The sequence below is a fragment of the Vanacampus margaritifer genome, chromosome 2 (assembly GCF_051991255.1).
Source record: "Vanacampus margaritifer isolate UIUO_Vmar chromosome 2, RoL_Vmar_1.0, whole genome shotgun sequence".
Lineage (NCBI taxonomy): Eukaryota > Metazoa > Chordata > Actinopteri > Syngnathiformes > Syngnathidae > Vanacampus > Vanacampus margaritifer.
Window position 1 is genome coordinate 33,697,181 of NC_135433.1, and position 109,597 is coordinate 33,806,777.

Here is a 109,597-nt window from a genome sequence, read left to right on the forward strand (position 1 = left end):
GCATGATGAACGCTCTCCCAATCATTTTGGTTTTATCTTGCTTGAAATTGGCAGACAGAAAATTAATGAGCCCATCTCAGAAGAGAGAAGCAGATAATTTCCTTGTCCAAACTTTAGTCAGTCTTTCCACTGCTTTTGCTAATATTTACAAAATCCAGTCTGGATTTCCTTGTGTTCTTGCTAATGAGTGATTTGCATCTTCTGGTGTAGCCTTGTGTACTTTCAACTACACTGGCAGTTGGAAAATGGCTAAATAGAAACTTTTTGGGCTTATTTGTCCTGATGGTTCTGGCTGAAGATGTCAATTCAAAGATTCTGAAGCCTATCTAACGAGATTATGGAGTAAAGAAGTCCACAGGAAAAACTCTACACAAGGACAAGTCATCCCATAGTGAAAATTCTACTCATTATGAACCCTTAAAAATGTAATACCATTTAGACTCTCAATTAAACTTGGGCTAAATTACTGTAGCTCCTCCCTCACATTTAAAAGATGTAAAATGTGAGTGGGTGAATTCTTGAACAGCAAACCATACATAGGCTATCTGGAAGATACTGTATTGGTAATAATATCCAAACATAACCATTTAGAGTTGTAGTTCCTTTTCCATGACTTTTAGCTGGACACTCACCTAACTTGTGTAGTGAGTCTTTTTATAAGCCTTTATAGCACATTTTCGTGTGTGTGTGTGTGTGTTTAGATCACATTATGGAGATCATTTTCTGGGTTCTTACTATCATTGTGGGGACCACGTGTCCTTGTGGGGACTTTTTGGTGGTCCCCATGAGTCCAAACCTCTTTTTGAGGGTCAAGACTTGGTTCTAGAGTTTAGGTTTTAATTGGGTTATGGTTGAGGTTGGGGTAAGGAATGAGGGTAGGCAATCATTTTTTTATGGTTGGGGTTAAGGGAAGGTTCTAGGAAATGCATTATGTCAATGAGATGACCCCACTAGACATGTAAACCCAGCTGTGTGTGTGTGTGTGTGTGTGTGTGTGTGTGTGTGTGTGTGTGTGTGCGTGTGTGTGTGTGTGTGTGTGTGTGTGTGTGTGTGCGCACGCGCATAAGGTTTATTTGTTGCTTGAGTGGATTAGACTGATGCAACCCACAGGGCGGTTTCAGGGTAAACTAAAAGTGCACATTGCAAAAATGACTCCACAGCCACATCCATACAGTACATAAAAAAATGTAATGGTAATGACAATGAGTGCATGTGACGGTGTGCCCGTTTGGAGGCCTCCACCCCTCAACCCTACAAAGGGTGGCGACAGAGGCCGAGGGGGGAAAAAACGCCTGGTTGTTACTCAAACACAAATTTAAGGTGGGAAGCTAATTTAATCTGGCAGGAAGACGCTGGGCAAATGAATCATGATGCAAGATGATTGTCTACTGCTCTTATTCACTCCTGGAATATGAGCACCTCCCAGTGTATGAAAGTGGAAGTACAATAACTTGTATCCTGACACCAATGAGTAAAACTGTGAACCAAGCATGCAATTGTTGACCTTTACTGAGCCAACACAGAACACAAATACTGTATTTCACATGAGAAGAATCTCTGAGCAGCACCAAATAGAAATGTCACAAAAAGGATAAATATAGAAGTAATGTCAAAGTTTACTAATATGGGTTCATCGTACCTTTGGAATAGAAGACAGGCTAAAGTGTGAGATTGCTTCCTTTATTTTGGGTTGGATTGGATTGAAGTTCTTAAATTAGCAGGACAGGGAAGACAAAATGACCCAAAAGCCCAATTAGGTTGGGTGGGGGGAGTATTTTAAGTGGCAATGTATTACAATTATTGTAATGTAAGTATTGATTTGGAACGTATTTGAAAAGAGACCACAGGGGAAAGGGGATTTTGCGACAAACAAACTGCCATAAGTGACTCTTGGGAAAGTGTCATTTTGTAGGTCATTCAGCATAGACAGTAGCCTCAACCTTTGTCCGAAAATGACCAGACCCAGCAGGAACCTTTCTCATTGGGAAAAATGAATGCAGTCACCACTTTAACGTCACTGATGGCATAATGTGTGCGAAGTATTCAAAGGTAACATGAGTGAGAACTTGCTAGCATTCCCAATATAAGATTGCAATCAACAAAAACAACCAAGATTTTTTTTTTTTAAACACAGTATTGTTTTATTTCAACATAGATGAAAAAGTTACAAAAGTGTGTGGGGTTTTTTTCTCGGCAATCTCAGACCTGAAGTTGAGCTACTCTGTCTTTATACAGTATACTATTCGCCTCTTCAGCCTCTTGATGATTGTCCTCTTTCAATCCCCTTTATTCGACATGTTCTCCTCACACGTTCTTCCAGGCAGACACTTAGCCTTTATTATCTTTTGTATGTGAACCCAGTCTCATCCTTCGTCCGATTACTTTCCCCGCTGAAAGACTACAGCGGTGAAGCAGAGTGGAAAAAGGTCATGGATTGCTTTGACCTTGAAAACCTACGGCCTGAGCAACAAAACACATTGTATGCTACATTCGTCATTTCCATTTTTTCTGCCCATGACTTTTTACCTGAAAAATATGCTGCATATATTCACTAGCACTGTCAAAGTTAAAGCGTGAACTCATTGATTAATCACCAAAAAATGATCGCATTAATCATGTAGTAATGCAGATTAATCACACTCAATTTTGACCGCAGATAATCCTTTATCTTGACGTCTGATGGTTACGTTAAAGGTAGATAGGTTGTGTTTTAGCAATGAACATAACTACACGCTTTAAAGTAAAGCATTTAATAAATGTTTGTGCATGACATTCAGAATCTTTACATGCCAAAATATTGGATTTTTTTTTCTTTCTTATTTTATATTATGCAATTAATTAACTGCTTAGAAAAAGAGGAGGATCAAAACATGTTGAAGGCATCCTCATAACATTTAAATGTGGGAAGAATTAACACAACAGGTGCTCTTCAAAATAAGCGGGCACATTTTTTTGATGGAAAGCATTTTTAATTAATTAATTGATTAATCATGATTAATCAAAATTCTAAGATGTGCTTAATCCGATTTAAAAATGTAGTCGTTTGACAGCTCCAATATTTACACAAAGAAAAAAGTGTTTCTTAATGTCTGAGTGCAAACGGTCGATGTATGCTTTTTGCAGACTAAAATTACTGTCAAACATTAAAGAAGACACATTTTTTACAATTTAAGACATGGGTCTTACTTAATAATATATCTGTCACCTTTTCATAAAGCACACTTTAGGACTGCAACGATACACAAATGGGGGGCAAGGCTCAGTGATAGAGTGGTCGTCTCCCAACCCAGAGGACCTGGGTTTGATCCTAAGCCATTGTGACCACGTCAAAGTATCCTTGAGCAAGATACTGAACTCCCTGTTGCTCCTGATGCTACGTCATCAGTATACACTGACGTCACGGGATCACAAGTCGCCCCTCATGGTCAGTGAAGTCAGCTTTGCTTCTATTGTGTTCACACCGAATGTTATTCTGTCACCCCCAGCTTCCTCTAACGTTACTTGTGTAAGCAAGACGTATGCGGAAGATTTAGCTCAACACTCTTTGCAGCGTGTCATGTTGAAACGTTTGGTTAGTGGAATCGATTGGATTACAAACATTTGCCGATACCGGACGACCATGCTATGCTCTAAGGTAGGATAGGATGGCTTTTAAAACACGGACATTCTTGCGTCTTCTGTACTGTCGAATTTTATTGGTTGCTATGTGCATTTCATGATAGGTGAAGAACCAAGTAGCTAGTTCCCCAAACGCGCTAGCTACTAGCGCTAGCATGTTACAACGAAAACAACAAAAACAACATTGTTGATTCATCACTTATTTTCATACACTTTGACAACAATTTAAACTTTTGGGCTGCTGGGAAAGGAAAATAAGAGACCTTAAGAAGGTTATTTGGAGAGATCTCGAAATCAAACATCTTGACCACAAATCTATTTTTAGCCAGAGCTAACCACAGCTAGCGGCTCACATATCACGATCGCATTATCGGAAAAGCCTTTTTACTATCTTACAATGACACTTACCTTAATCGAGATGGTCAGAACATACTTTGGTAGACTTTGTCGGTTGGAAATCCTTTTGATGTATCTTTGTAATTACGGACACTTCTTGGTGGTTTAGCCATTCATTTCAAAGGGAATGATTTCAGATACAAATGCTTTGAGTTAGTTTATAATATAATATTTTATATTAATTTATTTATAACAATATTGCATTTAATTGTATTAATATGTATTTAATTAATTAACTCGTTCACTGCCATTGACGGCTATAAACGTCAAAAAATCATTTAACTATTAGTTAAACATTTTGTTAACAATAGTATAAAAACCTAGATTTTTTTATTGTACATTTAAAACAGATATGAAATTTGTGATTAATCACGATTTAACTAGTGAAGTCATGCGATTAATTACGATTAAAAACTTTAATCGTCTGACGCCTCGAATTTTGTAATAATCTTTTCTCTTTTTTTTATTCATTCACTGTCATTGACGGCGATAAACGTCAATAATTCATTTAACTATTTCTATTAGTTAAACATTTTTTTCTCCTTTTTGTTAACAAGACTATGAAAACCTAGAATTTTTTTATTGTACATTTAGAACAGATGTAAAATTTGTGAATAATCGTGAGTTAACTAGCCAAGTCATGCGATAAATTACAATTAAAAATTGTAATCCCCTCTTGCCCCTAATTTTTAATAATCTATTTTTTTTTAAGGAATTTATAGCAGTAAATTAGTTAATAATTTTTCATAATTGTTATTTTTTTAATTTAATACATTTTAATTAATAAATATAGCAAGTAAATGTTACACTGTGTTTCTTTGGCCTTTAATTTAATTCCAGGACGATGTCTTTGAAGATGCATTAACATGATCAGCATGTTGCGTATGACTCGGGGAAGTTCTTTGAAGTGCTTATGGCAAGTAGTCTGGCTCTTGTTAACCATGCGATTTCCGATGAAATTGCTCCATACTGCTGATCTTGATGATCTTGGAGGGTCTGCAATTTCAGGGTTATCAGTAGTACTACTACATGTTTCCTCCTCTCATCCGCTCCTCTCCCCGGCTCACGCAGTTGAACAGAAATAGCCACTAGCTGAAGTTTTGCTCACTTTGGTCAGATGACCATATTTGGGTTTTTGGTTTCAATACTGTAATGGAGCCCTTGGGTGACTTTATTTCCAAAAGCAACTAATCTATCATTTTTTGTTTTAATCTCAACATAATCGATCCATCTGTCATCCACACCTGAGAGAATGAGAGAGAGAGAGAGAGAGAGAGAGAGAGAGAGAGAGAGAGAGAGAGAGAGAGAGAGAGAGAGAGCGTATATACCACAATCTGAGAATCTGAGTCAGTCGTGACACGTTGAGTCATCAAGCGCACACCATTTTACATCCTGACCTGGCAGGAGTACCAACATTTGAACTTTTGTACCATTCCTTCAAATTGTGTCCATTTCTTGGAGGACTACAATCTACAGGTGTGTTTTCATTTTCTTTCGCTCTTCACAGAAATCTTGCATGTATAAGTAAATGGGCAACCGTGCAAAAAATCCATGAATACATAGAAGGACAGAAAGATATTAAGATCTTTTTTTCTGGTTATGAGTATTTGCTTAAAATAAGAATTTCCACATTTGTATATGTGTAAGTAGTAAAAACGTTTCTAGGGGGAATTATGACCATTTATAAATATTCTAAATGTAAAGAAATCTTAAATATTACTGTTCTATTGTCATGAGTAGAACTACTCAAATTAAGTAATGTATTTCTCATTTCATTACTTCTTGTTTTAAAACAATTTATGCAGAGACAGAGAGAGAATAGTAAATATGCAACACAAATATTTTATTATTTACTGCTAATGTGTGGGAAGTATAATATTATTGACAATACACTCATTAACTGTATGCAGCTTGAAGCGTTTGGCCTTGAAATGTGGTGAAATGAACATGATTAATGTTGATCATACATTTTGCTTGTGATTGTGACACTAAAACATCGAAGTCAAGTTGAATGAGAGGGCAAGGTTGTGTGAATAAGTGTTAATGGGATTAACAAGTCCAGTATGACAAGATAACTGGATGGCAGCATTTCTAAATTTGGATTCCAATGGTGACGCAATTCAGTGTCTGTTGCATGGGTGAGTTGCCAGGTGTCAACGTTTTTAATCTTTGTAGTAAGGGATCATTGGTTTCTTATAATTATCTAATTATCTTAAGAACATATCATATGTAGTCTTGACATCTTACTAAATGAGCATAATTTCCTTTAGGGACTTCAGATCACATAAACATTATCCAATCAAACACTTTATGTGCACAATGAGGATTTCACACATGTTGTATAACTGATGGATTTTTTTTTCGCATAGTCATTTTCCTCTGAAATCAAGGCACAAATGGATGTAACGTTGCATTAAATTTGAGCCATTTCCAGAAACTTTCAAAGAGCACCTTATATTAGGAATCGTAGAAATATTCGGCTGGGCCAGTAGGAGACCATTCATTCAGTCATCATTCGCCGTTACCTTAAAATAGGACACAGGGGAGGCGCAATAGTCATTGGCATGGCAAAAAAAGGAACTGATTTGCTCATGTCCGGCGGGAAGTCGAAGCTGGCAAAGTTTACATTTTAGTTTTTTCATTTCAGTTTACATTTATAAGAAACTGCAAGAAGACCTTCACGACATGGATAGGAAGATCACAGACCCTGAGGATATCCACCATACAAGTCCACGGTGCTCAGAATCTGTCTGCCTGCGCCCCATTCAAATTCAACAAAATCGCATTCGATTACTTGTGCCAACACCTAGACGTGTTTCCAGGCGTAAAGATTAGATTGCTTTCAGTGACAAAAATGTTAGATGCGCCGAGCATAATGAGCGTAACACAAAAATCTGCATACGCCAGCATTTCCGCATGCACCATCTACAAAAATAGAGCCCTACATTTCTAGATGTCTTGACACTCCTTTTTTGAACATGGAAAATTAAGATTAAGCGACTCCATGTCTAGTGTTGATTTTTCATTTTTTTGTGTATTGTTTACATGTTCAATTAAACAACTTTCACACAAAAACTAAAATAAAATTCACTCCTACTGTGTATGTAGTTACGTCAACAGTCTCACGTTTTCTGAAGTGACTTATTTGTCTAATTGTCTCCTCCTTCTATTTCCTGTTGTGATACAAGAACAAGCCTGGGCACAATGGCAGAAGCGATCTGCTACCATGCAAATCTTTCCACAGCTAACATCTCCACTGATGTAGGATGTCCGGGTGCTGCTCTGTTGTGTGGTCTGAACACCTCCTTGCTCCTGCAGAATGCCACCAAGCAGGACGTGTATGAATTGTGCTTGAGCGAAGAGGAATACATGTCCATGCAACTGGGGCCCCCGAGGTCCCCGGTGTTCTTCTGCGTCTGCCTCACCTACCTCACAATCTTCCTGGTGGGTGTCTCGGGTAACTCCCTCACCTGTGCGGTCATCTTGCGTTACAAGGTGATGCAGACGCCAACCAACTACTATCTTCTGAGCCTGGCTGTGTCCGACCTCCTGGTTCTGCTTTTGGGCATGCCGCTGGAACTCTACGAGATGTGGCAGAACTATCCATTCCTGTTCGGGGAGGGCGGCTGCTACTTTAAAACCTTCCTGTTCGAGACGGTCTGCTTCGCCTCCATCCTCAATGTCACGGCCCTCAGCGTGGAGCGCTACTTTGCCGTGGTGCACCCCCTCAAGGTCAAACACATGACTACGTCGGCTCACGTCAAGAGGGTGGTCTTTACGCTGTGGTTGCTCTCCATGCTTTGCTCCATGCCCAACACCAGTTTGCACGGGATTGTGGTGCTGCCTCCCAGGTTTGGACGAGAGTTCCCCCGCTCTGCTATTTGCCGTACGTATGGAATTTCTCTCAAATGTCTGGTTGCAAATATATTCACACACTGTATTTCCATCCATCCATCCATCTACCGCTTATCCGGGGTCGGGTCGCGGGGGCAGCAGCTTTAGCAGGGAAGCCCAGACTTCCCTCTCCCCAGCCACTTCAGCCAGCTCCTCCGACGGGATCCCAAGGCGTTCCCAGGCCAGCCGAGAGACGTAGTCTCTCCAGCGTGTTCTGGGTTGTCCCTGGGACTTCCCGCCGGTGGGACATCCCCGGAACACCTCTCCAGGGAGGTGTCCAAGAGGCATCAGAACCAGATGACCAAACCACCTCAACTGGTTCCTCTCAACGCAGAGGAGTGGCGGCTCGACACTGAGTCCCCCCCAGACGACCGAGCTTCTCACCCTATCTCTAAGAGAGAGCCCGGATACCCTGCGGAGGAAACTCATTTCAGTCGCTTGTATCCGGGATCTTGTTCTTTCGGTCACGACCCACAGCTCGTGACCATAGGTGAGGGTCAGGAACGTAGATTGACCGGTAAATCGAGAGCTTTGCCTTTCGGCTCAGCTCCTTCTTTACCACAACGGACCGATACAGCGGCCGCATCACTGCAGAGGCTGCACCGATCCGCCTGTCGATCTCCCGCTCCAACCTACCCTCACTCGTGAACAAGACCCCAAGATACTTGAACTCCTCCACTTGGGGCAGGATCTCATCCCCGACCCGGAGAAGGCACTCCACCCTTTTCCGACTGGTATTTACACTGCACACTAAAAAGGACTACATTTACATTATGTTCTTATTGACAATTACGAACATCCGACATTTCTGCTATTTCCATAATGCAACGCTTCATTTCCACGGCAAATTGCATTGCTTTTGCCTGTGAGTACAAACCATGCATGTTGTTTTAGTAATCACTAGTCAAACAACATTTTATCACATTTTCAAATCAAAATAATCCTCACATATCAAATTACAATGATCCAAAGTCCAGTGATTTTCAATGAGCAAAGATCATCGCCTCACCGAGGAAAAAATGCTGCATTCGGGGAAAGTGGGAAACCCACTTGGATTGTGTTTGTTCCGCAAATGTAAATACAAGACATATGGTTACGTGACACAGGTGATTTGGGATGACTGCGCTAACCAGAACAGCAAACAATTTATCGGAACATTTGCCTCAAACTCTTTGAGGGCGGAACTGGGACACTCCGAGTGGGATAAATCTGACTTCAAACACAGCATAACTCTGCCTTCGTGTGGTATCGAAATTATGGTAAAAACCACGTTGAGTAGAAAATTGCACGTGAACGCCCCCTCATGTCGTATTTTCCACTAGACAACTGGGAATTTATTTTGATTCCCGAGTTTCTGAGCTGAGAGAACTTTTTAAGTTTCAACTTGGCGGAACGTGCCACAGGATTCGTGAATGGCAAGAAATATTAACACTTGTAAAGACATTGTCGTCCGATAGCAGGTTGTTTTAGAACCTACACAATTACGTAGCGTACACAATTCAACGTCCTGGCGTGTATGGTCTATCGGCTATCCAGGTCAGTGGGTCAAGCTGCAAATACCAGATTTTTCCTTTCTGATCTCCATTTACTTAATGACTTAATGATTACTATAGTGTCAGGAATCAGGGAATGTTCTGTTATATTCTATTGTTTTACTTTTCGTTAGTTTTACCTTTACTCACTTGTGCACCCCACAGGTAGTGAAGTGCAATTGCCAAGCTAAAATTCTAAATATAGAAAAGTCAGTTACTTGTCGCAACTGAACATGTGTCTAAGGTTAAACTTTTTTTTTAAGAGTTTATCAGCCAGGGCAGCATTGTTTCAGACCCCCGTTGACAAAACGGGATAGTCGTGAGGCAACGCTAACAGGTCTGTCATGGCCGCCAGAAACGTGTAAGGTGGCCAATTGCATACATTCATGGATCAAATACTGTGAATGTTTCCTGTGCATCTTTTTGCTAAAGAGCAGTAAGTTGGGCAAAAACGATTGAATCACTGAACAGTTGAGCGTATTCTATCCCTCACTGGTACGTTTCAATCCTCAGAGTTGGTCAAGCCCAAATGGATGTACAACCTGATCATCTTGATTTCCACGCTGGTCTTCTTCATCTTGCCCATGCTGATCATCAGCATCCTCTACCTCCTTATCGGGTTGCAGCTGCACAGGGAGAGGATGCTGACAAAGGTGGAGGACAGGTGCAGCTTTGGACCAGAAACCCTCAGCAGATCCCACAAGCAGAAAATTAGCAAACGAAACCTTCAAGTCACCAAAATGTTGTGTAGGTAACATCTTAAAATTATTTATGCCTTTTTTTTATCATGAAAGGGGAAGTCAACCCAAAAATGTTTTTTACAATAATAATGTGTGTTCTCTATGCAACTCCTAGAGTCTAAACACGTCATTCTATGTGTTTGTGGAATATTAATTCAGCAAAATCCACCTGCTCTTATCCATTTCAGGGGGCGGCCATTTTGCTACTTGCTGTCGACTGAAAATTACAAAACACTGTTGCTCAGGGCTCAGGTAATGACCAATCATGGCTCAGCTTGTGAACGGCACATGACCAAAGTCAGAAAAGAGATGAGCCGTGTTTGATCGCTACCTGAGCTCTGAGCAACTGTGATGTTATTTGCAGTCAACAGCAAGTGGCAAAATGGCCGCCACACATAAATACTACAGTATATAAAGTAAAGTAGTTACAATTTTCAATAGCAGTTTATTCATTTAAAGGCAAATTCAACGTTAAACATTTCTTGAAAATAATATGTTATATGAGACTTCACTAGTCTAAACAGGACATTCTGATTAATATTACATTTGTGGAATACAAATTATGATGCAAAATCCAGCTGTTTTTATCCTTCTCAGGTGGCAGCCATTTTGCCACTTTATGTCGACTGAAGATGACATCAAATTTGTTTATGCAACAACCAATCACAGCTCACCTGTTTTCTGAAGCTGAGCTGTGATTGGCTGTTACCTGAGAACTAAGGAACTCTGATGTAATTTTCATTTGACAGCAAGTGGCAAAATGGCCGCCCCCTGAGACGGATAAATTCAGCTGGATTTTGCTGCTTAACTCAAATTTGCTTTATTTAGACTTTTTTTTTCTTTATATATATATATATATATATATCTTTATATATATATATATATATATATATATATATATAATTGTTTTTTTTTTCATACAATAAATTCTTAGTTTTCTTCAATAAAAACACAACAAAAAATTTGTGTTGTTTTGGGGGCGGGGCTGGAATGTAGGATGTGAACCTTCAATTCATATTTTCATAATTCTGCTGATGAACCGTTGACTTACAGCTAGATTAATGAAATCTTTGTCATGGCCTGAGGGGATCTATATAATACTAAACTAAACTAAACACTAAACTACTTTGAGGTGGATGGTGTGAACTCTACCACACACAAAAACTACAAATGTGCAGACTGCTTTACGGCATACGTCCTTTTCCCAGTCGTTCCAGATGGAAGTCGAGTCAAACGTCTAAGCGCGATTACTAATATCATGCAGAAGCTACAAAACACCCCAAGAAACGAAGATTTTCGTCTGAGGCGACAATAACAATGATGATAAAAAGCCTACCTGGATGTGGTTAAAAGCACAGTACAGGATTTTCACTTGCCAGCGAGGCGGAAGACGGGGATTTCCAAACGACACTGCCATTGCGGGGACTCGGCTCTTTTTAGAAGATAGATTTTCATGCTCAAATAAAAATAATTATGTTAATGTTAGCTATTGGAAAATTGCATGGTAGCAATAAATAGCCATCAGCTTGATAGTTCATCTTTCCAGACTGACCTGACTAGCCACGCAATACTTAAAAATTGTCTTCTTTCTTGTTTACGAATGCTTGTGAATGAATCGCAAGAACTCTCAGGTTTTCACTTCTCTTTTTTCAGTTTCAACTTATTGGCAGTGGTTTAACGTTGGGGGCGGGGCTTTGAGCGCGAGAACGCCTTCCAGCTTTTCAGGACAGGAGAGAGAAGAGGGCGCCCTCTGTTGGCTAAAGGCAATACTCATGGATGCAAGTTCCCAAGTTGAAACTGAAAACCTGCGACACAAAAAAAAAAATCTGCAGATTGGCATTGAAAAAGACATAATACAAAAAAAATATGCTTAAAGAAAATAGTTTTTTTAATGTCTGTATTTTACAACCTTTTACAATACCAATATACTTGTTTTACAATGCCAATACTTGTTTCAATGTCAATGCAGCTTTTTCCACAATGACAATTATTTTTTTTTCAATACCAAATCTTATTGTCAGTGTTGTGGCTCCATAGGAGCGCAGCCGTTTGCATGTACATTAAAAGAAGGTAAGATCACAACCACCGTCTGCTGTTAACATAATTGAGAAACGTTGCAGTGCTGTATAGAGAAAAAAATTGAAATTAGCCACTGGAAACAATGTAATTCAGTCCAACTGCGGATGCCCTGGAAGTCCGGATTTCACGATGATATGCGCTTGGCCTCATGGGAAATGTGGTTCTTTCAAGGGAAAACAATACCGCTTTTGTCCAAAATTGCCCCCATAATCAACGAAAGCCAAATGCTCATTTGTGCTACTTTAATGACATTTCAATCGATTACAATTGGAAAAATTGATTTGATATATAAAGCAAATTGCGTTACGAGCATAGACAAGGTATCACTCTACAGTACACTGAAATAAATCTTAATTTACTCACAAACTGGGCCATTTTAGTTTTTTTTTTTTTTAATCAGTAGTATGAATAGCAACAGGTAGTTTATTGCATCTTCTGCCATCTAGTGGCAGAGCATTTAATTACTCGGCTTGTTGCCTCGACATCTCTTGGGAATCAGTGTTGTAGCCAACCGATGAGGGAACTTATAGGTGTGCTTGTCCGGAGGTAAAAGGCCTCCTGGGTTGATCAACTGTCATTCCCTGTGTAATGTGTGAATGGGACATGCCTGCTACATGAAAGTGATCTTTGTGAAGCTCAACGGTATCCTGTGGCACCTCATTTAGTGTATGAATGCGTGATAATGGACTTTTCTCCCATCAATCCATTCATCAGTGTATTTTGTATACCATGTATTCAGCTCAGGTCTATCTCAGCTGACACTGGGATCATCACAACAATAAACTCAAATACACAGCGTGTCCCCAAAGTCTCTTTTCAATTTGCACAAAAGCAATTGCCATACAGTATGTTAAATGGATTTCGGTTTTTGATTTTGGTGTGAGAACCCCTGCTCTACTGTATATCCCAGGTGTGCTGGTGGCAGTTTTTGGCTTGTGCTGGGCTCCCTTCCACATGGACCGTCTGATGTGGAGTCTCATGGACACGTCGCTGGAGCAGCATCTCCAGATCTTCCAGCACATCCACATCGTCTCGGGCGTCTTCTTCTACCTGAGTGCCGCCATCAACCCCATCCTCTATAACCTCATGTCCACGCGCTTCCGAGAAATGTTTAGACACATCTCATGCTACGGCAACACCTGGTCGCTCAACTCCAGCTTAGAGATGACTCAGCGCAGCAGCTTGAGCCAGAAAGCACAGAGAAGCACCAAATGGGTTTAAACATCTACGGTGAAGCAAAATACATTGAACAGGGATGGCTGAATTATTCAGACATCGGTGCTCGGATGATAGGGGAAAAGCACGTTATGATCTTGGCGCGAGCAGGAAAAGAGGATTGTGCTAATTGGTCAGGGGTTCTAGAGCTTTTTGGGTCCAGGGAAGAAGAAGAACCCTCACAATCCTTACACTAATTAACTAAAAATAACTACCATGTGCACCCATAAATGCCTGGTGGATTACATATCATTTTGAATGTTTCAGCTGGTGTATTTATGACGTGTTTAGTTGAAAGGAATTCAACCAAATTCAGTTAAAGTCTGTATTTATTTATCAATGTTGTGGTACGCGGCTTGAAGGGACTATCCGAGCTAGGATGGCCCATTTTTCACTCAAAAGCTCTCTTTATGTATTTGTAGTGCTGACATCATTTTTACATGCAGACCTTTTACATAAGTGCCAGTGTTCAGCCCAATCAACCGTGGAACTTTAACGATATGGCTGAAGTTAAAGTAAGGAGTTGTCATTGGTTTATTGTGTTTATTGTGTTACGTGCCACTCTCCATGTAAACATGCACCTTACAAAAGAAAAAGATACATTTTCAAATTTTGTAAATTGTTTTATGGAACATCAAATGTCCGGGGACCTCAGTTTGAGAACCAGAGCCAGTGAATAATAATCTGTGAAGCTCGTTGCATTTTCATTGTTTTTATTTTGTTTTTAAGCAAAAATATGTAAAGTGAATTAATTCAGTCCAGGTGAAAATGGCTCTATTTTTGTAAATGGTAAATTAACCGTGTAGTTTGCGCTGTTGTGATTGTGAACATTTAAAAAAATATGGCATCTTATGCACATCTGCGAAATTACCAACACCCGGTCCAACACACCTCTGAGCAGAATTACACGGTGCACCACGCTGGATTTGTACGGGTCGTGAAAATTTTATCAAGTGCATGGGCTAATGGAGTTCAGCCAATGCCTCACCACTCACAACATTACTTTTAATAAAACTGAAACAACAATTTTGAAAAAAATGTTTAAAGATTTTAGGTGAGTAGGATAAATATTCTAAGTTTAGGCCCAAAAATAAAATCTCGATTTTTGCAGTCATTTAGGACGATTACCTCACGTCACCAAACCATTTTTTTTTTAAGTGGATAGGCAAGGAAATTTTATACCTTCTGCTATCTAGTATTTCATTGTTCTGCCTGCCACTCTATAGTGCTGATAGATGGACCAAGACACATGATTTGTAATCAAGAAATAATCTTTAGACCAATTACTCACATTTTGAAAACATTTTACCAACACATAACAGAGTGGTGTAGTTTGTTTGTTTGTTTTTTAATAGGGATTGCTGGAATCAATTAAGCCTTGTAAGGAGTCAAAGGACTATTTCTGTTTATCTGTTGTCTACATTGTTCATTGGTTATAAAATTAACATTAACATAATTTAATAACTTAATCATTTCTAGGGTTTTCTGTATATTGTATTGTATATTATATGGTATTTTATGTGAAATTTGAGGGGTTGTTTTATACCATTATGGTTGCATATAGCCTTGTATCCAAACAAACATCAAATGAGGACAATCCAGTGTGAAGTGAGGTGTTAATGTGTTTATTCTAGTTTTGCTGTTGTTATTAAAATAATACTTATTGTCATTGTAATAATGCAGACAGCCATTGTCATTTATTTGGTACGTATATAAGTTGTATTCTCTATATGTGAGGCATAATAACTTTTTAAAAAATCACCAACTATTCACGACATATTGTGTAATTGTATGACTCATGCATCTAAGTTGATCTTTTGAATGGCAGCGGTCATATAAATTCATTAAAATGTTTAACAAAGCAGCTCTTGCATATGTGAATATGTATCACCTCATTTAAGTGACTGAAAGCATGAATGCGCTCTTGCCTTGGATTTATGGTTTCATGACCTCCCTTTCTAAACATCGGTGCAGCTGGTGGGAGGAAACAGAAGGTTTACTGCTCTTCGGAAAGCAGTTCTGTCTTAATGAGCCTTGGAACTCATTTTCATATTCACAGTGCAACCTGCTTCTGGATGAAAATGCCTCTTGCACAAAGTTTTCAAAGGCGACTGGCTTAAGGACTTAATTAAAAGTATCTTTTCATCAGGCAGTTTCTTTGCAACTCTAAATGAGGCACAGTTTGGGAATTATTGGAGTTACAATGGAAAAACAGAAGGGACTAGAAGCAGCATGAAAAAATGATAAAGAGTTTGTATCATCATCAGCAATCAGTATGTACAAAATGGAGCACATTACTATCAACAAATACATCATTTATAATAATTGGACTTGTGAGTGGACTCATCACAAGGCTGCAAAAAATAAAAATAAAAAATGCCCTTTTTACTACTTTGATGAGACATTGTGGGACTGAAATGTGCTTTGAAATTCAAATAAAGACAAATCAGCCTCTGAAAATGTTTATAAGCTGAAAACCAATCTTGCCTTTGATGGGAACTTGCCCAATCCAATATGGCCGCCACATAGACGTCGCTCAGCCCGGCTTCTAGTTTTGCCTTCATTTTGAATTCAGAGAAGTTATTTGGGTTTCTCAACAATATTGCACTTGACATAAATTGAAGACGACACTTGTCACTCTTACCAGCTGTGACTGCGCTTTTCGATTGGTTTCACATTGGCATTAACCGGGTGTTGTATAACATGATTATATGGAAGCGTTGTTAGTTCCTATGGCTTTATCAGATTGTACTCAGCTTCTTCCAACCATTCCTTTTCATACAGTAACAAATCCAAGGACACAGTGAAGCATGATTGACTACATTTACATTCATTGTCATCCTCCGACGACCGACGCACCTGAGGATTAACAGAGAAATCAAAACCCAAAGTGTTCTCTCCTGTCCCACTAATTTTGTGAAGTGATCCCCAGTGAAACGACACTGATGATCCAAAACACACGCATCATTTATTCCCAGCAGCCTGAGCAAGGGCAACCTCAATAAATGTGGGTGATAATTCACCACCTCTCTCAAGAATCAGAATGGCACTCTTCAGCCTCCATGAAACAGGAAATCACTCAGTGTTGCAAAATTGTCACCTGGCAAGATGTTTTTCTATCTGTGGCGGTTTGGGAAGATTTATGACTGACTTCATTTGTAATCACCTCACGAGAACAATATAATATTGTAGTACAGTTAAACCCTTAAAGGTCTCATATTATTCAACTTTTCAACATACTAAAATAGTTCTCAAATGTGTAAAAGACATGTCTGTGACATGCATTCGTCAAAATTGACTTTGAATCTAATATTTTTGCTGTCCCTAAATCAGCCAAAAAACGCTCTGTTCAAAGCAGCCTGTTTTAGCGGTGTGTCACTTTTTTATTATTATTATTCTGGACAGCTCAGTATTGAACACTTCCAGCCAGAGTCGTGAGGCCGTCGGGAGACCCGAGGAAGGACCAAAGAAAAGAAAGGAAAGTGAAATCCAGCTCCGACCAGACACCACCCACCAGGCCACCAACCAGAGTCCTTCACCAACCCCGGAGACATCTAAATTCCAACAAATCAGGGAGACCTCAACAGACCAAAGGAGAGACTGAGGAAAGGAAGGAAGGACAGACGAAGCAGAGTGAGATCCACAGACACCAGCCTCCACCGATTCAATGACCTGAGGAAGATTGTGTCTGAGTTTCGATAGATGCTGGTGTGGTGGATCTGGCGTGCATGAAAATCTCCACCAAAGAGGGGAGCCTCACTTTTATGTAAATAGCTGCACCAGGCCACGCCTAGGCCATACCCTTCTCTCTCGAAGGGGCAGTGATTTCGGTCATGGTAGCCATGTGCTAATGTTGTGAATGGAAACGACTGGCCTTTTACACATTTGGGAACTATTTTAATATGTGGAAAAGTGGCATAACGTTTTACCACAAGAAAAAGTAGCATAACGTTACTACAGAGACTATGTTGTAGTGTTAGTTTGTGATTGTTTAGGCAATGGTTATTTTGCAAATCTCCCACGAACATTATTTTGCCGTGAATGTCTCTGATTTGCGGGGAATGTTTGTAGACATTTACAAGCGGTTCTGACTAAAAACAAATGTGCACATTTAGGCCACTGCGCGGTCGCAACGTGCAAGCCGTCTCGTTGAGACCACTTAGCGGCCGGTTAGCATCACAAAGTCATGTCATGACTAGGTGGCGAGTTGCCGGTCACGGCAAATTAACCACCGCGGATTGTATCTTGACAAAACAATACGCAAGCGCTTCATATTATGCAACCACCGTCTGCTTTATCATATCTGACCTCTTGTAACCAAACAACCTCCACACAACAAATGTAGCTCCCACTTTAGGCACTAAAAGTACATCAGTAATATGGTAGATGGTGCACAGCTCTTATTAGAAAGGATAGGAAGGAAAGCTAAATCAAAAATGTTGAACTTACATCTTTCCTGTTAGCAGTCGTGTCACACTGTTGGGACCGATCCATTATGTTTAAACGCGTTGCTAATCCAGCTCTGAACAGGCTTCCACTAACAAAACAGTCCTTTGAGAAATGATGTCGATACACGTCCTTCAAAAATAAAAGTAACCACTGTCTTCTCAAAGATTTGGGACGAAGGAAGCAACCACTTTTTCCTGAAGGAAGTTTAATCTGCCCGTTTGAAGCACACATTTTAGAAAGGAGAAGAAAGCGGATGGACTTTTTTCATTCCTGGTTGGATTGTAGACAAGCCGGGGATGCATATTATTGATAAAATAAATTAAAAAAAAACACTTAAGTGCATTTTCATACTATGGGACCGTTAAGGAACCGGTCTGTGCCCGAGCTAGAGGCCAACCCAGCAAAGTGTGACCCTGAAACAATCATCAGTTGTGATTGTGATTAACCTGTGTGGAGACCAATGTAAAGGAAATCGGTCCAATTATTTATTAAATCAATAATTGTTCATTATTAAAGTAATAATCAATTGACTCATTAATTGAAGGAGACTCAAATGTAATATTTAAATGAATTTTGAATCAGAACCTTGTAGCACCACATCTATTTTGATTATCATTAAAATAAAGGCTGTACCCTAGAGGTTTGTTCAGCTATAAATTGATCAAACACACGCACACACACAGTTAACAATCAGGTTTTGATTTCGTGCACGTTTGTTTGGGATATTTTCTAATCTGTTTCCAGCAAATTCGACATGTTGAATCTACCCCCCACGGTGGCATGTCTAGGACACGTGAGTGAAATTCCTTTGTTTGTGATGAGGTTGCAAAAGTTACAACCGGCCGATAATTGTTACACCAGTAAAGTGACGTAAGAAGATCCCTCGTTTTGTCGTGTGATTCTGTCCGCCCACGCGCCGCTATCACACCGGAGGTGAAAACGCGACAATATTATCATAATGCGGGTAAGTGGTAGAGAAGATGGATGGATAGATCATTTGGTTTGGCCGTAATATTGGTCAGGTTATTGCTACTGTTGAAACTGCCCAGGCACACATTTCCGGGAGTACTGCAGTTTCTAGTTCTGGTGTTATTTTTAGATTTAATTACAAAGTTCACACTGTCCCTTTAAGACTTGAATCGCTTATTACTGCACCAACCGCCTACAGTGCATGGATATTTTTCTGCTAATTAGTGGAAAACAAGAATTAGTAAGAAATAGTATCATTCAAAAAATATGCGAGAAATGTGTGCAACTAGCTCTAAGGTTGCCCCAATTGCACATAGTGTATTTAATTAAGTCTTATTACGGCTAAATGTAATCAGTGTTCACAAAAGCTCCTACTGTAATCGTGATGCAACTCTCAGTATGAGTATCAGCAGAAATGCAAATTGAAAAAAGGGATGGGCAACTGGAAGCCCGCACTTGGTTCATTCACCTTGATTCATTAAAATAAATAAATACATTTTGAAAAGTTTCTTTTTTTGACAAACCCAAAATCTTATTTAATAAATACTGATAAATATTCAATATACATTTTCCACACCCCAAAAAAATAGTAAATAGTAAAAAAAAAAAGGAAAAAAAGAGAAATAAGTATATTAAAAAATACTGGAAAAAAATGGGTAAAAACAAATCTGTGAATCATGCTGAAGTGTGAATATGCATTGACTGTTGTTTTAAGATGTCATCTCACCATTCATCACTAGACAGCAGACATGGCTTAGTTGCACTTACTGTACATTGGGCCTTATATTGCCCTATGCTACAACATGAGTATGCCTATTTACTTTTTTTTTTTTTGTGGATTTGAAATGATATGCAGGACAAACATACCATCTTAATAATATTGAAACTTTGAGAGTTGTTTTTTGTGGGGGGAAAATTGCACAAAAATAGTTCTTGCACTTAATATTGGTTTACTGTTTTACTGGCAGCTTTGTGCGTAGATCTTTTATAAATGATAAATATTATGAAAAATGCTAAAACACACACACCCCTCCACAAATGCTTCAGACAAAATCGAGTAAACAATAAATAACAAGTTTTTGGTTTAATAAGAAAAAGTCTGACAACAGTTGAAAAATAATGTATAGGCTACATTCCTTTACAAATGTATTAGACCAACATGTGATTTATCGGCATCAGTATTTACCAAATCGTATTTTATATTTGTGCCGAGGTTAATCCACAAGCAAAAGCACTTTAACCAAAATGATATTTTAAATGCTAGAATATTGTTCTAATCAGTAATTTTTGTAACTTACAGTTTTACAAAGAAATTAGGAAATATTTAAGTACTCTGATGCCTTGAGATACAGCACATACAATAATAACATAATTCAATAGAATTTAAATAATTTGACAATTTTTGTCACAATGCATCAATTACAGTACCATTGGGCTGCTTTTTGAGGAGTGTCTGCCTTACCCACCTGGGGGAATGTTGGCTATAATGTTCATTGCGACGTCTCAACTCTTCTCAGTTATCAGTACGGCACTAATATTAATAATTTGTCACATAGCATAAAAAAGACATCACAGTGAGTAGTGTTGTATTATCTGTCTACATATATTGTTGCATTGTTTGTATTTAGTTTGACAGTAAACGTCAACTGGGAGAGGCAAAAAAAACTAACTTGAATCCTTTTTCTTTTTTATATATATGCCAAACTGCTGCTGGTTGTGAAGTGTGTTGAATTTGCTGCCACCAAACAACCCTTGTATCGTAAGTAAGTTAGTAAAGCAAAAAATCTGCCAAATCAACTCGTATCTCGAGAAGAAGAAAAAAAGTCGAGTCACTGCATCTCAAGGCACTGTTGTACATAATTAAATTAAAATTTTCAAATTGTAGTTCACAACAGTAAACGCACACTGAAATTCAAAGAGCCTGTGTTCAAGTACTTTATGATACAGGATGGCCTCTTCCTGTTTTTAATGCCAGGTTGTCTAATAAATGTAATAAAACTTAGGATAAACGAACATTAGTACAAATGTTGACCTGCATGTTGCCACATGCTCTGTAAACAGCCAATAATCACCAAACAAACAGAGAACGAGCAAATGAGCACAACATGCCTCTCAAAGACCTTTGGGAGTGTATTTTTGCTCAAACTTGGCTACATCAAACTTGCGAAGGCAGCCTTTGTAGTTCATGTAGCGGATCTTTCCAAAAACATCTCTCTCTGCCCATCCTTGGTCGTGGATGCCACAAATAGACCACATACAACCTAAAGGGAGGGTCAAGACACCAAAGAGAGGAATCAACAAAAGAGACAGTGATTGGCTTCACCTGGCCTGTTACAAAAGAACGGGTACGGCTGCGGCGTACCCACGAATCCATTGGGGTCCTGGCCATCTAGCTCGTAGCGATCGTTGAGGTAGAGAGCGATGGAGAGCGCCTCCTCTGGTGATGAAGTCCACTCCAGAATCTTTTTGGCCCAGTACATCCGCAGGAAGCCATGCATCTTGCCCTCGGAGACCATTTGATACTGAATAAATGATGCAACATTGTTACCATTATATTCACTCATTTGCTCCCTAAAGCGTACAAATGTGTATCCCAAAGACGTATTTATACGTTTTTTTATTATTTATTTTTATGCTAGAACATACAGAAGGCTTTGATGCAGCCTCTGAACTGCAGAGAAAGGTTGAAGCAATGGTTGTTTGTGAATAATGATGAAACTTAGCTATATTCCACTGCTAATTGCAGCAAAACGTAAACAGATGGAAATACAGGTAGTCCTCTAGTTACGAACATCCGAGTTACGAATATTCACAGATACGGACAAAGGCTGTATTTAGCGTGCAAGTTCATATTTAAGTGCGCGCCACATCATACATTACGGTACGGTACTGGCGCCAAACTGAGTAAATTTCAGAGGCTCTCCTGGAGGATATTCATGAAAAGCAGCCCTCAGTCGTCTTCTTTATTGGCATAGTAGCAAAACGTACAATATCTCTTCAGCTTCGAAATTGATTGACTCTGACTTGTCGCCATCTTGACATACGCACCAATCACAATTCATGTGCACTTCATGGACACTCGGAAAACATAGTTCCCTAAGACCGTTACACCCAATACGTAATGCATTCTACTTCAGTCTCACATGAACTCAACTCAATAAATCCTCTACCATCTATGTACAGTATGCATATATATTTTTGTTTTATTGCATTGTACTGTGTAAAAATTGTATGTACTGTGAGGAAAAGTGGTTCAGCTAATGGATGATGGATGGATGGATGATGTAATTTAATGTATGCTTTTTAAATTTAATTTATGTATGGTATAGAAAGTGTATATATAAGGCATATAATTAAATTTGTTTATTTATTTACATATTTTTATTATTTTATTTAAAAAAAATTATAAAATTGAATTTTGAAACAAAATTTAATGATTCGATTTACAAACAAATTCGACTTACAAACAACCTCTCGGAACCTATTGTGTTTGTAAGTTGAGGACTACCTGTATACTTTTTTTTTCCTGATGAAAAAGACTCATCTTTCTTTTGTTAGGTTTCATGTTTTTATAGCAATAGAACACAATATATGTGGGTCTTGCAAAATCAGTCAAAATCCAGTGAAACGGCCGGGAGCGAAGGGGGTTGCTTTAGTGAAAATGGAGAGGAGGGAATGAGTTAATATAGGCAATTATAAAAAAAATTGGGGAGTGTTAATTACTTACAGTTATTATCAATTCACAGCAGGAATCTCTCCCTATGACTGCTTTGTGCAAATTTTCTAGAAATTCAAACATTTCCCAGGTGGTTTAATAAAATGTACATTTTGGGTCAAATTCCAGCACAATTTTCACCCTATTCTTCAACTGTCAAAAAAATTGCAGAATGTTCCAAGTGTGTACCGATTATCGGAATCTAATGCTGATAACTTTTGCTGATGCATCCAACAACTCTGCAGCTCTTTCTTGACAATAGATAGTTATGTCTGTGTGTTGTCGTTGCGACACAAGAAAAATATCTAAGGCTTGGGTCACACTGCAGGTCTTCAGGCTCAATTTGGATTTTTTGGGGGGTTATATCAGATTTTTTTGTGTTATCGTTCACATTACATATAAAACGCGTCCTCAGTCAGTCTTGTGTGTGAACCAAATATGTTTCCAAAGTGATCCGCATACACAGAAGAAATGCCAACATCACTCACAACGTCGTGTTTACAGAAGCAAATACGGTCAATGTGTAGAGACAGTGGAGCGATGCGGGAGGAGGTACAAAAGTCAGGCTTTTTAAATTTCATTTCATGGAGACTAACGAGTCGATGACATCACATCATCACCCTGCGCACTAAAAGAGCCATCTGTGCGGCTGAATGACTATTATCACCACAAATGTCCACTTTATGCTTCATGTTTCAAGTGGAATTTAATTCAAGTCAAGTAGAAAGTCCAAACAACTTTGCAGGTTCATGGACGACTGACTGACCAGTCCAGCAGTCGTCTCTCTCCCCTGGCTTTTGATGAAGTATAGGTAGGATGCATGCAGACGGAGGTTGCATTGCAAAAATTCGGATACGTATTCCATCTAGGACCACATATGAACGTGGACCAGGTTGGATACAAAATTAAAAACGGAATTGTGTCATAAAAAAAAAAAAAAACAGATACAGGACGCATATGGGCAAAGAAATCCAATTTGGGTGGTATTTGCCTGCAGTGTGAACCTAGCCTAAAAGTTTTGATTCCTGACACAATTTCTGACAGTGGCAGCTCACAATAAATGACTTTGTTAATTTCACACTCAATGGCTTGGCAGGTGCTCCAGAGGCTCTATTATTTGTAAATAAGCAATTAAAAAGTTTTCCATGATTTCCATCCATTCGACTTCTGTCCTCATTAAGGGTGAGCTGGAGTCATTTTATATCCTCGACTGCCCGCCTGCCAATCGCAGGGCACGTACACAGAAACAAGATTCAAGTGCACATTCGCAGCTATCAGCCACTGACGGCTATTCCCAAAGCATTCACATCACTTCACCTTTTACCACATTTTTTGGACGTTACGGATGGGCGAGCACTGATACCAGGTTTCGGTACGAATGCGGTCTTCGTGTCCTGGTCATTATTTTTACATTTTAGTACGTGTTTGTTTAAAGCTTGATTTGGGGGCAAAAAACATCTGTTTGGAGCCATCGTAAGGTTAAACACTGAAATCAACACAATTTGGCTGTTTGTCCTCTCATTACACGAGAACGATACCTACTATGTCACTAAACCGGCTTCTTAGTGAGTTGCTGCTGTCAATCACAGCCAGACCACGCCCAATCCTCGTCCCATTCGCAATCCAACGGTCCTTCAGGCAACACCCCTTTTGAGCGCCAATTTCAAATCGCAGTGAGGGGTGGAGCAAGAGTCTGACTTCCGGTTGAATAATCCTTTAAATGAAATTTTATATGTAAAAAGTACTCGAGCAATCGATACAGAGTATCAATATTGGTCTGAAACATCCAAAGTTACAGACGTAATGAAAAATGGATTTAATTCATTTTGTCGCTCAAAATTCTACTCATTACATCCCATAATGACAACATGTACAATAGTTTTAAAATTCTAACAAATTTATTAAAACTAAGAAATCACATTAGCTCAATAGCATATACAGTCATTTTTAATTTACCGTTATCAAATCCATAAAAACACTGCGGTACTTGCTAAAATTTACATATACATACATACATATTTTTTTATATACGTATATATATATATATATATATATATATATATGGGGTGTTTGGAAAAATCGATTCTGCAATATATTGCGCTATTACAGCGCGCAATTCTCGAATCGATTCGATATGTGGCCGAATCGATTTGTAAACATAATTTTTTTATGGGAATATTCAACAAACTTCTTACTTAGGGTTAGGATTCACACATTAAGCATGGAAGAATGTTATATTAATGGAACATTAAGCCTTAATATTTTTATTTCAGTGCTGTTCAAACATGAAAGACTGCAAGCTGAATTTTCAGATAAATACATTTTCACACAAATCTTCATGTGTACATGTACAAGTTTACTGATTAGTATTTTCTAAATTTGAGTTTAAAAAAAATCACAATAATCAATTTATAGATTCGCATAGGGATCATCGAATCGTAACCTATGAATCGTCATACGAATCGAATCGCAAGGTACTAGACAATTCACACCCCTAATGTATATATATATATATATATATATATATATTTTTTTTTTTAAATACATAACTTTGGCAACAATGTTGTTTAGGCTAACTAGTACTCATCACAGTCTTTGGCTTCACCCTACTTTGTTGTTGCATGTAGAATTTTGGGTTAAAAAAAATCGACTCAATTAAGGAATCAGGCTGTAAAAATAAAATGTGGTAAAAGTGAACAGCTGTGAATATTTTGCGGATGCACTGGAAAGTCTACATTTAAGCGACCTTTCAGGATTGTTCTCCAAAACATCCGCCACCCAGGAGTGCCTGAGATGAGATTCAAACTGTTGAGGTCAACGTGGTAACCACTACTCCACCGTGTTGCCCCTTTCCATCACATTCCCACTTTATTTTTTTGCAAAACGTTATACCTGAGCTGCGTTCCACAGCTTGTCGTGCGTCTTGGCTTTCTCCAGTTGCTCTCGGGTGTACAAATATGGCCTTTTGTCCTTGGCGTGATCTCGCAAGCTCTTTTGAGCCCATTCGTTAGCGCCTGGAAACATACGGCATCACCAAAAAAAAGAAAGAAAAAAAGAAAAGTCATTTCAGATGTACTCAAAGGACGTAGCCAGTGGACTAATGATGATGACTCAATGGAATGACTGGAGGAAATCATCTATTTTAAGCGTCACCAAACCAAACGAAGACAAGTTGGACGCTTAAAAAGAGGCTAATTGAACAGATGCATAAATTCTGAATAATAAGGAACTTACTAAATCCTAAAATTAAGTCAATTACATTACAATCAATGGATTTGATTGCAACCAAACCAAATTGTCACACAAGACATATTGGTCAAGTCCTTATTTAATTAGCTGAACATTGTATGATTTGCTTTATTTACTGGAACAAACTCATCTAAGGTAACTAAAGAGGAAGAAAATTTACAACAGAAGTCAAACAAATCTGGCGCGGGTTGACTTTCAAGTCATTCTAATATGCATAATTAGTCACTCCAATTCAGGGGTGCACAAGTTTGGTCCTCGAGAGCCCCAATCCAGTCTGTTTTCCTCCTTGCAGCACAGCTGAATCTAATGATCAGCTAATCGGCAAGCTTTGCAAAAGCCTGATAACGATCCTGATCGTGAATCAGGTGTGTGAAACATGGAAAACAGGTTGGATAGGGGCTCTTAAGGACCGAACTTGAGCACCCCTTGCTCTATTCATACAACATAATCAAGTCAAACACCATAAAATAAAACTAAAACTGTGTACTGCTTATCCCAAAGCAACATTGTCACCTAGATGGTGTCGTGGCAAAAATTTAAAAATAAAAAACGTAATTGGCCCCCCCAAAAAACTTGAAAGATCTTAACTGACCCTCCACGCTATCGTATTTCTCGTTGTAAAAGCAGAAGTTGTCCGTCAGCTCCCGGCGCACCACCAGCTCTTCGATGAAGGGCGCTACCGATTGGCTGGCGTTCTTCCCGCCGCGCTGGACTTGCAGCGCCACACGCTGGGCAGACAGATGTCCTGGAGGCATCAGTCACAAAAAAAGAAAAATCACATTATCAGAACGCATTACAGAGCAAAATACAGTGAAGCCCCTACTACACTGTGGATTATTAAGAGACCGTTTTTTGTTTAGGAATATTTACAGCATACAAGCAAGTCCAAATTTAGAGGTTTGTGCCTTAAATGTAGTACCACGTTGTGCCACAATATGCCAGGCAGCACTGAGCTCTACTGGAAAACATGCAGCAGAAATTAAAAGCAAGAAGAGGCAGTTTACTCCGTATGTGTTGCTGCTGTGTTTGTGTTAAAGTAGTAGTTGTTTGAAAGTTTGTAATAACTGAAAAAGATGGTATCATAAACTTGCAGTTGTGCCTGAAAGTTTGAAAAAAAAAAGTGTACCTGTAAAAAATAAAAAATTGTATCTGTAATAAAAATGTGTACCTGTAAAAAAAAAAATTGTATCTGTAATAAAAATTTGTACCTGTAAAAAAAAAAATGTGTACGTGTAAAAAAAAATTGTATCTGTAAAAACAAATTTGTACCTGTAAAAGTCATGATTTGTACCTGTACAAAAAATTTTTTGTACCTGTACTGAAAGTGTAAATTTGTATCTGTAAAAGTTGTGATTTGTACTTGTAGAAATGACAACTTGTAGTCAAAGAAGTCGCCACTAGGAGTCACAAGTGGTTTTTCTGCTGCTTTCCAGTGACGTGAGTTTTGCACCAAATATACCGCTACAAATGTAGCAAACTGATTTGTACTTGTAGAGCGCCGTGATTTGTACTCGTAAAGAAGAGGGCGGGCTCTGGAGGATTTGGGCGGGCTAAAGCTCAACCTCATTGGTTGAGCGAACGACAGTGGGTTGAACTCAAATGACGGCCAGTAGCCACCGGCACACACCAGTTTACGCGTCATTTTGGAAGAAGAGGACGTCCCGGCGTGAAAATTTCAACATGGTTTAATATACAAACACCGTGTGGAACAGCTTAAACGTTGGTTGACATGCAGAGCACTCCAAGTGGGCAGAAAGAAAGAAGTTTTAGTATGAAGGTAAGATTTATTGTACGAACATAGCTCGTAATCCGGTGCTAGCTAGCTAGCTAGCTCATCTCATGTTGTTGTCACGAAAACTGAACATATTGAAGTCACAATTTTTATTTCATACGACCAATAGCTTGTACCTGTAATTTTTTTTTTTTTTTAAAAATCTAAAAAAAATACCTCATAAACAGCTGCTTAGTGCTTAGATGTGAAAATGACTATAGAGCTACAGAACCCTATTGAATGTTTTACAAGATGACCTGAACCTTAACCAAAAGTGGACAGTACTCAGCTACTTGTATTTGACTAACATTATATTCACGCATCTGTACTCTTACTATCATAATAAAATGAAAACAAAACGTTTTTAGAGTGGATCTTTAAGCCGCTACAGGTATTTTAACCTCAACCCTTTATCCTCGGTATTTAATCATTTTATTTTAAATATTACAATTACAAATTTGCAATGTATGCTTTGCAAACATTGCAAAGTTAAAGAAAAAGAAAGGCTCTTACACTCTTCGTTTACTCATCACTCACAGTACTCAAATATTTGTGCAGGTATTTTTTCTGCGCTTTTAATTTCTACTTGAGTTAAATTTTCCAATGTAACATTACTCTTATTTAAATATTGGCTATTCTGCTTTTGAAATGCTAGTCTATCTGTATCACTAAGATGTGAGCAGTGTCACTGTCACCTAGCTACTTTAACAAAAGTAACTAGGTCAAATGTTAGTTTAGCCCCAAATGACCCCTTCGGTGAAAAAAACTCCTACCCGTCTCTTGATCGCGTCCCATTGTTGTGTCCTCGGTCCAACTCCCGGTAAAGTACACACATTAAGTCAAATAATAAGCACTTAAATCGGCTTAACTGTCGTGTCCCGGCAGCGGGCAGTCAGTAACGACATATGTTTAAATAGATTCAATAACAAACATCAACTTTCCAACGGTTGAAATGGTCCAAATCAGCGCTTCCCCCATTAGTTTTCAATTAAAAGTTGGTATATCGGCTACTAGCCAGCCTATCCATAATGCACCGCGCTGCCGAGATGAGCACTTTGTTTTTTGTGCGAGCGATGAACTCTTATCGTTTGCTCAAAATTAAGTTGTGCTATAGTCTATTTTTTTGACGAGAGAATGACAGGTGCCAAGAAATGAATACTTTCAGGAAAAAAACACGTTTTACATGCGTTTACAAAGTGAGGGAGGGGTCAAACTATAACAAATAAAAAAATACATTTCTATGGTCTCTAAATGATGGATATTGTATACAGGTAGGGCTGCTGGATTAAGTAAAAAATAATAATCACAATTATTTTGGTAATAATTGAAATCACGATTATTCAAAATGATTTTTTTTTGTTCAAAACAAGAAAATGTTTAAACATTTGAAAATATTAAGACAAGTAAAATTATTTGAAACACTACAATTATGTAAGTTCCTTTTTTTTCTTTCTTTTTTTTTGTAAGTTCCTTTTGGACCAAACAGAATTTATAATAATATATATTATTTATGTTAGCAAAAATTTGAAGTTGGGGTGCAGCGTGTGGAGGATGGCAAGCTAATTTTGACAGGGGTGTGTGGTGAAAGAACTCGAGTGGGCGTGCCTCAAAACAACTCAAAATTAATATTATTAGGGCTGCAGCTATCGAATATTTTAGTATTCGATATCCTACTGAAAATTCTAGCGAATAATCGTGTATTTGGATAGAAAAAATAATTATACCTACAAGCCTATATACTTTCTTGGTTAAAGAACAATTCTAAATACAGAAGACAAAAAAATATATGTTTGCATGTAATAATTAACCAACTGCTTTTCCTTTTTTAGATCATCATTTATTTATTTTTTTACTTTAACTGCACTTGTCAGCAAACTATTTTCCTCTGAAACAGTGAGATTTTAGACAAATCTCTCCCCATAGATTTTGGTCAATGGAACTAAAGTGACGTCAGGCCCACGATAGCGATTTTATTGGCTAAATAAATAGCACATTTGAGTAAGCCTGCTTTGTTAATAAGTGATAGGTAGGAACGGCAAATTAGTCAGGCAGCATCAAAGTGTGCACGGTCCATCAATCCATTTTCTGAACCGCTAATCCTCACGAAGGTCACGGGCCCTTGAACAAGGCATTTGAACAAATCAAAGAAATGACCCTCAACTTTCGCAAAAGTTTGGACTCGATCTGTGTTTTTAATCTTGTATCTAAGCGGATTTTCTGCTTTAACCTTTACACTATATCACACATATTTAGCATCTGGAACAACTGTAGAACTGAAAAGTGGGCCGCGCTTACGGCACGTGGATGCAAGCGGCAAGCACTTCATGATACACTGCTGAGATCAATGGCTCTCTGAAAAAAATCAATCGAAGAGCACTGTGACAAAAGCAATCCAGCGGCTGAAGGGTAAGAGGCAGCAGCATGATAGCGTGGGAAATTGCCACACCACCGCATTATGGATGGAAGCGGCATGACGCGACCGCAACGTCGGCCTAGCTAGAGATCCATTTACACAGAATGCGCTTTTATTGAGTAAACCCCTTTTGGAAGCACTTAAAATGCCATGTGCAGCTGTTTCAAATTATTTTATTTTAGCTAGGGGTGCACGATAATGCAATTTTTAACCGATCCCGATAAACCAATTATTTAGAAAATACCGATGTCAATAACGGATAAGTATGCCGATAATTGTTTGCAAAATTAACTTGAATACAAATACACTTTCAAGTCTAACATGTACAAATACATTGAAACATTGTGTAAAGCACCATGAAGCTTAATTTTATTGATATTTCATTTTGATTTTGCCAAAAGTCATGTTTTAAAAATGCAACCAAAAACTGTGAGGGTAACATTTTGGGGAAACACAGTAAAGAAAGCCCACACTGGCTTCTGCCATGCTGCCATGAGGCATCTTCTGTGAACACGAGGTCGCCCACATTATGATGTCACAAATATGCGACACAACCATAGGAGAGGGGAGGGGTTGAGGAGTTGGGCACAACTTGAGCCACAACCACAACAGATGGACCAACGTGGCATCTCTATTATTTTCGGCTGGTTTCTTTATTATCTGGTTTGACGTCAAATTGGTCGATAATTGCCGATGATTATCGGCCACCGATATTTTCGTGCATCCCTATTTTTTGCGCTTAGATTGGTCGAAAACAGTTTCATTTTTTACATATTCGCTGAATTTTTCTTATGAGCAGATTTTTTTTGTAATTTTAATACCATACCGGCTGAAAAACTCTACTGCTATTTGCCATAATGTGAAGGCAGGAACTATATTTATTGAAAAAAATGCTTTGACTTCACCTTAGGGCAGAGGTGGGCATCGAGGGCCGAAGTCCTGCAGGTTTTGCATGTTGCCCTTCTCCAATACAGCTGATATATGATCAGCTCATCAGCAAGCTCTGCATAAGCCTGATAACAATCCTGTTGATTGGAATCAGCTTGTGTTGGAAGTGAGAAACCTCCAAAACCTGGAGGACTACGGCCCTCGAGGACCGAGATTGCCCACCTCTGCCTTAGGGGATCAACAATCCATTAATACTAAGACGTAATGAAAAATGCCATACGGTAGTTTTAAGCAATGGCTATTTGACAACAAACAAAGCAGCAACACAGATTTTATAACAATACGCCAATATTTTCAAAAGAGTATATGCTCGCTGAAAAAAAAAAGACTGGAGCTTACTGAGTCAGTTGTGATCGTCCTCTTTGTGTATTTCTTATGTTTGTCTTCCACTGCCCCCTGGTGGCCAAAGCGGACACACCAGAAGGAGTGCTACAATGCCCAATGAGTTATCATGATCAACTGTTGCTATTACTGTATATTAGAATCAAGAATCTTTATTGTCATTATGCTATCAAAACGAAATTTTGTTCCAGCAGCTTTCGGCACAATTTAAAAAGGCACATGTAAAAACATTAAACTAGAATAAATAATAAATAATTAAATGTATATTTTTGCCGTTTTCGGAGGCTGAATATTCGGTGCATCACTAAAACAAATATTGTTTTAAATGTAAATCATCGGATCTGCACGATTCACATAGGTGACCTATTTCAAAACTGCGAATTTCGCCAAAAAGTAAGATATTTTAGTTTCATGCCTGCAAGTACGCTTAGGATTCGATCACAGAGAAGCATGTGCGCAAGCTTGTGTAGGCAAGTGTTTAAATCATCTTCAGGGGTTCTACTAACCAAAGCGGATCCAAGGGGAGAGTTGGCTGAGCGCAGCAACATTGGGATCATTACGTTGAGTGCCAAACAGCTTGAGGCGAACGTCGATGAAGGATTCCAACATGGCCATTCCCGACATGGTGCCTGGCTGGGCCCACGCCGGCTCATCCACGGTTCTGTCCACCTGCAGGGAGGCCAGGGTTTTGGACCAATCTACTGGCTGGGGAGGGGGGGAAATGTTACAGTCGTTCAGTGGTAAATTAAAATCCTAATTTTTTGCAAAAAACAACAACCTGTTTTCTCCTGGTAAAAAAATGTCATCTTACAAAGATAAACTTCTGTTTTTCCATGATGAATTTGTCATATTATGATATCAAAGTTAAATTTTACCAAAGGAAGAAAGCCATGATTCCAATAAATTAATATTGTTTTGAGAAAAACAATGTACCGTAATCTTATATGAGAATAAAGTCGTGTTTATTCAAATTAGGGCCATAATGTTGTTTACAAGTGGGGCATATGTAAAATAGTGTAAAGAAATGTTTGGGGTTGACTACTCCTTTAATGGCAAAGTTTAACAAGGGAAGAAAATCAGTGTTACGATAACAAATTCACGTTTTTTACAGCAAGAAAGTTGTAATGTTATAACAACAAATTCATAGCCTTTATAAGAACAGAAACAGATTCTGTTGAGATACAAAATTGAAATCTTACAAGAATAAACCCACATTTTTCCAAGATAGTCATTGCATTATGATATTAAAGTTTAACAAGGGAAGAATGTGACAATATATATATATATATATAAAAAAATGTTTTACATTTTAAAGAACAATGTAGTAAAGAAGAAAAAAGGATGAAATATTGTCTGAACATTTTGCACAGAATTTGTTTTTGAATGAAACCTTTAAATAAATGTTTGTTTGGTTTATTCTTTTGATTAAAATCATAGTCATCCAGAGTGAATGAGGGGGAAAGACATATATTTTATTTTTTGGCCATGTGGCCCAGCCCTACAATGAAGTCATAAATAATAATAAATACCAAAAATAGTAGCTATTGAAGTCAAAGTTTAGCAAGGGAAAAAAGTCATTGTCCATCCATTTTCTTAACCGCTTAGTCCTCACAAGGGTCGCGGGGGGCACTGGATCCCAGCTGGCTTCGGGCAGTAGGCGGGCTACACCCTGAACTGGTTGCCAGCCAATCACAGGGCACACAGAGACAAACAACCATCCACACTCACTATCACATCTATGGACAACTTGGAGTGTTCAATTAACCTGCCATGCATATCTCTGGAATGTGGGAGGAAACCGGAGTACCCGGAGGAAACCCACGCAAGCACGGGGAGAACATGCAAACTCCACCCAGGAAGGCCGAAGCCTGGACTCGATCTCACGTCCTCTGCACTGGGAGGCGGACGTGCTAACCAGTCAGCCACTGTGCCGCCTAGAAAGTCATTGTGTTGTGATAATTTTTATTTTTTTATTTAAGAATATATTTGTGTTTTTCTAATTGTGTTAATATTGTATTGTGATATTCAAATCAAAGCTAACAAGGAAAAAAGTCATGTTATGAAAAAAAAGTGACACTGTTAAGATGTTAACGTTGAAGTTTAATGATGGGAAAGTGTTGTATTTTAACAAGAGAATTTCAAAAATGCAACTTAACTCTCGACATTGTGCATTTTATTATGGGAAAGACTATTCTGTCAAAAATAGTAGAGAACAGAGATTTAACTTACTTTGGCGTTTTTTGTTGTCGTGTAGGGGTGCTTCTCAACCACGGGAAAATCAGTGAGGAACTCTGGTAAAAGTTTAGTAATTTTTCCCCGGATTGTCCTAGCAGCATATTCAAGTTTAGGAGACGCTACCCAGCATGGAACAATATTGTGGGCATCGACCTATAAAACAAAATCATGTGCTCAATTAAAATAAACTGTTCAACTGGGTTGAGAAAATATTCAGGGCATTCCAGATGATCCTAATCTACTCATCTCCATGCTTTTCAATTTACCTGAATGAGTGGAACATCATCTGGAAGACTTTTTTTCACATCATCCAACCAGTTCAGAGGCTCCCTCAGGGGTGAGAAGTCCGTCACAATTGCCCCAAAGCCGCCATTGGACACAAAGCCAGGCAGCACTTTGCTTGCAGAGCCGTGCAGGAGATGGAACTGGATGTCTAAAGATTTGCATTCCTGTTTGATGACAAGAAAGGACTGTTGACTGCGGATTTACCAGTTTATGATAGAAAGCAAAAATACTCAACAAAAACAGGATTGGCTGAATTTGCAATGTACTGTTCTAAATTATCCAGTCCTAAAAAATAAAATAAAATGTCATTTTTGTACCTTTTCAACTTCTTCCAGACCTCTCAGCATGAAGCTGTAATGTCTCAGGGTGGACAACTCAGATTTGGGGACAAACAAGCAGACACAGACATGCAGAGGCAGGTTTTTCTTCATGGCCAGGCGTTGGGCGTGGATCAATGCCCAGTTATCTGAAGAAAAGGAGATGCCAATCAATGTATTATTAAATTGACCATGAGGAAGAGCTGACTGTTCTTTGTTTCATCAATGCATAAAATCATGTGTTAACCTTGTATTCTCTGGTCCCTCTGCATCCAATAAAGAACTCCTTCTGAGTCCTGCTTTGCTTCTTCCGTTTTTGATATAAATCGAACACGTTTCTGGTTGACTTCCATGTCCTCATTGTTGGACCTGTGTTGTTTGACAAGATCTTGCAGCCAGCCTGCTGCTGCTGCTTTCTCCTTCTTGCCTTCCGTGGCAGAAGCCAACTTCCGCTGCTTGGCGCTGGGCTTAGCAGCTGCAGCAGCAGTGGTGGCTTTGCGCTTTTTGTCTGACATGATGATAGCGAATGACTTCGTCAGGTAGGAGAAAAACGAGCTGTGACATAAGGGGATAAATGAGAAAACGGAATACAGTGCATTACAAAACACTAACGCAAGACAATGCCAATGACTTAACCGGTGAGCGTTCACTCGTGTACCAACTTACGTCCTCGTAACACAATGCTTCATACACGGTGAAAAGAAGGTAAAAAGAAACCGGTCCTCCAAATCGTGACGAAATTAGAATTTCATGAAATGCTCACTGTAATTTTAACCGTAGGATGAAGCAGCGTGAGAGGTTTACGTTTGCACAAGCACTTACGAGAGAGTGATGACGTCACTATTTTGTAACACCGTGGGACGTGTTCCATTTCGCTGTATTCGACTCATCGCTTTCAGCCACTTGACGAACCAATGTGCCTCAAACAACCAAAGACAAATTCCTCGTGTGTTTTTACACAATAATTGGCCACTAAGGATGATTCAGATTAATAGCTGTACTTATGCATCTTTTTCAGGTATCTGTAATTTACTTGCATATTTAGCCTATTATATATTTACACATTTCTGACAACATTTTACTTTTGCTACTTTCTAGTATACTTTGTCAAAAACACTGTTGAACGTCCGCGAGTGATGGACAGAACATAGAGAGCGGTGAACCGTGAAGTTAACATAGGTGAGATTGCTTTCATTAAAATATAGGGCTTTAATGCAGGAAAAAACCTACAGCAGTACATAAGGAAATGAACACATTAACAACAATGCAGCAAATTTAGTGAAGCAAGACATTCCTCGTCCACGGGTTTGTTCAAGAGATTTTCTTTTTGTTTTGTTGTAAATGGTCTGCTTCATGAATGATTCGCAGTGAAAGCAGCTGTCAGCCTTCAACTACATTAGGTTAATAATAGAGGGAAACTATTTCATGTACGTATTTATTTATTTATTTATTTATTGGTGCTTTCAAAATGGGTCTTGAATATGATTGATGGTATAGAGCTGGGGAATTTGGCAAATAAATAAATAAAAATAATCTCGATTTTTTTTTTTCAGTCGTGGACAATAACATTTTTAATTTATTTTAATTCCATCCATCCATCCATCCATCCATCCATCCATCCATCCATCCATCCATCCATCCATCCATCTCTCTATCTATCTAATAGCGATGATGAGCTGAATGGGACGCGGCCAACCACACGCCCTCATCCAAGTCCGGGTTGCCACGTGAACTACATCGCCTACAATGCAACAATTATAGTCACGCATGCTCAGTACGGTTTACGTTCGAGGGGGTGGTGAGGGTCCAGGACAACAATTTAGCTTGAAAGGGTTAGCAGATTCAAACGCCACGCGTTATTTATTTATTTATTTATTTTATTTTATTTTATTTATTTTGTGCGTGTGTGTTTTTCCTCTCTTTTTTTGCGGTGGTGTTGTTTATCCGTGTTGCCCATCGGGATGAATAAACGTAAATTTAAAAAGCCGCTGGTTCGCGATAAGGTGGACATGTCACTAGGTAAGGTCCTCAGCATGGACGCTTTCCCTAAAAATAGATTGCTGGCTGTTCAGTTGCATTCGTAGTGAATACCATTTGGCTCCAATGTGTACTATTCAATTTAACGCCAGGTTAGTTACACACACGATCAAAAATACTAGAGTAGCAGAAAACAAACAAGTGCAAACACTTTGTTGTTCATTGGGTCCACTTCTCTAACTTTCTGTGACTCTTCCAATCGCTGTTGCCATTGCTCTTCTGTTTGATATTTGGCAGATGACATCATTCGGTTGAATAAAAAAGAGCAAAACACTCAAAAGAAACAACCCAACAAGAATCAGCAAACACTCCGCCGGCGAAAGACTCCTCAAGGAAACATGAAATCTTGGTCCAGAAACACAAACGGTATGTCGGTATTCTTCTTGATGTCGAAACATTATCCGTACCTATTCACACGTTACAGGCGGCGTGTTCCGAGGAGGAACAGCAACTAAATTAAGAACTCGGGTCATGCCGGGTGTGAGGCGAGGTCAGGGGGTTGTCAGCGGTCTGGCAGCCCGGAGGAACACGACTCTTCTCAAGCGACCCTCTCAGGTGACTTTTTTAACTGGATATTACCGTATTCATATCGTTAAATGTTAATAATTTGGAATTGCGGATCGCAAAAGTTGGTTGACTGATTGATTTTTCTCTTGAAATAATCCAACAAAAACAGGCTGCTTTTTGGTGATTTTTAAAGTTTTGATTTAATTTTATTTGCTTTGTGTTGTGAGTCAAAATGTACACAATAGACATACATTATTACGCGCATTGAGTTGTGAAAATAATTTTTTTATTTACCAAGTTTTCATTGATATAATTTCAAATGTATATGTTTTGTTTGTTTTAAGAGAGCAAAACAAAAGCCACAACCTTTTCTTCAATACGGTCGAGAGCGTGTTGAAGTAAAGGTTGGGGCTTCTGCTTTGGACAGAAACGCTGACGTCACCAAGACGGACCCCAGTGGAACGCCAGTCAACAGACCATTTCAACTGCGACGACGGTGAGAAAACAACCAGAAAACAAACTAGACTTCTTCTTAGTTGTTGTACAAAAAGAAAGTTTTGATTTTGTGTTTTCCGCTATGAAGATATGTGCAACAGACGTACGCGCGGCAGGCCACGTTCTTTCATCACAGAGGACTCAAGGTGATGGGATGCTCGTGTCTGATGATGAATACAAGCATGTCGAGTCAGTTCCACGGTTTTGTCACTTCTTGTTTTGTTTTTTTTTGCTCCATGTCAGGTGCTAACTCTGGCGCAGACGACAAATCCTCACACTCTTCCCGTCAGAACTCGGCTGTGAGTTGTTCAATATTGTTGCCGTCAGGTGGAATCCTAAAGTAGATATTACACCTTATATTACCATCATATAATGTTTCCTAACTTGAAACGCTAATCTAATATGCTAACTCACTATCATTATTAGAATTTTACTGATATGTCGCCACCTCCAGCCGTGCCCACTAAAGTCTGCGTCCGGAAAATGACTTACGGTTACTTTATGTTCCCAAATTCTATTTCAAACTTGTAATAGCCATGGATGAGCCAAAACAAAAACATTGCACACAAATTTACTAGGGCTGGGTATCGATTCTAATTTCCTAATTTCAATTCACAGGAGTTCAGTTCGATTCGGTTTTGATTTTTCCAGATTCTATTCACTGCACTTCAATTCGATATTGATTAATTATGGAACATCAGTAAATCATAAATTTTAAGCTATGATAAAAACTCTGCAAACATTAACTTATTAAATGATTTGGTTTATAATGAAACTAACACATTATGATCACTTAAGTGTTCCACAAACAACATCAACAAGGATGAGATGAAAATATTTTCATAATTCTAATTCAGTAATTGTAAATATAAATTAAAACGATTCTGAATTGTCTTAAAGTGCAATAAGTCAGGCCTTTCATAAATGCAAGAAAATACCAAATTAATGTAAACAGTACATTTCAAGAAAACAATAAGATACAAGAAAAATCCGGCCTTTAAAATTCTATTGTCTAATGAATTATGGGAAACTGTGATATTAGAATAATAATCGATTCATGGTTTTATGAATTGATATCAGGGTTGAAAAGGAAAATCGATTTGTTATGGATTATTCGATTTTTTTAAAAAACCTAACCCTAAAATTGACATTCATAGCTGATAACTTTCCTTCTGCACTTTGAGAATTTCCTGAAATGTAAAGTACATGATACATAAAAAAAAGTATTAGTATTAATAATAATAACAATAATAATTTATTATTGTTATGATTATTATGATAGCAAAGCATTAGAGTGATTGACTTCTAACAAAACAGGCTTACTCAAACCAATGCTGCACGACTCCTGCAAAGTAAGAACGAGGCGGAGTTTTACGACAGTTTTGCACCGGGCTGAAGAAATATGTCATCAATTAAACGACTTGGACTCCACTGTCATCACATTTGGTTTCCGCTTGATGTTTTCTATTTGGTGTGCTGTGATTTTTTTATCATGTAAAATATACGCCTTAAGCTTTATCAGAGGTCATGTACGTCTTATCTTTTTTGTTTATCCACTAGGTGGCGTGCATCAACAAGTAGTACCGGTGTCTTGACCGTATCCATAGACAACCCCACAGCCATGACTCAGCCTGAGTAAGTGTCACTCGCTTGGCACAAACAATTTTGACAGGCAGGATACATTTGACTTGTTGGACCTGCTTTCTCTCCGTAGGCCTCCCTCTGCTTGGACTCTGCACCCCGCGATGGCTCCCTCGGCCAGAAGTAACGTAGAAACAGCAAAGAAGAAAATACCAAAAGGAGTGCCTCTCCAATTTGACATCAACACTGTTGGCAAACCAGTAAGTTCACAAACAACTGATCACTGGGCGAACATGTCACACTTTAAAACATTTTTGTTTGTTTTGTTATTTCTCCTTCCAAAAGCAAACGTCAATGACCTTGAATGAGAGATTCCACATCTTAAAAGAACGCCGTGCACACATAAGTAAAGGCAGCAGATTTGTTGTGGTGGACTAGACTTGAGGAAGAACTGCAGACAGCAAAAATGAGAGCCCACTGGAGCCCACCTCTCCGTGTGCGCACTCCTTTCATTTACCCCCAGTAACGGGTTGTGTTTTTCAACCTCGGGTTCAGATGTGAATGGACTAACAATGCCGCTAATTCAGGCCACCGTCAGCCATTTTACGTGGCTGCTACGTCTACATTTCATTGCTAAGAATATGATTTTTAATTTTCTTTTTAAATTATATCTCCTAGCACCACTCAAAGATTCATATGTATCATGTTCAGAGGTGGCAAATCCTGGTCCAGAAAGTAAAAATCCTGCCACAGTTTGGCTTTAACCTCAGGTGCTAGTTAGCTATCTCCCTAGCTAGCTCGTTTACCTGCTAGCAGGTAAACGAGCTAGCTAGGGAGATAGCTATGTTATCAGAAACATCAACAATTAAATGAAAGCAAAGCTCATCTGGGGGGTGGCTGTGAAATGTAAACCTAACCTCTTGATTTACGATACTGTGATAATATACTCTGAATGGCTCTCATTACTCCATTAAGGGATGTTGGCGTAAAACACGCACTGATAACAATTTGTGCTGTCAGGCGATATAAAAATCCTATTAATTAATCAAATTAATCGATTTTAATCTCATATCTGCTAAAGATCCTCCAATAAAGAATTTGAATTCTAGGACATTACGGAAAATTATTTTTTACACAAGTTACATATCACTTTGTTTCTTTGTTCTTATTAATCTATTATTATTAATCTATCTGGTAGAGCTGATCACACCTGTGTTTAGAATCCAAAACTAACTCTGACACTTGGAGACAGTTATTGCCTCATTCGCAAATAAATGGTGAGATTAATCCAGCCACTTGGCTGCCCTTTGGGTATTCTATGTAGAACAGCCAAATGGCTTGGCTGTGTGACTTAATTGCGTTATTTTTCCTAACGCAGCATAATTAATTAATCTCAGAGGTGGCAAATCCAGGTCCAGAAAGTAAAAATCCTGCCACAGTTTGGCTTTAGCCTCAGGTGCTAGTTAGCTAGCTCCCATGGTACTCGTTTACCTGCTAGGGAGCAAGCTAGCTAGCTAGCATCCATGGTGCACTTGTATCTGTGGATGTGTCTTTGTGAGTGATGTCGCAATTCTGCCAAGTGTCTGTAATCAATTATGTTTTTAAAAGTCTTATCGTCAAGACTGGGACCTCATCAATTTCCACAACAATGGGCCATTGTCTGTGGTCAATCAATTATGTTTTTAAAGTCTTATCTCATTGGTGGGGGGCGTTGTGGTACCGCTCATTCAAGATAGTATAAGAAGGTTGTAAGTGTCTGTAATCGACACACTTGCGAGAAGAATGCAGCCATTTGTCTGTAAACTTGCTTGTGTCCGGAATATTCTGTAAAAATAAAACCTTCAAAGGAACTGTTCACCGATCTCCAGCCTGTATTCAGATAATCAACATTCTCACTACCCGAAAGAAAACGAACACGCGAAGAAAAAGATCTTTTCTTCAACAGGAGTTTGCCCGCTCGAGCACCATGGGTGCTAGCTAGCAGGTAAAGGAGCACCATAGGAGCTAGCTCGAGAGCTAGCTAACTAGCACCTGAGGCTAAAGCCAAACTGTGGCAGGATTTTTACTTTCCGGACCTGGATTTGCCACCTCTGATTAATCTAATTAACGTGTTAAACTGACAGCCCTAATAATGTAACAAAAGTTGTCAGTAACAATGGCAACGGAAGATGGCTGCCGCCTGGCTTCAGCCGCGAGGAGCCTATTGATAGTCCATTGTGTCAACTGAGAACAAAATGCAATAGTGTAGCTACCTTCCTGAGACTTTTTATATTCCGCCGTTGAAGTTTGTTTTTCCACTAAGAAGCACAACTTTTTTTTTTTTAAGTGTTGTTTTATAATGTTTATTCAATGAAAGGACATTTCTCGCCACATTGTCATTTGACTCATGTTTATTTATGGAACACTTTTAAAAACAACAGCTTAAGCAAAGTCATATAAAGACAAAATGTAAAATATAATAAAAGATGACGTTGACTTTTTCCTAATAAAAATAAAATAAAAAACTAGAAAAATTCCCGCGGAAATTTTGAATGGGACTGCTGACAGTTTAAAATTTAAACGACTGGAATCGGTCAAGAAATGTGGAAGTTAACCATAATCAACATAAATTAAAAGTATCTCACTGTCCCTGAAAATATATTTTAAAAAATGTAAATGAAAAAACAGGACCTTTGCTGGCTACCTGCTATACTGCAAATAAAATAAACTGGGCCTCTTAAGTTAATGGCAGTATTGCATTTTGTATTAGCATGGTGGAGTATTGGTTACTACGACTGCCTCATATTTAGAGCTTGTGTGTTCAGGCCCTTCTGTTTGGAGTTTGCACATCTTGTTGCATGGTATTTGATTACAATTAATCCATCCACAGTTCGAGAATTTGAAATATATAGTCTTCAAGATATCTGTCTTGGTTCATGTCTGTCAGAATGAAAACTTTTATTCAAATTAATTAATTCACATTCACATAAAATTTTGACCAAATGGCCTGGCCCATCTGCCCATGTTAAAAATCCAATGTGGTTATTGAGCACAAATGTTTGTTAAAAGTAGCAGTCAAAAAGCTTGCAAACACGTCTGGAATTTGAATATTGCTTTTATTTAAATACAATAAAATTTGCAATGTAACAAAACTATTGGCATATGAAATTCAAACACCATTTCAATGAACAAAACATGGCTCACTTCATTTTGTGACTAGCGTCTGTAAACACTAGCTTTTATTTGTCTCACTGCTGGTGCCAACTCTGCTGCGATTGAACCCTTTCCCTTCCCCACTTACACTGTTCACAGACTGTCTTACAATAAGAGTGCTGAATAAAAATGAGGTAAGAAAGTGGTTTGAAGGTTACAGAACATGCTGAATGGCAACAAAAATATTTTGTGATGGAGTCACAAGAAGAAGAAAAAAATACACTACTAAGGAAAAGTTAGGGATACTGGACTTTGGGGTGAAATTTCTGGATGAACCCCAAACGCAATGGACCCTTTTCGGGTGCCCTTAAATTTAAATTTACTGAACTTTAGAATGCACTAAGTCCACTACTTTGCCTTTTGTGAGACTGGAAGAGTCACAGAAAGGCATCAAAGTGGATGCCATAAGAAATTTTCATGGCAGAAGCTCTGCCATGAAAATTTGAGAAACTTGCAGAGTAGCTATATATATATATATATTCATCCTGAAATTTCACCTGAAATCCCATTATTTTTCTAAGCAGTGTAAATGTGTGCATTAAAAACAACAAAGTAATCAATTGACACAGCTTTTCATCTTTGGTTACAAAGTAGGTTGAATGATTTCACAGCTTTCCCTCCACTCCCCGCACCCGACGTGAAGGTGGGGAGGTGTGGTAATACCAATTCACTTTTAGCTAACAACTTCGGCATCAGATGCCTCCTCCGGGGCACCAGATCGGATTTGATATCAGTAGGTGAGGAGTCACCTATCAAGGCTTCTTAAGATTCAATAACATACATTCATACTGAGTCATGTGAACTTGAAAACTGGCAAGGGCAGCATGAAATTTCAGTTAGTGTTTAACATTTGTCAGAGTTGATGTCACTTTTTGTTTTTCACTACTACATGTAAGAGCAGGGGTTCTCAAACCTTCTGGAGCAAGGGGAGACATTTTTCACCAATTATACATAGCCACCATGTGTACCCCTAAATTAGTGATTGATTCCCAACCAGTGTGCTGTAAGAGGTCATAAGGCCGAGGGAAATGATTTAATATTACTAAATTGGTCCCCAAAAAATCATTGACTTTCAATAATGTGTCTTTTTTTGATTTTCTATGCCAGTGACATATAGTGACAAGCAGAACAAGTGAAAGCTCATGCACAAAATGACAGAAGATACACAAACCATCAATCCACTTTTTCTGGTGTGCTGTAAGACTTAAAAAATAAATAAAAATTATACTCCTTGGCCTATTAAGGTTGGGAAAACTTCACTCAAATGTGAATGTGATTAAAAAATTCAGCACAAATTCACAGGGAAAAAAAGTTATGAGAACAAATTCATACTTTAGGTTAAGTGAGAAGAATAAAGTGTTTTTTCTTGGTAAAATGTCAGAATAAAGTGGTATTTTTGCTTTGATTCTTTGAAATACTTGCACTATCAAGTGGTACCTTGACTTATGAGTTTAATTCATTGTGTAACAGAGCTCAAATTGTGAGCGATGTAGATGGTGGGCAGTTCATGTGGCGTTCGCTGTTGACATCTAACGGCGATGTATCTGAAACTCAAATTTCCGCTTGCAACACCAAGCAAAAGTTTTTTAAATGACAAAGTGAAGATAATCTATCAAAGTTATAAAGCATGTTTCTAAACAGTACAAGAAACTTTAACTCAAATTGGTGCACTCATAAGTCAAGATTCCAACATACTCTTGAAAAATACGTCCTTGAACTAAATACAACTTGATAGCTGTAATACAGCGTTTGTTTTTTTTTGGTTCATATTTATCAGATGCATCATAATCATATCAGCACTTCTAATTGGCCCAAAGTCAAGCTAGGGAGGAGTAATTGGTTTCAGTTTTAATTGGCCTCTGTTGCCCATAGTTACCCCAATAGCGTAATTGCTTAAGTCATTTTTAACATGAAAAAAAAACAATTATTTTTTTTTCTCATGGAATTCATTATTCTATCATTTTGCAAAAACTTAAAAAAAAAAAAAGATTTGCAACTTTGTTATTGGGCTTTGCACTTAATTTTTTTTTATAGTAATAATACAACATAATTAACGCACATTATTGTGAGGAGCCAGACTCCAGTTTGAGAACCCCTGATGTAAAGCATTGCCCCCCAGGAGGGTTGGCCTTTTCTTTTAGTTTTCTTCCAAATACTGTTTAAAAAAAACATACAGATAAGAGGGCTATGGTTTCATTCAATTCATTTATGAATATTGCAGCCCCTGTAATAAATAAAACACTTTGACAGCAGAAGTCAAAAGACTGATGGAAGGGTTGACACAAAAAACGACAGCGGTGGCGCTCCATAGACGAGACTCTTCTTTTGTTACAAGGATTCAGCAAGGCTAAAATGCCCCCCCCCCCCCCCCCCCAGCCACATGGATCTTCATAAAAAAATATTTTTTTTGTGACAATCACTAATGTGGTGCGACCCCCCGCCCCCATCCTCTTCTTTACGGACTTGCGCAGGCCTCAGCTCAGTCTTAGACCCCCGCAGTCGTTCACACGTGGGTTGGGGGTGGAGGAGCCATGTTTCAAAATAGAAACACCACCCCGAGTTCTCTGATACATGCTCTCCCATTCTGTCTCCTGATGATTGCATTAACACTGGAAAGGCCCACAGTACAGACACACGCACGCACACATACAGTCCAAGACCAGTCACACGCACAGTCACATAACACGCACGCACATACAAGCACTGCACTTTGTGGTCAAGCTGGTGGCTAAGAAGACAAAAGTTTCTTAAAACTTTTTTTTTTTTGTGGAGATCAAATACACTACGGTGAACCCCCACCTTTCCGCAGATCTCAGTTTATTTTTGTGCTCGGCCACACCCTAAGATGCCACAAGATGGCACCAAAGCCCTGGTTAATAGGAAAGCACATTACTCACAAAAATTTGGTGAGATTCGGCATTTGGGGGAAAATTCGGGGTTAAGCCTAAAACAGCGATGTCAACTTTGTGAACACTTTTATTAGAGGTGATATATAAAAAAAGTTTTTATTACTTTGGTGCATTTTGTATGAATCAAATAATCTGAAAGCCGTTTAATTTTAAGGGCAATAGTGAGTTTTGGGTTGGCGCCAGGGCTCCGTCCCGAGTCCACGTGAATAGCGGGGGTTGACTGTAATCGTACTGTATCTTGTGGTTGTCTACACCCGTAGCGCGTTTTTTCATGCTGAGGTGACGTTGGGTTGCTGTTGGCTTGCGTCGAGCTGAGGATGAGTCTGCGGGGCCTTCGGGTGTTGCTGCTGCTGCTGCTGGAGCGGAGGTTGCGCTTGAGATGGAAGCCCGCCTGCCAGTTGCTGGGGGGGCTGCGAGGGCTGAGGCGGCGGTGCTGTCTGCGTCGGGCCGGTGGAAGCGGCCGCCGTCTGGGCGGGAAGCTGCGAGAGCTGCTCGCTGTTGGCCAGAGATTTCAACACGGCGTTCTCCCGCTCCAGCACAGAGTTCCTCTCGAAGAGCTCTTTGATCTGCTCCTTTAAGACCTCCACCTCCTCTCGCACGGCGTACATCAGATGGCTTTTCACCAGGTCCTGACGGCAAATAGAAGACACGTCTGATATAGCAGTACCTTCATGTATAAGTTGAATTGGTTTGGTGATTAACTCATTTGCTCCCAAAAACGTATACAAATGTTCCATTCTAAATATTTAGGTCTGCGCATCAACCTTGTTCTTGAAAATGGGCAAGAGTTTACGTTGTGTTGCGTGGTGACAAAATAGGCAACTTTGCTGAACATCGAAAAAGACATTGTTATGATGCAAAAGCATCTTTTCATCACAAAAGAATATGACTTCATTCCAGTAATAATAATAATAATAATAATATACCTTTTGTACTAAAAAAAACCTATTCCTGTAGGAGTGTCAGATTTATGTGACACATCACAACCTTATCAAATCTTTTGACTGGCCCAAAGCTAAATTAGGGAGGATTATTGAAAATTACACACCAATTTATTTCACAGACCCCTGGAAGAATGGGAACCCTATTTTGAGAACAACTGCCTTAAAGTTCAAAATTAAAAATAATTCCATCCAGATTGACTGCTGGGTATTGGTCTAAACTTCCTTGATAAAATATAACGAACGTTACTAATGAATTCTCTGAATTATACAAAATGAATTCAGTTATTTTATTTTATGTATAGTTAGATGTGTGAATCTCTCTGAATAATCTGAAACACTTTTTGGATGCCAGTGTCATATGCCATCTTGCGAAGGGGTTGCCATATCTTGGAAGAAGCTCAACGTAGTTGACATCAGACACAAAACATTTCGCAATTTATCATTATTACAGAATACGTGTGCTACAAAACTTCAATATCACTTATAAAGCGAGTACTCACCATGGCCTGCTCTATTTTATTATCAATGGCAACAATATTGGTTCCAGAGGCACTGAAACAGAGGAGAAAAGAAAACCGGTCAATTTTGATGTACAAAACAGAAATAGTAAAGACAAATAATGAATGAAATGTAAAAAAAGAGAAAAGAGCATCTGTGGATTCCAATCATTTTCACACGCTCATATTACTAATCTGGGTCAAATTATACTCCCAAACAAATGTGGGTCAAGTTTTAAACAGAAACTCAGATTAGGTTAATGCTAATAAGGCACATTCCCATTTTACCGTGACAGCCAAACCAACCCAACAAGTTCAAAGCAATTTCCAAACACCCGAGCATTTGAAGCCATTAGGTTGGCAGTTGTGCAGTCAGCATTTCATTTACCTGCAAGGTGGACGAGAGGAGAGCAGAGGGCTCGTCCCTCCCCGGGCCGGGCCGGCGGGACAGCATGGGACCTTGTAGGAAAATCTACACGGCATGCTTTGTCTGCCGGCACCGACCGCTTCGTGGGCAGTTGGGGAAAAGAGGGGCACGGTGGTGGACGGGAGGTATTCAGTGGTGCTAAGCGTGACCGCATTTAGAATAAAGAAATATGAACCCACCACGAACGAAGGGTGGCGCCTCGTCGCCGTATAGAAAGCTCGATACTTTGTAGTAACTTTTTACACCACATACCCCCTAAAAAAAAGTAATAGCATCATGACTTAATCAATCAATGTTATTTTATTCATTCTTAAAAGAAAAAATACAATAAAAAGCAATATTCAAGTTCAAAGTAAAGCAAAAGAATGAAAGGGGACAGGAAGAAGTCAAACTTGTTTTGTCTGCCCCTTACATTACTTACATTAAAATACAGAACTCACTGTTCAAAAATAAGAGAGGTTTTATTCCCGGAAACTACATTTATTGTAACCGACTAGACGGAGTTTGAACATGAACAGTTAAGCCTAAAAAAAACTCCAACACTAGCCTTTTGCCACAACCTCGTGATTTTGATCCAGAAAATCAACCATTCAGCAAGTAAATACCCTTTAAAGAATTGGCCAAAATAAATACAAATAATCAAATTAAGGACTTAACTGTACATCAAGTTGATTTTGACAGAAATTTTGTTTGAACAAACTTTTTTTTTTTCCATTGGAAAAAATCCTTGACTCCTGATGGACCTTGACTGCCCTCTACTGGCCAGAAAGAGAACAGTAAAACTGCATGTTGCTGTTGGTTGACAGGACAATTAAAATGAAAAACATTTCTGCTGCCTAGTGAATTTGGGATTTTTTTTTGCTGCATATAAAATTTGCATGAAGCTGCTACCACTAATTTCCAACCGCCTCTGGCAACTAAAACCTCTGACATCATAAAAAAAGATATTTGACCAGAGCTGCGCTAAGTTAGGTGTCATATTAATTGCTATTGTGGTATTAGGTCGCAGCCTCAGTGTGAACTTAGCTAAATCACAAACACCACAAATATGTGGGAATCTTTTTCTTTGCTTTTTTGATATTCAAAAAAGTAAATAATGGCTCTTTTGTAACAAAGCACCTCTGATTTCTCAAAAATATATTCAGGCAACATTAGTTAAAGATGCATTGTGGAGTTAAAAATGTAAAAAAATAATAATTCTACATCATGCATGCCAAAATGAGTATAAAGAGTGACTGCGCCTATCAGCTTGTATCTTCTCTTCAGTGTGGAGTGTCTGTGGGGTGTTCTGGGGTGGGGAGGGGTGAGGTAGTGGAGGGTGACGTCATGCTTGTCCCCGCAGACATTTAGTGTTAGCGTACGGCACAATTGGGGTACATACTGTACTTGCGATTTGAGGCTAGTGGATTTTTGTTTTTCGAACCTCAAATCCATCCATTTTCTTAACCGCTTATTCCTCCCAAGGCCTGCGGGAGTGCTGGAGCCTATCCCAGCTGGCTTCGGGCAATAGTACAATAGTACACCCTGAATTGGTCGAACAGTTTCGAACCTATCCATGATTATTCAATTAAAAATCCACTCACCATTTTCGTGCATATTCCTCCTTTTAGCGCGATTATCTTGAATTTTGTTGCCAAGAAGGTATGCTGTTTGGACAGGCCTTGCACTGACTGTACAATATAGTGCTTTGCTGCCATCTTGTAGCATTTATAGGTAATTATAAATATGACTTCATTATTGTTCATGCCAGGGCTTAGGCCCTATCGATCACAAATAGCGGGGAACACGTATTCATGCTCATGTCTCAATTTACTTACAAATTTGTACGGTGTGAATTCTGGGCCTATTGAGTTCAACACTCAACGCTATTTAAATGTTCAATCTGTCACCTACATACTAGATAGGTGAACAAAGATTCATGATGTGTAGTCAATAATTTTAAAGTATAAAGTTAAATTAGATTGCTGTATTTCCCGCGGCACACCTGAATAGCGGATAGTTGGCAATAACCGGTCAAATAAAAATGTCCATTTGGCCTATGTAGCAGCAGAATTTCTCTTCAGTTTAACGGTCTAATACCATTACAAAAAATCAAGTCAAGCTTAAAAAAAATACCATTTTGGATTCAGTTCGCAGCACCGAGGTAGGTAAAAAAGAAACCCATTACTTCAAAAACACCCAATTATTCTCCCTTTCAGGACAAGATGTTCAGTTCCTTAATTTTATGGGAGTGAGGTCAGAAAAGGCTTTCAGAAGACCATAGTCAAGAGGCTGCACAGAGGGTGCTACACCGTACACGATGCTCCCCTGTCCAACTGTCACAACTCTTATGACTTCATTGCAGATGACTGTGCCAAGTCATTGCAATGTGGAAAAGGCAAAAGTGGCGAGCGAGACATTCAGTGACTCTCAACCTAAAGAGAGAGGCACACACACCTCATATAATTCACATGCAGGAATGTACAATATAGGAGCCACATGTCACTAACTATGGGTGAAGGGGGGGGGGGGGGCAGTATATACGATTTTCACAAGTGCTTAATATGCTTCAGAAATATATAGTGTATAATGTTATGTTTTTATGTTGTATTCCTTTCAGACAATAAGGAATATGCCTGTGAGCATCGTGCTATTGTCTGTCGGCACCGTTGGTCTTAAGGGGTTATAACATCGCAACATCGATGTTAGTTATCTTTTCCTATGGCATTTTTCATCATGCATTTAAATTCTCTGAACTGAACTTCGTAAAATAACCCCCCCAAAAATCTGAACAGATGGTGCATCAATTGGATTGAATTGAGAATATACTTCAAACATTGCCATCGCAGCGGAAAAAATTTACCTCCGAGGAGCATTGTAGAATAACTTTGGCTACTAACAGTTCTTTTAAAGTTTTTTATTCTGAGTGCCAATTTTTTATTTTTTTTAACCTGAAATATCTGATGACATTTAAACACAGTCAAGAAATACTGACCAACTGTTGTGGTTGTTTTTCCTGACAAATGAAACCAGTTCCCTCTCATAAGGAGTTTCATGATAATGCCACGTAACACAACAGCTCTGTGAGGCATAAATCACAGCATACTGCAGGTACACAGCAGCTGATAGCTGGAACTGCTCAAACATTGACTTCAGCCCAAACTCACAGGCCAAAAACGTTTTATGTGAACAAGAATACGAGGCAGATTAAAATCGGTATGAAACGATTCAATTGCATTGCCTTTAAAATAATTAGGTGTGTGATTGAAAATCTATTTGAAGCAAGGCGGGGGTGGCCATCAAGCCAAACGCATATTAAGACAGCATCTGGAACTCAGAGTTGAACTTCCAGGAGTAGCTGGCACAAGGCAAAGACTTTTGAAGCAACAATGTGAATGACTTGTGTTTTGTAGAGCGAAAGAGAGTAAACGCCCGAGAGAGCTTGGCCAGACTCTCCTTGACACACATGAACTTGTTTAAAACTACAGATCTCATGTCAAACTAACAAAGAGCTTGTTTGAGTGGCTGACTTTCAAAACAAAACTCACAGTGTAACTCACTGGGTCGGGCACAGGGTACAAAGTAAACAGCGGGCATGTATGCGAGGTCAAGCACCCACAAGGGGCTACTAGGATAAGAGACTGCTAATGAGGAAGTGAACTTTCCCTGCAGTTGATTACGCACAAGCAACACCTCTCCTATAACAGGCATCTGTGGAGTTTATTTTCCCTAGATCTATCAATTAAAAATCCTACAAGAAAGAGTCGTGGGTATATGGGAGCAAAACCTAGCCTTGGAAACCAGACTCATATCGCTGGAACAGAGTCTGGTCACTGTTGGAATCAAGCCAATTTCTGAGGCGGGGAAAACCTAACCAAACGGACAGTGACGAGATCCAATCAGCGATGAGCGGACATGACGTCATAAAAGCGAGACAACATGTGTGGAAGAGTAGTAAACACATAAACGTACATATAAAAACTGTAACGGTTATGGAGTAAATTCAACATGCCTACCCGAATAGAAAAAGTAGTTAAATGACATATGTTGCTGTAAAACCTTTTCTTTCTTTTTTTTTTGTGTGTAAATTCCGGTTCCCAAGAGTGACGTTGCTCATGAAGAATACCGGTAGATATTAAATAAAAAATACTTTGAAATAATCGCCTTAGTGTTCCTCATTGCTCGTACATCAAAATGTGTAAATGGTTGTCGCGCTTCTAGTGCTGTCACTATCGAATACTTTTAGAATCGATTAACCCATCAATTATTCAATCGATTAATCACCTAATGGTATTCATTTTAATTTTGCATTCAAGTGCATTACAAAAACAGTTGTTTTTTTTTGCAGATAAATGTTTATTAACCTGTGAATGGTCTTATTTTGACTAAACACAGAAGATAATCAGTCTTCTCTGATGAAGCACTACAGAAATCAGTGAACAATTATTGTTGATATGCTGAAATCAGAGGTTTAGGACCATTTTAAATAAATAAATAAAATGGCTCCAAACAATTACTCGATTATTAAAATAGTTGTCAATTAATTTGATAGTTGATTGTCGATTAATCAATTTGTTTTGACAGCTCTAAGCGCTTCAGACGATGCCATGTTTATCCTGCCAAAGATGACATCTACTAAGACCCTTTGCCTAAAGGGGAATTGGAGTGAAGACTATTGTGAAGGAAAGAACAATGAAAGAGGAAGTGGGTGTGCTTAAAAATAAAAAGGAAAAAAATCCACTACCGGGAACCTGTGCCAAACTGACAGACAGGATACCCAAATGGATGCTTTTTATTTTTTACAACTACCGCTGTGCATCAGAAATAGTTGCACTGAAGGCCAATAGGTCAGACATGAAATAAGAACCATAGAAATGCAGCAGTGCAGATGACTCAAACATAAGAGGAAACCCTTGTAAAAACACCTGGGAATATTGCGTTCAATACAATTGCTGTTCTATTATTAGCAGAGAGTAAATTCCTTATAGAAAGAAATGTTAGGACTGCTCTTTGGTCCCATGAGAACCTCATGCGTATCCGATGTCATCCATAATGGATGGACCAAACCACTGTAATTAAAGGTCATTGTCAACATTGAGGGCAAACATCTTCCATAGAGACTGTACAACGTGGCCCTGAACAGGACAAATTAACATACAATGAAGTACAACATGCGGGGGGGGGGGATTAAAAGAAAGCGGATAAAGACGTTATGTGCCCATGTGATACAGTTCATGCTAATAGTATAAATGTATATTGTGTATATTTGTGGGACAGCTTCATTTCCTCTTGCTCAAGTATGGAGGACATTTGTTTGCAGCTTGCATGATGTGAGGAGGTGCATGAGACCAGCAAGAAAAGGGTGTCGATCTGGTTCATGGTGGAGGTAAAGGAATATATTAAACATATTGCAATGTCTTTAGCATTTGCGGCACTATGACATCAGTGCAGCTCTTGCCTGTTCATAATCCTCCATAAACAGCAAGCAGACTGCCAATAGATGAATATTTGGATATATATGAAAGAAAGGTGCATGCATGTTGTTAGGATGTCCTCAATATGCTTGCTATTCACATTAATACTCTTGTTACATAACTTTTCAATTTTATAAATACATTTTTTTAGGATGACTTTCATACCAGTTCAGGAATTTAGATGGAAACTAGCCTCCTTATGGCTGTGTTTATTAATGCGCATCGTCTCACCGTACAACACATGAGTGTGTACAAATGTATACAGTATGATAAACGCTTTCACTGGGAGCAAGAAGTATGTGCTCTAGTGAGTGACATCTGAGTTGGCATTGATAAAAATGATAGACGAAAGATTTTGCGCAATCTTACTCATGTATATTTCTAATGTGACTGTAAACGATATACTACTTACTAGTTTATCAGACAGAAGCAGAGTGCTGCGCCAAACTTGGCTCAAGATGAGCATTTGGTCAAGAAGTTAAAGGTTGAGCTTATCTGGAAACCGACAAAAACAAAATGAGGGATCCCAAACAACAACCCGAACTGCACAGAGAATAATAAAATTCATTCATGCCACATGAGTGATCATATGACCAGGAGGGTTATAAAGGGTTTGAGCAGCTTGCTTACTGGGAAGTGAAACTTGATTCGAATGCTAAAAGTAGATGAGCGTTTTACACGTCACTAGTCAGGGTTGCTTCCTAAACTAATCTGCTCTCAATCATATTGTGGATGCCAGCTTGTTGTGGAAACGACTTGGCAAAATGCATACCAAAACATAGTGAAAATAATAACTACAGCTGTTCAAGAGAGTCATACCTTTGATCAGGTTGGATTTGGAGACAATTTACTCATAGGAAATAATGGAAATAGAAATACTGGTGATGTACAGGGGTCTTTGACATAAAACTTTGTATTAACCTATACAAGAACCATTTAAACCAGTTTTTGTCCTGCGTTCAAATTCAAAATTGTGCGGCGGCGGCTGCCTCCAGTTCTTTTTGTGCCGCCGCCAGCCATAGCAATTGATACCTCTCAACTTAGGGTGACCAACCGTCCATGTATGTCAATGTTGAAATTTGAATTTATCTTGCAAATGAACTGAATACATTTTTTCATTAATTTTCATATTCAAAAATTGGAGCTAAGCCCCGCAAAATCAATACTGGATCTAATAATAACAATAAAAAAATTAATGAGAGTTTGGCACGATTACTGTCAACCATAACCACGTCAACAAAAATAAGGCAAAGCCAAGGACTTGTAGGTCCATCTGTGTGCGTAGCTCACAAAAAGTCCCCCCCATTGCCTTCATGACTCCCAGACTATCAGAAACCACAAAACCCCTAAACACGCATGGTTGCTTTTTCGTTGTTAACCCTCTTCTGCTCAACACTTTGAAACAAGACTTTTCTCAACGCTGCCAGAACTAAGATGTTAAATGACGCGTGGGGGGGGGGGGGGGGGGGAAGAAACGCAACCGCCACATGGGTCTGATTTACTTCTATTACTTTGAATTAAAACACAATGGAAGAAATCAAGCAAGGAAGGTATCAAGATCTTGGTAAATAATGTGTGTCTTAAACGTATTCTGGGGAAGGGGATTAATAAACCTTGGCTTCATCCCGTCAACTCTTTTTCTTTCCGGATGCTGTAATGAAGTTGTTGGAAGCTGTCATAATAAGAATGCCGAAAGAAAAAAATAATTTAAATTATTTTATTTTTTAATTATGTGGAATGAATTACAATGCAATAATAGCTTACAGCTGTTTTTCAGTGTTGCAACAAGCCAACAGAAGTCAGGTTTCTATCCAATTCTTTAGAATTTTTTAAGCGAATTTACTGAAAATGCGCAAAACGGACATGCGACTTCCTAAAATTGAGAGTAGACTCAACCGCTGTAGGTGGCATGGTATGGGGGTAGATGCCACGGATTTCCGACTTCCGGGTTTCACACATCACCGCCGTTTCCGTCCTTTGCTGGCCGCGTTTCAACACTCACACCCCCACCCCTGCGCCCCCCAACCACGCGCTCCAGCTTTCTGAAAGGCTTCGGACAACTGAGACAGACACTACACACTCGCACCAGTCGACGGGAACAGGAAACAGAAGGCCACAAAGGTGGAAGCGCAAGTACTTTGACGCTGCCCACACGTCGCAAACAGGAACCAGAAACAAAGATGATGTGTGAAAACCCGGAAGTCGGAAGTCCTGCCTGTGATCCACCAGTAATTTAAAAGCAGAAGAAGACCAGGAAGCGACTGTGCCATGCAATGACGTTGTATGAGTGTTCTTTTGTAATTCTTGATTAACTGTAGCGTTTCTTTGCGGTTTTCCATCTAAAATAGCATTAATATTCACTTCTTTAATTAATTCCAAAAATATTTCTGTTTCGTCATTCCCCGAACATACCTTACTTTATCGTCCGACATTGCTTTGGGGCTACAAACGTACATGTGACATAATATCCGGTCTTGCCAGCGGTTATTTGCAAAACCTGTTAACAAAATTTGCATTTTCCTTTTTTCGATACGCTTCAAAATCCACCCCCTCTAAGCGTAAAAACTTTTTGGGGAATTGTGGACTCTTTTTCGAATTTCTAGCGTTTCCATTCAGTTTTAATTGTGCATTTCTTTGAAATTCGAATAAAAATGGGTGGATGGAAACCCAACTAGTGTTGCTGATTAATTGTAAAGAAATATAATTTCATGTCATATGAGTAGGGAAGTTGCAATTGTCAGATGCTCAGGGTATTCTGTGCAGGTTGTTCAGGTGAAGCAGTCACAAGTTGTCCTGCCACAACTTTCACATCTTCTCATACACTGAACGTTGATCGTTCAGCCCCCAAACCAGATTGAACGGTATCATTTGTAGGTAGTGGTTTGGGTTTGGAATACATCTGCTGAGAGATGTTTTTGCTGTTATGTTGGTGAAGCGCTGTGCTCTGTTCATTATTGTTATTAACAATGCAGATTCATTTACATTTGCATTGGGAGAATTTACCAATCAAATACTTGTCCCACATTACTTTAAGGTATATTTTCCTAAAATGTTTCCTATCAACTTTGAAGCGCAATCAACTTTAGAGGTATCGCTGTACAACAGCAACAGTGTGTCAGAGAAAGTGTAAGAGGAAAAGTGAGAATATTGGAGAGAGAGACAAAGATGTCATTGAGAAGTCTATTGGGCAATTCCACTCTTGCTGCCAAGCTCTTCCAAAATCATTTCATGCATGTGGCGAACAGCAAAGCTCTGGGCTACCCAACGAACACTGCACACACATTGTGGCACTCTTGCAAGGCCCCGGTCAGTCCATTCCAGTATAGTACTGTACCTATTACTGTGGGCCTTTGAGTCCCTTAATCTGCTGCCAGACTGGAAGGCCTGGTAGAAAGCCTTGGAGGGGTTCCTGTGTCAGCCAGATTCAGGAAAAGGGGAAAGAAAAAGAAATAAGGACAGTTGAAACAGGGAAACAAGACGACTGTGTCATCGCAAATAAGGTTCTTAGAAATGGCAATGCAATTCAACTGCTTGGTCTATTATGTGACTTTGGAGAAAATACTTTACATGTCATTAAACAAAAATTGGATTTGGATTAGGTACAAAGTAAGAAAAAGTTCCATCGACTTTTTTTTTTTTTAAGATGTTCATCACTAGTAAAGCTTGACTGAAGAACTTTAACCTCAATTGCAAAATGTTCAATTGATGAAGGTAGTACCAGTAACCCAATAATAATAATAATAAACTGTTATGTACTGTAACTCTCAGATAAGCAAAATTTATGAGGTCATCTTTGGCTCGTGCACATCACAGTATAATGTTTATTTGTCCTGCGATTGGCCGGCAACCAGTACCCCGCCTACAGCCCAAAGACAGCTGTAATAGGTTCAAACACAACCACTACCCTCGTGAGGATAAGCGGTTCAGATAATGAATGGATGGATGGTTGTTTATTGTGTACCTATAGATATTCCTGATGTTTGGCTACAAGAACACTGTGTCCTGCAGTAATGCCGGATGTGCGCTGGAAAAGGGAAATCCCCACACTGACCCATCGCCCGCAAGAGAAAGTGGACACACATCAGCTCAACACATACGCACATCACACACAGGAATAAGGAGTTGATTTACAGCATGTGTGGAAGCACAAACACAAGGCTCTTTTCCTAGAAACCTAACACACACACTCTCTTCCTCACATTACCTCATGACTAAACACGCTCACAAACCTCCCCCTATACTTCTGCACACTTTTACTTTGTGGGCAACTATGCTTAAGACCCACACACGTATGTGCAATACCACGCCGCACCCCCGAGACAAACTTTCCCTTCACATCTTAAATAAACCCTAGAGCTCAGAAAAAGCCAGCAATGGGCTGAAATGATCAAGGTCAGATGACTTACAATGAGTCACGGTCCCTTCTTTCCAAGCAACAAACAATACATGAAACTAGGGGTGGGACAATACAGGTAATCAACGGCATGATCCGTGCCTTGATTTCTGGGCCACAGTTTGGTACATACTTGGTACGTGCCTCTCATTCCTTGGCTAATTGCATACACGTGACACTATAATGATATAAATATTGTTTACCAACACACATATGTCCCAAAAAAACACAAACAAACAAAAAAAAGACAAAAACACAAAAATATAATAATTTAAAAAAAACACTACTTGGGTAACAGTTGGAATAAGCGTGGGTAGATTGGTCATACTTGCACCCCACTCCGCAGGCGTGACCAATCGTCCCATGCTTTATAACCCAACTGTTAAATTTAGTTTGGGAATTAGGAAGCGTTGCTGAAACATGCGTGGCAGGGCACAACATAATGCGAGTCATGTGAAAGTGTTTTCATTATGTGACCAAGCCACACATCTTTGACCACAGAGATTTGAATGAAACTGCCGTGTCTTCATATTTTTCAAACCCATCACTTATATTAGTGGATTTACTCAACTGAACTGCGTACGTGAGCTGCACTTTGAAACTGGATACTGTTACAACTGTGAGTGTGTGAACATGCAACAGGCACACATAGCGACAATGTAAAGTGAATTGCAAAACTGAAAAACTTTTGTCCATAAGGGTGTATTGTAGCGTCCAGGGTGTACCGAATCGTCCCATCTGTACCTGAAATCAACTTGAGGAATATAAAGATAATCTTGCTTTCAATTTTGTTAATTCAAGAAACGAAAGTGAATAAGATTTACTCGTTTTCTGACTACTGTACTTTTTTCCAGAAGCAACAAACCTACAGTGACACATAAACAATAGCCGCTTCAGCTAGGCTCTGCCCCAAAGCAAATATTACAACCGGCAAAAGATGAAAATAACCCTCAGCTGCATTTGCCTTCCTGCTTTTCAGGAGCATGTGTGCAAGGAAAAACAAAGGTTTAATCTGAGGAGAAAAAATATAATATATTCAATGGCCACAATATTAGATACACTACCAAAATCTGACAACAGCCAATACACAAGGTTTGTACAGGAAGATAACCCTCCTTTTTTCTTTCTTTTTTTTCCTAATAAAAAACATCACCGCGCAAAATATAATGGTAGAAGTCAATTTTGGGCAAACATTTGTTTTTCTTTGGAGGCCTCAATCACACCTCTGCTGGCATCACCTACACCAGGGGTAGGCAACCCTGGTCCTCAAGAGCCGCAATCCTGCGTGTTTTAGATGTCTCGAGGATCGCCATCAGGTTTCTCCAGAGCTTGCTGATTAGCTGATCATTTGAATCACCTGTGTAGGAGGAGGGAGTCATCTAAAACACGCAGGACTGTTTCTCTCGAGGTCCAGGGTTGCCTACACCTTCAGATGACAGATCACGCAATTATAAAACAAATTCAATTAGCAATAAATCTCAGTTCAATTGTTTTGTGTTTTATGTAGAAAATAAATAAAACAAGACCTAGGTTATTATTTTAGGAAGACGATATGTGGTTTACATTTTCACGTGGGAAAGTCAATTACTCTTCTTTTTTTGCTGTGTCCCTACACCCAACGACGAACACATTTAGAAAACTTACAAATCCTAGACATCTAGTCAAGGCTTCAAAACCTTCAAGAATTGAGGCCATTTAAAGTTAGAGTGTAGATGGATATTTGGATGGACAGGTAGAGTAATCGGGACGGGATGCAAGGGGTGCAGGTGGGCTAGGGGAGGGATTAAATGGAGTGTTGAAAGCTCCCACTGCCGGTACTCACGAGGCTTCGCGTCCATAGCAACATCCATTCACTTGCCACTGAGAAGAAGTAGGTCAAACTTATTTGAATTGGTTTGGTTGCCTTTTTTTAGTTTCTTGCAAAGGATCATCTGGATTCTAGCAAAAAGGGCATGGGAAATCCCAGGCTACCAACTATTCATTGTCACATTTACACAGTCCACTTCCAAGGGGAATTCTCTGAAGATGTGACAAACAAGAAGTTACACTCCAGCTAACTGGTGAGCACAGGACGCATTCCAACAGAAAGCAAGAACTAAAAATATGAAGTCATTAAGACAAAAGAAGGATGAAATGAGAGCATGAGACTAAATACTGACCGACAGAATATTGGGTTGGGTTGGATCATAAATTAAATCAGTCTGTTTTTGCTACAGCAGAAACTAGCTTGAGTGCTATGCATTTAAGTTGGACAAACAGATCAAATCAAGTGAAAAGTCTCATGAAACTTTCAAGCCACTTCAATACGGCACTCTTTAATTTAAACCAGATAAAAACTATATTCTCAGCACAGTACACTATATTGCCTTGTTTAAAGCACAGGAATCGACTACACATTCAGGCTGGGAGTGTATTACCGCATTTCTACCACTAGAGCCGGGAGCACTACTGCGCTTTTCTACCTTTAAAGCCTGGAAAGTGGGTGTCATTTTGTTTTGTTTTTCAACCAATTCTCGGTCTTATAGCCGATGAAATGCATCAGAATATACACGTGAGGGTGACGTGCACTTCGTAGCATTTCCTGGAATTATTTTTTCAAGCATTCATGGCTGATGCAGATTTGCAGGAGTTATGAAACAAATTACGGTAGTGATGGACGACGCGGACTTTGAATCAGTGGAACCAGTCGCCAATGATATATTGTTAAGCCATGTGTTTGTAGACAATGAGGATGTTGAATATTTCGACAGCTTTGAAACGGAGTGGAGGACGAATGACCACTCAATTCCTCGAGGTTATTACAACGGCGCCCCCGTGTTGAAGGTAAATATATCCCCAGATGCTACACCGTTGTTAAATTTTTTCTAGGTGTGTCAGGCGATTAAAATTTGTAATCGTAATTAATTGCATGGCTTCAATAGTTAAGTCACGAATACAACTTGACCCCAGTCAACACAAATATATACATAATATAAATTTGTGTCTGCTGCGTTGTGACTGGAATTCCCCCAGTAGAGGCTTTCCGAGTAAGAGGCCGTCATTAATCGCGCATTTAAAAAATGGTGACGTTAAAGGAACTTTAAATGAACGCACTAATTTATGGCACCCCTATTTTTTACTGAAGAACTCTGAACGCACCTTTGTATTAAAACCATATTTATAAACATATTTACGGTGACCTGAGCCAACACACTCAGGCTAGAGCAAAAATGTCAGTGGCCACACGTGCCTGCGCAAGAGATGAAAACTTTTATTGGGCTATTTAGCACTAGGGGTGTTAGAAAAAATCTATTCGGCAATATATTGCGATATTACAGCGCACAATTTTCGAATCGATTCAATATGTGGCCGAATCGATTTTTAAACATCAATTTTTTTATGGGGATATTCAACGAAACGTCTTACTTAGGGTTAGGATTTACACATTAAACATGGAAGAATGTTATATTAATGGAACATTAAGCCTTAATATTTGATTTCAGTGCTGTTCAAACATGAAACAGACTGCAACCTGAATTTTCATACAAATCTTACAGTGTACATGTACAAGTTTACTGATTAGTATTTTCTAAATTTGAGTAAAAAAAAAAATTGCAATAATCAATTTATAGATTAGCATTGAGATTAATCGGTATTGAATCGAATCATTACCGTTGAATCGTGACACGAATCGAATCGCCAGGTACTAGGCAATTCCCACCCCTATTTAGCACTATGGGACTCACATATATTTGTTTTTAAATCATCAAACTTCACACAAGGAAATAAAATCTAACAATGAACAATATAATGTACAAAAATAATGTGTGAAATGTCTGCATTATTCACACATTAATTAAGGATGGGCGAGTACCGATACCAGGTATCGGGCGGTACCAGACATATTTCATGGTCTCGGTACTCGCGATGGTTATCGATACTAGTATCGGTCCTGCTCTTGTGGCCGTTTTTGGGTTAGGAACTAACGGCTTAAATGGTTATTTTTGCATTTATTGACCGCCACATGTACCTCAAGTACTAAAAATCCGAGGGGGTTTTCCTGCCTAGAGTACTCCTTTATTTAAGGCTGTAGTGTAGAGGATGCACGGCTACTTTTAATTTAGCCACTTATATCACCAACGCAAGGGAATGAAGAAGAAGCGGATGTTATTTTATTCAAGCAGCGGGAACGAAGGAATTAAAGACAAATCGAAGGGGCGCACGGAATGCGGAATGTGGCGACGACGAACATGGTTTCCGTAGGTGTAACTGCGGAAAGATCATTACCGGACAGAGCGAGCGCCAGCGGCGAACGAGGGTGCGGCCGACTCGCGGGAGCCCAGCCGGCCCAAAGCTGTGGGATGACCGGCAGTGGCGCTTGCGGCGAGCAGGTGGCCGAGAGGCCGACCATCCGCGGGGGCTATCTGTGACTCAGTGTATGGCTTTAAAAAGTGGGGCCTGGCCTGGTGAGTTACATGGGAGTCAGCGAATGAGAGTGCACTTCAGATTTGGCTGTTGTGATCTTAGGTAAGGGGCTGGCGCTTAACTGGTGTCATCCTTTAGCACATAGGTGTCAAACTCTGGTCCTCAAGGGCCGCAGTCCTGCAGGTTTTGGAGGTTTCCCTCTTCCAACACAAGCTGATTCCAATCATCGTTAACAGGCTTATGCAGAGCTTGCTGATGAGCTGATCATATATCAGCCTGTTGGACAACGGAAACATCCAAAAGACTGCGGCCCTCCAGGACCAGAGTTTGACACCTATGCTTTAGCCAGTCTAAGTGCTAATTCAATGCTTGGGTTGGGCGTCAATTGGGACCGCAGTAGCTTGTGTATCCAGCGTTTTATTAGCCTGGCAGCTCACTAGGCTTTCCTTGCTCCTTGCCCTCCATTATCTATCCCAGGCGGAATTTTGTCCACCCCTGACCGCCGGGTTTAGCAAGTTTTCTGGTATGAATGTACTTTTTACGTATTTGGTTTGTTACTGTTGATTGAACATGCACCAGCAGCAATGTCACCTGACCAGTTGTTGGGCATTACAGTACATTCTTAATGGCTAACACTGAGACCTTGCGATGGTGATCGTAAGCATGCTGCTTTGCAGTACACACATTGCACTTTATCTTCTGTAAAATTTTCCAAATTTTTGACATTTTCTATCTTTCCCGCATGATTTCCGCCATCGCCTATTTCTACACAGAGTGGTGCGTAAGTCTCTAGTAACATTAGTCTCTTTGGGAAAATCTCAGAAATTTTTGTGATGCAATTAGTCCCACCTGCCTTTCTTAGTTTAATTGTTAGTTATTTGTCAATTTAACATTGATTTAATTGCTTATATTCTTACAATGGAGTCACAATACACATACATGGACAATAATGGCCCTTTTCCACTACAGAGTTGTTACTCGCCATGTCACAGTTGTACTCGCTTATTGTTTCCAGTTCCACTGTCATAGTGAGACACTGCACGCACTGTTAAAATCCACAATGCCCACTTTGCAAATGCAATCTATTTTTTCCCTAGTTACGCTGGCCAATAGACTTATGCCAAATTTTACATTTTATACAGTCATTTTAAGTAGAGATTTAGAGTACAGATAAAGCACATCCATAGAGGGGGCAATATACATGAAGGTCTTGAAAAAGAAGAGCACTTTCAAAAAATATTGCCTAAAGCCTAGTGATCTAAGAGCACGGCTAATAAGGCTTTTCATTTGAGTTTGTGCTTCTGCTCGTGTTATTTTGTTTTAACGCATTTTAAGTGAATTGTCGCGGGTTTAGGTGCTTGCTTGCATTGATAGAACGAAATTTTCAGCAACATGATTTTACGAGTCCCTCCTGCAGGTGAAGACATGGGAAAAGGGGATTTAGCTTGAAGTTTAGGAGTCTAGGGAGATTTTAGCAGATGGAATTTTAGATCAGATACTGTGTGTATTTTGTATAAAGCTTACCCAGGATCAGTATGCCACTGTGTCAGGCCACTAACTACCTTAGTTGAGATAATAAACGGCCGAGTAAAAAAAATTGTCACGGCCGCCAAAAATGGCCCCAAATTGCACTTTTTCTGTTTTGGACTGTTAGACTTATCCCCGAAATAACCAGACAGAAACAGGATGATGTGATAATGCAAGAAAAAACATGAGACCAGCACATGAATTGAGTTGAAATTTTTGAGGTGTTGAAATGTATAAATTTGCACCTTTTTTTTTTTTTTACTAATTTAAACTTCTTAACTAATTTAATTTTAAAAAAATTCATCCAAAAGGAACTTGTATAATTATAGTGTTAATATTCTTAATTTGTTTTTTAATTTTAAACATTTTCTTGTTTTGTACCAAAAAATAAATGATAGTCCTACAGCACAATGCACATGCTGCACTCCAACTTCAAGCTTTTGCTAACATAAATATATATTACTATAAATTATTTTTGGTCCAAATTGAACTTACATAATTATAGTGCTTCTATTTTATTTAATTGATCTTAATATTTTGATTTAATAGTTTTGTACCAAAAAAATAAATAATAATTTGCATAATCATGATATCAATTATTGCCAAAATAATCATAATTATTATTTTTGCCATAATCGAGCAGCCCTAGTGTGAGAAAGCCGGAGTACTACGAGGCAGACTTAAACCCTAAAACTCAGACTTGTGAGGGAGACGTGCTAACCAGTCAGCTGCCCACATCAAACTCATCTATTGGTAATCAAAACACTGCCTTGACTTGTCAAGTCTCTTATGTCATTTGAATTCACCCCCGCCCCTCCAAGACACAAATTGTTTATGCAAATCACTCTACAAAAACTGAGGCAAACCCAGGATTATGTTATTACAATGTTGCATGTTGTTTTACAACTTGGGTTGCCAAAACCATATGGGAAACATTAAAGCAGCGTGAATCATATTCCAACTATGCAAGCTGCATCTTGGTTCTCATGCCTTCGGTATGTCTGCTGTTTAGTCTGAAGGACTGCGGTGGCAATGTGAAGGAGGTTATATTATCTACAGTGCTCAGTTACTTAAACTGTGTTATCATCATCAAAAGAGTGCGAGCCTTGCTATTTAAAACATTCTATGTCATCAACATGAATCAAGCTGGAAGGTAAAGGGTGTTTGCTATAAAGTGAGGTTTGTGTTACATGGCAGTAGAAAAATAAATAGTGTAGAGGAAATGTGGGAATAGAGCAGAGGATGACTGAAGCATAGCTCAAATGCCTGTGGAAATAGCGCACAACAAGTTTCCCTCTTCAGCTTCCTCGAGCTCTTTGGAGTACAACACAGTTACTGCAGAAAAGGAATTCAGCACCTCATCTGCACATCGACTGTCACAGCTCGTCTGTCAAGCGCTCGTCCGCACGCACAAAGCCCTGACTACACCGATAACACAACAGCCAGCTGTTACATATTACTGGTAGATGCAGCACATAGATTTTAGCATTTCACGAGGGCCCTAAAAGGGAATGTATAGAAAATGTATGCAACAAGTGCAGTTGGTCGGCACACCCCGCTGAGAGAGCTCTTATCAGCAAAATAGTATCATAGTGGAAAGAGCGCTGCTTCATGTCCATGTCTGATAGGGCTTTGCTGAGGTAAGGGACCCCTGCTCTTATCAGTTAGGAAGCTGGGTCTTCTCTAAGAAAAGCACAATTTGGAGGGAAAAAAGGGGCTTTACAATGTAAACTGCACACAATAAATGGTGCTTACACACTGCACTTGGTTTTCGCGGCGCCAACCACAAAGTAGGGCCCAAAGATGACGGCGGCATAGCGCAAGCTTGCCCTTATTTGGCGCTGGCAAACAGGAAGAAAACTGCTGCGTAAAGTAGCAGATAGCTTGACAATACAGCATACAGTTAAACTTATGAGCGCATGTGGTGAGAAAAGGCTTAATGCCCATAAAATCCAAAATGCTGTAGCAATTGTTTTGATATTTTCAGAGGTTGAAGTTGACACGAGTAGAAATGTGCATGTGGATTTTGGTGCTGATTCATAGCATTTTTCTGTCACTTAGCAACATTAAGCTTTTTGTGCTCATAAGCACAACTGTATATTTGTCACCATTGCAACAAAAAGCCCTGGCTTTACAAAGACACAAGAGGGAGGAGACAAGCAGCAGCTAAATGGAGGGTGTGAGTTCATCCAATTGTAATGGCACGGCAGAATCTGGGGGAGTTTAGGCGCATCTGAAAGCTACAGCTTTATGAAGGCCGCTTTGAGTTGCACTTTAGGCTGAGCATAGAGCAGTTTGCTTTTTACCTTTTTACTGTAATTATGGATTCCTCCATCAAACTGCTGGATAGTGAGCTTGACAACTACTGTATGCACTATCAAGTACAAGGTGAAGAGATGCACCAGCTTTTACCTGATTAGCAAAGCACTGATTTAAAAGGTACGATTTGTAACAATTTATTTGGGTGACAACATGATCAATTTAAAAGTCCACCATGATGCGTATGGTGTGGGTAAGAAGTATCTATGTATTATGTATCCCCCAAATCATTACAGATTCCCTGTGTAAACAGAGCACCACTGCTTAACTATTATTTCAGCCGGTACTGTACAACTACAGTATGTACTTTTTACACACACAAAAAGGCAGCTCAGATGACTAATGATTTTTCCAACTAAAAACAGGATTAGGGAAGAAATGTGGGCGTATGGTGTTCATTTTCTTTTCTTTTCCTTTTTTTAAATGGGGGCAATATGTCAATCTTTTGAGCCATCTCATTCTCTAGGCATAAAAATTAATTTTGGTTGCATCTAGGTTAGGGTCAGTGATCATTTTTTTTCTATATTCAAAGTGCATGTCTTTCTTGTTTACATTTCTTTTGGTAAACTTAGTCAGTGAGTAGAGGAAGTGATAGTTGTCTTCTACACATGCACTACATTTATTTTTTTTTAGTACAAGCGAGAAACATCTGACATATTTGCTTCCTTTTAGCACTTCCTCCGAAACACTGTTATCCTCTGCACATCTCATTGACACTCCGGGAAGTCCCTGCAGGTTTTTTTGGGGGGTTTTTTTAACTTTGAGAAAATGGTGGCGTATAGAGCCAACCCACACAAGAGGAACATTTACATACCCGAAGTCAGTATGACGGTGCCTTTGAGACTTCCCCATTTCACCGAAAACAGTTTAGACATTCCTTTCAAGTCCATTCTGACTGTATTAAATAGATGTGCATGTTATGCTGTTAGAAATGGATATTGGTCCAGCTCTTAAACTGTTTATTATAAATTAACTGCCAAATACTTTATATGAGCTGGCTGACAGAGCGACCATTTTTGGCTGATGTTAACATTTAATGAGCATGCGGTGGACGTTCACTTAGCATCAAGATTCAGCTAAGAAGCTAACAACGTACCTTTTAACTAATATATTTTGATTCTCCAAAAGGTTTTTATAATCGTTATTTTACTGTGACAGAGTGGACATGTTAAGCTCAACAGCGTCCAATTACACGCATGATATAATGGATTGGAAATTATGAAACATTAAGGGTATATATTTACGGTTTCAGTCTCCATTGAAGGAAGACAAAATGCTGGTTGTAATGTCACTGAGCTTCTGGCAATTAACTACCACATATAGAGATCCGGACGTTGACGTCACACGTCCCAAAATGGGCGTTAACGCAGCCATTTTGGCAGCATAGAAAACATATCTGCCACTTTGAGTAAACGCAAACGCCACACTTTAACAATGATTGATAGCTTTTGTGGACCAGCTGCCACAACGAGAAGAGACAAAAGCATTGAGCATTCTCCAGGCTACCAAAAGAGGAACTAATGTGTAGCCAATGGATCACAGCAGCCATAAAAAGGGTGAAAAGACGGAGGATTGCTTGTGTAGAGATCATTTCATATCAGGCGAATCAATTACTGAATCAGTTGTGTTGATGTAGCTGATTGTATAGTTATTAAATGAAGGCAAAAGAAGTGATCGGGCACTTTGTACATGGTGGCTGAATCAGCAGATGCTGTTACCACACGCAAAATGTGGGGGAAATAATCTGTTTCGTTCATTTGTGCTGCTACGGTTTAATAGATATTACACAGTTGATTTTAATAACTGACCAACACCATAAAGAAGACTTTTTACGGCATAAATGACAGCAGCCGCGGCCCAATTAGCAGGTGCTAAGTTGCTAACGTACCTAAATAACACTTGCGTGAAATGCTAACTTTGATGGCATTTTGACCACACAAAGGGGAAATAAATCTGGATTGTACAAACTTGCAAAGCCTTTGTATCATCAGATTTGAAAGCACTCACCGGTGTTAGAGAAGAGGTAATTCCACGTAGCAGCGTCGCCAAATTGAAAAAAAAAAAGCACTCCTAATACCTAATCCAACCTGTCTACTTCGTGCATGTATATCATGTACTTTTCATCAAAGTGACTGTCAATGCTCGTGATAGTCACGTGACGTCCGGGTCTCTATTGACAGGGTGGACATGTGTAAAATATTCAATATGACTACAAAAATAGAATATACATGATCAATTCAACTTATTTTATGAAATAACTGGTGGGGGCAGTAAAATCCGGGAAAAAAAGATTCTGTTACCACTTAACAAACATGTTTAAGTTAACATAGCACTGTATGGTTCATGGTGCCAAAGTCAGGTACAGCCAATGGATGGGGGGGGGAAGGCATAACATAAGAAGGAAACACATTTTAAGAGACTTGACTAGTTCAGAGTGTACGCTGCCACTCGCCCAAAAAGGCTCCAGGTTGCCCGCGGCCCTAAACACCCCTCGCCCCGATCAGCAGTACAGAGAATAGCTGAATGGTTGGATTATTGTACTCGTATGTGTGCAAATGTTTGGCCACTGATAAAAAGATGTACAAGTTTCATTATTCTGCTCCATTTTTATGATGACCGAAGGATTCTGATAAGGATATCAAAAGGCACTTCCATAGTGATACTGCCCCACTTGTTACAACAATTCTGCAACAGAATGGTCTTGATGATGTAAATCTCACCACGGACGTGAGCTTTCTAACAACCCACAATTTGCGATGTATGACAGACAAAAAAGTACACAGCAAGAAAATAGTATGTTACCTCTCCTCATCCCCGTCGACAGGTATGTGGATTCCAAACAGACTGTTGACAGTTGGAGCAGCGAGCTGCAGGCTCTCGGGCATGAGGGGCTTCACCAGATCCTTCCCAAACGACTGTGCATTGACAACCCCCTCTGATTTCCTTACACCCCCTCCCTCTACCTGTCCAAATCCGGCTGCGAGGAAACTGTGACCCGCCAACGCCCCTGCTGTTTTGCCTTGGCTCATCTGACCTGTAGTCAAACTAGCGGCTGTCACCTTTGGCACGGCTGTGGTGGAGGCACTGGGCACAGCAGTGGGCACAGCGGGGGGCACGCTGGAGCTTGCTGCAGTGACAGGCACATTTAGTACACTAGGGGATCCGGGGTGGACGCCGTGGGGTTTGGGCTGTGCAGTGACGGCATACTGACCATGAGTCGCTCCACCAACCAATCCGGGGCCTGCGACACTTCCCATTCCACTGGTCTGGCTCAGAGCCGTCTGTCCGGGGATTACTGATCCACCGCCAGCGACGTCCCCAAAATGACCGGGAGCAGGAACTCCTGTCGATCCCTGGGGCATAGCCGGAGAGGTTGCTTGTCCCATCGTCTGTGGCCCTGCGGGCTGACCAGACACTGACAGTGACTGACCGGTAGCAAGGCCAGACTGCTGTTGATAGAATTCTGTCTGGTTCTGGCCAGGTAGGTGGTGTCCCACAGGAAGTTGGTAAGCTTGTGTCTGGGCTGACGGAGGCAAGCTGGGGGACTTCTGCATGTGAGGCAATCCATTGCCAACACTCTGTGGCGCGGCGGGCTGGACGCTTGCCACCGCGGGCTGGACCGGGACAGATGTGGACTTGCTACTGGTAAGCGCAATCTGCGGGCCAGACCCGCTGACAACATGTTGCCGAGTGATTAAGTTCTGCTGTGCCGACGTCTCCGCTGGGTGCATACGGTTGACATCCGGTAAAGCACCGGAAACCTGATTTGTGTGCGTTATCAGGGTAATCACAGAGCCGCCGGTCTGCCCCAACCCACTGTCTCTGTCTGCAGCAGCCTCGGGCATCGCGCTGGCGTCTCGCCTCATGCCCTCAACAGTGCGATTCACTACAGAACCATCTGACTCTTTCTCGTAAAACTCTGTACACATCCACCGGCCTCTTCGGAAGGGTTCTCCAGTACCGTGGTCAAGTTTGATTACCCTGAAACGGGAAGTACAAGTCCCTGTGGAGGAGGCAGGGGCAGGAGCACCTGGACTGGGCACTGTAGCGGGTTGGGATACATTTACGGACACGATAACAGGCCCGGGACTGGATGATGGGGCAGTCTGTTGCTGTGTGCCGACAGTCGTACAGCCAATTCCTGCTGGCTGCTGAACCGGACCAGACACCGGCGCTTTCCGAAACTCCCCCAAGGGATTGACTGACAGCACAGAGAAGTGAGGTAAGTGTGACTGCGCCACGACTCCTGTCGCCTCTGGCTCTCCAGCATTATTTAGTACTTCTTCTGACGAACTCCTGTCACACGCCGGCTCATACTCAGTCCGAGACATGTCGTACATCTCCGACGACACATCCTCGGCGCGGGACTCATCCGGGTCCTCAAGGCTCTCCGTGTCATCCGCGGTCCCGATGGCAGCCACCTGGGCCTGAGTCACACTTGTGATCTGGAAACAGCTCTTCTTCTTGGCCGGCATTTTCGACATAGTGGCGAGCTGATTCCTCACCTCTAATGTCTATATCCTGCTCCACCAAAAAAGGAGAGGGTGACAATTACTCAGCAGGCAAACTTACGTCCTGTCCATCAGGCGGTGTTGTGGTTCTCTGGGGTAAAAAAATTACTAAAGAGTTACTTAACAGCACACGACGATATATTTCAGGATTAGGAGGAACTGAGGTGCATCTGCGCCATCTCTTTCACGTCTGCGGATACCATTCACGAAGCAGACGGCGTCCAAACACTGGACGGAGATGTCTCAAGTCCGGGGCGGGCGGCCGGCCTGCCTTGCCTGCTAGTGTCCCCCGGTCGGTGCCGCTGTCGCCGAGTGTGTTCCACCGCTTCGGGAGGGAGCTCTAGAGGACTGAGGAGGGCCCCGCAGCCCTCGCAAAAAGCTAGCGAGTCAAGCCAACTGGCTGCCGCACACTCCCCCCTACGTCGGAACAAGTAAGCGAGACATCTTCTCCAAAGCACTCTCACCACGTAATGTCCACTCACTTCACCGTAAGCGAACTACGGTCGAGGGAAGGGGGGAAACAACGTCTCAGAGTGTCACTATTTCAAAATAAAGAGGATATAACGACGAGAGCCACACTGTTACCTTCCTCACTCGGTGACAAGATGGCTATGTTCGTATGTTGTATGCTACCACGTTGCATGATGGGTAGACTAGTGCGGTTGGTGTTGCCTTCAATGACCAGCTGAAAAGTCGGACACCTTAGTGGCGCACATGTGAACGGTATACCTAGTCTTTATTTGAGAACGGAGGTGGCAAACTCGTGAGACAGAACAAACCGTGGTTAGATTTGCATGTTTTCATAATGTGGTTGTTTATGTTTCATGTATTCATGTCAAACGAGTCAGGGTGCCCATACTTGACTTGGAGTACGGAGTAGTCTGTGCTCTGCGGTACTCACATAAGCCTTATACTGCCCCAAGTGGCTAAAATATAGGTTATTTAAAAATACAGTAGAAATAAATAAATAAACTACAGTATCTGAAAAATATATTAAACAGTTTTATAAAATATAATATAGTGCCATTTGACCCTCTCTAATGATTATTATTATTTCTAGTGTGATTATAATACATTAATTTCAACAAATAAACCATTTTATGTTCATGTCAATTTATTTTTAAATGTTATTATTTACAATACATGTAAGTATGCAATTATGATTAGCTGAATGAATAAAGGTTTGTTACTTTATTTAACTGTCATAGAAAATACATTTATTTAAATATAATAAGGTCAAAATCATTCTATTTTATTTCATTATTTCTAATTTAATTTAAAATAATAATAATCAAAAAATGTTAAGTACATGTAAAGTAGTTTGATGAATTAGGGGAATTATTTAATAATGAGATAAATAAATTTAATTAATTGACCAAATATTCAGTAAAACTAGTTTTAGAACATGTTAATTTTACTAATTTTAGAAATTGTATTATTCTCAATACATCAAATAACCCATGTTTATTTAGATAAAGGAATTTAAATGAATAAAGTTTTTTTTTTTTTTAAGAAAAGAAAGTTAAAATAACAAAATAACAGTAATACAGAATTAACCATTTTGTTATACTATGGTTAATATAACTGTAAGTAATCATTCCATTATCTAATATAATAAAAACATGTCAAAATTGTTTATTGATGTTTTATAGGAGCCACCAAGCTCACAGCACCAAATGACCTGGCTGCCATCCTCTCATTTCACAGAAAGATGTTTATTGCATAATTTTCATTAGTCCTATAATTCACATTCAGCTCATCCATCCACCCATTTTCTTAACCGCTTATTTCTCACAAGGCTCGCGGGAGTGCTGGAGCATATCCCAGCTGGCTTCGGATAGTGGGCGGGGTACACCCCGAACTGGTTGCCAGCCAATCCAGGGCACACAGAAACGAACAACCACTCACTCAATCACACCTAGGGACAATTTAGAGTGTTCAATTAACCTGCTGTGCATGTTTTTTGGAATGTGGGAAGAAAACGAAGAACCCGAAGAAACTCCCCGCAGGCACGGATAGATCATGCAAACTCCACCCAGGAAGGCCAAAGCCCGGACTCGATCTCACGTCTTGAGCACCGGGAGGCGGACGTGTTAACGGCTAACTAGTCATCCACCGTACCGCCAGATTGGGTTCATTACCGGCTATTTAATATTGTTTATTTTGGTAGCACAATCAAGACCGCTTTAATGCAGGGGCTGACCTGGGCTCAGCCCAGGGGCCTACAGTCGTTAAGGGCCTATCAGAATCATAAAAAAAAACAAAAAACAATTTGTGGATTTTTCTGTCAATCATGCATGAGATGACCAACCTGCGTCCGCAGATGATTATGTACATCGTTGTGGTCGTAATAGGGTGTGTCCCAAGAGAGGGCCTATCAGAGGTCTTAACAGTTCCATATACTATCGTGCCACTTGTTCAACTTTCTGTCAGTCACTTCGTCGCTGTACCAATTTACTAACCACGCCCACTCCGCCAGGAGGGGATAGCAATACTGTACAGTTAAAGGCAAGCGACTCAAGCGAGGACAGACAGCTATCTCACCGAAAAAAAAGTTTTAGAGCGGCGCTCAAAATAAGGTTAAAAAGGAGAAAGAGCTAATGGGCCAAATTCCCAAGCTCACTGGGTTTTTAAGATGCAAAAACGCGGGCTTTGGCGAAGAAGGAGCAGGGGAAGTGGTAGGTGAGACTGGCCTTATCCGCAAACGGGCCGCCACGACTACACCTGAGGCCGCCGCTGTCGCCGCCGTCGCCGCGGCCATCACCACCACCAGCTGCAGCGACAGCGCCCAGCCAGTCCGGGGGAGGCGAGCCCGGGGCATTTGACGGAGGAACAAAGATGAAGCCACTCCTCAAGAGGATCCGGTTTGTCCTGCTGCTGCTGTAGGAGGGGATACGGACTCGGACGACCCTTATGACACACATCCTGCTCGATGGGGACACCCTTTAGTTGTAGAAGACAAGGTGCGTGCATCTTGGCTAGAAATTTAAACACCAGAGATGTTTTTTCTTCAAAACGCATTTTACACAACCACTTACTAATGGGGAAAGTGTGCAAAGAGAATGTCTGTGCAATTCCCCTCAAAGTGGCAACAAATTTTGTTTTGCATGCAAAGTGTTGGGGGGTAAAAATAGAGCTAAATCAACATTTTCTGCATCAGGATTTTTGGATTGGAAACAAGCAGATGAGCGATTACGTGAGCATGAATGGCCAAGATAGTTTTTATTAACGAGTCATCTGAACACAGTGTGGTGGATTTTGAACTATGAATTGTCATTACTGAGCTTATGTGCTTTTTTTTTTTTTTGTCAGTGGGGACTGGCTTTTAGAGGAAGCATCCACCAATTTGGTGATGTCCACAATGGTAACTATTTGGGATGTATGAAACTGTTAAGCCAATTTGACCCTATTTTGAAATCCCACATGGAAAAATATGGAAATACTGGAAGTGGAACACCCTTATATTTATCTTTAAATGTGTGTGAGGAATTTATCGATATGATGGGTAAAAAAAAGTACTATCTGAAATTGTTGGTAAAGTGAAAATGGTGAAATATTTCTCCATTAGTGTTGACATTTCCCATTTATACTAAGATTTGTGTCACCAGATGGTTGCATTGAAGAGCGCTTTGTAAAAATTTTGCCACTAACAAGTGTTTTAGAAGAGATGGGGGTTGATATTGCAAATTGCAGTGCTATGATAATGCCAGCAATATGTCTGGAGCCTACAAAGGGGTACAAGCACGCTTGAGGAAAATCAACCCCCAACCTGAGTGGGTGCCATGTGCACTTAATATGTGCGCTGATTTGTTTGTCAATGGTGGAAAAAGGGGGGGGCTATATTTAATGGTTAGCCCCAGGGCCTATGAGTAGGTAAAGGTGGCCCTGAGCACAATGCATCTGGTATCAATTAGTCTGCATCTATACCCGGGAGTACAGATCGATAATTTACCGAAATGGAGTGAGCATTAGGGGTGTGCCCAAAAATGGATTCTAATAAGAATCGCGATTCTCATTTAGTACAATTCAGAATCGATTTTAAATGTCCCCAAATCGATTTTATTTAAATTATTTTATACTGTCTTGCCTTTGTCTGTGTGTGCCTTTATTTGGAGTGCTGTTCATGTTGTATACGGTTTGGCCACTGAGGGGCAGTGTGGTTCCACGCAGTCTGATACACTGTTAAGTTGTAGCCACTTTAGAGAGTAGAAGGAAAAAGTCACAATCAAGTTATTTCAATAAAAGTTGTTTTTTTGCAGTGTGGAGCCGTTCTTTTGAGTGCTAAAAGTGCCGCGAGTAGCACGCTAATTAGCATTAGCGAGTCAGACTGGAGTAGATTGTTACAATTCCTTGCACATCTATAGATTGAAGCAAAAATCATTGTCAATCAAATAATTTTGAATAAAAAAAAAATCGTTCTTAATCGAAAATCGTTTCTGAATCGAATCGCAGGCCCAAGAATCGAATCGAATCATGAGACATTCAAAGATTCCCACCCCTAGTGAGCATATTGACTACAGTATGTTTGTTATTAATTTCTTGGATTGTATTGCACTTCAGTGGCGTTCTTGTCAGTGTGATTAGTCTAAAAAAAGGCAAAAAGAAAAGGTAATGGATTGTATGCACAAATCACTTCCGCATTCGAGTGCACCCAACCTTCCGGTGCGGGGAGACTTCAGCGGAGCACACTGTTGATGTGATGCATTGATGTGATGCGTGGCGGAGTGGTACCGTCACTTACCTTCGATGCAGGATAGCGTGTGTTTGCTTCCTTGCCTGGGAGACCATGTTTGTATGTGTGCGTGTTTGTGTGAGTTAGTGCAAAAAAAAAAATGTTGATGTGATGTAAAATTCTTAGCTTAAATCTTTAACAAACTGAAAAAGAACAGGAGTCGTTTCTTGCTTTAAAACACTATGATTGAAGTGTTGGATCTTTCAGATGCAACCTACCAGCTAACTGTTCATAACTTGTTCATTTTACTTTTTTGTTTTTGTTTTTTCTTTTAATGACACGTTATTGGATAAGAATATATATGTTATTGTGCTTCCTACTCCTTTTGAACATGTAAATTATGACATTGATTAATTATTTTCTTTCTTCAAGTTTTTATTTTAACTTCAACTTATATTTTGAAATGTGCTATAATGTTCAATAAATTAACAACAACAACAACTCTCTGGTCTGTAGCTTCCTCTTCATCCAAGTCTTCTTCTCCTCCTCTTCGTCGACGGGATCCGACGATCTCTGCCTGGTCAATATTTTGAAGCAGATGTAATGCATCTACTGTTTTTTTTTTATGTTGTCAGCAGTACAAGAATCATGACTCATATAAATATGTTCATGTTTTTGAATACAATAAAATGGCAGCATAGGAATAATATATATACAGGCGCATGAAAAGTCAAAACGCCAGAAACATTATAGATAATTTTTTAAACAGAGGAATAACACGTCAAAGTTTAAGCTTCAATACAGCTCTGGTTCTACTGTTAACAAACGGCGCCCTTGTGTGGTCGACAACTACAGTTATCCCTGCGAATGTTAGCAAGTTACAACAAACTGTCTCCGGTGGTCAGCATAAGAGAAAAACAACAAGGCAACAAGTCCCTGTTTATGTGGGCGCACAGCAGTGATGACATCTCTCCTCTTCTTCGATGCCTTGACAAATGCATGCAACCACATTTATTTAAAAAAAGAAAAAGAAAAAAGAAAAAAAAATACCTCAAACGCTGACAACTGGTCAAGGTTCTCTGAAGACATATGGCGGTGGCATTCCCGGAAAAGGCGGTGCGTTATTAGATTTTCCCAGAAATACGTCACAGCTGTTTGTCCATTATGTAGGTTGCCTGGGAGATCATATGTGTGTGTGAAGTGCACCCAAAAAATAAAAAGAAATTATGTAGGTTGCCATGAAGGTAGTCGAAATGAAACCAAATATGTCCCGTCAATCTAACTTTGAAAAAAGTGAAAATGTGAACAGCGGGTAAACAGAAACTTATAAAGCAGCTGATATTCTTAGAAAGAGGAAAGAAAGAATTTCCATCCATCTATTTTCTCAACCGCTTGTCCTCACAAGGGTCGCGAGGGGTGCTGGAGCCTATCCCAGCTGGCTTGGGGCTGTAGGCAGGGTTACACCCTGAACTGGTTGCCAGCCAATCGCAGGGCACACAGAGACAAACTACCATTCACACTCACAATCACACCTATGGGCAATTTGGAGTGTTAAATTAGCTAATTAATTAATTCAATTAAATGTAACCGAATTTCCATGTAATAATTTAAATGTGATGATTTAATTTTAATTGATCATTTTTTGCTTGTTCTTTTTTTTTGGGGGGGGGGGGGGGGATTATGTATTCTCGACTCAGTAGTAACACTCCATGAAGGTCTATGGCTTAATCAAGTATACACTGGTGCTTTGACTTACTAGTTTTATTCGTTCTGTGATCACACTTGTAACTCAAAACACTCATATCATCTTTCCCCGTTGAAATGAATGAAATTTTTATAAATCTGTTCCAGTTCCCCTTGAAACACCAACAACAAATCGTGTTACGTGTTTTTATTAAGCGAAGTGCGCAGCTTACTAACTTTTCATTGAAAACTATTGAAGTCTTACGGGGGAAGCTCTGATTTGGACCATTTCATCCGATGGAAAGTTGATGTTTTTTATTTCATCTATTTTGAACATGCATAGCGTGTCGTTACTCTATTAGGACAGCTAAAAAAGGCACCAAGTACACCTGTCGTTTTGTCACTTAAGGCTGAAAGCAGTTTTTAACAATGCTTGCAAGCTTTAAGGTGAACAATTACGCAAACACTTTCAGCACTCCAATGTCCGCCATTCAAAAGATCGGCTATTTTGGTAGCCACGCTTTTTTAAAACTTGATGTTCACGCATGCGCAAACGTAATGTGCACTTTGCTTTTAATACAGTAGCCTATCTATTAGAAATATATAAGTATAATATAAGTATTGCATTTAGGGGAAAAATTTTTTTTTGAATAACAAATAAAACAGTTTGTGTATCCTAATTAATTCACTGTTTGGCTTGTTCTGTTGATTGTGCATTGGCCACTAGGGGCAGTATAATACAGAAATATGGCGACAGCTGCTCAATAAGATGGACTCGTATTTGTTATTTTACACAGACTGTAACGAAGGAATAAAAAATAAATAAATAAAAATAAACAATATATGCCCATGAGTATTTTTTATATTGTATGTCTGGCCGTTATTTAAAGGGCCAATGCCGCGATATCTATGCTGTTTGTTAGGCAGTATATGGAATTTTGCACTGTGTTAGTATTAAGCAATTTAGACTAGTAGTAAACTTTTGTATGGCAAAGTTATATGGTTTGATTATACACAAAGTGGAATTCTCTTTGTTTAATTTATAGTTTGACAATAAATTTCAAGTGGCAAAAAAATAGTTTGAAGCCTCTTGTTTGAAGCATTCTTCTTCTTCTGCTAAGCTCCTTGCCGCCATCTTGTGCTTCTAACTCAAACTTTTGCTAGCAACTCAAGATTAAATATAATGACCAAGCAACAGCTCGTATCACGAAAAACTCGTATGCCGGTTCACTAATAAGTCGAGGTAAAGACTGTATGTTTTTGAATGTGTATGTACTGCATGCGTATATTCTCTTGAGATTGTTAGGAGGCCGATCTTTTCCTCCGCGTGTTCGTTTCTTTCGGGTAGTGAGAATGTTGGTTATCCGAATGCAGGCTGGAGATCGATGAACAGTTACTTCGAAGCTTTTATTTCTACAAAATATTCCGGGCACAAGTGAGTTCCAGACAATGGCTGCAGCCTCTCACAAGTGCCCCGATTACAGACACTTACAACCTTCTTATACTATCTTGAAGGGCGGTACCACAAAGCCCCCACCAAACAGCCCACCTGGAGTTCACCGGACATGAGATAGGACTTTAAAAACATCATTGATTACAGACACTTGGCAGAAATTGCGATAATACTCACAAAGCTTTACTGAGGAAATAAGGAAAATTAAAACAGTTATGACTAAATCTGGGCAGAAGACCCTCTTCAAGATATATCGATGATTGTATTGTCTTAGAAGGGTAAAGTAGTTGCAGCTGCTTCACTGATGCACAAGACCCAGAGGGAACAATTAAATGGATTCTGATCCTTATCTGTTCAAAATAGTAAAACTTTGTTTTGGTGTGAAGGAGAAGAGGAGACCAAGTCATTATCAGCACAATAATGTTTGGCTTTGCTAAATGGTTTAAGTGATGTGCCTAGAGGGTCAGTACTAAAATGCAGCTGGTTGTACTCCAAAGTTCAAATCATGTGATACAGAGAGTTACTTATGATGACACTACATACAGTGACAAATCAGAATGTTCATCCAAATAAAAACACTAGTATAAGTCTTTCAACAGACAAGAAAAAAGAGATTATGCCACTGCATGCATGGCCCAATTTGTCACAGAATGGGGTTATGTGGCATTACATGACGAGAGGAAGAATTGCTAATAGGCTACTGTTTAATGCTCAATGGTATATTTCATTTACCTGTATGTGCATGGAATTCACTAAAGAATGTTGAAAGCCGTTATCGTGAAGTACACCCAGTAAAATCCGATAAACAAGCTATATGAAGCAAAATAACAATGCTCACTTATGATGTAGAGTATTGGTTGAATTAGGTTTTTTAATATGATTGTTTAGCTACATAGCATCCTCCAGTATATCCCATACTGTACACTTCATGATATGGCGTCATCCAGTTCTTTACAATGACAACAAGGCAAACTACTACCACAATTATAAACATGTTAAATGAATGCCTCTTGGACATTGTTCAAATCAATTCTGAGTGGTTGCCTGGACCCTTTGCAAAAGCCCTTCCCAATATAATCTTGTACAGTAAAGTGAAAAAGTATTTGCTCTTGGGTTGTTTTTGTGAGATATCGATTTGTCTTGATGATCTGAAACATTTGAGTGTGATGAATAATTTAAAAATGGTCACTCAAAGTAATAGGGGTGTGCCCAAAAAATCGATTCTCTTAAGAATCGCGATTCTCATTTAGTACGATTCAGAATCGATTTGAAATGTCCAAAAATCGATTTTATTTAAATTATTTTATACTGTCTTGCCTTTGTCTGTGTGTGCCTTTTATTTGGAGCGCTGTTCATTGTTGTACCCGGTTTGGCCACTGAGGGGCAGTGTGGTTCCACGCGGTCTGATACACTGTTAAGTTGTAGCCACATTAGAGAGTAGAAGGAAAAAGTCACGATCAAGTTATTCCAATAAAATTTGTTTTGTTTTTTGCAGTGTGGAGCCATTCTTTTGAGTGATAAAAGTGCCGCAAGTAGCGCGCTAATTAGCATTAGCGAGTCAGACTGGAGTAGATAATTACAATTTCTTGCACATCAATAGATTGAAGCAAAAATCATTGTCAATCAAATCATTTTGAATAAAAAAAACATTCCTAATCGAAAATCGATTCTGAATCGAATCGGAGACCCAAAAATAGAAATCGAACCGTGAGACATTCAAAGATTCCCACCCCTACAAAGTAACAATAAACTAGAGGGTGCAATCACTGTAAAAACTGTCTGTGATTGATGAAGAGCTGACGTTGAACTAAAATGCTATAGAATTATTGAAATGTAGAATGCATGACTTGAAGTTGGAATGGTTTGAATCAGTCAAGAAATGTGGAAAAAGGCAGTACATGTAAAATATCTCTGTGGGATAAACAAGTTTCAAGCCAGGCATGCTCAAGTTCGGTCCTTGAGCGCCCCTAATCCAGCCTGTTTACTATGTTCCCCTCCTGCAGCACAGCTGAATGTAATGATCAGCAAGCTTTGCAGAAGCCTGAAAACGATCCTTATCACGAATCAGGTGTGTTAGTGGAGAGAAACATGGAAAACAGGCTGGATAGGGGCTCTCGAGGGCCGAACTTGAGCACCCCTGTGCCAAGCTGTCCTGAATGACTTTAACAGTTTTATCTTGGAATGGTTTGAATTAGTCAAGACATGTGAAAGGACGATGGATGTACAGTAAATATGTAAAATTACTCTTAATTTGGATATTTCAAAAATTTAAAAAAATCTGAAGATGTCCATAAGGAGCGGAACAGTTTCAGTAAAAGTAAAAGTTTGAGCCTAATACTTTGAAGTTGGAATGGTTAAAACTCTTAAATTACATTTGGAAAATGTCCTCATTCATTTTCAGGGAAAGTGTGGAGTCGTGAGGAAAAGTAGGAACTGGAAGGAAGAGGACGATGTCAAACATCTCTTAATTTGGCTATTTGGGGAATGGGGAAATATTTAGGCTACATTATGTATGTCCTGAATGATCTAAACATGTTTTACATTTTTAAATGGCTTGGATCAGTCATCATGAAATGTGGAAGGAGGGAGAGGGAAATGTCTGCATTATTTTGGGCAATCCTGGTTGTTGAAGTGAAAATTTGAGAACTAGAAAAATGTGATGGTTCCAAATATGTCCGTAATGAGCTGAACATTTTGAAATTGGAATGATTTGAGTTGATCAAGAAGTGTGGAAGGACAAGGAAATTAATTATAAATGTGAAATGTATGCACATTGTAAATATAATGAAGGAAAACGTGAAATAATGAGGGAGAAAATAGTTTCCCAGATGTGATTGGGGTGAATACTTCGAAAGAAAATGTCCTGGAATGTAGATTTATGGAAATAAATAAGCTATTTGGGCAAAATAGTTCCCAAGACGTCCTGATTGAGGTGAAAAGTTGGCATGGTTTGAAGAAACGTGTAAGGAGTCGAAAGGCGAACATTGCCCAAATAATAATAAAAGGAAAACAGGTGCAGGATTTCCAGCATTCGCGCAGTAAATGAACAGCCTTTTTGTGTACCCCAGGTCAGTATTCCCCCAGACAGTTGGCTAATTCCTTCTTTCGCCTCTTCTTTTTTTTTTCCTTCCGCCGCCTGCTGCCGTAAAAAAACGCCGGTGGTGGTGGAGGCTCATTGTGCGGAGTGATCTGAAATCCGGACTACACCCAGCCAGCCGCAGCCGCAGCCGCAGCCGCACTAGTGCCCCGGCTTTCTTTGCCGCCCCAGCGCGTCCAAGTAGTGGTGGCTCACATCCGAGGCTCTCGAATCTCTCTCTTTTCGGCCTTGGTCGCTTACTCGCGCTTCCTCAGCCATTTTGTACCACTGCTTTGTCTTTCTTCACCATGTCTTGGCAAAACTACGTGGAAAACCTGATGGCCGATGGCAGCTGTCAGGACAGCGCCATTGTTGGCTATTTGGACGCCAAATATGTTTGGGCAGCACATGACGGTGGGACTTTCAACAATATCACGGTAAGAATGTGAAATCGAGGGCAAGGTAGGTGTAAAGTGTTGGCAATCTGAGCGCGAGGCTCGCCAGAAAAAGCACGGCGGGGGGGAGAAAAAAAATCCGTTATCTATGCAAATGACTAGCCAACTAGCGGCTATGCTAAGCTAACGCATCGCTGGCCTTTCCTGGCTAAGGAAACGCCGCAGGATTATTTAGCCGCCTCGTGTACGACGAGACGCATTGGAAACGGGCGTGGACATCAACACAAAACCTCTTTCTCCCACCCAAAGCCCACTTTAGACAATGATAAATAACCCCTTTAGGGTTTGTTTTCTCAAACCACCAAGGAGATTGGATTCGGCTTTGAAGTAAAAGAGCATTCTTTGTGTGCAGTGGCTGTGATGATTAGCTAACGTTAAGCCGCCGATCTGCCGGTTACCTGTGGTCACACACACCCAAACACAAAAAGCTTGCATTGGCTGACTTGATCAATTTATGATTATAAATACAATTTAGACCAGCTTTATTGGTAATTGTGCCGATGTGGGATTGTTGCAGTCATCGGTCGAAAAGGAGCAATTCGTCATTCCTCATTGCTTTGATTGTGTGGCATCATTGATATTGTAGAGCTAAATGAATGGATCGATACATAACATAAGATACAATTAATGACTCCATTGTTATTTATATTTCTGAATACTGTATGTTTATTTAGCTTTCTTTGTTTGAATGTCAAAAGAGAATCCAATATTCAGGACCTTCAGGGAAATATTTTCTCCCTTTAAAAAAAATCACTTGCAAATAATTGCATACTCCCACATGGGAGATATCAATTAAACAAAAAAAAAATTGTCTTTCACATTCAACTCATTCGTGGGAACTTCTTTTTACATTCCAAGAAATCCCCCAAATTCCTCACATTTCACTATAAAATTGCCACATTTAAGATATTTTGCCCCACTTGCCCTGCGTTAACATTAACTCTCTTATTCATAAAAGTCAAATTAAACATGAAACCTTTGAGCTCATTATTGTAGATAATTTGTAAAATAAGTAAATATATAATTATAATAAATAAATTATGCATACATATTGGTTGGTAATTTGTGAAAAATTAAAAAATCCCAAATGAAAGAGTTCACATTTACTTTAATTTCCTTAAAAAAATTAAACCATTCAACTTGGCAAATATTTAAGGCATTTCCATTATTCCCACAATTTTCGACTGATTCCAATTTAAAACCATTACAACTTTAAGTTATTAAGATCATTGAGGATATTAAGTGAAGTATTTATTACCAAAATTCACACATTTTCACAAAATTCCCAAATTAAAAGATTTTTTACTAATTTATCTTCATCTACATTTTTTAATCAATTCAAACCATTACAGCTTCAAGTTTCAAATTCTAGGCAGTGTTAGGACAACTGAGATCTATTCAAATCAATGTAAATGAACGATTGAAATAAGACAATTCTCCACAAAGCCATAGTTATCCACAGTTATCAGTTTACTGTATGTGCATCAGATGTGTTTTTTTACTCAATTTTGTTGGTGTATTTATGCCTGTATATAACATTATACTCCTTGACTTGTTTTATTGGATTGGTGTTAACAAATCAGGCTACAATCAAGTGAGTCATCAATTCTGGGCCACCCTGTAGATACTTGATTCACCCTCAAGCAACATTCATAACAAAATTATCCATATTCCATAATGAAAACAACACATGCTGAAGCATGCGAAATTAATAATAATAAAGTGACAATTAAAAAAAAAAAAAGTCTGTTAAAGTAAAAAAAAGTAATTAACAAAAATAGCATTTCCCTCCCAGTGTGGAATTAAAAAGCCTTTCTTCAATGTGATCGCCCCATCAATGTATCCTATTCATTTAATGGCCATTATTAACATTTTTTGGGGTGATTTGTGTGTGTGTTTTTTTGGGTGGGGCGGTTAACATTTTCAGGGTAACTTTGTTGTGTGTTATGCTCAATAATAAAGGAAGAAGAGAATCTAAGCAAAACATGTGCAAAATAATTTTATATAAAAAGTACATGATTTTATGGTTAGGGTTTTGCGGCTTTCCTTCTTGATGTAAGTCTGAACTAGAACTGCAGTCACTTATTTATTTGCGTGTCTGATTTTGTTTTTCAGGCCCAGGAAATTGACGTTCTGGTAGGCAAAGACAGAGAGACCTTCTACACCTGTGGTCTTACCCTGGGCTCAAAGAAGTGTTCGGTGCTTAGAGACAGCCTGCAGGATGAGGGCGACTGGACAATGGACATGAGGACAAAGAGCCAAGGAGGAGAACCCACATACAACATCTCTGTGGGACGAGCTGGACAAGGTAAATCAAGACTTGAGGGCAGTCTTAGGTAGCAGATAACAGATTCCTCTGATAATGAGTGAATGTGATGTTTAATTAAAACGATACATTCTTCAGATACATCCAACATAAATATTGGTACGATACCTGTAAAAAATGATTAGTTTGCTGCATCGTCGAACAGGGCAAAGTAGTGACATCACTTTTTGGGAGAGTTCTCAGATTTGTGAAACAGTCTTCTGATTTGCAACATTGAAAGGTCGTAAGTGCTGACTTGTTTTTTTTTTTTTAAATAAATTCAGCTTCCCTCATCAAACCTTATGTAAGGTTTGTCTCAAACATTTATTCTTTTCGATCTTTTCAAGTCTGGGGTGTTTCAGCCTTTCCCTCGTATCAACTTTGTCAGGCTACGTCCAAACCTTTTGGGAAAAGCCAACACAACCTGTTTCCATTTTCTTTTCAGCCCTCTTCTACCCCCCCCCCCCACACACACACACACTCTTTAGTTATGCGATGCATTATTGAAAATGTAAAACACAATCACATAAAGATCCCAAAGTCTTGGCACACCTAGTATTTATTGAATTATACCCTTTTAAAAGGTCTCTTTTTAGGGAACATTTCATTGGTTAAACATCTGGCTTTGTAAGAGCAAGTGGAGTTGAAAACCAAAATGATTCATATCCCAGACATATTTAGTTAGTGAGTTCTTCTTTTCTGATTGGATGTTATTGACTGGTTATTAGATCAGGAAAGTGCCAAAAGACTCAAAGAAGTTGTGCTGCAAAGTCCCTGCCAAATTTTAATGATTAAAAGAAATCGTCACGTATATAAAATGAGGTTTCAAAATTGATGAAAAACAACCAATTTTCTCCGCTCTCCAATCCTGTGGGCGCGTCCGCTGAATGCGCTGAAACCATGCTCAACTACCTGCACACCACTCCAAGTTACAGCCATGAAAATTAGAGATAGATCGGCCCGATATTGGGCATTTTGATGGGTATCGGCCTTTTTCTTTTCTTTTCTTTTTCTCTTTTTTTTAAAAATCTGACGGTCGATATAAAGTAAATCTAAAACCATTTTAATCTCAAGGAGCTATTTATTAACATTTTGAGTTATCTTTATAAAAGATGCTACTGACCCTAGGGAGCCTTCTGAACAATTTGTTTTTGTTAGACATTAAGACAAAGAAAAGTTTAAGCATTTGGGTATTTTTAAATTTTGGGAAAAAAATATTTCCTGTAGAAAACTATAGAGAGCTATAGTATTTACTTGCTTAAGTTTGTAAGTTTGGTTTGTAAAGGGTGTGATTAATTGTGTAAATTTAAGAGGGAAAAAATGGAGATAACTTCAGACGCGCTTCATTTCCATTTATTAAGTCCATACAAAGCCCATACATAGCTCACTGGAAGGCGCAGGCTTGCGACTGAGCGCACGTCGAATGTGTTGCTTTTTCAGCAGGCTCTGTTCAATGTTGCAAAGCCTCTAGACACAATCTCTTGTATGGGAGAGATTTGTCTCAAAATTCACACAGATGAATTTGTTTTGTGTGTCATGTTGTGTTAGAACATATAAACATTACAAGATTTGAAAAAAAGAAAAGGATCATCAATAGATGTCATAGTTCAATGAAGTTTATATGCCCAAAAGGAGTAGGAAGCAGTACGCAAGAACTTACTGTGGCAAAGTTGTTTATTGTATGCTTTTTACATTATTTGTGCTGTTTTGAGTTTGACTAGCTTGTAGAATTTGAGCGTTTAAGTTGATAAATAATGGATTGGTTGCTTCTATATAATTGGAACGTTATTGACTCGTGTAGCTCTTTTTTGTAGCCTAAAGATGGACTGATTATTATTATATTATATACTATTAGTTTTGTAAGTATTACCCCATGTCTCCACACGATCAGTCAGGCATGGCAGTAATAATGAACAGTATAATTGCTTGATTGACTTTGAAGATCGTTGGTTTTATAAAGTAAGGGTTTGGATATTTTTCTTTTAACATTTTTTATATGATTTTTCCAGCATATATTTGCATTAATTACAACTCCCACGATTTTTTAAATTTCATTTACACTTTCAATTTAAATTTAATTTGAATGATTTTGACTTGTTTAATTTGTCTAGTGCTAAAGATTCTAAACTCTATTTCATCTACATTCAAAGATATTTTTGTTTGTTTGTGTCAGACCAGTTTTTAATAGGTTTAATTCTTTCCACATTACTCAGAAGCTGCTCGAGATTTTCTCCTGAGCAATATAAAGTTGTCATCAGCAAACAGAACGTATTTTAAAACTTTACAGACACAGCAGAATGTGCGTTTGTGGATCATCGCGCACGCAGATTTATTTTTGAGCCAAACGCTGTTTCAAAATATTAACACACACACAGGTCCAGAGATATTCACGCATCCAAGGCCCATTCCTCCTTCGTCCATGAGGAGACAGTGTTGCAGGGTCCATTGAACGGGAATGGGCCGTTTCTGTTTAAATTTGGAAATTGAAAAACTGGAGACGAGCCTTTATCTGATTTTAAAGGCCGATTTTTATTTATTTATTTATTTATTGTAATGTACCGTTTTCTTGAAATTTACTGTTCACATTAATTTAAAAGTATTTTCGTACATTTATGAAAGACCTGTATTATTAAACTTTAGACAAATCAGAATCTTTTAAATTTATATTTACAGTAGTTGAATTATATTTTCATCTCATCCTTGCTGATGTCAATGTTTGTGTAAGACTTATGTGATAATAACACTTGTTACTTTAATTAATAAACTAAATAATTTGACCAGGTACTGCCTCCACAAAATTTACTGTGGAATTTAATATTTGTGGAGGTTTTACCATGTCCTTGACATTTAAGAATTGATGTGCCGTAATGAATCTCTCGGATTGAATTGAAGTGAATCGAATCGGGAGAAATCAAAATGGAATCAAACTACACTCTTGTGAACCGAAATCAAATCGTTTGAGGAAATTAGAATAGATACCTAGCCCGACAAAAAAAGCACCCTCGCAAGCCTGCACGCTCACAGATACGGACGGGCTTTAGGCTTAACTGGACCCCTGTATCGTTTTGTTCCTATCAAATCCAAGCTGTGTTGGTGATATTAGCCCCCCCCCCCCTTTGTTGTTGTTAAATACAAGGTATTGAGTATGTTAGTCTGAATTAAAACATTAAACTTGACTGCAACCTTAATGTGCTCACAGAGTGAAGGTACAAGACAAGTCTCGCAAACATTTCTTCAACATATCTTCACACTTCTCATGAAAGTACTTAACTTTGGGATGCTTTTCTTGGTTTCTTACCTTTTTCCTTAACCATTCCCCCTTTTTCTATCTCTTGTCTTTCAGTTTTGGTTCTTGTAATGGGAAAAGAAGGGGTCCATGGAGGCGGATTGAATAAGAAGGCTTACTCAATGGCAAAATACTTGCGGGATTCAGGCTTTTAATGTTTCCCAGGCTCATTTTAGGTAAAAATTTGAGGGACATAAAGAAGAGAAAATAAATATTGCTGTTAAGATTTCTCCTGCAAGCTGTCAAATGTCATGGAAACCTTTTATAGCATTGAAGAGTGGTAAGATCCTGACACCTGGACCTCCCCCTCCATCACGTGGGGGCGGGGACAGTTCAGTTTTGTTCATTTTCTCTCTGTATGTCTCCCCCACCCCCCCACCCCCTTTATGTGCCCCAGTATTGGTTATAGTCATGGGAAAGGAGGCGATCCATGGTGGAAATCTTAACAAGAAAGCACATGAGATGGCGGAATACCTGAGGAAGGCTGGATTTTAAGCAACCTCACCATCCATCAACCTTAACAGCTCACCACATACTTCCAGGATTAAAGGGCAAACAATGTTTCTTTCATCCCTTTTGTTTTATACACACCCCCATTTTTTTTCCCCCTCCATCCTAATCATGAGAAACATTTTTTTGACACTGCAGTAATGGCATGATCACTGAAATTGTTTAAATGTTTATAAACCAAAGGAGTGTACAAAAAAAATAACCACCAAGTGTAATGGAAATTGAATTTGCCTTGTATGACATCTGCTTTGCTAGTAGCCAATTTAAAAAGAAGGCATTTCCCCGTCCTACTCATCAGCATGTCTGCATCGTTGCATGCGTATCGGCTTTTATTATGGTTCTCCTGGCCCTTCACCCGTCTCCCAGCCAAAACATCTTCTCACCTGCCTCCAATAAAAACAGTTTACGCTGACTTAAGCTTGTATCTGTGTATAAATTTGCCCCTCACCCATGTTACCCCCACCCCATTTTTTTTTAACCCACCCACCATCACATGCTTATGTCTTGTACCTGGATGTGGTCTTTATCAGATGTGGTGTCGGTTTCTTGTTCAAGTGTAGTGTAAGGACAGCGTTGTTGTGATACTTCAGCACATTCTAATGGAAAGCTGTCTGAGCCTTAATTCTATATCATCCTTGATTTCTAGCTTAAATGTCAATGCACTAGTACAAGCTGTGTCCTCACTAGAAAGTCACTAGCAGGATGGAATAAATGTTCGCACGGCTGTGCAGCCATTTGAACATTTGGTCAATATTCTACTAGTACGCTGAATTATGAAAGAAAACTAGTGCTCAAATCACTCTTATGCCACGTTTATTAGATTCTTATTATCCAGCCCAAGGTACATGTACTAAATATGCTGTGTCTTCATTAGTTGGACAACTACATACTAGTGTGGCAAAAATGTGCGCTAGTTGACATCTGCATGTGACTAATACTACTGCTGGCAATTTAGTTAGCTAATTTACTAGTCAACTAGTTTGATGTACAACTTGAGGTCCATGTACAATCTTTGTCTTCATTAGTAGGATGGCTACACTTTACTAGTGAGGCAAAACTGTGCACTAGTTGACATAAGTTGGAACTAATACTCTGGCAAAGCACTAGAATTTTATTTCTAGTAGCACACTTGTCGACTACTGGACAGCTTTTCCTAGCTATAAATGTAGTTGTCCTACAAGTATAGCCAGTGAGGACAAAGAGCATTAGTACATGAACGTTTAGCTGCAATCAAATCAAATAAAGCCATTTAAGCATTTATTTCATATTGTTGATAGCATATACGGTCAAAAGGTGCACCATTTGTGTAATCAACATTACTGGTCAGACTCGAGTTCTACTAGTGCGACCTAGTCATTGTACAAGTGCTCTGAATTGCGATGACAAAGCGTCTAGTACGCAGACCTCAAGTTGGATATCAAGGATATTGAATAAAAGCTGAAACGGCTTTCCATACATTCTGGAGTCTGTGGTCATTCCACTTCTGCGACAGCTCACATTTATATTTATTTGTCAGCTCCTGCAAATTTGTCCAATTGGCTGTTAATTACCACCCCTTCCTCGTCCTCCTTCCCCATTTGTTCCCACCTTGGACCAATCATTGATGTACAAGGATGTTCACCTCCGTTCTGATAGATGATTGTTGGCATCACCCATTGACTGTAATAAAAATAAAACCTTAGGTGGCTTCAGAAAGTTGTAAAATCGTAAGCGCTCCTTTTTTCTTTTTTTTAAGACTTGGACACTACTTTAAATTTGTCAACACTAATAGACGTTTTTCATTTTTTGACTAACTTCATCAACTACTGAAACTACATGAATGCATATTGACTGTAAACCAAGGGTGTTGGCTTCTGACACCTTGTCATTATTTGCATTGTGCTTTAGTCATCCAAGATGTATTCACAAATTGTCATCGTATGGTACTTAGAAGTATTATAGCTTAAAAAAAATAAAAAAAATAATGCTGTGTACACTAAACTTATTGAAAGTGGTGTTGGTTGGAATAAGAACATTTGTAAGTTGTCTTGTGATAAACTTCCGAGAATTGTGTATTCAGTGCCATAAAAATCAACCTCATGTGTTGCTACTAGTTGGATTTTTACCTGCTGCCCTGGCAAGATATAACTTTTAATGGCACTTTCCGAAGGGAAATTTTGGCATCAGTTATCTCCAGACTTTGTGGAATATGTACAGAATTAAACGAGAGAGAGAGAACAATGTGTTTGTGTCTTTTGTGATGTTTGAAACTGCACATTATCCTAATTTCATTAACTGAAAGTCTTTGGAGTTTTTATAATTATTGTAATAAAGTTAATGTTCTTTGTTTTTTTAGTATCAAATAACATCCAATTTTAAAAGTTTGGAGACAAAAAATGTTCAGATCAAGAATGATTGATTCAAGATAAATATAAAATCAGTTCAAATATGTTGTAATAAAAATGCAAAACTTGTTTTTGCTCCTATTTTTTATGAGACAAACTCATTATTGTTAACAAACAAGTCTAAATCTGTGGTAGTGAGCACTTCTTCTTTGTTGAGATAATCCATCCCACCTCACAGTTGTGCCATAGCAAGATGCTGATAGACACCATGATTAGTGCACAGGTGTGCCTTAGACTGGCCAACCTGAAAGGTGCATTTTTGTTTAATTGGGGGTGGTGTGGGCTCGGAAATCCCGTCACTACTGACTGTTTTTCTGAGTCCCCAGACCATGCTGACAATGTTGAGTGTCAAGCATGGATGCAAATGGGTCCCATTTTTATAGTCTTTGGTATGACCCGGATGGAGAATGAACCCACGACTTACCAGTCTCAGGGCGGACACTGTACCACTACGTCACTGCGGTGGTTTGTGAACAATATTTGAGAAAATTGTAGATGTGGAAAAAGTTTGAGATCTTTGCGTTTGTCTCATAAAAAATGGGAGCAAAAACAAAAGTGTTGCGTTTATATTTTTGTTGACTGTAGATTTCAATATGAAGCCTATTACGCTTGCCTAACGATCAAAACTCCAGTGCTTTTCAATGGGCGTAGAGGGTCATTTCACCAAGTAAGACCGCCGTTTTGACTTGTGACATTAGCTCGGAAATGTCAATAGGGCAATTTTACTTTATATTGCACTTGCTTGGCACTTGTTGGATAATTCTAAAGTAATTTGTGCACTTAAAACTAAAATCAATTAGCATATTAGTTGAACGTTTTTGGCGTATCATCTCAGGGCATAATACCGTGCTCAATTGAACTCCGGGGCCTCGCAATCCAATGCTGCTGGAATGTGGTCATGACCCGTGAGTAGAACTAAATCTGTAAGCAAGGAGTTTTGAGAATTGTTTCTATGATAAGAATATAAAAGTAAGATGCATGTAATGCTGATTCTGTTTTGATTGTTTTGTTCAACAGTAGTATTCTATAGGGAAAGCGTATTCAAGGATCAATAAAACTATTAGAACAGTCTCTGAATCTTCTATTTGCTGATTTTACATTAATTCCAAGATTTTACTCATAGGTTTTGTTAAAAGAAAATAGTAGTAAAAAAAATGTGATTAATCACAAATAATTACGGGATATGGTGTGATTAATTAGTTAAAAAGATTTAATTGCATGACAACACTATTATCAATCAGCTGTGTTTATTGCTGTACTGAATTTATTTCACTAATTCTATTTTTTTTCCAGTGAAAAAATAAATATTGAAAGGTGAGTTTACTAATTTTTGCCTGTGCAAATATCTCACATCCTGGTGGTGTAAAGACTGAAAGGGCTAATTAGTATGAAATAAAAATAGCCTCAAGCGTCTTAACAGTAGTCCAGTAATAGCACATTTACCGTACTTTGTGCGATCTGCATTCTAATATTGTATTAGGTCCACAAAATTAAATTTATTCCCAATCATCTATTCTCCTCGATTTTCTATTGTCGTTGCTGCTTCCGGTGGTGTATGTGAATGTTTGATTTTTATTTACTTTTGCCCGAATAAGATTTCAGCCTTTCCGTGTAGCCATGTCAGACTAAATCTGCCAAATCAGATTTTAAATTGGCGAGCTGGCTCTCACTGATATTAAAATCTTTCTGTTCTTTGATGGGTTGGTCAGAGCAAAATAATTCAATTAGCAACAATGTCAGTAGGAATCTGCATACACAAATAATATCTCCGGTATGTATGATTTACTTAATTTGTAAATGTTTTGTCACGTTATTAGATGAATATCATTTCTGAACTGCCCCATGTTGTACGTGGCACAGTTGTGTGCGTTTTTATAGACTATGCTTCTGTCTAAATTTACAAGCCTGGGTCCTCGAAGACCGAATTTGTCGGCTGCATAACGTCACTCGCGGCGCGACTCGACAGTACGCACGGATTTACACATGAACGGAGTGTTGGTCAAAGCGCTACCGACTGTCCATTCATATGTAAATTCGTGCGTGCTGTCGAGTCGCGCCGGGAGTGACGTCACGCAGCCGACAAATTCTGCTTTGGGAGGACCCGGCCTTGTGAATTTGGGCACAAGAGAAGGTACCAAATGAGTGGCCTGCGATGTGTTTCTAATGTTTTGTCCCTCCTGTTGAACAAACTTTGAGAGCCAATCGGACACATTTGTTGCCACACCCACAATTAGCCCATTGATAAGACAAGGCGAACAAGCTTTGAGAGCCACTAGAACACATCTGTGGCCACACCCACAATTAGCCCATTGATAACACCTGGTGCGCTGCGGCTCTTTGCTTCCTCATTAATCCTACCTGTGCAACCGACTGTCTTTTAGGTGGTCAGCACAGGAGAACTCGACTTTTCCTGTATGCACTGCATTCTTTTTTAGTTCCAATGGCGTGTAGAGAGCCAGGGGGCTCTAAGATTTTATTGTATTTTGGACTTTTTCTGCTTGTAACCGGTCCATTTTGCCAATGCTCCCAACTGACAAGGCTGAAGACGTCCGTTAAATTAAGGCACAACTCCCAACTGATTCCCAGCGAAAGTGAAGTTTCCTTTAGTGGAAAGCTGTTAATCACTCAGCAAGTTGACCTGCAGAACAAAGCCACAAGTCAGATCTTGGATGCTGATTCAGATTACCAAGCAGATACGGGTATGTATAACCATTTCCCCATTCTCGTGAAAGTTTATTTCACATGTCTTGTAAGTATATGCAATACACTTCGTTATACATTGAACAGTGTTTGGCGATTTTAATTAATTGGGAAGTTTTTATTTATATAGCACTTTTGACAGTCCTCAGTGTGCTTCATATATGAATCGTAGGAATTGATAATTTTGCTCTAAACCTTTTGGGCTTTATACTGCATGGCCTTTTGTGTCAATATTGCTTTAAAATAATTGAAATGTTTTTGTTTTTTTTGCACTGATGAACATGTAATTAAGGTGATATGTGTTTTTTTTTTGTTTGTTTTTTTAATCGCTGACTTTAGCTCTTTAAATGTCAGAAGTTGCACTTTTTGGCTCTATGATGGCCATTTGCTGTAAAAAGTGGAAGCTCAGTCTGCTGGTGGTAGAACAGTACACCGGGTTCCATATTGTGCAAATGTTTTTCTGTAGTATACATGTAGGTTTTTTTTCATTTGTGCGACATTCTGCCAAACGTTTGTCACAGTAATTAGTAAACAAATACCTAGCAATATGCAACGCTACTCTATAACTCTCTGCCGATGTTTGTTTTCAAAATGGTCACTTTAACAAAATTCCTAGGAAATCACAATGTCGTCACTGCTGCTGAGCTATTTTTAGAACAGGCACACACCTACTCATGTGGTCCAGGGGTTCTACCTGGTTCCTGCTGGCATCACGTTTGTGACCCCTGGTCTATGCGTATGTAACTCTGCATAATCATCAAATAAACTGTTAGAGCATATTTCTCAATTATATTATATATATTATCTCCCCCCACACACACACACACACACACACTATTTTTTTTTTTCAATTCACTGTTCCAAATTATGCACAACAGTGTTTCAACCCATTTTATAGGTTGTACAGACGTGAATAGTACAGTAATGGTAATTTGAATTTGCTTTATTAGATTGTATTTGCTGAAATCAAACATGTGAAGTTGCATTTTAACACAGGACCTCTTATTTGATGGCAGTTTTGCAAGTCTGATAAATCACAAATCAAGTCCAACGAAACATCTTAAATGTCCAAATGGAGGCAGCTTCTTTTTTTTTTTTTATCCCGAAAGTTAACTTTAGTTTTAATCTTGTGTGAGGCACATTAAGACACAAAATGACACTAAATACACCAATTATGAGTCTCATTGAGAGCTACCAAAGTGCCTGTTTAAAATTGTGAATTTTATCGTATTTACATTACTGTATGCTATAATTGCATCTCTGTACATCTATTGAATAACATTTTTTTTTTTTTGCCAAGGGTGGGATGTTTACAGGCAACCCAGTATGCAGGACTATTTTTCAAAAGCGGGCAAAGCAGTGACAGATGAGCTCATTAAAATGGACCCAAAGGTGGAATGTACAGCCACCTCCATGAAACTTCAAGTCCAAGATGTTGGGTCCACTCCTGGATCTCTGATTTGGGTTGATAGGGGTATGTTTTCTTTTTTGGGAATACTTTACCTCAAATGCAAAATTACTCAATTTCTCACTTATTGCCATTCAAAATGACCTGTTAAATTGAAATTGTGTCGTAGGAAATCTGTCTCCATTGCCTCTATCCAAGCTCCCACAAAGCTGTGGGCACACAATCAGGTCGACACACAAAGGAATGGTCTTGGTTGCCCCTTACCATGGTTGTTTTGTCACTCTTGAGGTAAGGCTTAAGATGCCATTCTAGCACCATTGCTCGATTTTGCAACTTTTCTAATTGCCCTAGCAACCTTTTCTTTTGAAACTTGACAGCTTTTGTGAGGAAAACGTGCATTTTCCCTCTAAATTACATCGTAACATGCAGACAAAACAAAAATTTTTTTGGAGGGGGTTAAATCATTTAAACATTTCCACATACATTTTTTTAAGTATACAATCTGAAAAAGGCTCAGCCTCCAGTGATTTTAATTTTTTTACTATATAATTGATGATGATAATAATAATAGAAATATCATTAAATAAAATATTCACACTGAAAAATTGTATTAAAGTATAAACTATTAAAGTAATGCAAATGATCAACTAAATGTAAAAACATATTCACAGTAAAATATAAAAAGTTGCTGATTAAGTATAAAGAAAACTATTTACCATTTCACTTATTCAAGTCATTCAGATTGGAAGAATTTAACCTGAAGCACCAAAAAAGCAGTGTTAAAAAAAATCACGGTTCATTGAAGTAGATAGAACTAAAAAAAATATATTGACCTGTTGATTTCATAATTTATTTAGGAAGTTTGTAATGGCCACTGTTAATGTACAGTAAAACCCTGAACCAGACTTGCGAAACCTAAGCGATTAAGAATAATCTAAATCAACGAATTACCTCTTTTTTTTTTATTATAAAGATTTCTGATTAATTTGAATAAAGCCACGGTGTAATCTATACGTGAGATGACATCATTTAATGTCTTTTACCAGCTTAAAAAAAACATCTTTGGTGACATCGCCAGAAATTATCAGCGCTGTGTAGCACACTTGCACTAAAAACAATACACACAATTAAGGCTGAACTCTTAAAATATTTGGTGTTCTTCCAGGAGGATTCTTATGTGTTACCATTACTTTGGTGGGGGTTACCAGTGAGGATGACATGCCCCTTGGTGAGACCATCATCCAGCCCACCAATGGTCACATGCCACACAAATGGCATGATTGTGAAAACTGAATGGATCGTCCCACTCTCTAAAATTAAAATAAATGGTGAGTTATTGATTGTTCACTAACTTAATAAAATGACTCATTTGGGAGTTGTCAATTTAAACCAGTGGTACTTAAACCTTTTTGGTCCAAGGATACCCTTATGGTGTTGTTCCATGCCAAATCATCCGCAAAAAATCTGAACATTTTGATTTTAATGAAAGTTGACGTTGATGGAAAACTCGATCAAAATTTTTTTTATTAGGTCAGTCACAGCAGGGGTTTGGATTTTAAGCCTTTGTGGATTTTTACATCAGGCTTCCTCAATCCTGGTACTTGAGGGATAAGAGTCCTGCAGGTTTTAGAAGTTTTTGTCCTCAACGCACCTGATTCACATAATCGGATCATCAGCAAGCTCTGCAGAAGCCTGTTAATAATTGTAATTTTTTAGAATTTGATCTGTTGGAGGACAGAAACATCTAAAACTTGCAAGACTTCTGTCCTCAGGCCAGGATTGGGGAAGCCTGTTTTACATTTTCGCCAAAAAGGGGCATGGCCACCTTTCTTTGAACACTTGCCTTATATCTCAGGAACTACTGGGTCAATCCATTTAAAAGATTGGTTTATATTTAGTAACCTTTTTTTGTAATTCACCTTGTGGAGTGAAAGTATCCATACCCTCAGACTTTAAATTATCGGACTATCTAAGCGTATGGATATTTTGAGTTCGTATTGCTGCTATACAAAAAAATACATCTTTGAAACTTAGTTTTAGAGAACATGTGAGCTCATTTCATGAACAACTTTAAGATGACTTGATCCTCGAGGTCAACTAAAACAAAAGGTTACTGAAATGTGCACCAATCTTTTAATTGTACATTTTTAATCCTTGTTCACTTCCCTTTGCGACAATACCCGTTTTGTGCATATTGACCCAGTAGTTCTTGAGATAAGGATTCAAAGGAAGGCAATTCAGTGGGCTGTCATTCCAAACCCCACGGTCAAACTGCCCTAAAATTTTAGATTTAGTGTTGGGTCATCACTATCAACGAGGAGTGCAAGGAATTCCGATGCAGTGGTTATTTGCAAACACGGAACATACTGCTTGCAGTTTTGTCAAGTTGTGCAAACTATACCTGACTGTCCGGACCGGCGATCACAAAGCCCATGTCAATCTTGTTCTAAAGTGTGTTCTGCATAAATGAGCATGAGCCAATTGTTGGTCTATATAGATACCGGTAATTGTGAAGCTTTCCCTCATTTTTCTTCTTTTGTTAGCAACTAGTTGACGTCTCAACTATCATCAGTTACTGTTAAAATAAATGTTCTTGCAAACCTCTTAGTTATGACCTGTGGACCCTAAGGTGTCTGGGATCCAAGTTTGAGCACCACTCGTTTAGACAGACTGAATGGCAATAAAAAAAAGTCGATTGTACAGTATGTTTTAAAACTTATTGCATTGTAACTTGACAGTGAATGGCAAATGGGAGCTGCTAAATGCTGCATTGCATAAATGTGGGATCGGTGTAGTGGATAATGCTGAAGGTGTGGTCCTGTCTCTCCACTATGGTCCCTGTGTGAAGAATGAGGTAAAGAAAAGCTGTTGTTGTGTGAAGTAAGCTTGTATTTATTTTAAATGATTGTCTTATTGCAGGATGGGAAGTACACTGTTGAATTGGCTGGCGAAGGAGAAACCGAGGTTTCATGTCCATCTATGGCCCCCGGTCTGCCTGACCGTACAGAAAGCTCAGCAAAGAAACCATCAGAACCTCCAAATATAGGCTTGTATCCCTCACACCCATTCCATTATCCACCTTCAAGTTCTTCCAAACATGTGGTACCTCACAAGCCTGGACCTGTTAGAAATCCGTTTCATGTTGAAGCCCCTTCTGGTCATGTAAAGCAGCCACTCTACCCTTTCGTTCCTGTACGGCCTGAATATAAACCAGACAATAAGCCCAAACTTGCTCCACAGCCCTCCCCACAAGAAACACCTGATACACCAATTTATCTCTTCCCCTATCCACTTAACCCTACACCTGGCCCTGTAGCAGACCCTGTCAAAAAGGCCACAGCTGCACCACATAAAACTGAACTCCCTCCAAGTAATGTGGAGAAGCCATATTATCCCTTGTCTAATCATCAGCCTGAAAATAAACCAAGCAAAGATACAAAGGCAGTTCCTTCTCCAAAACCTGCCCAGTCACAACCACCTGAAGTCCCTTTAGGTCATTTCCTGAAACCATATTATCCATTTTTGCCAAACCCACTCTTTGAAAATAAACCAAACAAAGATGCTAAGATTGTTCCTTCGAAAATTGAGGTGCAACCAGATCAAGGTGGAAAACAAGCATCCCCTAACAATCCATTTTACCCTGTGCGAACACCTGATAACAAGCCTACATCTTCACCACAGCTTCCACAACAACAAAGTCCAGAGGCTCCAACAGTTGGTCTCTATCCCTACCTCTATCCATTTTTCCCTGAAAATGAACCAGAGAAACCACCAGGTAAAGTACACCAGCCAGTCAATCAACCTTCAAACCCCATGCCAGGACATGGACTTAAACCAAATGACAAGCCCATGCCACCTCCAAAACAACCGGAGAACACTCCGGATCAAATGCATCAGCCAAAATATCCATACACCTATCCACTTTATCCTATGCCCAGTCCTAAAGAACCAAATAAAAATTCTAAACCTGAGGTCCCTCCAGGTGAAGTGCATGAGCCAGCCAATCCATATGCATATCCACTGTATCCTTTGCCCAATCCTAAAGAACAAGTCCCAAAGCCTACTCTTGATCCACAAAATGCTGAGGTGCCTCCTGGTCCAGTACATCAGCCATCCAATCCATACACCTACCTAGTTTATCCCAGGGCCAGCACTAAAGAACCCACCAAGACATCAATGCATAACCCACTAATGCCGGAAGTCTCTATAGGTGAAGTGAATCTGCCACCAAATCTATACCCGCACCCAATTTACCCTATGACCAGTCCTAAACAACCCACTAAAAGGCCGATTCCCAATCCACAAAAGCCTGAGGCCACGCTAGGTAAAGTGGATGAGCCAATTGATCCAGACCCCTATCATCTTTACCCTATGCTCAGTCCTAAAGAAACCACCAAAAAGCCAATATCTACACCACAAAAGCCTGCGTTCTCTCCAGATTCAGTGGGGCATCCAGACAGTCACAACCCCTATCCACTTCACTCTATGGCCAGTCCTAAAGAACCCACCAAAAAGCCAATGCATAATCCACATAAGGCTGAGGTCTCAAGTAAAGTGGAGCAGCCGACCGATCCATACCACTATCCACCTTATCCTATGCCCAGTCCTAAAGAACCAGCCAAAAATCCAGGGCTGCAGCTATGGCCATTTAAACAACAAATATCTGCTCTCCCTCCTGGACCAGTGAAGCTACAAACGGCTCCATACCAGAATCCTCTTTACCCTAATCCAGGTCATAAAGATCAAGCCAAAAAGCTAATACCAAATCCATGGCTATTGCAGCCTGAGGTGCATGGACAAGGAAAGCAGCCATCCGATCCATACCCCTTTCCACTTTATCCTAAAGAACCAGCCAAAAATCCAATGCCAGATCCATGGCCATTTAAACCTCAAGAGATTGGTCTCCCTAATGGACAAGTGAAGAAGCCATCTGATCCATATACCTTCCCACTTTACCCTAGACCAAATCCTAAACCAGCGAAAATGCCAATTCTGGATCCATGGCCATTGAACCCACAAGAGCCAGAGGCTCCACTTGGTCATGTGGAGCGACCAGTCTACCCCTTCTGGCATGAAAAATTGGTTGCTAAACCTGCCAAGCACCTCCAACCACCAGGGTTCCATCAAAGTCATGTCCAGCAGCAACACAATCCCTACCTGGTTTACCCGATGCCTAACCCAGGAGAATTGCCCAAAAAGCCCATACCTTTCCCACAGCCACCAGACTCTAAGCAGCCTGAAGTCCCTGGTCATGTGAATCAACCAGCTAACACCTTCCATCCATTTAATGTAGAAGCAGTTATCAAGAACCCACCAAAACCTGGGAATGTTAATTGGCCTCTGGAACCTCAAACACCCGGAAATCCAAACAGTGAAGCATATGTTATTAAAAATCCTGCCCAGAAGTCCGACGGTAAAAAACCTGAACCCATCCAACCTCCAGAGGGTAAGAGGCCTCATCCACAATGGCCGCAGTCTGTAACATTACCCCCAGCTAAGCAACCGCAATGGGTTATTCCTCCCCCACATCCCACTAACGGTGCTGTGGTCCCTGAGGGTTCAACCAATGGCTGCATTCAATTTTGTGCCCTTGGATTTTCAAATTGCTGCCCACAAATTACTTTCCATCAACATCTTTATCTCTCATCACCTGAACAATCTGAAAAAGTGAAACATGTAGTCTCACAAAAATTTCCGTTTGTTGCTTCCATAGGCTATTATGGACCTGAAAATCGCGCAGGTTATGCTTCGCCTGCTCAAAAATCAGATGAAGAGAATTATAATTCAGAGAAAGTTGTCAAATCTATCCCCAATATGAATCAACTATATCACCAGCCACCAGGTGGCAATTCTGCATTTGTAGGAAGTATCCCAGACAAGGTAGCACCTCCTGAAAGACCAAGTTACCCTTTTTTGGGTCTTAAACCCAATTCACATTATTCCAAGTGGCCATATGAGAATAGTCCAAATTTACCACCAAGCCAGTTGTCACCTCAAATTATGCCCTTCAGGGTTCATAATCCAGTCTACACCCCTGTAAATCAAGAGGCACAGAATGAGCACATAAAAAAGCAAAACGGCCAATTTAAGGTTAGCAGTTATCCGCCTGGTATGAGTCCTCGGTCTCATATTGCCCATTATCTTCAGCAGCAGAACCCACATCGTATGTCAGCACAAAGGGGTTTCTCCTTTGGATCTGATGGACCTTCTCATCTTCGGATCCACAAGGAGGTTGGCCCTTTGCTCCCTTACTCCATGCTTAATGATGCTGAAGCAACAAACACGTCATTCATGCAGAATCTGCTACATTTGTCCCATCGGAGTAAGCCCAAAAAATCCTTCAAACGTGATCAGGCTGGGCATTCTTCTGAAACGAAAGAATATGTACTGCTACAGCATGGGCCACCAGGTAAAGAGCCCAGAGGGCATGTCGAGTCCAGAAATAACTTCAGGGTTCGTGTTCTTGACCAAGATGTCCCCGACCAACGACTGGCGACGCCTCTGCGTCTTCAGCATGTTAACACCTGGAATTGGAAACCTCGGCTTGGAGAAGGACTGAAGTCTTCTAGGAATCACTTTAAACCCCAAATAATTCCACCACTTGTTCCGGGATCTAAAGAACTGAGTTCAACAGATGTAAGTCTTTTTTTTTCCCCCCAATTTCCTCTCATGATCTTGTTAAATGATCATTCTTGTTTCTTGCAGGATTGGACCATTGCAGCGAAGAGGGTCACTAGCTGAGATGACATGCATTAATTGCAAATAAATGTTTTGACTTTACCTCTTTCTTTTGTGCCATCTATGAAGGACAAAAAAAAGTAACGGACCAATCTTGACAAGAGTAGAAAGTACAGGTCAGTTTGAAATTTAGAGTAAAAGTCATCAAAATACCCAAAGTACAGATACCAGAAAATTCTGAAACACAAAAATTCGTACTTCTCACTACTACGACAGCGTATTAGGGCCACGTATATATGTGTATGTATGTATGTATGTATGTATGTATGTATGTATGTGTGGCAGGTTTGCGAGAAACTCAAATTTACAAGAAATACACGTAGCGTACTACTCGACTGTTTGTGCCAATACATTTCGGTCGGGTTTCCAAATAAGGATATTGTAGCCAAATGCTTTAGCATAAATTAACCATATGTTAAGCATTCGCTCTTTGAACCGTTGTGTACGGCCACTGGCCAGCGGCAAAGAATCCTCACTTTGCCAAGGTCCACACCAGGACGATCAAGGATTTAAGTTATTTATTAAAATGTACATTTATGTTTACAGAATTTACACGTTCATACATTTTGGTATTTTTTTTGTACAAGTATCTAAGTTGATATGTTGAATCTGCTGCTGTCATTCACTAGCATTTACCTAAAGTATACTAGCATCTGATTGGTTAGTGTCAGTCAGCTGATGGGGGATCAGGAAGTGTTGTCGCTCTAGCTGCGGTGAATGACGAGTGAAGTTTAAATTTAAGAATGAATCCATCTCCAACCTGTCTTTTCATTATATAAACTGTGTCCCATTAACCACCAACGAATCCTCACATGATTAGATTATAGCTACGCCACGTGTATTTCTCGTAAGTTTCCGAGTTTTTTTTCTTGCAAATCTGCCACTTTATAAAGTGACTTTATAAAGTTTGAGGTTTTTTTCTCAGAATATTGCCCCACCCTCTAAAAAAATATACGTGGCCCTAATACGCCGTCATTCACTACTGATTTACAGCAGTTTTGTTTATTTAGAGGTATTCTAGGAGACTTGCTTTCAATTAGCAGTGTTTGTTTAACTTTGAACTTGTCAAACGCTAAATGTGTTAAACTAAAATATGAGTGTATATATTAATGCATATGATTTCATTCATGAATACAGCACAAGTAAACATTTTGAGACCAGATTCAAACAGTATTTCATATTTCTTTATTGCAATAAAATCCTTTGTCTGATTTTCAGTTTGACACTGCGAGTAATGTCGAACTTTACAAGTATATTGACATATAGCTGTGAGTTACAGTTGTAGCCAGTGTTTTTAGAAGCAATCCAGGTTATTAAAGTATAACGCAAAGGAATGCTTAAAAGAATCTGTGCCTCCCAGGGCATGGCGGTATCAGGAGAACTGGGTCTGTAACTGTGGCAGGTGCGGCGGGTACGTCTCTCTTAACCACTGCAAGGGGAACTTCGGCACTGACTGAGGCAGATGATGTGTCAGATGATGTGGCGTTCAGCACTGTGGGGGTGGCCACCGACACCACTTCTGATGATTCTGATGCAGACTCGGCAGACAAGAGTCCAGTGACATGAGGGTCGTAGAGAGAAGTCAGCTTGTGGTGTCTCAGGCCATGCTTTCTGGTCATGTTTTGTGTGTGCACGTGGACCCTTGGGAATACGTGAGAGACCCCAGTGCTATTTGCATCTTGAGGAGGCACCTGAAGAACATGCATCAGTTGAGTAAAGGTTATTTTTTGTGTGCGTTAGTCCTGAAAGACCTACATTTCTGAGTAGTCTCCTGTCAATGTGGTTTAGACAAGACTACTATACAACTCACCATAATAGAAAACATCTTGCAGTCAACTGTGTGGGCAGCTTCGAGACCTTTGGCAGTGCAAATACCACGATTCTGGGGACAGACCCAAAAAATATGAAATTGACCATATTTGGATTTACAAGGTTTTTGACGGGCAGCCCTGATATGCTTGAACTAATCTAAACGAAACATGATCTTTACAAAATATTTTTTGGACCATTTAAGTGAAATTTGATTTCCCATGGCACAATGGTTGGATATCACAGCCCTGGAGAGTAACTTGAAACTTAATGTACTTACAGCCATGACGTCATTCAGCGGCATACAGACGTTATTAGTGCAATTAGCCTCAGCTATCACATATTCTGCCAGATAGCGTGGCCCACCAGAGACAATCTGAAACAATGGTTTGTTTTAAATCCTTACAAACAAAACAGATGCAGCAGAGCATGTAGGACAAATGATGCCCACCTGTCTCGACATCCTTCCGACCTCAAGCAGAGTGTATGTTGTGTTGACTGTGTTGTTGTTGAAGGTTGCCAGAGAGGTGTGCACAAAGTTCAGTGCTGTGGTGTCGTTCAGTGGTAGGAGCATAGGACAGCCCAAACAGAGGTCCTCTGTTGATTCTAATTACCATCATAGAAAAAAGTATTTTAAATAGATGCAATGTATTTCTTATTCAAAAAATATTTTATTGACATGGCACGCACACATGATCAGATTTTACCTTCTGTCTTACACTTGAAGGCTGTGACAGTCATCACTCCTCCAACCCTTTTCAGAACCACGTCACAGTCTCCTTCTACCGCCTGATTTGAGACACAAATTGAATAAGTTAAAAACCTTGAAACTGTTAACATTGTTAACATTTTTAATTATTTATTTTATATTTTAACCATTTTGAATTTAGTTATAGATGTGTAGAATGCAGGTGTAATAATGTCAAACTCAATATATCTCGACCTTAACCTATCTGTTATCTTGTTTTGTCTAAATTCCCTGTTTTGTCCTGTTTGTGAAAATTCAAGTTCAATCTAGCATACTGAGAGAATGTAATCTGATTTCGTATTTGATGGGAGGAGAGAGGCGTTTTTCTGTACAAACTGTGATTGTAATAAAAGGGCTGTGTCTCCTGGGGGGAGGGGCACACATCTTGGATGACACTGCTTGGGTGATATGCAATTGTGTGACCAGAGATCTCTGTAATAAATCAACCTTGCAAGGACCCTCTTCACAAGAATCTCATCTTTGATTTATTTGAACACGCACAAGATTACAAAGATAAAGGTAATCTTTCAATACTAATTAATGCAGCATATTTGTTACTATTGCTCAGGACTGCATTTGGTTTTTACTTACGGTGAGTGCTTTGGGTCGGACTGTGCAGTTAGCAACAGGAGTGGGGTCCAACGCGTGACAGTCTGTCTCCAGAAGGTCCACTTCAACAACATAGGTGTCATCTGCATCGAGCTATGACAGAGCAGACATTTGATTATATTAAAAAAAAAAAAAAGATTAAAACAAATCTTAGTTCTGCCTACATCAGGTGTCAAATTTCAAAGTTTTGTGGCCTGCTACACATTCTGATAATAAAATTAAACACCCATATAAAATGGTTACAAGAAAAAGTTCAAATGTTCATTCAAAATGTAAATGCATATATCATATGTATATTTTGAATGTTATGAGATTTCACACTTTTCATTAAATTGTCACATTTTTTACATTTAAAATTGTCTATTTGAATGTGACAAGATATCTCACAATTTTTTTGTTAATTTTTTAATGTTAAAAACAAAGTCACACAGGTGTGGATTAAATTTAAGTCTATATATGAAGAACAATCAATGTTGCAAGAGAGCCTACTTTTCATTACATTATTAGTAAATACATTTTTGAAATACATACATTTGAAATGTACAAGATAATACACTTTATATTTTGTCACAAGTTTCTATTTAAAATTTGTAATTTCATTGTTACAAACTATTGTCACATTTATTTTTGTCCATTATATTATATATATAATACACTTTTTTTATATATTATTTTTTTTAACTATAATTGAAAAAATAATAAATTTCATGATTTCGTTCTTTGAAGTTGTTAAACTGAATTTATATATATATATAAATATATACTGTATATATATATATATATATATATATATATATATAAAACAAAAATGTTTTATTTGTTTTTACTTGGTCTTTTTTTGTTTTTGAAATCAATTATCCTCAGACTGGAAAAGATGGACGTGTATTCATCTTGGGCTTTACCATGTGTCGCCGACTCACTCACCTTAGTGAGGACCTTGATGTCCTCAATCCTGTTGAGTGCATATTTGTAGCCATGAGAATGCTGGCCGTTAAGGTAGTCCTGAGCCGCAAATGCAGCTTCTTCCGCTTCAGGAGAGTCACAATTGGGCTGGCGAATACTGAGCTGAGTGCACCCAAGCGCCAGTAGTCCCAGGACCACTGTGATAGTTAGTCGATTCATTTCTGTGCACAAGGATGTGGAAAATCGGAATGAATGCCGAGGAAAAGAGAAAGACTGCATGCAGGCTTTAGAGTATTTATAGTACTTTAAATGGGAATACAGCCAAGTTAAACAAAGTACTGTCCTTCCTTTCACGTCACGTGTTGGTGGGTGTAATAACATGCTGAATGGTTGGGTCAATAGTGAAAAAAAAAAAAAGTTTGGTACTTCATTCATGCATTCATTCATATCTAATACCAATTTGTTGACTATGGCTTCATATTGTAAATAGGTTTAGCCCACTTATGAATGTAAGTAAAGTACAGGAAATAAGGTGACATCTTGCTTTGTTTCTTCACAGATAAAAAAAATAATACAATACAAGAGAGAAGGGAGAAAGGTCTGCTTTTTAATTGTACTAAAACAAAAGATTAGATGTGTATAATTTATGTAGAGTGCAAAAGCATGACTTAGCTTGTGGTATTTCTTTCATTTTACCCAAACAGTTTACCGTGTACACATTTTTTTTTTCTAAGTATGTGAACACATATTCTGAGGAGTCAAGCTTTTTTGGGTGGTGCTGCCCAATACAGACAACTCATACTATAATAATCACATGTACAAAATGTCACATTACTGCCAAGCTTTTAAAAGTGCCCTTTTTATGATCATGTTTTTGTATTGAATATGGCATACAAAATTAAACACAACCTGAAATGTCTGCAATTTTTTTTTTTAAATCATGAATGGATGACGAGTACAGTGCCCCCACCGAGGACAGACTCTGAGCAGGGTCCCTCAGTTATCAGTAGCTTGCGCAATAAAAAGGATGTTTGCCATGGGGCGCTTATTTGAGGACAGCAGCGAGCATCGATTTTCAGGTTACAGGCAACTTGATTCACTGTCTACCATGTAGCAGGGGTTTAAAATGAGACGAGATCATTATTATTTCAGCTTTTACTTGTTGTGAACCTTTTCTTTTGTGGTGTGTCATGACAGTTTTCTAATGTAAAATGTGTTCTGTTGCGCAATAAAAGTTAAGAAACACTGGAGTATATATAATAAAGGTTGTTTATTTGTGTGTGTGGTTTGAAATTTAATTTTGAATTTTCCCAGTTTCCAGGCAACAACTGTGTAGTAATTTGCTGTCTGGTTGAACTGAAACTTGGACTTTGTTTCTATACATTTAACAGGGAGTCCGTTAACAAAGCAAACAAGAATGATGATTTGTGGGTCTATTCAAGGTCATCCAGATGTTACTGACCTCTGTGGTGTACTACTGAGTGTGTGCTGTGGTGCTTCACTCTTATTTATTAACTCCAAATCATAATCTATTTTGTTGTTGTTGCCATTGTCAATGAAAGGTACATTTACAACTACGATTTAGTTTTGGTCCGATGGTGCAACATATGTAAAAAGAAAATAAAGTTGTACATCAGGCAAGATTGGAAAACAATTCCATCCACGAAAGCTTCCAACAATTTGTGTCCTCAGTCCCCCCCAAAAGGTGATTTAACAATGTGGTAAATATGCCCCTGTCCATCTTTTTGGAAATGTGTTGCAAGCATTACATTCAAAATGAGTGAATATTTTCAAATATAAAACATAATAAACAATGTTAAATCATTTTGAACATTAAATGTCTTATCTTTGCAGTGTATTCAATTGTGATTTCCTTGCATGCTTTTAGATACTAAATTCAATGGGGTGTACAACATAACTGCTGAGACAGAAATAAAATATTGTGAAATTTATTCACAGTAACTGTTAAAACAGAACGTGCGACTTGAAGTTGGAATGGTTTGAATCGGTCAAGAAATGTGGAAGGAGAAGTTAAGAATGTGAAGTATCTCCTAACTTGGGTTTTTATTCTATTTTATAGATTGGTCTATGTCCAGAATAAGATGAATAGTTTCAAGTTGGAATTATTTAAATTGGTTGAGAAATGTGGAAGGAGGAGGTCACTATCTCTTAATTTGGGAATTTTATTGTGAAAATGAAGGAATATTTGATCATGTAATTTATACAAGTCTTGGATAACCAATCAATCAATCAATCAAACATTTTCTGAACATCCATCCATCCATTTACTACCGGTTATCCGGGGTCGGGTCGTGGGGGTAGCAGCTTTAGGCGGGAAGCCCAGCCTTCCATGTCCCCAGCCACTTCAACCAGCTCCTCCGGCGGGATCTCAAGGTGTTCCCAGGCCAGCCGAGAGACATAGCCTCTCCAGCGTGTCCTGGGTCGTCCCCGGGGCCTCCCGCCAGTGGGACATGCCTGGAACACCTCTCCAGGGAGGCGTCTAGGAGCCATCCGAACCAGATGCCCGAGTCACTTCAACTGGCTCCTCTCCACGCGGAGGAGCAGCGGCTCAACCCTGAGTCCCTCCACAGCTCGTGACCATAGGTGAGGGTAGGAATGTAGATTGACTGGTAAATCGAGAGCTTTGCCTTTCGACTCAGCTCTTTCTTCACCACAACAGACCGATACAGAGTCCGCATCACTGCAGACGCTGCACCGATCCGCCTGTCGATCTCTCGCTCCATCCTGCCCTCACTCGTAAACAAGACCCCAAGATACTTGAACTCCTCCAGTTGGGGAAGGATCTCATCCCCGGAGAGAGCACGCCACCCTTTTCCGACTGAGGACCATGGTCGCGGATTTGAAGGTGCTGATCCTCATCCCGACCGCTTCACACTTGACTGCGAACCTCTCCAGTGAGAGTTGGAGATCACGGCTTGATGAAGCCAAAAGCACCACATCATCTGCAAAAAGCAGAGATGCAATACTGAGGCCACCAAACCAGATCCCCTCAACGCTTCGGCTGCGCCTAGGAATTCTGTCCATAAAAGCTATGAACAAGAATCGGTGAGACAAAAGGCAACCTTGGCGGAGTCCAACCCTCATTGGGAACGAATCTGACTGCCGGCAATGCGGCCAAATTCACATTGGCCGTACAGGGACCAAACCCAAATCAGGGGGCTCGGTACCCCGTACTCCTGAAGCACCCATCACAGGAATCCCCGAGGGACACGGTAAAACGCCTTCTCCAAATCCACAAAACACATGTAGACTGATTGGGTGAACTCCCACGCACCCCGAGGACCCTGCCGAGGGTGTAGAGCTGGTCCACTGTTCCATGGCCGGGAAGAAAACTACACTGCTCCTCCTGAATTTGAGATTTGACTTCCCGTTGAACCCTCCTCTCCAGCACCCCTGAATATACTTTACCAGGGAGGCTGAGGAGTATGATCCCTCTATAGTTGAAGCAAACCCTCCGGCCCCCCCATCTTAACTCTTTGACTGCCAGACGTTTTCAGAAACGGGATGTCGCCAGTGCCAGCCGATTTAAGCATTTTGATTGATCTTTCAAGGTCCACAGAAAATGTTGTGTTTGGACTATGGAAACACGCATACTACCAAATGAAAGATTGAACTCTCATCTTTCATCAGAAAAGTTTCTACCTTATTCCGTTCTTCAGTAATCAACAATAGAAAATGGTTAGTTTCACCGAAATGCTCTGTTTTGAAACAAAAAGCGGAGAAAAAGAGCTAGCAGCCATTGTCCCCTCTAGCTCCGCCTCACGTCTTCTACTGACGCCTACCCAATCTTGTCAAAAGAGAGTCATTGCTGCCATCTAGGGGCCAAAAATAGTCATTAGGCTAACTAGATCTGCTTGAAACTTTCACCACAGCTGGCCAAGGCTTTCCTCCACCCGTTTCAAAAAAATAAAAATAAAAAATTGGATGACGTCTTTTAACGTCATTGGCGGCCCTCCGTAGGTTTTTACTTGACGTATTTTAACGTCCATCGCAGTGAATAGGTTAAAAAGGGGGACCTCCACCCCGGTCTGCCAATCCAGGAGCAATGTCCCAGATGTCCATGCGATGTTGTAGAGGCGTGTCAACCACGACAGCCCCACAACATCCAGAGCCTTTAGGAACTACGGGAGCCTTGCCATCGAGGAGCTTTCCAACCACGTCAGTGACTTTGTCCCCAGAGATAGGAGAGCCCACCTCAAAGTCCAGACTCTGCTTCCTCAAAGGAAGATGTGTCGGCTGCTTTACTCTTCTGAGACCCCAAATGGTGGACCAGAATTTCCTCAAAGCCGTCCGGAAGTCGTTTTCCATGGACTCACTCAACTCCTCCCATGTCTGAGTTTTTTCCTCAGCGACCGCTGAAGTTGCATTCCGCTTGGCCAGCTGGTACCTGTCAATTGCCTCCGGAGTCCCACAGGCCAAAGAGGCCCGATAGCACTCTTTCTTCAGCTTGACGGCATCCCTTAACGCTGGTGTCCACCAGTGGGTTTGAGGATTGCCGCCACAACAGGCACCCACCACCTTACGGCCACAGCTCAGATCGGCCGCCTTGACAGCATCTTCCCCCACCATCTGAGTCAACACACCATCAGGTGATGATTAGTTGACAGCTCCACCCCTCTCTTCACCTGAGTGTCCAACACATGCGGCCGCAAATCCAATGACTCGACTACAAAGTCGATCATCGAACTGCGGCCAAGGGTGTCCTGGTGCCAAGTGCACATATGGACACCCTTATGTTTGAACATGGTGTTTGTTATGGACAATCCGTGACAAGCACAGAAGTCCAATAACAGAACACCACTCGGATTCTGATCGGGGGGCCCGTTCCTCCCAATCCCGTCCCTCCAGGTCTCACTGTCATTGCCCACGTGAGCGTTGAAGTCCCTCAGCAGAACGAAGTAGTCCCCAGGGGAAGCGCTCTCTAGCACACCCTCCAAGGACTCCAAAAAGGTTGGGTACTCTGAACTGCTGTTTGGTTCATATGCACAAACAACAGAGGAGAGCAACACCAGAGTGGAAGAGAATCCAACCCCTCTCGAGAGGATTGGTGCCAGATCCTAAGCCGTGTGTGGAGGAGAGTCCGACTATATGTAGTCGGAATTTCTCTGACTCACACACTAGCTCGGGCTCCTTCCCCGCCAGAGAGGTGACATTCCATGTCCCAAGAGCTAGTTTCTGTAGCCCTTGGCTGCCGCTCAGCCCGCGATGCACCCGACTCCTTTGACTCCTCCCACCGGTGGTGAGCCCATGGGAAGGGGGACCCACGTTGCCTTTTTGGGCTGTGCCCGGCCGGGCCTCATGGGTGCAGGCCCGGCCACCAGGCGCTCGCTAACAATCCCCACCTCCGGGCCTGGCTCCAGAGGGGGACCCCGGTGACCCGCGTCTGGGCAATATATTGTGTTCATCATAAGGGGTCTTTGAGCCGTGTTTTGTCTGGCCCCTTACCTAGGACCTGTTTGCCATGGGTGACCCTG

The 109,597-nt window shown here is 39.7% G+C and overlaps 6 protein-coding genes and 1 long non-coding RNA gene across 13 annotated transcripts; 4 read left to right on the plus strand and 3 right to left on the minus strand.

The window, feature by feature from the left end:
• The first annotated feature begins 7,146 nt into the window (after window positions 1–7,146).
• On the plus strand, window positions 7,147–14,720 carry LOC144044114 (neuromedin-U receptor 1-like). Its single transcript, XM_077558334.1, has 3 exons — window positions 7,147–7,900; window positions 9,954–10,187; window positions 13,170–14,720. Exons 1-3 carry the CDS (start codon window positions 7,219–7,221, stop codon window positions 13,478–13,480), a joined length of 1,227 nt encoding a protein of 408 aa, XP_077414460.1. The 5' UTR covers window positions 7,147–7,218; the 3' UTR covers window positions 13,481–14,720.
• Window positions 14,721–19,961: 5,241 nt separating this feature from the next.
• On the minus strand, window positions 19,962–34,990 carry cpdp (CPD photolyase). Its single transcript, XM_077559861.1, has 10 exons — window positions 34,834–34,990; window positions 34,415–34,722; window positions 34,168–34,316; window positions 33,832–34,014; window positions 33,560–33,718; window positions 31,837–32,035; window positions 26,449–26,601; window positions 25,500–25,621; window positions 21,255–21,414; window positions 19,962–21,153 (listed from the first exon to the last, which is right to left on the minus strand). Exons 1-10 carry the CDS (start codon window positions 34,854–34,856, stop codon window positions 21,005–21,007), a joined length of 1,605 nt encoding a protein of 534 aa, XP_077415987.1. The 5' UTR covers window positions 34,857–34,990; the 3' UTR covers window positions 19,962–21,004.
• A 951-nt stretch (window positions 34,991–35,941) lies between these two features.
• Window positions 35,942–39,898, plus strand: LOC144044593 (UAP56-interacting factor-like). Of its 3 annotated transcripts, XR_013291306.1 has the most exons (10): window positions 35,942–36,186; window positions 36,442–36,570; window positions 36,629–36,759; window positions 37,056–37,207; window positions 37,295–37,352; window positions 37,450–37,505; window positions 38,767–38,841; window positions 38,921–39,047; window positions 39,133–39,557; window positions 39,625–39,898. XR_013291306.1 is itself a non-coding variant. In XM_077559103.1 (9 exons), exons 2-9 carry the CDS (start codon window positions 36,543–36,545, stop codon window positions 39,223–39,225), a joined length of 720 nt encoding a protein of 239 aa, XP_077415229.1. In that variant the 5' UTR covers window positions 35,942–36,296; window positions 36,442–36,542; the 3' UTR covers window positions 39,226–39,898. The 3 variants fall into 3 exon arrangements, 2 of the variants coding, with proteins under 2 accessions (XP_077415229.1, XP_077415228.1); XM_077559103.1 differs by having other exon boundaries at window positions 35,942–36,296; window positions 39,133–39,898; XM_077559102.1 differs by having other exon boundaries at window positions 39,133–39,898.
• Window positions 39,899–44,779: 4,881 nt separating this feature from the next.
• On the minus strand, window positions 44,780–70,038 carry LOC144044344 (TSC22 domain family protein 2-like). Of its 4 annotated transcripts, none has more exons than XM_077558687.1 (5): window positions 69,949–70,038; window positions 67,655–69,860; window positions 55,544–55,618; window positions 46,333–46,384; window positions 44,780–45,517 (listed from the first exon to the last, which is right to left on the minus strand). In XM_077558687.1, the coding sequence occupies exons 2-5, from the start codon at window positions 69,334–69,336 to the stop codon at window positions 45,158–45,160; spliced, it is 2,169 nt and encodes a 722-aa protein (XP_077414813.1). In that variant the 5' UTR covers window positions 69,337–69,860; window positions 69,949–70,038; the 3' UTR covers window positions 44,780–45,157. The 4 variants fall into 4 exon arrangements, with proteins under 4 accessions (XP_077414813.1, XP_077414816.1, XP_077414814.1 ...); XM_077558690.1 differs by having other exon boundaries at window positions 67,655–67,979; window positions 68,064–70,028; XM_077558688.1 differs by having other exon boundaries at window positions 67,655–69,373; window positions 69,489–70,027.
• A 10,315-nt stretch (window positions 70,039–80,353) lies between these two features.
• On the plus strand, window positions 80,354–87,215 carry LOC144043394 (profilin-2-like). 2 transcript variants are annotated; one of them, XM_077556991.1, is made up of 4 exons: window positions 80,354–80,684; window positions 82,818–83,010; window positions 86,351–86,469; window positions 86,691–87,215. In XM_077556991.1, the coding sequence occupies exons 1-3, from the start codon at window positions 80,556–80,558 to the stop codon at window positions 86,446–86,448; spliced, it is 420 nt and encodes a 139-aa protein (XP_077413117.1). In that variant the 5' UTR covers window positions 80,354–80,555; the 3' UTR covers window positions 86,449–86,469; window positions 86,691–87,215. The 2 variants fall into 2 exon arrangements, with proteins under 2 accessions (XP_077413117.1, XP_077413116.1); XM_077556990.1 differs by lacking the exon at window positions 86,351–86,469 and having other exon boundaries at window positions 80,360–80,684.
• A 4,254-nt stretch (window positions 87,216–91,469) lies between these two features.
• LOC144044520 (uncharacterized) lies at window positions 91,470–99,927 on the plus strand. Its single transcript, XR_013291288.1, has 6 exons — window positions 91,470–91,886; window positions 93,188–93,361; window positions 93,465–93,583; window positions 94,461–94,623; window positions 96,034–96,149; window positions 96,215–99,927. It is a non-coding gene; the product is annotated as an uncharacterized LOC144044520 (long non-coding RNA).
• Window positions 99,928–101,195: 1,268 nt separating this feature from the next.
• ahsg2 (alpha-2-HS-glycoprotein 2) lies at window positions 101,196–104,370 on the minus strand. Its single transcript, XM_077559074.1, has 7 exons — window positions 104,124–104,370; window positions 103,182–103,292; window positions 102,550–102,631; window positions 102,294–102,448; window positions 102,123–102,218; window positions 101,844–101,915; window positions 101,196–101,724 (listed from the first exon to the last, which is right to left on the minus strand). Exons 1-7 carry the CDS (start codon window positions 104,319–104,321, stop codon window positions 101,371–101,373), a joined length of 1,068 nt encoding a protein of 355 aa, XP_077415200.1. The 5' UTR covers window positions 104,322–104,370; the 3' UTR covers window positions 101,196–101,370.
• Window positions 104,371–109,597: the final 5,227 nt, after the last annotated feature.

What these genes read in the sequence shown, in the direction of transcription:
- LOC144044114 (XM_077558334.1), top strand. Translation starts at nt 7,219, where the DNA reads ATGGCAGAAGCGATCTGCTACCATGCAAATCTTTCCACAGCTAACATC. An exon ending in CCCCCGCTCTGCTATTTGCC is followed by an intron (nt 7,901 to 9,953) that starts GTACGTATGGAA and finishes TTCAATCCTCAG; the next exon opens with AGTTGGTCAAGCCCAAATGG. An exon ending in TCAAGTCACCAAAATGTTGT is followed by an intron (nt 10,188 to 13,169) that starts GTAGGTAACATC and finishes TGTATATCCCAG; the next exon opens with GTGTGCTGGTGGCAGTTTTT.
- cpdp (XM_077559861.1), bottom strand. Translation starts at nt 34,856, where the DNA reads ATGAAGCATTGTGTTACGAGGAC. An exon ending in AAGCATTGTGTTACGAGGAC is followed by an intron (nt 34,723 to 34,833) that starts GTAAGTTGGTAC and finishes CTTATGTCACAG; the next exon opens with CTCGTTTTTCTCCTACCTGA. An exon ending in GTCTGGAAGAAGTTGAAAAG is followed by an intron (nt 34,015 to 34,167) that starts GTACAAAAATGA and finishes GTCATCAAACAG; the next exon opens with GAATGCAAATCTTTAGACAT.
- LOC144044593 (XM_077559102.1), top strand. Translation starts at nt 36,129, where the DNA reads ATGAATAAACGTAAATTTAAAAAGCCGCTGGTTCGCGATAAGGTGGAC. An exon ending in TTCTCAAGCGACCCTCTCAG is followed by an intron (nt 36,760 to 37,055) that starts GTGACTTTTTTA and finishes GTTTGTTTTAAG; the next exon opens with AGAGCAAAACAAAAGCCACA. An exon ending in TTCATCACAGAGGACTCAAG is followed by an intron (nt 37,353 to 37,449) that starts GTGATGGGATGC and finishes GCTCCATGTCAG; the next exon opens with GTGCTAACTCTGGCGCAGAC.
- LOC144044344 (XM_077558687.1), bottom strand. Translation starts at nt 69,336, where the DNA reads ATGTCGAAAATGCCGGCCAAGAAGAAGAGCTGTTTCCAGATCACAAGT. An exon ending in TCAAAGGCCCACAGTAATAG is followed by an intron (nt 46,385 to 55,543) that starts GTACAGTACTAT and finishes CCTCTGTTTCAG; the next exon opens with TGCCTCTGGAACCAATATTG. An exon ending in ATAAAATAGAGCAGGCCATG is followed by an intron (nt 45,518 to 46,332) that starts GTGAGTACTCGC and finishes ATTTGCCGTCAG; the next exon opens with GACCTGGTGAAAAGCCATCT.
- LOC144043394 (XM_077556991.1), top strand. Translation starts at nt 80,556, where the DNA reads ATGTCTTGGCAAAACTACGTGGAAAACCTGATGGCCGATGGCAGCTGT. An exon ending in GGACTTTCAACAATATCACG is followed by an intron (nt 80,685 to 82,817) that starts GTAAGAATGTGA and finishes TTTGTTTTTCAG; the next exon opens with GCCCAGGAAATTGACGTTCT. An exon ending in TGTGGGACGAGCTGGACAAG is followed by an intron (nt 83,011 to 86,350) that starts GTAAATCAAGAC and finishes CTTGTCTTTCAG; the next exon opens with TTTTGGTTCTTGTAATGGGA.
- ahsg2 (XM_077559074.1), bottom strand. Translation starts at nt 104,321, where the DNA reads ATGAATCGACTAACTATCACAGTGGTCCTGGGACTACTGGCGCTTGGG. An exon ending in ACATCAAGGTCCTCACTAAG is followed by an intron (nt 103,293 to 104,123) that starts GTGAGTGAGTCG and finishes GCTCTGTCATAG; the next exon opens with CTCGATGCAGATGACACCTA. An exon ending in CGCTGAATGACGTCATGGCT is followed by an intron (nt 101,916 to 102,122) that starts GTAAGTACATTA and finishes GTCTGTCCCCAG; the next exon opens with AATCGTGGTATTTGCACTGC.